The sequence below is a fragment of the Pinus tabuliformis genome, chromosome 2_2 (assembly GCF_031772625.1).
Source record: "Pinus tabuliformis cultivar Carrire ecotype Pingquan chromosome 2_2, CPIR1, whole genome shotgun sequence".
In the NCBI taxonomy this organism is placed as follows: Eukaryota; Viridiplantae; Streptophyta; class Pinopsida; order Pinales; family Pinaceae; genus Pinus; species Pinus tabuliformis.
Genome location: NC_142300.1, coordinates 326,552,378 through 326,696,556, shown reverse-complemented (window position 1 = coordinate 326,696,556; position 144,179 = coordinate 326,552,378). Strand labels below are relative to the sequence as shown.

Below are 144,179 nucleotides of genomic sequence, written 5' to 3'. Positions count from 1 at the left end.
TCCTTGTGCACATTGATCATGATCACTTGTTCTTCAACTTGCTCAGGGGATGTTTGGTCCTCCGGAGTTGGTACTTTATCAAGGTGCACAACTTTATGTTGAGATTCATCAAAGGATTTGTCGCGCATCTATGCTTCCAGCTGACCACCAAGGATCTCAGTGCATCCTTGGTCATTCGAGACTTGCTCATCATCTGGATGCATTGCAGTGGGCAAGTCGACCTATTTGTGGTGAGGCATGAGGTCAGTGTCTTGTTCCAATTTTAGCTGCTCCATGTTTGCATCCAACTGTTCGAAAGCCTGTTCTATCTCATGAGAAAAATCTTGCCCCTGCGAGGGCCCACCTTTTTTAACTGATGCCAAATGTTCAGAAGAATCAACTACTTGTATGCTTCATCTATCTGCACGTGATGCGCCCCTGCTGAATCTGTTGCTGCTGCACTTCCTTCTTCTATTAGCGCAGCTCTTGTTCTTTCCAGAGTTGCTACCTCAACTCATGCAACTCCTTCTCTATTTCTTCCATTCTCTTCTTATCTCTCTGCCTTCACGCGATTCACTTTTCGCTATGTTGCCTCTTATTTTGAATAGCCATAGTTGCTTGTTCTACAAGTGGATCTTTCTCTTCCCTTTGTCGCACACAGGTATGCTGGGCTTTGTTGCCTCTGTTGTTGCTGCTACTGCTAGTGTTTCCTACGATACTGCTTCATGTTGTTGTGCCAACCACTCTACAGCAAAACCAACCTATTCATTGGGTGTAGAGTAATTGTAGAAGTACCTCCACAAGTCCTCCTCAGCCTAATAACATACCCCATGGATCCAACTAAACTGAACTCTCATGCAGTGATCTCTCACAATTCAATGTGGGTCATATTGGTTGAAGCTCGGAGGTCGAATGGGTACTTCTTCATTTGTTCTTCTTTGACATCCACTTGTTTGATGCTATTGATCTCATATAACCCAATTCACAACGGAAGAGTGGGACAAGGTGCCTTCTTCTTCCATTGCAATCTTGTTGTCAACCCTACTGAGATATGATACACAACTTCCCGCATGATAAGCATGTCCAAAGAAAACTTTGGCAGAACATGCAGAGGCTTCTTCGCGTTAAACACTCAGATGAACGTGTCGTCCGGTGAGGCATACCAATCTGCAGTGCCTAACAATGCCTTCATTGCTTCTTCTGACATGCAGGGTGGATCCTGTTCAAATATCAACCTGTACATCGGGGTAACAAAGTGGTTGGACAACTATATGATCACTCCTCTGAAGCTGCACTCAGACCATAACTTGAAGTACATGTTCACAACAATCTTTGTCGGTGACCATGCCCACTCCATGCCCGAGAACTCATGTCGGGCATATACTGCATCTAGAATGTAGGTAGACATATAAATCTCTGCATGCATGCCTTTGGGTGACTGTCGAGCCTTCGTGACTTTCTCCTTCAGCTGATGAGCCAATATGCTGGACCAATTGCATGGTCTTCCTTCTCTAGCCAGTTGGTCTAGCGCGACCACCCAAGTATGAGGGAAGGTCTTAGTGCTTGCTTGGCCACTAATTCGACATGCGAATATGACCAAGTATTGGTATGCCTTCCTCAATATCTTCGTCTTATAGATCTGGTTAGGGGTCATCTTGAAATGAGCTACCTCCTTTACCCAATCCTTCAAAATATCTCTAGAGTGGCATCTGTCATTGGACAAGCTGAACGGAGGGGTCATGATAGTCATGGGCTCATCCATCTTATACATCTCATCATAGTCTCGTGCCTAGAAGGTTGCAAGCTTCTTCCCACTGACACTGCTTAAGGTCATTGTTTCGGGGTCAGTGTGGGAGACGATCCAGCGAATCATATCCGCACATGGGAACACAAGGTATCTGCATGCAATCTGGTACAGGCCGGACTTACGAATGTTCACGTACATGTGATGGTCTTGAAGGTCTCCCCAAAAAGTACCTGCGAAAGTTTCATTCACCTCTTGTCACTTTAGTTTGATGTCCTTGTCTAGGTATAACTTCGTATCTTCGTAGATTGGCATGCTAGAGGACACTTGTTCAACTGTTGTTTTGGCTGCAACACCATTAGTGTCCTGGGATCCTGTTCATTTGGAAGCCATTGAGATAGATGAAAACTTGAAAGATCTGGAAACAAGAAGTATGCATGGCAAGAAATATATCAGTGAAAACAAAGAAAATCTGGGGAAGGACACAACACATACATGGGGAAATGATGAGCAAGATTGCACAAATTTCACTGGGAGGTTGAGTCATTGGCTACCATAACTGCACTAAAGGTAGTCTAGACTGACTGGGGGACTGAATTGGCTATTGGATCTAAAAACTGTGCAATTTAGTTGGGCAATTTGCGATTGGGGTTGTACAATGCATAATCCAAACTGGGGGGTTACTGCTGGCCCAGGGAATATTTGTGAAAATTTTCTCGCCAAGCAATCACTGACATCTAGAAATACACAATTCAATCCAAGAGGTTAGTGCTGGGCCAGATTGCACAAATCTGGAGAGGAAGGTGAGTCTTCCTTCTCCATATTGCTCAATGCAACCTTGGTGAAGGCCAAGACCGGGCTAAGGTTTGCCCGACTCGCTGATGGGCAATTGAAAGCAAGTAAGTCGATGAAATGCATGGCGACACTAAGTGATAGCAGAAGTGATAAATAGTGCATGAAAAACATGAATGGAACATTAAGCAAACATATGAACATGCATGTGGGTGAGGTCGTTCGTCGGTTGGGCGAACATTCGTGCACAACAGTTTCATGCATGCGACAACAATGAGATAGAAACCAAAACTGAAACAAATCTAGGACAAGCTAGAATACATGTAAACAACAACAGATGTTCAAATAAAACAAGCAAACAGCACTCACACAAGCAAATACACAAAAAGCAATAGAAATGCTGAAAAAGACAAGTTGAGGCCACTTACCCGTGAAAAGTTCAGCCGGATGTGTCAGAGAGTCTTGGATGTGTTGTGGGATGTTAGAGCTCCAAGATCAATGTGAATGAATGAGCTCTGATGTGTCGAATAAATAAGTTTGGCCTTATGATGCATATGCCATAAATCTAGGAAAAAATGACACTTGGAGGGAAATTCTAAGACAACTTTGCATGTAACCCTCGACTACTAAAAATAGCTCCTTGAATCATGGGATGCCTTTTGCATGTTGTCTCTTGTTATTCCAAGAAGATCAAGTCATTCATGCATGCAAGTCAAGTTGCCTTGGTCCCGGGTGGAACTGGTCAACCAGACTGTCTAGGCATGCCAATGCTCAACTGCTTCTTGAAAAATGTGTATTCTTGATTGTAAGCTGGGCTGAGTGCCCAAAGGGGATTGCACAATTTATGGGCCCAACAGTTGACTGCTAGCCAGATTTGTGCAAATATTGGGCTGAAGTTCCTGTTGGTGGGAAACATTGCGCAATGCCTGCTGGGAGGGAAGACAAGATTGTGCAATCCTAGAGCCCAGCAACAAAATATCAGACGGAATTGCACAATTCCTAGAGGGAAGGGCTGGTTTCCCTCCAGGAATGCACAAATTTCACTAAGAAGCTGCTCAGCCTACAGCTGGACCAAGTCCGGTTGAGCAGCTTGTGAAGGAAATGGATTACTTGATAAGTGTTGTGTAACGTTGGTAGGGAGGCTCCAAAACAGGCTAAGGCAAAATTTTGGAGGGTGGTTGTAGCCGCTAAAACAGAAGTATATATCTCTTGAGCATGGGATGGAAATAAAAATAGATTAGGAATACTGGAAAGCAAATTTCCGAGCAAAAAGGGCCCATGGATGTTGATCTGATTCATTATGAATGATGTCATAGTGTTTCGGGTTTTCCATTTACAGGTATAATGTTTGGATCTAGTTCAACCCACAATACAGGTTTATAGAATTTATAAGGCAAAAACTCTCTCAACAATACAATGATCTCAATAGTTCATGTTGAGAATCATTCATCATATTTTGTGAACTAACTTTTCTAAAATGTCTTGTTGCATAAGAAGAAACGTGATAGATATAAAGAAAATATTCACAGTATCAAAAGCTTAAGTAAAACCAGATATTATCTTCTCTTCGCAGAGGTAGCTTCTGCAAGATCTTTCAGTTAGAATCTTAGCTATTTGAGCAGAGCTTGGGACAAAGAACTCACCTATTGTGGCTAGACTTTGATCAACTCTGATTGAAGCATTCAACAGATTCATTTATCGAAAGGTATGTTCCCAATTTTTGTATATCATGAACATTTGTTATTTTTTTTAATATTGAGAGAGATTGCCTAAAGTTTCAGTATTATAGTGCTAGATATACAATATTAAGAGTTTCTGATATTATTAGGTTTCAAGCCATAATCATACATTTATGAATATCATATCATAGGTTAAAATAGGAGAAATGGGGGCTTCTTCCATCCTTTTCTGCTGCTGCTTTGTGTTGATATTATTTGGCTCAATAGTTCATGGTGCAAATAGTTTGACATCCACTTACGACTGGAAAGCAATCCAAAGTAGTATGGATGATTTTAAGTTCAAATGTATCAGGAGCTACTATACTACAGATTCCATTATTCTTTTGTCAAACTTCAAACCTCTATAAATGATATAACCAGTGAAAATACTGACTAGCTAAAAACATAAAATCGAAAATTAGCACATACATGATGCAGAATACCGGCTCCTATGTAGAATTAATTTAGGTAAATTTTCACCAAGAAATTGTGCCACAAAATTAATTTTTGTGGAGAATTCAATGAGGATCAAAGAATTAAAGGGAGTTTTGGCTCTGTTTCATTTCCCAGGTCCTAACGCAACTTCATAACTAAATTGGAAAATGAGAGTAAAAATAGCTTTAGATGCAAAACATGGTAGTTTTTTCATGTCCTCTTTTATGTGATGTACTTTATAAAAAATTAAACATTGGTAGATGTCTACTGTATGCTTCAAAAGGAAAAAGACATATTTTTCATGCAATTTCTTATGTAGATTTCTACTTTTATCTCTTAAAGGGAATTAATGCATAACAATATCTCCATTTTTATTCAAATGATTGGAATACATGCACGTATATTGTACCCCAAAGATTATTCACGGGGATGTGAAAACAACGAACATTCTTCTAGACAACAATTTAAAAGGAAACCTTGGTGACTTTAGTCTTTCAACATGGATTGATGAGGAGGATGGGGAGCCTTCTCATGTTACCACTATAGCAAAAGGAACTGCACGAGACCTTGATCCAGAGTATATCACATAGATAAATTGTGAATAAAAATATGGCTTTAATAGTGATTTGGAAAGCGTTTCATATTAAACGCCATTATAATCCATAAGCAAAATTGTGAATGGAAATATAGCTTTACTGTGACAAATCCAAATCTAACAAGAAAGGATGTGAAGCAACAAGCCCTTGTTGAAGCTAATACATTTCCAAAATAAATATGTCTATAGATATGCTTATAAATGCGATATTCACGATATGGAAACCTTATAAATGCAATATTCACAGTATGGAAACTTCAAGAAGATTGGTGACCCAAACATTACTTTGTTTGGTCCTACATGTCGAAGCATCCATCTTGACCATAAATTCAGCACAAAAAGGTTGGTTACAACAATGGAATCTAGAGAAATGCAAGAGTGAGGTGTACTAGTGCAAAGGAGGTTACTTGCAGAGGATAGAACTAAGGATTAAAGTCTATCGTTACAAAAAGCAGAAGCAAAGAAGGATGAAGATACAGAACATGGAAAGAAATTACAAATCCAAGTCTCTTCATCAAAAGGAACTAAAAAATTTGTCTGAAATTATACAAAGTCAGAGGATGGAAGTGAAAAACAAAATCCAGACAAGGAGATTATCCATCCTGATTTATCATAGGCTACAGAGGTTCCGTTCTTTTCAAAGATTTTGCTGCCTCAGATAGCCAGAAAACTCGGTGCTCCTACAGAGAAAAATCATTCCCAAAAAGAGTTGTCTACCTCAAAGGCATCCTATCATCTCTAGCATCTAAATTCTTGAGCTCTGGGCCTGGATCATATTTTTACATATCCCAAGCTCTTTCACTTTCCTTCTTGGTAGAGACAGATGGTTGTATTAATTGACATAAGACTCTCATGTGGGGGTCAAGAGAAAAAAGATTCCCAAAAGTTGGTACCTATCACACAACATTTCACTCCTCTCAAGCATCTGCCTCCATAAGCTCTGGGCAGAATTCAAATCAAAGTTAGGGCTTACATTCAAATCCAAGATTGTTCTAGCCCAGACCCCATTACTGCTTACTGGTGCACCAATTTCAGTAAATCCTGTGAAATAAGGAGGTCGGGGATGAGAAGGAAGCATTGCGCCAGAGGTCAGTAACTGAGTAGCCAATGGGGAATATGAGGCCTAAAGAATCTAAGAAACTAAACAAGTACCTTCCAAAGCTTCAAAACAATTATTCCATTCTTTACCTTGAAACATAAAGCAACAAAAATTTATCTATCCTTATTTACCCAACTATGGGTGTTTATTCTTGCAGTACCAGAAGAGACAACTTTAGGATAGGTAAGATAGTGGGATGAAGGTTGTCCATCTACACAGTGAAATCAGAGTCAAAGCCATCAAATCCTACCATGCACACTCGAATCGCCCCATGCTATTCGCACTAGAACATGAGAGGCAAAATGAAGCCTCTCCTGCAACCTGTCCTCCCTACATGGTCTGTCCCACGCTGCACTATTATGAGATTCGTCTCACCAGATTTTGATTTAAGCTAACAGGGGCATAAAAGAATGGAACAATTGTGGAATAGGGATACCTCCCATAACGAACCTTTGTTGATAGAGGGTTGTTGGATCCATGCCTTACTAACCAAGTTCAGATCTGTTGCCACATTGCCAAAATGGTTTGTAATTGAAATCAAAGACCGAGGAGAATCTAATCGTCTAACAAAAGATCGAATGGTGCAACTGAGGAGAATCTAATCGTCTAACAAAAGATCGAATGGTGGAGACATAGGACACGAGTGCAACAAGGGAGTTGTTTTCATAGAGAAACAAATTAAGGTGTAAATATAGCTTGAGTGGGCCTAATGGTCAAGAGCATGTGTTTCCTCCTAAGAGGTCACAGGTTCAAAACCAGAGGGGGGTAGAGTATGTATGCCTTTGTAGATTTAGTAGTCAAATCGCTGCATGGAGGTGGGTCCCTTTTCCCACAAACAAGGGGTTCTCATACACCAATTTGGTGTCTGGCTTCGCTGCGCGGAGGTGGGTCCCTTGTCCCACAAACAAGGGGGTCTCATACACCAATTTGGTGTCTGGCTTGGCTGTGACCTTAAAAATGGATATTATTATTATTATTATAATAAAGTGAATTATGGAGTAAATATAAAAAATGTTTTATTAATTTACCATACCTCTTTTATAAATATGGTATTTGACCCATGGTATTTAGCCCATGGTATTAAAATGGTATTTGGCCCATAGGCTTCACTAAAATAAAACCTTTTTTTTTAGTCTTCTTTAAATATAAAGAGGTTTATGGACTAAATATAAAAAGAGGTTTTATTTATTTACCATACCTCTAGTTTATTTATATTTTTATTTATTCACCACACCTTTGGAGTAAGTATAAAAAGAGGCTTTATTTATTTACCACACCTCTAGTTTATTTATATTTTTATTTATTTACCATACCTATTTTTTTAGTGTTCATAAACCTCCTTATATTTTAAATTTACATTGTGTTTATACATAATAATAATTAGATTGATTTCTTTTTTTTTATAAGTAAGAGACGAACCTTCTATTAATCTGATCAAATTACATAATATATAGAGTGCCCCAGACAACAGGGGTGGAAAAAAACCAAGGACCGAAGCTCAAAGAGGTTCCTACAAACAGCTCAAAGTGGTTCCTACTGCATCCACTAGATGGACCCGGAGGCAACAATAAAAGGTCCATGAAACCGAAACCTCACTGTTGAAGACATAACCCCGATCCAATGGCCCACAATCAAAGGGACCCACAATCGTGTAACAAGCATAACCAATCCTAGCTGTTGAAAGCAAAGTCCCAAACCAATGGCCAGTGGGGATATCGCACAGACGAGAAGCACAGAGGTTAACCGCGCAATGAGAGCGGTTTTCTCTCACCTCTTGTTGCCACGTGTTACCCTGTGAGTGGAATTGCATGCATCTTCCACAATACCAGATACCATCCATGTCCAGCGCGATATACCACATAAGGTTTTGGGGTTTTGTGTTCATGGTTTCACTGTAAGCCCGGGGCCCATATAGGGACCCATAGTGGACCCCACTGCGCCTTGCACACGGACCCGACCGCAACTCTAAACTGGTTCCAATAATTAGCAATAAATCCGGAACTCTAAGGCTATAAGCACGACCCATCTCAGCTATTGAATACATAATCCCAATTCAACGGTCATCGAGGATATTGCATGGACGAGAAGCGCGGAGGTTAACCGCGCGATGAAAGCGGTTTTCTCTCACCTCTCGATGCCACGTGTTACCCACTGAGTGGAATCGCATGCACCTACCAAAATACCAGATACCATCTGAGTCCCACGCGAAATACCACTTATGGTATTGAGATTGTGGTTTCACGAAAGAGCCAGAACATTCCCATAGACCTTGTTGAGCCTTCCGCCTGGAGTCACCAACAGAAACCCGCTGAGCCAAATACACCCAGGCAGTCTGTTCTATGTCATTGCCCGACTTGAAACCTTCATCATTCATCCAAAAGTTAACAAAATTGTGGAGAGCAACCATATCCCAAACTCGTAGACAAATTAGGTGATATCATCCTCACTCCTGTCTCCCGAATCCCTTCGATCAGCATTGTTCATCCATAAATCCCAATCTTTGGTTGCTAGGATGAAACAGTCCTCTCGCAGTTTCCCTTCAGGTAACAACTCCCATGCATGCCGAGAATCCTTGTCCTTATTGGCCACACCTTCGTTGGCCAACCGATCTGCAAGCATATTTTCCTTCCTTCTAACATGAACAAATCTAATTGTTTTAAGGGTCTGCAAGTGAGAGTGGATACGGTGAAAAATCTGCAGTAGCTTCCAGTGCTTCGACACTTTATCTGGTGAAGTTCCATTGTGAATCTTCTTGGCTGCTCTGATGATTAAATCCGAATCTGCTTCAATGATAACATTCTGTAAATTTGCCTCCACCAGGATTTCCAAGCATTGATCTAAAGCCAGAAGTTCAGCCATGTTATTGGTACCCTTTTCCAAGTGGCCATGGAAGATGTATTTTGTGTGCCCCTGAGCATCTCTTATAGCACCCCCAAAGCCAGCTTCCCCCAGATTTCCCTTAGAAGCTCCATCAATGTTTACTTTGAAGAAGCCCTGAGGAGGGGGCTGCCATCTACTGGCCCCTGTGCTAATTGTTCTCACGTCCTTCCTTATTCCTTGAGTAATGATGGATTGAAGACCCAAATTAAGAATAATAATCTCCTTGTGAGGTAGAGGAGGATTCGTGGGAATTGACCTAAAAAGGCTCTTAATTGTTTCTTTCAGCTACATTAGAATTTGATTGATTATATGCTGGGGTTCGCTAGCTTTATTTGTGAAGATCTACCTGTTGCGTTCTTTCCAAACATTCCAGATAACAAAGCCTAATACTATCATCCAAGCTTTGTTGATGATCTCATTCTCTGAGAAGTTCTTCCTCCAGTTTCTCAGAGTGTTGGATATGCTAAGATTGTCCCTATCGATTTGTCAGAAGCTTGAAGCCACCCAGTCCCATACCTTAGCAGAGAAAGAGGAGAGGTTGAGTAGGTGTTCAATCGTTTCCTCATGTGAGCCACATAGGTGACATTTGGAAGGGCCAATGAAACATTTCTGTAGGAGGCTTTCCCAAGTTAGGATCTTCCTTTGATGCACAAGCCATATAAATAGCTTTATTTTCATCCAATGAGGAGTTTGCCAAAGTTCCTTCCAGACTTTATCAGCATTTACAAAGTTGAATCTTGTGATTGCTTGTTTTGCCTGTTTGAGGTTAAAGTTACTTTCATTATTCGTCCCCCATCTTAATTGGTCATGTGAGGAGGAAACTAGAATCCGCCTGTGCTTTAAGTCCATGGTGAGAGCTTCTACCATGGCCTTCAAAGGATTCTCATCACTGTAACTTAGTTCCTTCCACTTCCTCCATTTTTCATTGTTTCTTCCCTGTTCCCAGAAATATTTTACTATTAATAGGCCTTTGCTATCCGTGTCTCTCTTGAGGGTTGCTAGGTAAATCCTATTGAGGATGGGTTCCTATTGCCAACTGTCCTCCCAGAATCGAGCTTGGTCCCCTGCTCGGATTTCCCAAAAACAATGCTGCTGAACAATGCTTTTTTTCTCCCAAGCAAGGTTCCATATGTGTGATCCTCTGATTTGTCCTGTCATTCTAATAAGATCCTTTTCCTGCCAGTGCTTGGTGTACTTTTGTTTCCAAAGCTTGGCCTAGGGGGCATTCGACTCCTTGATCCATAATTAGATTGATTTCTAAATAGGGCACATTAGATTAAAAATGTTAAATGTTAAATGTTAAATGTTAAATGTTAAATATTACATGTTAAATGTTTACATTTACACTTACATTTATGTGAGATCTACCCCCATACTGGGGTGTAGAGCGCCTCTCAGCGCAAAAACAATTTTAAAAAATACCAAATAATATGTTTTTTTTAATAAATAATATATATTTTTAAAATTAATAAATATATTTTTCAATAAATTAATCATTTTTTTATTATATATTTTTAAATTAATAATTTTTGTTTCATATTTTTTACTAATTATATGTTGATGTTTTTTCAAAATTTTGAATTGAGTCTCAGACCTTTTCATATTTTTCACTCATTATGAATTTGATCTTTTATTTTTAAAGTAGTCTTAAACTTTTCAAGTGTGATTTTCATATTATCAATACAAAATTTAATATTAATATAAAGTAACAATTTTGAAATTTAAACTTTTTAACTTAGATTTGTATTTAACATGTCTTAATTGGGCTTAGAGTATGCTCTAAAAGTGCTTTTCTTTGGCTAAGGGCACGTCTTCCTTGAAATTAAGGAAATAGGTTAACGACCCAAGACCCAGAGGCATCTCGTAGGAGTGAGGCATCTCGCAAGAGTGAAATATTTCCTTCAATAAGCCTACATTTGCGGATAGCAGCCAAAGATGGTTGTTCTCGCTGCTGGTTTGACAACTCAGGAGTGAAAGCTTTCCTTCATGGATTTCCTTCAATAAGCCTACATTTGCCGATAGCAGCCAAAGATGGTTGTTCTCACTATTGGTTTGACAATTGAGGAGTGAAATATTTCCTTCATGGATTTCCTTCAATTAGCCTACATTTGTTGATAGTAGCCAGAGATGATTGTTCTCACTGTTGGTTTGACAACTGAGTTATGATAGGGTTTCCCACCCAACAAAAAAACATGTCCTTACTCTTTGTCCAATTTTAATGTTATATTCAATGTGTTATTGTAATTTATGATATTGATATTCCCCAACACATATAAAATAGAAATTAACACACACAAATTAGAAATTGTTTCATTTTTTCATTATGGTAGGATATTATACTCTAAACTCTTATTAATATGTGTAGTTGTTAGATGTAAAAAAGTTTAGCTTTGAGTTTTTGAGTCTAGAGGCTATTTAGAGAGGGTTTCCCACCCAAGAAAAAAACATGTCCTTACTCTTTTTCCAATTTTAATGTTATATTCAATGTGTAATTGTAATTCATGATATTGATATTCCCCAACACATATAAAATAGAAATTAACACACATAAATTAGAAATTGTTTAATTTTTTCAGCATGGTAGGATATTATACTCTAAACTCTTCTTACTATGTGTAGTTGTTAGATGTAAAAAAGTTTAGCTTTGAGTTTTTGAGTCTAGAGGCTCTTTAGAGATGATGTCATGTAACGTTACATTTAAAAATAATAAAATAATACTTATATAAACAAACTAAAAAAATTAAAACAAAATAAATTAATATATGTTACCACCTTAATTTTACATCAACTTTATATAGAGATAAAGTAATTGAAAATTAGAAAACAAAAAAATTTATTTACATTTTAATATGAGGGAGAGATGACATTATTAATATTACATGATGTGAGAGAGAGAGGTTATATGGATATATGTTTTATATATTAGAAACATGTTAAGATTTTTTTGTGGAGAATGTGAATCATAAATAAATTATTTCAATGTAAACCAGTATATATAGTTAAAATATTTTATTACAGTGTTGCTCAAAACCAACATAGATCCATATTAATTCCAAATCTACCAAGATATGATAGGAATCAAATCTCTCAATGTGCAAACATTTCCTCAAGTTTTACACTAAAAGAGATGTTTGCATCATGAGAGATTTAATCCTCTCAGCCCTTAGTAGATACAAAGTTAAAATAGATCTATATTGATCCTAGTAAATGTGATTAAATCCAAATTCTTCCCACAAGTATGGATGGTATACCCCACTTGAATGGTATCTAGTGCAAGTGAAAACTATTGACAAATCTATAGGGCCACAATTAGGATGATTTCTCTTAAAATTGATAACTGCTTGTGATGTCTTTTTACTTGTTCTTAATTATTAGCTTTTTATCTTATTATTATGTTGTTCTTATCATCAAACAAATAACATAACAATAATATCAACGATACATAATAACACAGGATGTAGGATTCAAGCTAAGGCCAAAACCTCTCCACTTGAGAGGAAAACCCACAAATCTCCTCTTCTTATAGATTCTTCAAATGATGAATTCCAAGACATCAATACCAAGATCAATACCCTTCCAAGACCAAGTCAGACCTTCTTGATGATGTGCTCCTTCTATCCAAGTCAAACCTAGTCAAATTTCTTCTAGTTGCACAACTTCTACCCCCTACTACAAAATTTATGCCTTCACTGTAGGTTAGAAATTTTCGAACCCTGCAAAAACTACTACTTCCACACGTGTGAGAAATTCTAGGGCTTCCAATGCTTCCTTTGACCTTCGCTTGGGTTACTTCTTCTTCTAGGACTTGTAGGTGACCTAATAGTCCTTTCTTTGATCTTATTTCTACAATTTCCTTAAATTCAACCTTGCAACATCAAAACCATAACCTTCCTTCTTCAAATGTGTGAGATAGATGGAGAGAGAAATAACCCAAACCTTCGTCCTTCATCCTTCGTCCTTCTTCCTTCTTCACTAGCCTTCTTCTACTTCTCCTTCACTTAGATTATGAGAATTGAGTGAGTGTCCATAGGAGGTCTAGTTCCCTCCTATATATAGGCTTCCAAGGAGGACGACATGCCCTAATGAAGTCGACTTCTTAGCTGCCAGGTCGACTTTGTCTTGGAGGGTATTTTGAAACTTTTAAATACACAAATAATTATTTTCACATGTTACAATGTTCCCAATGGAGTCTTCTTCATATGACAATTACTCTATTGACTTCTTGACACTAAGACAAAACCTGGAAGCACTCAATGGGTGCTTGACCTAAATAAAGTGACCTTGAGCATGAAACCCATGATATAAAAATAATCAATAATACATTTTTTTATTATTTCATTTTAAAACATACAAGAATCAAGAGTACATTTCATATTTGTGAAGACAGAACTTAGTTACACATTTCAACACTCCCTCTTAAATAGGAAAATGTTCATAAATCATACTTAGATATTGTCATACTGAAGATATATCATAAGAAGAGTCGGATTGGTAAGTGATCTCATAAGATATCATTTCAGCTTATCTTTGCATTAACCAACTAGCATTGTCACATAGCAAGGCCTTGTCTAACCGCTTTATCTCTCTACAAGATCATAACACAATCCTGGAGAGGCCAATGATTGATAAACACCATCATCATTGCCTCTCAAGGCACATACCCCACCTAGGTGTTCACAGGGCATGTCCTTTTAGGAAAATTCCTATCTTGGAATAACACATCCTCAAGGAATTGCATCTTTGACTACTCTTATCTCTTAGATGCCCTACCTCATCCTCAAAGAATATCATAAACCAAATGCTTACCCAATCCTCCATCATTTATTCACAAAGTGAAGATAAGAATGATGTGCCTATCTATCCCTTTCAACTAGGGAGGATATATCAACCAATCCAAGCTTGTCTCTCAAATACACAAACTTCTTATTAGGAAGATATTTTGTCAAAATGTCGGCTACCTGCTCATCGGTGGAGATATACTGTAATTGAAACACTTCATCTTGCACCAACTTCCGTATGTAGTGATACTTTTTATTTATGTGTTTTGTATTTCCATGGAACACTAGGCCTTCAGATAACCTTATACATTTGGTGCTTCCACAATGTATCACCGTAGGGTCCATTGACCCTTCCAACAAGTCAGAGAATAGGTTCCTCAACCAGAAAAATTCTCTTCTTTCGTCACAGGCTGCAATGTATTCAACCTTAGCATTACTCAAAGAAATCGATTCTTGGTTTCTACTCATCCAGGATATCATGGAGGATCCCAAACTAAAAAATCCTCTAGTAGTTCTTCTCCCATCCATCTCATTGCCTCCCCAATCAGAATTTGTATATCCAATAAAGTGGACATCAATATTTCTATCATACTTTAGGTAGTAGTGGATTGTTCCTCGTAGATATCTTAGTATATGTTTGGTTGCTATCCAATGGTCATGCTTTGGATATACTTGGAACTGATTAAGAATATTCATTGCAAAACAAATGTCTAGTCAAGTATTAACCAAATGCATTAGAGAGCAAAATAATTTTCTATATCTTGTCATATCTACATGGCTAGAATTAGAACTTCTTATCCTCTTCAAATTTGTGACTATAGGGGTTGTCATAGGTTTGAAATTCATCATGTCAAACCTTTTCAACATCTCAATCACATATTTTCCTTGACCTAGATATATCTCATTAGGTCCTTGCCACACTTCCAACCCCAAATAATAATGCATCAGCCCTAGATCCTTCATATCAAATTCTGCTGCTAATTGTTTCTTGCATTCTTGAATACAACCTTCCACACCTATCATGATAATATCATCCACATATAGAAGAATTATTATGGGCTCATCCTTCACACTCTTGATATAGAGATTCAAATCAACAGAACTCTTTGAGAAGCCCAATCTTTGTAGATATGTGTCTATTATAGCATACCATGCTACCATTGGTGCTTGCTTAAGGCCATAAAGTGCCTTCTTCGGCCTACAGAAATGAGTCTCTCTATCATTCACTTCAAATCCCAAGGGCTGTTCTATATAGACTTATTCATTGATAGTACCACTTAGGAATGTTGCCTTGACATCCATTTGATGGATGTTCCGTCCCAATGATGCTACCAAAGAGATCAATGATCATGTCATTGTATATCTAGTTGTAGGTGAAAATGTCTCTTCATAATCGATTCCTTCTTGTTGGGAAAACCCCTAGCCAAAAATATTGCCTTGTATTTATCAATACTTCCATCTGTTGCATGTTTAATCTTGTAGAGCCACTTGGAAGTTACCACAAATTTGTCTTCAAGTATAGGAACGATTCCCCAAACTCAATTATTCATTATCGATTGATATTCGTCATTCATAACATCTTTCCATTCTTGATATTTGACAACATATCCAAAGGAGGATGGTTCTACTTCAACTAAATTGGTCATATAGATTGCATGCCTTGAATATCTTTTGGGCTTCTTACTTTCCCTAAACATACTCTTGGCTGATCCATTTCCCTCTACATCTAGAAGAGTATACTTTAACCAAGTAGGTCACTTTATACTCTCGGGGATGATGACTTGTTGCACATGTTCATTGGGACCTTCTTCTTCATGATTTGAATCGTGTTCCTCCCTAGTCATTCCTTTTTGAATATTGGAAATTCTTCATCATCATAGTTAATTAGGAGGTCCTTTTATTTCTTGAATGCAATACTTTCATCAAATATCACATCTCGACTTACCTCTATCTGGTGCCCTTCCTTTATATAGATAATATATGCCTTAAAAGTCTTACTATAGCCAACAAATATTCCCTTCATGCTTGCAAGATCCAACTTATTTCCCTTATCTTTCAGAATGTGAATATAGACAAGATAACCAAATATTCAGAGATGGTCTACACTTGGTTTCTTCCCAGTGAATGCTTCCTCAAGAGTCATTTTATCTAGTGTTCTGTGAGGACTTCGATTTTGAATATACACAACATTTTTTTTCTTCACCCCACATAAATTTAGGCAAGTCTTGATCATGTAACATGCATCTTACACTTTCATCAATCGAGTGATTCTTTCGTTCAACAACTCCATTTTTCTCTAGATTATATGGGACTTTCAACTCCCCCTTAATTCTAGCCTCCTTACAAAAATCTATGAGTTCCTTTGATGTGTATTCTCTTCCATTTTTAGATCTTAGTACCATTATCCTCCTTTATGTAATATTCTCTACTTCAGCGCTGAATTCTTGAAATTTATTGAACACTTCATCCTTGGATTTTAGAAAAGAGATCCAAGTATTCCTTTAGTGGTCATCAATGAACGTTACATAATATATATAACCTTTAAGATACTTTGTAGACATAGGACCACAAACATCAGAGTGAATGAGATCCAATATTTCTTTTGATCTTGAAGCACTACTTCTAACCCTGGCATACTCCTCCATGATCCTCCTCAAGTTAAGGGATTCCATTCAACATTTAATTTAGAGTTGGTAAGATTTTGTAGTGAAGGTGTCCAAACCTTCTATGCCAAGCTTCACATGGACATACTTCAATGTAAACCAAAGCTTGAGAGAGAGGTGTCAGCAACCTATACAGTCTTCCTTCACGAATCCCAATGACTTTTGCATCATCGATGTTAGATATTTTATCCCATACCGCAACCTTTCCATCTATAAAAGTGAGTCTACCCCCTTATCTTCTGGACATGAAATAGAAAGTAAGTTCCTTTACAATCCTGGTACGAATAAAATGTTATTGAGATGAATTTTTCCTGCATTCTCCAGCACCATTGAAGTTGATCCAATTCCTCTTACATGATAGATCTTCTTGTAACCAAGTTCAACAAAGTAGGAATATTTTCCTCCTGATAAGGTCTTTAGTTGTTTTTTCTCACCTGTCATATGTCTGATGCTCCATTTTCGATTACCTAAATATTTTAATCTTCAAAAATACCTATAAGCCTTGAGAATAACCCTTTGTCCTTTGTAGAAGTCTCGGTCATACTATTTTTTATGGATAATAGGAGATTCCACAATGGCTTGATACCTTGCTTGAGATGAATTGCCACCATATAATACAAATTCAATGATTTCTTCAAGTATGTAGTGATCTTCATCATCCCCTTAGCCAACCTTAACTCTGATACCATATTGAGAAATCTATAGGGTTGCAATTAGGATGATTTCTCTTAAACTTGATAACTGTTTGTGATGTCTTTTTTACTTTTTCTTAATTATTAGCTTGTTCTCTTATTATCATGTTTTTCTGATCATGAAACAATTATACAAACAAGAAGGTCAACAATACACAAGAACACATGATCTAGGCTACAAGCTAGGGCCAAAACCTCTCCACTTGAGATGAAAACCCATAAATCTCTTCTCTTCTTATAGATTCTTCAAATGAAAATTTCCAAGACCTCAATACCAAGACCAATACCCTTCCAAGTCCAAGTCAACCCTTCTTCATGACGTGCCCCTTCTATCCAAGTCAAACCCAGTCAAATCTCTTCTAGTTGCACAACTTCAACCCCCAACTATATAATTTCAGCCTCCAATGTAGGTCTGAAATTTTTAGCCCTTGCAATAGCTCCTACTTCTACATGTGTGAGAAATTCTAGGGATTTGAATGCTTCCTTTGACCTTCACTTGGGTTGCTTCTCCTTCTAAGGATTCTAGGTGACCTAATAATCATTTCTTCAACCTTCTTTCTACATTTTTCTTAACTTCAACCTTACAACATCAAAACCCTAGCCTTCCTTCTTTGCACGTGGGAGATAGAGAGAGATAAATAACCCAAACCATCGTCCTTCTTCCTTCTTCGCTAGCCTTCTTCTACTTCTCCTTCTCTTAGATTAGGAGAAGTGAGTGAGTGTACATCGGAGGTCAAGTTCCCTCATATGTATAGGCTTCCAAGGAAGACGCCATGCCCTAATGAGTCCGACTTCTTAGTTGTGAGGTTGAATTGGTCTTGGAGGGCATTTTGACACTTTTAAATACACAAATAATTATTTTTACATGTTACAATGTGCACAATTGGGTCTTCTTCATATGAAAAGGAATTTATTGACTTCTTGACACTAGGACAAACCCTAGAAGCACTCAGTGTGTTCTTGACCTAAATAAAATTACCTTGAGCATGAAAACCATGCTACACAGATAATCAATATTATCTATATATATATATATATATATATATATATATATATATATATATATATATATATATATAGATATATATATATAGATAGATACATTTTTTTTCCTTTCATTTTACAACATACAAGAATCAAGAGTATATTTCATATTTATGAATACTGAACCTAGTTACACATTTCAACACAAACCACATGAAATTTGGAACAATAGTTCTCTATAGTTAATATAGGGTAGTTGTTCATGATCTAACCTTCTTTAAAACTACGTGTGCATTTTTAACCAAAATTATCATAACTTTTAACATAGTTCTTGTGGTACTTCATGACACAAGAAACCATAATACTCGTTTTGAATTACATCCCCAATTTGTTCACTGAAAGGGAGGTAGTTTGTTAACTGCCTTGCCTCCACCTAGAGAAAAATTCAATTTTGGTATGGCGTGCCTTTTCTCATTTATATCTCACCTCTTATTACACTCACATTCTTACCATACCTTGCGAGGTCAATGTCAACTGCTTACTTCAAAAGCCATTGAACCTGCATTGCAACCCACCAATCATTCTTATGATACTGAAGCAAAAAGGTAATGCACCAAATAAAAGTAATCAAAAGCATACTTGGCTTATAGCATGTAAGGGTGTTAATTGAGGAAAATTCATTGATTGTAGAAAATTTTATTTTCATATTTATATCCCATATGGTCATCATATTTCCATGGGGGATACAAGAAGAAAAAGGAGGATCTTCTCTAACTTCATGGAGTTGTGCATGAGTTATGATTTTGTAGGAACCCAAATAACACCAAAACCTTTTTAAGTCCATTAGAAGAATGGAATTCTTTCGAGCTACCAAAGATCAAATCTGAACTATTGCTCCACACTTATTAGGCACACATGGTCTCAATGTGTTTGGAAGCTTTTCATTGGGCCACTAGTTGTTGGAAACACAATTTGGAAACCAATTCAACTGTATATTATTAAGAATAATATAAACAATGACGTACATGGCACATATAAATACAATAGGTAAACCATTGATTCAGTTTCCTAATTTTCTTGAACTCCAATAACTAATCACCATAAAACACACTAACCAAAACTTATATCCCAAGAATTAGGTGTTTAACGTTCCCCCCTTAATCCGAAGGGATGTTTCAAATTCCAAAAATGAGATCTAAAAATGAAAAAATGCATCTCAGCCAAGAGTTAAATGTCTCCCAAAAATGGTTTTCAAGGATGACCACAAACCAAGGATGGGAGAACTTGAGGTCTCAACCAATGATGGTTCAAAGATTACCACCAACTATGGAACTATCATAACAATTCCTAATACAAACCAACTCTGGAAAAATTCATAATCTAACATGTTCTGTTAGTGTAAGTGCTCCTCACCATAAATCAATGTAGCAGACACCAAAGTAACTCTGCAGTTGGTGTTTTAAGGATAAAACACACCAACCAAAACTAGGCATTCCAAAAACATGCAATCATGTCCATAGAGTATAAAATATCATAGAACACAATTCATCTATGATATGAATACAACTTGAATTTGACTACAAACTCCGACTCTAAGTTACAGCAGTAAACTCTGATTATCTTTGACTCAGGCTCACTTGATAAATCTTCCAACCTGTAGCATACCATCAATTCCTTCAATTCCCCCTTTTCATATACAAGGTGTGAAGATGTACTCTTCATTGCAAAACTAGTTAATAATCGAGAATAAACTTTGTGGTATGACCTACAAACAATGTAAACTTTGAAACGGGAACTATAAACTTAAAACAGGAACTCTGGCCAAAAAACGCCAAAAAAACATCAAAAACAGTACTAAAAATGAAAAGTGTGTATACTGGAACGATGGTTTTTTTTTTAGGGACAATTTTGAACATGTTTTAAAAATGGCAGTGAAAACAAAATTTTCATGCAAAATACAGCTCGAAAACAAAAAAGTGATTATACTGTAACGATGGTTTTTTTTAGGGTCAATCTTCAAAATTTTAAAAAAATGCTAGTAAAATGATCCAACGACATAAAAATGACTCATAAATTCTCATTTAACACCATATGTAAATCAAAAAATTTATTTCAAGATACGATGCATACATCAGTTAGATAAACTGTCTTAAACAATTATTCAAAATCACTCATATTTTCTTGCACACCATCAGAATTCACATCTTCAGATGAGTGACTGGATGCTGACGAAGATGTTCCATATTCTTCTCTTTCATCAACTAGTGCCCCATCTGAGTCCACATGCATGCCCATCATTTCAGGTTTCAAAATTCTTCTATATCTACGACTGGTTTCAGCAGACTCCCATCTCAACACTGTTCCTTCTGGTAACAACCTTTTCAGAATCTCTATCGCCTTGAAGTGAAGATTTCCTCTCTTTTTTAAATTGGAGTCATAAACAAATATGTCAACATCCTCCAATTTCAATATGTTTTTGCGGCGATGATTTATATTCGTACCCTTTCTTTTTCTCTTTCCACCATTTTTTTTGTCAGCTACCATCTCTGGCTTATACACACCATTGAATGGGTGTGTATTTGTGGCATACCAATGTAATTCAACACTTGTAACATCCTCATTTTCTGTAAAGACCTCTATAACTTTAGCAACCCAGAATGGATAGTCATTGGGATCTCCATCTACTAGCACTACGATCATGCAACCCTCCTTAATATCCTTTACTAAACCCCTGTAAAGGTCTTCCATGGCTTCACGTTGTGCACGAGATCTTTTGGGACCAATATACATCTCTCTTTCCCCTGCCTGTGAAGAATTAATAATACCTTGAGATTGTTGTTGTTCAACAATGTTTATTTCCTCATGTGCATTCGACACATTTTGTGGCCAAATAAATGGATTTTTCAAAGGTATATCTTCATTTGTTGTTGTTGAAATGATATCACTTTGATTATTGAAAAATGACTCCCACCAAACTGAATCAGCAACATCAAAGTACTCATATTTATATCTAATACATTTTTTAATTTCTTCTAGGAAATCAGAATAATTTATATCTCTATTTTGTTTGCGTGCATTATGAACTTCACCAACTAATTGTAATAACAATATTTTTGATGCAAATATGGATGATTTGGAATGAACTTCAAAAATTGTAAACCTGATGACGGTGCCCATTCTGTAGTAGTTGAATGCTTCTTGCCCCATATTAGTGTTTTCCCATCAATTTTTTTGATACGAAATTGATGTTGGAAGCTAATGTCATTAAGTTTTTCAATGCATTTCCCCTCACCATATGATCCCATAATAAACCTTCGCATGTCAACAGTTTCTTCCAACACATCAAAAGTAGGCTCTAACATGTATAATTTCTTAATACATTCAATTAATGATGGCAAGCTCCCCACTTCCTTCCTCCTCAATGTGACCGAAAAACGACTAAACATCTGATCAATATGGTCATGAGTGTGCCCAACAAGAAGGAAACCAACCTTTACCTTCTGAAAAATTCTCAATTCAACAAGCATGTTTAAATATCCAAAAACAACCCGATTTTTGTTTTCACAACAAGTGTTGTCCAATTGTAGATACAAAAATTCAGGAAGATTACCAAACCAATGAGAAATCACATCATGAATTATGGTTATGGTCAGATTTGCATCATTATGAATATTTGGAGCTGTGAAGTACACCTTTGGCACCATTTTCCCATTGAAGACCATACAACCGACCAAGTGATACTGAATAAAATTTTCCTCCTATAAATTTTTGGGTGTACGAACAAAATGTGGTAAAAGTGTTTTCTTTTGGTCCATACCATCAATTATCAAACCCAAATATTTATTCAGATTATCATAAAACTTCTTTTGATGCTTGTACAATTTTTTCCTTTCATTTGTTTGTTTTTTGCGATGCTTCTGAAGTTCTTTGACAATTGAATCTACACAACATAAAAGAAAGCCATTAAGAAATATGTTTTCATACTTGACGAATATACAATTTTAAAAGTTAAAGTTGTGAATGCCTACCTCTTTCTGACCCTTCACATTTGTCCCTTTTTTATTTAAGAGAAGCACATGTACTGCAAATCCCCATCCTTGTCTTCTTAGGAATACAGACATTGTTGAATTCTTTCTTCCATACCTTCACAAAATATTGATATGTAATAAACCGGCCATGTCCCTCAGCACCTTCTGCATATTCTTTGTATAAGTTGTAGATTTCTCGTCTTGAAAAATTATTTGGAATATGTATTATCTCTCTATTTGGCATACACTTTCCATGCTTTGAAAAGAAATCTTCCATCCATGACATTGTAGTATTTGATAATGGCCCAAACTGTCTTTTATGACGTACTTCAGAATAAAATGTGGGATCCTTTACCAAATTTTCTTGAATTATCGAGAAACGAAAATTCCCAATAAAATGAAACATTTTGAAAGCTTTTCTATAGATAAATAAAGTCCTAATATGATAATCATAACCTGACAATGTAGATTGCATGCACCCAACTAAATATGAATTTCACATGCTTTTATTCATAAACAAATATCTCTTCCTGCTCTCTAATGCAAATTTGAAATCCATATGTTTCAAGAAATCTTTTTGGCAACATTCACTTGAAATGAGTGCATTGATAGAACTTTTTCTCGTCAGATATTCTGCTCTACCCCTTGTATAACTAGAACATCTTGCAATGATACGAAAAATTTTGCTCCTACTCCTCGATACAATATTGCTTGGCAACATCTCCATCATTGGATCATCATTTGTATAAGGATTTTCATCATCATTAAGAGGAATGTTATCCACACTATGATCAACTGTGCTTTTCAAATACTGACTTGGAGGATATTCTTCATCTTCCCCTTCTTCAGTGCTACTGTCATAGTCCTTAGAATTCGGACTCAATGGAAAATTTGACTCGATGTTTATTGGATATTCTTCCTCATGTGCATTTTCAGTGTTGCTCTCAGAATCCATAGAATTAGGACTAAGTGCATCATCCTATCCTTCATCACTGCTACCTTTATACTCGTTAGAATTAGGACTAAGTGTAGCATCCTGTCCTTCATCACTGTTGCTCTCATAGTCCTTAGAATTAGGACTAGGAGGACATTGTGACACTCCATTCTTTTGAAATTCATCATCAGGCTCTTCATCACTGTTGCTCTCATAGTCCTTAGAATTAGAACTAAGTGGACACTGTGACACTCCATTCTTTTGAAATTCATCATCCCGCTCTTCATCACTGCTGCTGTCATAGTCCTTAGAATTAGGACTAACTGGACACCGTGGCACTCCATACTTTTGAAATTCATCATCCCGCTCTTCATCAAAGCTACTCTCATAGTCCTTAGAATTAGGACTAACTAGACACCGTGGCACTCCATACTTTTGAAATTCATAATCTCGCTCTTCATCAAAGATGCTCTCATAGTCCTTGGAATTAGGACTAACTGGACACCGTGACACTCCATACTTTTGAAATTCATCATCATGCACTTCATCACTGCTGCTCTCATAGTCCTTAGAATTAGGACTAAGTGGACACTTTGACACTCCATTCTTTTCAAATTCGTTATCACGCTCTTCATCATTGCTACTCTCATAGTCCTTAGAATTAGGACTAAGTGGACACCGTGACAATCCATTCTTTTGAAATTCGTCATCATGCTCTTCAACACTATTGCTCTCATAGTCCTTAGAATTAGGACTAAGTGGAAACCATGACACTCCATTCTTTTGAACTTCACCATCATGCTCTTCATCACTGCTGCTTTCATAGTCCTTAGAATTAGGACTAAGTGGACACCGTGAGACTCCATTCTTTTGAAATTTGTCATCAAGCTCATCATCACTACTGCTTTCATAGTCCTTCGAATTCAAAATAAGTGGAATCTGTGACTCTTTATTTATTTTAAATTCTCCATCCCCTCTTTCATCAGTGCTACTCTCATAGTCCTTAGGATCAGGACTAAGTGGAAGAATTGACTTTCTATTCATAGTGGAAGAATTCCTGCTATATTCATCCATATGAATAGAGTTGTTACACGATGAAGATGTTGATGTTGTATAAATCGAAACTTCACTATCAAGACAATCCATCCCTTTCAAATAGAAGATGTTGAATGATACAAATGGAGAGTCTCCTAAAGATATTATATAGCTTAGAGAATGAAATTTTCCCTCCAAAAATTCCCCCCCACAAAAAATTTCGTGAAAATATTTCTCTCCAAAAATTTTCCTCCCAAAAAAATTCGCGAAAATATTTCCCTCCTAAAAGTTTGTGAGATTTATTTCTCTTCATTATTTTATTCTACAATTTAATGAAAAATGTAAACTAATTTTTTTTATGAAATAAATCATTAAAGTTAAAATTGTAAACTACAACTTCTACCTAAATTATTTTAATAGTAAAAGTATATAATATTTACTAAACAATTGAATGTTTTTTTTTAATTTTTTAATACATTGTGAAACAAATTAATCCCACATTCACCCCGCTGTAAAACAATTCCATAATATTCACTTTATCATATTTTCCTTCATCGCCATAAAAAATTAACATGTTAAAATTTATTAAAACTGATTAATCCCGCATTCACCGTACGGTAAAACATCTTCGTAATTTCACCTATATACTCCATTATCACTATTACTCACATTACATCAAGGTTTCCCAAGGTTCGTTGAAATACTTGGAGTGAATTTGTGGAGCAGATACATTGGTATCAACAACATATTCAACGAAGAATTCTCGCAATTGAAAGGTCAGTTAAATTTTTTTCATTGAAAATTATCATATTAAATTAGTTTAACGAAGTAGATTTTTTTTTTTAAACTTAAGATTTTTTGTCAACCAAATTAACCAATATTTCCGTCGTGAGCATGGTGGGCCCGAGTCACCCCCATCCTGCAATCGGCTGGCCACCCACTCCCTCCGCACACCCTACCGGCCCCCTACCCAAACTCACCCACCCTGTCCCCTCGACCACCCCACCCTCACCTTGCCGCCTTACCCCCCATCCCACTCCACCTGCCTAACCCCACACCCCCTTAGCTCCCGCCCCTCAACCCCTATCCCAACCCACCCCCTTCTCCCTCGACTCTCCCACCTCACCCCCCCTATCCAGCCCCCTCCCCCCTCGGCCCTCCTACCCAGCCCCCACTCACCCCCGCTACCCCACCCGATCCCCATACGCCCCCCTACCTGCACCCCCTTCCCCACTCGACCCTCATAGCCCCCTCGACCCACCCCCCTACCCCCATCCCACCATGCGCCCCCTCTCCCTTCCCCCTCCTCCCTCAACCCCACTACCCCCTTCCGCACCCGAACCCCCCCCTCCCCCCTATGCGCCCCCTCTCCCTTCCCCCTCTTCCCTTGGTCCCCCTACCCCCTTCCGCACCTAAACCCCCCCGCCCCTATCACCCAACCCCCCTACCTCCCCCACCCAGCCCTCTCCCCCCTCCCCCCTCGGCCCTCCCCCATCCACCCCTCCCCCACCTGCCTCTCGCCCTCTGCCCCATCGGACGGCCACCCCGGGCAGGCTGGGGGGAAGGGGGGTAAGGGTTGTATGGGGCGGCTGTCCGATTGCAAGGAGGGGTGGCTTGGTTGGGGGGGGCGAGGAGGGTAGGGGGAATGGGTGGAAGGGGGTAAGGGTGGGCTGGGGTGGCCGTCTGATTGCGGGGTGGGGTGGCTTGGTTGGGGGAAGTGGAGGTAGGTTGTAGGGGGTTGCAGGGTGGAGTGGCGTAGGGGTTGGGGGTGTTGGGTAGGGGGGAAGGGGGGTTGGGGGGGGCGTGGGGGTTGGGGGACAGTGGTTAGGGGGGAAGGGGGTGGTGGGGGCGTGGGGGGCTAGGCTGTACGGGGTTGGGGCGTGGGGGGGAAGTTGTTTGGGGGTGGGGTGGCGTGGGGGTAGGGGGGAGGGGTGAAAGGGGGGTAAGGGTGGGGTTGGATGGCCGTCCGATTTCGGGATGGGGTGGTGTGGCATGGCATGGGTCGGTTGGGGGGGAAGATTGGTAAGGGGGGACATGGAGTAGGGGGTGAGGAAATCGCCCACCACTCTGCGGATGGACGGGGTGGTGTCTATGGGCTTCTGCCATTTCTTATTGTTAATATTTTTTTAATTTCAATTATCTGTTTATACAAATTAAGAATTTATGATATATTTTCGTTGTGGATTTAAGTTAATATGTTTTCGTTATTTACTGATTTATGTGTTTCTATTTTTCAGGAAAATTGCATCAAAGAAGATTTCTATGAATATGTCTAGACCAAAGACTCTTAAAGGTGCATCTTCAAAAAACATTGGTGAATGAACTCCACCTGAGCTCATGGCTACAAATCTTTCAAGTGCCTCAAATGAGAAGAAGATGATTTCAGACTGGAAGAATTCAAAAGAGGTGAAATTACCATCAAGAATTTGGTATGTGAAAGAAAGAAAAAGCCAAAATGTGAATATATATCTATATATTGATATACCGAATGAAAATGGAACTTTTTGCGCTGATGGGAAGAGTCATAGATATGTGTTCGGTACCAGACACTGAAGTTGTTTACATACTTACAAAAGCTCCCCAGTCACATGAAAGGATTAAATATCGACTAACATATTCATTGTATGACACGAGAGAGGTATTTACAAAGTTGTGTAAACAAATCGTAAATGAGATGAAACAAAACATCGTAAGTATGCTTTCTTGAAAGTGTCTCGCTATATTTTTTTAATTTTGTTTCTATTGACATATGATATTTTGTCTGACATAATTTTGTTGAAAGTTCTTCAATTAGGTTGGGAGGCATTCATTTCATAGAGCATGATATCATGAAAGTTGTCAGCAGTTTTTACTTAGTGTCAGAAGAAGATATGGAAAACAAGCAAAATGTAGTAATTGATGATGCTACAAAGATACATGCAAAGGATCAGAAAAAAAGACCTCTAGTGGATAAATCTAGCAAGGGTAGACAAGTTACTTTTGAGAGCGATGAAGTTGAAACTGACAGTGAAGTATATGTTTCCATTACTGAAGATGACATTGGAACTGAGAAGAGCCGTAAAAGACCAAAAGTAACAATGCCCAAGAATAAATCTGTTGAGAATGTTATGACGAAGAAAAGTAAAGTTGAGGATTTTTAAGTAGTCATTACCAGCAGTCAAGAACCTAGTGAAACTTCAAAAGAAAACAGAGAAATCGTTACACCATGAGATGATTTAGAGGATGGCATTATCAAAACAAAACAAAATGCCATTCGACAGAATTTGACAAAGAAAAACTTAATTGATGGTGGTCGTACATTTCATCTTAATGTCAGACAAACCTATAAGGCAAGTGAAGGACAATGTCAATATCAAGTCAGAAAGCCACACCACACCATCTACATGTTCACAACTTGAAGACATTGCTGAGGTACAATCCATATGCTCATGTGGTTAATTATGTGCTTCTTGTTGATCGAGTTCAAGTTCCCAACAAAGAAGAATTTGATAAGTCAAAATGTTTTGAATACAATTATTATGTGCTTGGGGGGAACCATTCTGTAAAAGCTCAAAGACAATTATGGAGGAATATCCCAATAACCCACATTTTCAAACAATGAAATGTATCATTTATGTTGGTTTATCGGATACAAAAGCAAAGTTATTGGTATGGGATCATAATTCAGATAATGAATATAGGATGTCTATGAATTTCATCCAAAGGGTTAGATTTATTCATAGTGAATTTCAAGAAAAATGTGGTGGGGATAGGATAAATGTTATTTCAGATTTTCGAAGGGAGTGTTGTACGGAAATAGGCTATCAAATTGAAGAGAAACCCAATTCAAAAGGTGGAAAACACAACCTTCCTAGTGATATATTCAGAGGTGTTGATAACATTTTCCAATTAGCATTTAGAACTGGAGATGTTTGGAAGTTGATTGATGACATTTTTAGCATGTGGGAAAACATTGGCATTAAAAACCAGAAGGTCAAAAAATCTAAGCCATTGATATGTGGCGGTAGTAAATCAGGTCCTGAATTGAAGCAGCTTCCAAAAGATACGATTATCACACCTTGGAGAGCAATGCAAGGAGTGAAAGATGAAAAAATTATCAAAACAATATTATCTCGTGTGAAGTCAGGGAAATTATCATTGGAGGAAATGTCTGAGGAATTTCAGAAGTAAGTTTGTTGAATTATTTTTATTTATTTCTAGATTATAATTTTATTTTAAATAAAACATGTTGTTCTTGGTAGTATTTGTTATACATATCATTATATTGACTTTTTGTTACTTTATCTATGCAGTCACAAAGTTTACATGAAAATTCAAGAACAAATGGTTAGATTGTTGAATGAAGATAGTTGGGATGATGTTGTACGCAACTATCCAGATTCAACTTCTACATCAACATTCAAAGCTTTTTATCTTGCATTTAAAAAGGTATCTTGATTTACACATTCATTTTTATTCATCTGTGTACTATTTTTAACTTATAACTTACACATATATTTGTTTATTTTATAAAAGATGAAGAAGGATGATAATGGAGTGCCAACTAGCTTCAGAACCTTTATTGAAAAAATAAATATCGAAAGACTGAGGAAACTACGTGTTAAGAATGTTGAACTTGATCCAACTCTTACTCATTTCATTTGGAATGGGATAGACACTGTTCAATATCAAGTAATATAAGGCGATTGTGAAGACATTGCTAAACTCATACCTAAAAGGGAGTATGCCCTAGTTATTGCAGATATTCCCCATGGTTTCAATATTCCAAACATTGACTATGATAGTGACCCTTATACTTATCAAGCTCTTAGTAAAGTGGTTGTGGGATTTGTAAAAGTCACGTCATCACCATTATGGATATTTATGACATTTCATTCAGACACACAATTGGCAATGATATTGTCAAGCTTCAATGAGGAAACAAATTCGTAGATGCAGCTTACATGGTAAGACGTTTAAAATGTATATTTGATTAATGTTGAAAAATTCATTTATGTACAAGTTGATTGAACTTTTACTATTTCATGTAATAGGAAAAAGTCAAATCTTCTTAACCATAACGATCAATTATTTATAAATGATTGTGAGTTCATTCATATTGATAGTTGGGAAAAAGATGATAGCTATATGTCTATGATTTTTAATCGGGTAGACGGAAAGAGTCATATCCAAATATTGACTTATGATTGTTCTTGTGAGAAAACTAACATATGAAGACAAAGAAACAAAAGGAGAGATAGTTAACATTTATCCAAAACCACAATTATTGATTAACTATCTTATAGACATATGTTCAAATGAAGGAGATTGGGTTCTGGATTTATTTTCTGGCTCAGGTAAGTTTTATTATATAGAATTTAATTTCAATATGTTATTCTTTTAATTAATACGTCATTGTACTAATTTACTTCATTATTTCTTTTGTGCTTGATAATTAGGTACAACACTAGCATGCTGCCTTCAAAAAGGAATACATTGCATTGAAATTGAAAGAGATCCATTCCAGTGCAATTTCATTCAGCAAAGAATTAATACACTTCAATTTCTTCCAGATGCAATGCAAGAAATTGGGTTGAAGAAATGGGACTTTAGTGAATCACGTGTGGCAAAAAAGGCAAAGGAACCTCAACCACCATTACATGGGATGTTTGGAAAGACATACATTGGGAGATTCGCAGACATCAAAGATCCATTAGAGGATGAAAATGAGCAAAAGGAAGCAGAAAATATTGCGGAAAAAGACAATGATGAAACTCTAGAGGACGAAGAGTTTGGATTACGTGACATTGTTGATTAAATTTAAGTTATGTTTGGAAATCAAGCTTATTTTTTGTAACTATTAAGTAGTTATACTTGCAATATTTTGACTTTGACATTTTATGAAAAGAGTATACACTCAATTAAGGTTGTTATGCATTCAATATTTGTAATATGTGATTTTCGCATTAATTTTTAAGTTAATCATTATTTTTTGAAAAAAAATATGATTATTATTATTTTTTTGACATGAAATTCATAAAAAAAAACTATTATTTTACTATTTTTAGTTAAAATTTTAGTATAAAAATTGTGATTTTCGCATGTCAATTATAGCAAAAAATTATCAAAACATGTGGTTTTTTAATTATGTTTAGGTTAAAAATGGCTATTTTTATGTCCATTGTTAAAAAATATTGTTTTTTAGAAACTCTTGTGGATTGAAAAATTAATTAACGATATATAAATATGTAGAATATAGAAAATTCAAAATATCGACCTTCTTCTTTAAATATGCAAAACAATAAAAACCTCACTACAAAAAAAATAAAATTAAAATAAAAACAAGAAAATATGAAGAAAAAGACCACTTCAAAAATTATTAAATTTACAAAATAATTATTTACATTTCATACATTAGAAAATAAAAATAAAAAATAAAAGCCTTTTAAAAAAACGGCCTGGTGTAGAATTACCACGTTTTTAAATCAGCATAAAAAACACTACCATTATAAAATGCAATGTACATAAAAAAATTTATAGTGCCAAAAACTAAGCTCTAAAAAACACGTGTGTTCTACATCACCCATTTTCAAAATCTGGTCACTTTTTTGCTATATCTACAAAATGGGTAATAGTATGGGTTCCCATTTCAAAGTTTATATTGTTTACAACTCTTCTTAGCAATTTTAGACCAATCCCAAGAAGCAATCCATCCAAAATGAATTTTCTCTCTTGTAGAAATTTTATTTCTAAAACATCTATCTAAATGATGATTCTTCTTTTCACAATGTTCACAAGGATGAAGATCATAACAATGATCTTTCTCATGTCCAACTCTATCACAATATTGGCATCTAACAATTTGTTGTGGGACAACATCATCCAAAAATCCAACACTACAAAACTGTATAAGTTTTGAAAAATTAGGAACATGAAAAGAAACATCCTTATTATATCCCACACCAATTCTATTTTTGTTGTGCACAATTTCTTCCCAAGGTTTAATGAATGTCCTGGGAACTATAGGTTTCATATATGTATGGAAATCTACTCCTGAAGTGTCTTTACAAATCTAATTAAAATTTGACTGTTGATGGGCATCAGAATAAAAAAGATATTTTTGAACAAAAACCAATTCAGAATCACAACGCTTTTGTTGAAGTTCATCTCATTATAATTGGGATTCGAGTTGCAGAAACTCGATCTTCTCTTGTGCATTTTGCAAACAATTTCTAATTTCAGACAGGGTATTCGTGTTAATTTGGATCGCGTTATGAACATTAGAGATCATTAGAGTATTTAATAACTCTATCAAATCATTAATTCTCACCATTTTCTCCAACTCACTATCACAAAATAATCAATTTTGAAAAAGGTGTCAACCCCCACTTACAATACAATATAAAAGAGAAATTTCAATCAAAAATATGTAGTCAAATTTGACAAATAAAATGACCAGCCTTCAAAATAAAGCACCTTTCATATACTTCAATGAATATTTAAGTGAATAATCTTCACAAAGAAGAAAAAAACTTTACGCTTCAATAGCTCGGGTGCAACTCCTTGATGGTTTAGTGCTTTGACCTCTCTGCAATGTTTATTTCTTTCTTCAACAATTTTCACGCTGAACAAACATTGCAGTCAATGACTGATTGGAGTCGTCTGCAAAGGCGGAGGAATTTCATGAATGGCCAAAAGTGGCTGGAATCCGGGCAAAAAAATTCAAAAAATCTTGTAGATGCAGTGTTTGAACCATTTTTTTGATGGTGGAAATGGATTCAGCACCATCAAACACGTCTAGGGCACCTAAAATTATGAATTTTGAGAGCTTTTACTTGGATTTACGAAAATCCCTGCCAGATTTTTTCAAAATATGGCCAGAATTTCCATACTTTTAGGGAAAAAAGACATAATTTTTAGACTATGACTAATGGATTTATCGAATCCATGGTGATTTTGGCTGATAATTTTGCATTCACTTCCTCATCAATTTTTGACAGAAACTTGCTTGCGACCTAGTGGTTCAAATATGTGGATTGTGTAACCTCTTTGGGTTACCCATGCATACAACAAATCATGACATGTATAAACAACAAACAATGATTGAGGGATGATGCATTAGGGGCACTTTAGTCATCAATAAAGGTCAATGGAAGTAGAGGACCAATGGATTTCTCAACTACAATTCGGCAATCGTTTGACTCTCAAATTTGTCCAAGGTCAAAATACACAAAATGTCATGTTTTCCAAGATTTGATAAACAAAATCAATGATTGAAGGATATCTCTGCATGTCAAATGGAAACAAAAAAAAATCAAGCTCATTATTTTTTGTGCCAAAACTACCATATAATCATTCGCATCATAAGAATATTCACCACATTCCTTTCAAAAATATTGGTCCATAAGATAATACCTTTGATAATGAAAATGAGACAAGTGAAACAAACAACCATTGTTCGCTTCTGTGCTGCACACTTTGGAATGGAGAGCCAAATTGAGAGTATGGACTATGAAGGGTGTGAGCATAAGCCACCAGTTTGGACTTTCTCTCTTCTATGCCAGGAGTTCAAACAATGGATATAAACAGAAATATGCAAGGAAATAACGGTCACAAGATATGTGGAGCCGAATTAGGTGCTTATGTTTTTGAGTTCAAATTCTTCAACTTTTCTTTCACCGAATTGGGTGCTTTCCCAACCATTCTTTTATCTTCAATCTCTATATCATTCACTAGCATATTTGAAAAATCTTGAACGTACAAATACAACAAGCGCAGGTCCAACAATTCTTCAAGATCTTTAGATTCAACAATGCGTGCAATTTACATACCTTTTGTAGATTTACTCATGCCTTGACCTCCAAGGGCAGTTGGTTTGTGGTATGGTCCTATTGTTCTGGTGCAGGGAGAGTCGTGGTCTCATCCCGTGAGGTCTCAATGGATTACATGCAGTAACATATAACAACTCATTGTATACAATTCTTCGTTGCACGCTCCACGCTCACAACTCCAAGATTCACTCAAAACCTTATTATTTTCCCGAAAAGAGTCACGTGAATGCAATGTGTTTTCAGACCAAAGTCTGAGAAAGGAGCACCCACAAAGGCCACAAAACTAGTGTCTTAATTTACAGAGGCCACAAATTGGTGACTCATTCTATTCGCCAGAGAAGATTAACTCTCGTTATGATATTCCTCGAATTAATGCTCTAATACCACCATTGGAAACCAATTCAACTGCATATTATCAAAAATGGTATAAAAAATTATGTATTTAGTACATATAAATATAATAGGTAAATCTTTGATTCAATTTTCTAAATTTCTTAAACTCCAATAAATAATCACCATAATACATATTAACCCAAACTATAATCACCATAACACATATTAACTGAAACTATAATCCCGAAAATTAGGTGTCTAACACTGACTACTTTTTATTATTATACTATATTTTATGTTAATAAGCATCTCCCTTACAAATTTCAAGTGAAGATATCCATCCATGTGGATCATGCAATGTTCTACTTTTAAAGAAGACAACCACCTTTTTATCACTCAGTAGTAAAAGAGCATACTATGGACTAATTTCAACCTTTCTAGTTCTTTCACCATAAGCTACCCCGTGATCAACATAACAAATTTCAAAGAAAACAACAAACCAATATTAGCTGCGGAGAAGAGGTATTTGGTTAAATGTTTCAGCTAAGAAATCCTTGCCAATTATCACAGATACAGTGCAAACTTATTCTCAAACGACAAAGATAGGCATATAATCCTCAAAATTTTGCGTCTTAGACACTACTACCTTTAAAAGGATGAAGCCAAATTCTCTTCGGGGTTATAGTTCAAATTCTTTCGCCCAACTTACCTAATATTCCAATTTATTTAGAGTATGGATGTCATGCTTCACATATTTTTTCTAGTTTATCCATTCTCTTAGGGAATGTGCAAGCTCCCTTGTTTTCCAAATGACAAGATGAATTTCAAGGTGATTAAAAGGAAACTGGGACATCCAAAGTACATTGGATTTGAATATAACTTCAAGAGAAAAATAAAAAAGAATTTTCAAACATCGCCTGAAAATGAAATCAACTAGTCCTTAAGTAGTTCTATGGGAAGAAAAGTCCCACAAGGAACAACTCCTCCATTAGCAGTGAACAAAAATTTGGAAGATAGCTACTCCTTTATAAACCAGATTAAATTTACTTGATACTATGTTCATAAATTTACTTTTGGCAGAACATAAAATTGATAATTTTATGCATCACAAGTTCCTTTTAGGATTTTTCTTTTTTGACCAAGATTATATTTATTTATTGCTTTGCACCACTAAGTGTGAGTAACGCTAAAATTCATATAGTTGGACATCCAAGCAGTTTGCAGTTTTATTTTGCTATATCTTTAAATAAGTTTGTGTTTCAAATTCAGTGGGATGTTGAATGTTTCTGATATTCGTATTTGTATTTGCATTTTTCATATTTTTTACATGGTATTAGAGCATAAACAACTTTCAACTCATGAGATGGGGTGTTGTTGATCATGGTAATTCTTGGAAGCATAATACTATGCTTTGGGATTTTGGCTATTTTGTATTTGCTTGTTTAACAACAAAATTGTTTTGGACAAAGTGTTATTGTTGGAATATGGAAGGGAAACAAAACAAAAGGAAGCATTAGGTTGCAGAGTACAAGCTGCAAACACCCTTAAGAAGAATGAATATCAAGATGAAAAAGCACATTTTGTGACTAGTGGAAATGACATTTTGTTTAGGTGTGAGAAATCAACAATGCATTTTTGGAAAGGTGGCTACAGTGTCCCTCTGTGTGCAACAACATTTGGAGTGCCTGAAGTCTTTGCTTAGGTGAGTTTTTTAGTTCTGGCCAAATGTAAATCATTGCTTCCACTACTTGAGAGATGGTAAGCCTATTGTGAATCGCATGCATGTGTTGTAACTTTTGATTGGAAGTGCATGCAGTTCAATGTTGTTGGTCATCTTGTGTTTAGTGTCTCCATTGTAGATGTAATGATAGTTTAATACTTAACTACATAGTGTTTGTTTTGAGGGAGTCCTTATTGGATGTTTGTTAACAACAGAGGGAGTGTCAAAAATTATATGGTTGGACATCCAACCAACTAGCAGTTTTATTTGTAAATAAGGTTGCATTTCATATTAACAGGGAAGTTTTATGTTTCCGCTAGCCCATATTGAATAATATTTTTTATCATGTGAAATGAAAAGTAATGCTTCCAAGCTTGATGGGCATATCTATTCTATATCTCTGTGGACCATGGCCACATTTTCCCTCAAATGCAATAGTACCCATCTAATAATAGGCACCCAACCATAAGAACCCAACAATATCTAGCCTAGATAATCTCCATTGTCATCTGAAAACTATGTCTAAACAATAGTCGTGCTAGAAATTAGATACAATAACAATGTTGCTATAGCTAGTTCGGATGGAACTTTAGACCTATGTCTAGCACATTCAATGACAAGTTCATGCCCATGTTTAAGAAAATTTTCACCCCACATTTGAGTGCCCAAAGTCCCCCTTCCACCTAGACTTGGAGACTAAAAGAGATGACTATCATAGGTTTGACAATCTAAAATTGAAATAAGATTTATCTGTTTGAAAATGCATCTAAGCAAATTGCAATATTTTGAGTAGGAAAGGGTCTAAAATGAAATCTTGAAGGCGGACTTACTTAAGAGAATATAACTTTAGACTAGGAGCAGTTACCTTGTAGTTTGACAAAATGTAATTTCAGCCACTAGACTTCTTGAGAGTATATGGCGATATCATCCTATTGCCAAGTATCAATGTCTTTTCATACCTTCGATGGATCCAAAACAAGATGAAAACACTCTATTTGACTGCACTTTGGAGTCTGGATATCGACATTGTTGTATTCCTACTATAGTACAACTTGAAGGATATGGCAAGTGACAGATATCACCTACCCCAAAAGGCATGGAGGTAAAAGGGTAATGGGGTCTTATGCATATTACATAGTCATGGAATGCATTGATGTGAAATATGCATGTGCATATTCTCAGTAGTCACACAAATCCTTTTTAGTCCCTATGAATATAAGAAGAGCACACAAATATCTTATTTGGACTGTGTAATCGCTCAGACACTTTCTAAAGGAAAAGTCCAACTTTACTGAAAGGGAAACCTAAGAATACTATTGAGTGAATCTCTACTTGTCATCTATGTGATTTACTCCACTATTTAGGCTAGGAAAACAAAACCAAAAGGAGAATCCCTAAACTAATCATAGGTTTATTGGTGGTATAGGGGATGAAATTAGCCTAGGATGGTGAACTTTTGCTAACTCACCTGGAAGTGCTAATACCAGCGTGGATCTATCTTAACCTTGTATCTACCAAGCGTCAAAAGGGATCAAATATCTCAAGGTGCTAACCTTTTTTTAAAGTGCAAAAATTGAGGAAAGGTTTGCACCTCACGATATTTCATCCGTCTCAACACTTGATAGATCTAAAGTTAAGATGTATCTAGGTTGGTTTCAGTTGTGCGCGATCACACAAAATTTGTTGAACACTAATTGTTCTAATCATTTTAAATATGCTAAATATGTCTAAGATTAATCTAGTTATATTAATTTTAAATTTACTTAGTTATTCAAGTTTTTTGAGATTATAGAGACTATTAATAACTTGAATGATAAAAAATGATGAAATAAAACTTTTGAATGCAAAGTGACAATGTAACAATGTTAAATGATAGAAAATGTGAATAATAAGAATGTACTCAATTAAAAGTAGTCTTCATTCTGATTAGTTTCAAACTATTTTATTCTATTGTTCTTATTGTCACACCTATTAGTTTTGCTCTCTATTCATATCAATCATATGAAAAGGATAGTTGAAATCATAGACCATTCAAACATTTAACTCGAGCTATTGTAGTAAATACCATACCTTGTATCTCTTACTCTCCAATATTAATAATAGCTTTCTCCAATGTCAATCATTGTGACTTATGGAGTATAAACCCCAAGTAAGTATCAATGGTTGTTTTCTATTACCTCATTTGAATACAAAGTGACTAACAATGTTGAATGATTGAGAATAGGAATAATAAGAATGTATTCAATTACAAATAGTTTATATTTTAAAGAAGCAAACATTTCAGGTAAGTGAACATTTTATTTAAGACGAAAATTCAAGTATTTTCTTTATGGTTGAATTATTGTAACACAAAAATCAACACACATCGTCAACAATTTTTTGTGCTTACTTTGAAATCATTACACACTATTAATCTAATTACTTTCAAATTAATGTACATCATACATCTGGTTACATCAAATCAGAAATCAGCCTATAGATTAAAATCAATGCATTTAGTGCAAGTAATCAAATAGGATTAAAAATCAACATATATATTGAAATCAATGCATCTAGTGCAAGCAATCAAATAGGATTAGAAATCAACAGCTACATTTAAATCAATGCATCTATTGCAAACAACCAAATAAAATTAGAAATCATACACTGAAATCAATCAATCTAGTGCAATCAATCAAATAGGATCAAGAATCAACATCTACATTAAAATCAATGCATCTATTTCAATGAAAACCCAAAATATTTATGTCTCTCTAAATTTAACTTCTTTTAACTTTTGTAAAAGCCTTACTCCCTCTTTCTCTATGGTTAATAATGTTCAATATTATATAGTACTATATAATATTTTTATTTTTCTATGTGTGTTTCTTTATTCTTCTCTCTTTCTCTCCCTTCCATCTTTGTGTATATCTGCCTCCCTCTCTCCTTCTCTTTCTCCCCCTCCCTCCCTCTCTCCATCTCTCTTCTTCTTTCTCTCCCTCCTCCATATATATCTCTATCTCCCTTCGTCTCTCATGTTTTGTCTATCTATCTCACCCACCAAACACACACACACTCTCTCTCCCTGTGTATATATCTCAAGCTCTCTCTCCATATATATATATATATATATATTTCTAGTGTGGATGGAATTTCAGGTCTACGCCCAACACATTCAATCACAAGTTCATGTCTATGTTTCAAAAAATTTGCACCCCATAGTTGAGTGGCCAAAATTCCCCTTCCACACAGACTTGGAGATTAAAATAGATGGCCATCATAGGCTCGACATTCTAAAATTGAAGGAAGATTCATCCATTTGAAAATGCATTTAAGCCAATTGCAATATTTCTTAGTAGGAAAGGGTCCAAAATGAAATCTTGAAGGTGAGCTTACTTAATAGGATATATATTTAAACAATGAAAGCTAGTAATAAACAAATTTAGACTAGGAGCAGTTACCATGTAATTTGACAAAATGTAATTTCAGCCATTGGATTTCTTTAGAGTATATGACGATATCATCATATTGCCAAATATCAATGGATTTTCATACCCATGATGAATCCAAAACAAGATGAAAACACTTTATTTCAGTGCACTCTAGAGTCTGGACATTGACATTGTTGTATTCCTACCATAGTACAACTTGAAGGAGATGCCATGTGACAGATACCAATTACTCCAACAACCATGGAGGTAAAGGGTAATGGGGGTCTTATGCAGATTACATAGTCATTGAATGCATTGATATGAAATATCGATGTGCATATCCTCAGTAATCACACAAATCCTTTTTAGCCCCTATGAATATAAGAAGAACATAGAAATATCTTAATTGGACTGTGTAATCGCTCAGACACTTTCTAAAGGAAAATTCCAACCTTAAAGGGAAGCCTAAGAATACTATCGAGTGAATCTCTACTTGTCATCTATGTGATTCACTCCACTATTTAGGCCAGGAAAACGAAGCCAAAGGGAGAATCCCTAAAGTAATGATAGGTTTATTGGCAGTATAGGGGATGAATGTAGCATGGGATTGGTGAACTTTCACTAACTCACCTAGAAGTGATAATACCAATCTAGATCCATCTTAACCCCAGATCTATTAAGCGCCAAGAGGGATTAAATCTCTCAAGGTACTAAACTCTTTTTTGAGTGCAAAACTTGAGGAAAGGTTTGCACCTCGAGAGATTTGATCCCTCTCAACACTTGATAAATCTAAGGTAAAGATAGATCTAGGTTGGTTTCAGTGATGTACGGTCACACAAAATTTGTTGAACATCTAATTATTCTAATAATTTTAAATATGCTAAATATGTCTAAGATTAATTTTGTTATTTTAATTTTAAATTTACTCAATTACCTCAATTTTTTGAGATGATAGAGTCTGATGATAACTTGAATGATGAAAAATGATGAAATAAAAAATTTCAATGCAAATTGACAATGTAATAATGTTGAATGATAGAAAATGTGAATAATAAGAATGTACTCAATAACAAATAGTCTTCATTGTGATTATTTTCAAACTATTTTATTCTATTGTTCTTATTGTCACGCTTATTAGTTTTTCTACATTTCATATCGATCATATGAAAAGGATGGTTGAAATCATAAACTATTCAAATCTTTAACTCATGCTATTGTAGTAAATGTCATACCTTGTATCACTTACTCTCTAGTATTAATAATATCTTGCTCCAATGTCAATCATTTTGATATAGATTTATGCATGAACGAACTGAAATATAGATTTAAACAAAAGCACAGAGTTACAGTGAAAACTGAAATTCAATTCATTAATAATAAATAGTCAAACTGTTTACATGCAAAATGGAAACAAATTAGCTCGGGCGATGGTAGCTTATCTCTAAGAATAGATGTGACGACTACATGTCTTCTGAATTGTGTTATAATGAGGCTCAAAGACCTTTTTATTATTGATAAACATGGAAAACCCTAAACATCCAAAAACCTAACCCTAGGAGATGAAGCGCCAAAAGTTTGTGAGCCTAGTTGGGATTAGTTGGAACACCAACTTCCCGAGGTCATAATTTGGCCATATGATCTATGTTTGGCATGCATGATACCTCATTAGAAATATCTATCTGAGGACAAAAAATTTTCTTGATAAGCCCTTGCCCATGCCAGGGCCACAAGCTTGGCACGTTAGCAAGAAAAACAAAAAAACAAAAACAAAAAACAAAAAAAAAGTCAGTTAGGGCCTCAAAATGGCTCTAGAAGTTCAGGACCCGAAAATTGTCAAAAATAATAACTTGTGCTAAAATTAAGGAAAATAAAATGAAACAGTGTTAGGGGTCCAAGTGAAATAGGCGGGTGGCCACCAATATCCACCTGGATCACATTGTGACTTATGGAGTGTTAAACCCCAAGTAAATTTCAAGGGTAGTTGTTTCCTATTACCTCATTTGAATGAAAAGTGACTAACAATGTTGAATGATCGAGAATGAGAATAATAAGAATGTATTCAATTACAAATAATTTATAGTTTCAAGATGCAAAAATTTTAGGTAAGCGAACATTTTATTTAAGTTGAAAATTCAAGTATTTTTTATTTATGGTTGAATTATTGTAACACGTAAATCAATGTACATTGTCAACATTTTTTTTTGTGCTGACACTGAAATCAATGTACACTATTAATCTAATTATTTTGAAATTAATGTACATCATACATCTAGTTACAGCAAATCATAAATCAACATCTACACTAAAATCAATGCATTTAGTGAAAGTAATCAAATGGGATTAGAAATCAACATATACATTGAAAATCAATGCATTTATTACAAGAAATAAAATAGGATTAGAAATCAACATCAACATTGAAATCAATGCATCTAGTGCAAGCAACCAAATAGGATTAGAAATAAAAAGCTACACTGAAATCAATGCAACTAGTGCAATAAACAAAAAAGGATCAAGAATCAACATCTACACTAAAATCAATGCATCTATTTAAGTGAAAAACCAAAATATCCATGGCTTTATAAATCCAACTTCTTTTACCTTTTGTAAAAGCCTTACTTCCTCTTTCCCTATGGCTAATAATGTTCAATATTATATATTATATAATATTTGTCTTTGTCTTTGTGTGTTTATTTATTCTTCTCTCTTTCTCTCCCCTCTATCTTTGTGTCTATCTCCCTCCCTTTCTCCTCTCTCTTTGCCTTTCCCTCCCTCTCTTTGTCTCTCTTCATCCCTCTCTCCCTCCTCCATCCATATCTATATCTCCATTCATCACTCTTTTTTTGTCTCTCTATCTTACCCCCCAAACATACACATTCTCTCTCCATATCTATCTATCTCTCACTCTCTCTCTCCATATCTATCTCTCTCTCCCTCCCTCTCAATCTCTTCCCCTTCTCTCTCTCTCTCTTCCCCTTCTCTTTCTCTCTCTCTTGACTTCCTCACTCTCCCTCCATCTCTCTTTCTCTCTCTCCACCTTTCTCTCTTTATGTCTTTCTTCTTCCCTTCCTCTCTCTCTTGTTAGAAATCAAGGGCATTACATAGAATAGATTGCTTAGGTAGAATTCTCTTAGACTTTGAAATTTTCTTCTGACTACTATTTTCTTCTTATTAGTTCGTCTTTTAATTTTTATCATGTTCATTTCATCAAGACAAATTACAAATGAAGAAGATCACAACAAGGGTATGGAAAAACACCTATCTAGGGGAAAACCCAGTCAAACTCTTCCTTTAGTAGAATCAGTTCAAGTTGAGATAGACCAGGACCTATGTTGACCATGACACATATTTCCTCCACCCATCAAATCAGCCTCCCATGAAGACAAATTTTGGTTCCCTCATTTTATTTCAAACTTTGATCTCCTTCCTTAACTTCAACATTGCTTGACTCTCTATGCTTCTGCAACTTTAGGTCTTCCTCATTCCTGCAATTCTCGGCTTTCTTTGCTCCTGGAACTCTTGACCTACTATAATTACCTTTCTGCAATTTCTATCTTTGATATGTGGCTAGCATCCTCGACCCCTACAATCTATCTTTAATATTTTGATTTTGTATCTTCCCTCTTAGATCCTCTCATTACCTTCTTGTCTTGTACAAACTACTGTAGGTTTTAACCCCGTACAGAAATTACCTGCATACAAATTCTAAAACACAGAAAATAAATAATGTGAGAGCAGAACACATAAAACACATATACACAGAGATTTTCCCTTGGATCCCAAAATTGGGACTACCAGCTTGATTTTTCATTATGTTCCTTTCAATGTTATAATACATGCCGAAGCATCCAATACCATGGACTGAAAACCATCACGTCCAAAAAACATTGCAAAAATCATGCACAAAACCATAGGTGGGTCCGCCCAACCTAACATAGGGTCCAAAACCAAAATTTTCCAGGGCGTTGCCCCAGACCCCATAAAGTGGGGTTACGGGTGCCCCTCAAACCCCTATTAACTACGTGGAAAGAATATAACACAACCCAACGTTCTCCCACTTGTTTTTTTCTTTCCATAGGGGGCCACAAGAGAGCTTAGTCATTTTTCTAGCCCTGAAATGCCCATTGTCTCTCTACACCAAGAGAACTTCTGAGAGCTCACAGATGTTGTCAATGCATCTGCAATATTCTTCAAAATGTTCACCTTTACCAGCAACACCTTTTTGTCTTCTATCATATCCCTCACAAAGTGATACTGAACATCAATGTGCTTTGTCTTTGAATGATATGCGGGGTTCTTTGCCAAGAAAATTGCACTTTGGCTGTCACAGTCTATCCTTATAGCTTCTTGTACTAACCCCATACTTGAACACAATCTCTGCAACCAAACTGCTTCCTTGCTTGCATGAGTGGCTGCCATGTATTCTGCCTCTGTAGTTGACAGTGCCACTACAGATTGTTTCTTACTCATCCAACTTACTGCAGCTCCAAATAGGTTAAACACATACCCACTTGTAGATCTTATCTGATCCAGATCTCCAGCCTAGTTTGCATCAACAAAGCCACAAATATCCAACACTCTATCCAATCCTAGTCTTCCTTGGTAGCACAAACCATAATCACTAGTGCCATGCAAATCCTTGAAAACCCGCTTCACTGTTGTCTAATGCTCCTTTCCTGGTTTTGACATAAACCTACTCAGTACTACCACTGCATGTGCAATTTCTAGTCTAGCATAGACCATTGCATACCTGCACTTGCATAATGAACACAGGACATGTTCTCTTCCTCTTCTTGTGTCTTGGGACATTTTTCAGCAGAAAACCTCACACCTACAGGAATAGGAACCTTCACCGGTTTACTATCCTACATATTAAACCTCTGCAGTATTGTCTCGACATACTTCCTCTGGTTTAACCAAAGCTTCCTCTTTGCCCGATATCTTTTAATTTCCATGCCCAAAATATAGTTTGTAGCACCAAGATCTTTCATGTCGAATTTGGAGGACAATTGGGTCTTCAAATCTTGGATAATTTCTTTGTCATTTCCAACCAGCAACATATCATCCACATACAAGACTAGATAAATAACACAGTCACCAATTAATTTAAAATACACACAGTGATCTGCTTTGCTTCTTGTGAAGCCAAGTCCCCGTATAAATGTATCAAATTTCTAATACCACATCCTTGGTTACTGTTTTAACCCATACAGAGACTTCTTTAACTTGCATATCAGTTCTTTCTTACCCTTCGCTACAAAGCCTTCAGGTTGCTTAATGTAGATTTCCTCTTCCAGATCCCTGTGAAGAAATGTTGTCTTCACATCCATCTGTTCTACCTCAAAATCAAAAGCAGCAGCAACAGATAAAAGTAATCTAATAGAAGTTACCTTGGCAACAAGAGAAAAAATATCACCAAAATCAATTCCCGGCACCTAGGAATAACTTTTTGCTACCAACCGAGCTTTGTATTTCTCCACTTTTCCTTCTACATTTTTCTTCTTTTTGAACACCCATTTGCTGCCAATGGGTTTCCTTCTAGTTGGCAACTCCACCAGATCCCAAGCCTCATTTTTGTGCAAAGATGCCATTTCATCAACCATGGCCTCTTTCCATAGTTTTCCATCCTCTGAATCCATTGCTTCCTTCACAGTTCTGGGATCATCATTAGTAGCAGACAAAGCAAAATTTGAACAGAAAGCAGATGGACTATACCTTTTTGGTTGCCTTCTTTCTCAAACTGATCTTCTCAAAGACGGAGTTTGTGGCTCTTCATCTTCTGATTCCTCCTCTGTTGTAGAGTCTGATTCTTCCTCCTTTAGTTCAAACTCTATCTCCTCAGGTTCCTTTGGTTGGACTTCATGTTTAATAACATCTTTCACCTCTCTAAACGCCACATCTCGGTTGTACATAACCTTCCTTGTTACTGGGTTCCAAAGCTTATAACCCTTTAAACCATCCTTATACCCAATAAAGATGCACTTTTCATATTTACTATCCAACTTTTTTCTTTTCTCCTTTGGAACATGTACATATGCATCACATCCAAACACCCTTAGAAGTGAAAGAGAGGGTTTTTTACCAGTCCATACCTCTTGTGGAGTCTTATCCTCCAACGTTGATGAAGGTGACCTATTGAACATGTAACATTCAGTATCCACCGCCTCTGCCCAGAATTCTTGTCCTAACCCGGCACCACTGAGCATGCTTCTTGCCCTTTCCATCAATATTTTGTTCATTCTTTCTGCAACTCCATTTTGTTGAGGTGTATATGGAGTAGTCTTTTGTCGTGCTATACCACACTTCTTGCAGAATTCTTAAAATTCCTTACTACAAAACTCTCCACCATTATCTGTCCTCAGCACCTTTATCTTCTTCTCTGTCTCGTTTTCCACTATAGCCTTAAATTCTTTAAACCTATCAAAAACTTCAGATTTATTCTTAAGGAAATATATCCATGTATTCCTTGAGAAGTCATATATAAATGATACATAGTACACAGACTTACCCAGTGATGGAACCTTCACAAGTCCAACACATCATTGTGCATAAGCTCTAATATATGTTTCGCCCTCTTACTACCAGAGGGGAAACTCACCTGATTCTGCTTCCCGTATACACAATTTTCACATAAATAAAAATCCAGAGAGTTATTACTCATACCTTCTACCATACCTTTACCATGAAGTATTCGAAGGCCCTTCTCTCTAATATGTCCAAGCCTTTGATACCACAACATGGTCTTTTCTCCAGAGACCACTAGATTTTCGGCTCCACTTTCAGGAACCACAGAACGGTTGCACCCATCAACAACAGTGCTACCTTACAGCTTGTATAGAGTTCCAATCCTAACTCCCCGCATCAATACCAGTGCTCCCCGAACCATCTTGCAGGTATCCTTCTCGAACATTGTTTTTACACATGCATCATCTAGCTTACTAACAGAAATCAGATTTCTGGCTAATGTAGGAATATGCAGAACACCTGGAAGTGTTATAACCCTTCCACCTTGCAGCTTCAACTTTACTTTTCCACGACCAATGATTCTAACCTTCCTGTCATCCCCCAAGAAGACATCACCACCATCATATTTCTCATACTCACAGAACCACTCTTTATGGGGAATGAAGTGAAAGGATGCACCTGAGTCAATCAACCATGCCTCATGATCTACATGTGTACTTGAAGAAGCCAAGTACACATCCCCACCTTCATTTGAGGTGGTTTTCGCCTCTGCAAAAGGAGCCTCATCAGATCCCTTTCCTTTGTCAGGAGCTTTAGATTTACAGTCCCTTTTGAATTGGCCTTCCTTTTCGCATTTCCAGCACACCACCTTTACAGGTTTTCCTGAAGATTCAGATCTCCCTCTACATTTAGATCTCCCACTCGATGACTTATTTTTGTTTCTGTTCTGGGACTGTCCTCATACAGACAAGGCATCACCATTTTGGCTCTCCATATTTTTCCATCTCATCTCCTCCGTCAGCAAGGCTGAGACTATTTCATCAAATTGCAATGCAGTTGCATTTCTACCTATTGCAATAACCAGACTATCCCACAAATCCGGTAGAGAACACAACAAACTGATGCACTTATCTTCATCTAAAATTTTAATATCAACAGATGCTAACTGAATTACCACAGTATTAAATGCATTCAGATTCTCTGTCACCGAGTCTCCATCTTTCGTCCTCGGGTTATACAACTTTTTCCGCAGGAACAGTTTATTCACCAAAGACTTAGATTGGTACAAAGTCCCTAACTTGTTCCACAAAGCCTTTGTTGTAGCCTCCCCTGATACATTCAGTAATACTAAATCTGAGACACACAATCGTATTGTGCTCTTTGCCTTCCGATCCAAATTCTTCCATTCTTCATTAGACACTCCCGTTGGTTTAGTACAAGGATCTACCGTGATCCACTGATCTTAATCCACCAAAAGATCCTCCATCTTGAGTTTCCACAACTCAAAACTCTGACCATTAAATTTCTTGATCTCTATCTTTCCACTGCTCACCGTCTTCTTTCGCCGCCAGAATCGATCTCGCAGATCTCCCATTGAATAGGGTCTACCATAGGCCCGAGCGAAACCCCTCAGCAACAAAGGCATCCCCTTGAAGCCAAAACAAATCTGATACCAAATGTAGGTTTTAACCCCGTATAGAAATTACCTACATACAAATTCTAAAACACAGAAAATAAATAATGCGAGAGAAGAACACATAAAACACATATACACAGAGATTTTCCCCTGGATCCCAAAACTGAGACTACCAGCTTGATTTTTCATTATGTTCCTTTCAATGTTATAATACATATTTATACATGCCAAAGCATCTAATACCATGGACCGAAAACCATCGTGTCCAAAAAACATGTGCGAAAATTATGCACAAAACCATAGGTGGGTCTGCCCAACCTAACATAGGGTCCAAAACCAAACTTTTCGGGTTATGGGTGCCCCTCAAACCCCCTGTTAACTACGTGGAAAGAATATAACACAACCCAACAACTGCAAATCAAACCTATCTTGTCCTTAATGATTTGAGTTCATTCCTTTATATAGTTGTTGGAGTGTCCCATAATAAGCTGACTCTTCAGAGGCTGACTAATAGACTATTCAAGAGGCCTACTTGATTGGGGAGGAATAAGACAATAAAATATTTTTATTTCTTGACCACAAGGAGCCCAAGAAGGGTCTCTTACAAGAATGGTTTTTTACTTTGACTCAACAAAAATCCTAGAGCACTCAACGGGTGCTTTTACCTATTCAACATTGAACCAAGCATGAAACCCATGATTTAATAAGTCAATAAAAAATTATTTTATAAATAATTTATCTTTTCTTTCTTTGGATGATACATGACTAGAATTCAATTATGAACACTGACACTAGTTACACTCTTCAACACTCCCTCTTAACTAGGGATGTATTCATAATTACATACATTAAGGTATATGGAAGATATCAAAATGATATGAACTACGAAGAGTTCCAACACACTCAGTGGTATAGACTAGATACAAGACCAGGGTATTCTATCTGAGTTGGACTAAGGGGACTCAAACTTTAGCCAGTCTAGGTACCATAAGGATTTTAAGCTCTACCACCAACTCAGGGTTCTAGGTGTGTATCTAAGGTCGGAGCTCCATGACCAATGCCACCCTCCCTCTTCTGGATCTAAACATCAAAACATAGGCCGGTCAGATGTCCTCTCAAGCGTCTTGCCATAAGATGCTTCATCTCTCCTTATAACCTAAACCAGAAACATCCATTTGTCCAAACATAATTCCAAAGTGTTCAATATTCTAATGGAGGTATTTACCTGTACAAACACGACCCCAATCAGTAATAAACTTTCAAATATATAGACAAGTGAACACAAACCTTCAGGGTCCTCAATCATTCTGATGCAACTTATATCATCATCAAATTATCCATATACAACTTTTCATAAGATTTGTTTTATTTCATTAGCAAAAATGTCCTCAGTACTTATCAAGTCCTTTTCATGGACATCCATTTGTAGTTTCATTATTTCTTCAAGGTATTCGTTATGATTGTCATAATATGCCCTCCCTCCCAACTAGGGAGATATACCTTTTGATCTATCTAAGCACCCTCTCAACTTAGGGAGATCAAAAACTTCCTTCTTTTATAATATCAGAGTAATTTAATCCTTTCAAGGATTCATTTCTTTGCATGGCATCAAGGTTTAGCTTCCTTCATCATGCACATCATTATGACCATATTCAACACCTTGAAAATTATGTACCTGCAAAACTTTAATCACAAGTACAACCATATACAAATATATAGAAGCATGTAGTTAACTATATCATATCATTATAATGGAAGCATCAAAACATTAAAAAATTTAGACATCATATACCTAAACCTAGATAAGTTCATAATTAGCAAGGGTCACATCTTTTTACATACTAGACTTCAACTTCTTGCTAGGGGTTTGTCATAAAACCCTAGACTCCATCTTCAAGACACAAAGCCTTGGATTCAATCAAATAACAATCCAATCATAGTACTATACATCTAAAGTTTCAACAATATTCCTTTAGAATTACACCTTAGACTCTACTAGGGTTTGTTGCAAACTCTAGATCTTTATCGAAAATAATATCATGATGTCCTAGAATATCAATCTCTACTAGGGTTTTTGTTACAGACCCTAGATTTTAAAAACTAAAGCATGAGTATCAAAAATTAAGTTAGCATACTCACATATACATATTTAGGATTTCATAATCATGTATTGGCATTTCACAACAATATTATCTAGGTAAACCCAAGATCAATAAATCAAACAATTCAGGCTAGGGTTTAAATCAAACAAATGAATATATACCTAGGGTTTCATTCCTAGAATCTTACTCTAACTATTAAAAGGGTTTTTCTTATAAACCCTAATTTACCAAACCCTAAAGATCTAGTGTTTCATTTAGACATTAACAAAAAACCATAAGGAACTAGGGTTTCTATCATAACAATACCAAAACCCTAAACATTAAAAAAATAAGATTTCTAGGTTTCATCAACAACCCTAAGTAGACTAGGGTTTCATAATCAATATTTACATACCCTTAGCAACAAAAGGCTATGGTTTTATAGTGAACCCTAAAGGTTAGGGTTTCATAAGAATGATCCAAATGATAGAATGACGAGGGTAGATTTAATGTAATGATTAATCACCCCAGCAACAATCCTTATGATTCAAAAACCTGAATATAAGAAAGTTAGTAATACATTTCAAAATGATCGTGTCCTTTAATGAAGAAGTTCTTATGGTATTATACATACCTGAAGTGTTCTCTTTTACAAACCTTGTATGGTCTATATGAGTCAATTTGTACCAACTTTGCTTTCTTCAATACATCCCCGCATTATTTATCGACAAGCACAAACAAAATATACAAGTACATAATGTCTAACTAGGATTTCTTGAATGGAAGTACAAACTTTAATTATCTCTAGGGACATTGTCCTACTTACAAACCCAAGGTATCATGAGTTAGAAATAAGAGTATATATATGTTTTATTTATGATCCTAAATATTAACAATCTTCAAGCCAATCCTAAGAATATAAACATAACCAAATCCTAAAACATTTTATGCTAAACCCTTTTTAACAAATGATACCTCAATATTACATACCTTATCCTTCTATGCTTGAAGATTTGATGCTCCATTAAACTTATTTCTCTTCTTGCAAATTGTAGTCATAGTGTTAGATGAAAACAAAATAAAAATAATACTTGATTTCTTCAAGTTGGTCCTTCAAATATTGGATGCCTTTTTCTTCAATTTTGTAGGTGATGAGATTTTCAAACATTGAGGAAGCTTCAAAATCAGATTCTAACTCCACTATGTAGACTTCAGATAGAATTTCTTATTTCAATTTGCAAGACGGGACATGCGTGACTTTCAAGGCAGATCTTAGAGAATATCTAGACAATTTAAGATGCACAAGTCTAGATTTCGGTCCGCCTTGAATATCATTGTGCACATACTTATGCCCAGAATCGTGATCCTTTCCTTTTAGATCAATGAGAAAATTTTGTAATTCATTTGGTGCTCAAGGCTAGAAAGCAGTCTTCGTCCTTCTTCCAATATGATTGTAGCTAGTATAAGCTCTTTAACAATGTACTAGTGATTGACTAGAAGTTTCAGCTTCTCTGCTACTAAAAAGGACTGCAAATTTAATCTTACACATGGTGATTGTTCTATGCATAGAATCTTGGTTCACTTGTAGATGCTTATACTCCAAACAATTATGCATAGAATCTATATGTTGGCTATACATTTGATCATCCACAAAATATGACTGTAGTTTGGAGGATTTGGATTACAAAGTTCAGACTTTTTTATTGATGCTTATAGGCCTTGTAAATAATTTCTAGTTCCTCGCTCTTTACATAAGGATTCTCGCCCTTGTGTAGGATACTATATTAGTTTCTCAATCCTTCAGAATAGCTTTTATATGCCTCTTTAACAAAATTTTCTTTTCCTGTCCTAATCACTGTAGCTAGGGCTTGTGATTATGCCCAAAATTTGAAACTTTTATTTTCCATAAGGAATTCAATCCTGGATGATTTATTTCCTTGCTAATTTTGAAGCCCTAAGTGACATTATTTTTGCCCTTAATTGAACCAAGCTCTAATACCATGTTGAGAAATCAAGGGCATTACATAGAATAGATTCCTTTGGTAGATTTCTCTTAGATTTTGGCATTTGTGAGTACTCTTTTCTTCTTATTAGTTCTTCATTTAATTTTTATTGTCTTTCATCAAGACAAATGCCAAACAAAGAAGATCACAACAAGGGACACAAGATGTAGGCAATCAGCCAGGGAAAAACCCCTATCTGTTGGAAAACCCATTCAAACTCTTCCTTCAGTAGAATTAGTTCAAGTTGAGATAGACCATGACCTATTTTGACCATGACACAACTTTCCTCCACCCATCAAATCAGCTTCCCATGAAGACAAATTTTGGTTTCCTTATTTTCTTGCAAACTTCGGTCTCCTTCCTTAACTTCAACATTGCTCATCTCTTTATGATTCTGAAACTTTAGGTCTTCCTTACTCCTGCAATTCTCAGCTTGCTTTGATCCCACAACTCTCAGCCTACTGTAATTAGCTTTTTTCAATTTTTATCCTTGATATGTGGCTAGCATCCTATGCCCCTGCAATGTATCTTTAATATTGTGATTTTGTATCTTCCCTCTTATATCCTCACATTACCTTCTTGTCTTGTATAAACTGCAGATCAAACTTATCTCGTCCTTAATGAGTCTAGTTCATTCTTTTATATAGTTGTTGGAGTGTCCCATAATAGGCCGACTCGTCAATTTGCTGGAGGCCGACTCGGTGGGGGGGGGAATAAGACAATAAAATAATTTTCTTTCTTGACCATAAGGAGCCCAAGAAGGGTATCTTACAAGAATGGCTTTTGAATTTGACTCAACAAAAATCTTAGAGAACTCAATGGGTGTGTTGATGTATTAAACATTGACCTAAACATGAAACCCATGCTTTAATAAGTCAATGAAATTTTCTTTTATAAATAGTTTATATTTTCTTTCTTTGGATAGATACATGACTAGAATTCAATTATGAAGACTGACACTATTTACATTCTTCAACATCTCCCCTCCAACTCCTTCTCTCTCTCCTTCTCTCCCTTATGTTCTCTCTCTTTCCCTTCCTATTTCTCCATTTCTCTCCCACCTCCCTTTGTCTCTTCCCCCCCCCCCTCTTCTCTCTCTCTCTCTCTAGGTTACTATCTCCCTCCCTGTCCCCTTCTCTCTGTGGTGAAGTAAAATTATAAGTACGGACATGAACGAATTCTTCTAGCCCAATAATGGGTCTAGCCACAACAAATACATTCTATGGAAGATTTCCTTAGGCTAGAATCAATCAAGAGGGCCTACCTCTTGGTCCACTTATCGTGTTTGATGATGTCCTCGCTTGCTCACTCCAGCTATCTCTCACTTCCTTCTTCAAGTACCTAAAACAAGTAAACAACAACAAACAACAAACATGATAATAGAAAATTTTCAATTCAACCTACTTAGCGAGTCAAGAAACATTAAGCCATGAATGTATAATATAAAAAACATGTATGAAATCAATCAATAGTTGTATATATTAATATCAAAGAGAGATTACAACCATTTTTCTTGACGTTGTAGTCCTCCTCTGACAAGACCAGGTTCCCACACACTTCTGCTAGCATTCCATGATGGCCTCAAGCAACAATAGTTTTAAGGCTCTTCCCTTTAGGCTTCACTCCAAACCAAATCACACTTCTCCCTCACACAACTAGATAGCTACAACTAGTAATAGCTTGATGTCTACTCCAAACCAAAATAGCATCAACACTCAACCAAAAACTAGCTTGTGCTTGGGAAGAAGGGAGGTTTATATAGGAAAGATGGATGGGAGATGGATCCTCTTCTCATGGGAGAAGGGCTTATCCCTTGAAGTAGTTCCATCATTATAGGGGAAAGGAGCCCAAACTGACATCCTCAACCCCATCTGGCCAAACCATTTACCAAACTTCTGTTACGAAGCTTCTAGAGTTTGAAGCTTCAGCTCCAAATTTTAAAAACTTTCCAAAACAGGACCGGCACGACTGGAACACAGCCTAGTCGCACCAGTCGGTACGAGGGATAGTGCTAATATCTACACATCAGCGCGTGGAAGACAAAGGTCATTAGCACTAGCCTTGTAAACTAGGCAAAACAGAAGTTTCAGGGAAAATGGTGCAAAAGGGAATTGATATGCTCATGAAGAAGGACATAATGGGAATTTCTTCATGAAAGAAAAGCATGTGGGGTTCACTGTAGATGTCCTCCAGGATCAAGGAACGGGGAGTATAGGGACAGTGACAAAATGTTGTGTAACAGATGCCCACTAAAGCGTGAAGGCCGAGCTGGAGTGTGGGATGAAATGATTTATAAATCAGTGTGGGGAACGGATCTACCGTCAGAAGCCCTACAAGAAAGTACATATACATATACATAAACTGAGATCTCCGTCAAATGATACATGAATCATGGAATGAACATAGTCATCCAGAGAATGATCATGTAAATGGATCCAGGTATGGGTGCAACCATCCGTCAAAGAGGATCATAATGAAGCTATGATATGGTTGCAGCCATCCAATAATGAGAAGGATAACTCATGGTGTGGTCGCAGCCAATCATCTGAAAGAGACATGCATATCATCATAATCATGTCACACCATTTCACAACCTCAACTTGTGTGTTCTGAGTCCAGGGTCTTGCGCTCCAACATGACCCGATCAAAGTACAGATTCTAACATGTGAATAGATGTGTTGACGTCAAACATGCTAGAAAGTCGCTTGATTACCAGTCAATGACGTAAACTGTTAACAAGCGCGAGAGAAACCACCAATAATGACAATGGTCCTCAAGGTACTATCAGCACAATCCAGGAAATGTGAATAGAGGAATTGAAGTCAAACACCCGTGAAATCACTCGATTGAAAACCAATGATGTGAACTTGTTGTCGAGTGCAAAGAACTTGCCGTTAAGGCATGCAAGCTCTAAGGTACTGGAAGGGAGTCTCTCGGTTAACTTCCCAGGTAATGAGTTGAAGTCGACGGAAAGTGACCGTGTCGAAGGAGGGCCATAATGAATCCCACATCATTGACACGAGACGAGAGGATGCAAAATGATTTTGGATGATGCAGAGAATCAGAGGTAAGTGTGACTGTAGAAGGACAACTCTTGAACATATCGACGACACAACTGGAAGTTTGGAAGCTTTTGGATCCATAGGATCGATGGTCTTAATGACATGGTAGAGATCAAATGGAAGGAAAAATGAATGACCCAAACCCAAGAAGGTCAACGATACTAATGAGGATGTCCCAACCCGACATGGAGCAAAGAGTGTCATGTTCAAGAGGAAGTTGTTGACACAACTGATAGATTTCCAAATTTTCCCCTACCATTTCTGGCAGGTACCCCAATTATTTTTTAATCGCAAGCTTGAACGGGATAGCATATGCTTGCGTTGTAAGTTCATACTTTGGACGAATTTGACCTAGTAAGTTTAACGAACCCCAGGAAGGAGAAGCTCATGTTTGTCATGGTGACAAATCTGATGTTGTTTAATAGTTTAACGAGTCCGACAAAGGTGTAACTCGGTATCTTTTTCATGTTTAGATAGTTTGAAAAAGACACGTCAAAGAAAACTCCACATGGTCCCTTTTCGTATGTTTGTGTCTCTCGAGCCCAAAAAGGTAGAAAACAATACTCGAAAGGATCACTTAACCATTTCATTCAAGGAATACCTTTTTCATAAATAGTGCCTCCCAGCTCGAAAAATGGGTAAACTAGGCGCACGACATTTCGCATCCATTAACAAGTTCAAAACGACAAGGGCTCGACCATCTTTTCACTTTTAAAGGGTCAGAAAAGAGCTAAAAACAGACCCCCTTGTTTTTATTCTTTTAATGAGCCAAAAAGGCAAAATTACTCAACAATCTTTTCATATGAGTTTAACAAGTCGAGAAAAGAGCTGAAACGTGACTCATCATCATCGTCGAGCATCCATCACCTGTCGCTGCACAAGTAAGGTAAAGTGTATTATCGAGTCCGTGAGGCAAAATAGGTCAAAATATTTACAAAACCTGATATTTTCATGAAAAAAATGAATAAATTGGGGGAAAAGTAAATATATTTTTACCATTTACCATTTTACCTTTGTTGTGAAGACTTTTTCTCACTTTTGCCTTAATTGTTCTGGAGCAGATTGCGGGAGATTCGGGAGGTCAATCGACGAGCCGCCAATTCCAGGTAATAGCCGAAGCCCTGAACTCCATTTTTATGCTCTCTATTTCTGCTTTTAGCCATTTTTTAGATATTTTGAGGAGGTTTTTGAAAATATTTTTTTCCCTCGATCGGTGCAACTGTTTTTAAAACAGGCGTGCCGACGCCGTGGATAGGGCAAAACCCTATTTCTTCAAAAACTAACCATTTAAACTTGAATTTTATGTGCCAAGGATGATTATTGACTCAAATTAATGGCTTTTGCAGGAGAGAATCGTTGAAAATGGTGGACAAGAAAGAACGAGAACATGAAGATGTTGACACCGAGGCAATGAATGACCGAAATTGCTTGGAGGCTTTGAGGGCTTGCAGGCTCCTCAAATTATTTCTTATGCCAGGGATGCGGGCCCAGCCAGAGTTACTTCGGTACCTAACTAGTCTTTGGGACATTAATCGGGAGATCTTTGTCATTGGGGACCAGGAGCTGGAGTTGGAAACTTCAGATATATACTTCATCACTGGACTGTCCCGCAGAGGGGAACCAGTGAACTTGTATGGTTCACGTCCGATTGGGGCAAGCATATCTTCCTTGCTTGCTGAACACTACCCCGAGGCCCTGAAATCCAAGAGTGGAAAGATAGAGATTTCCAGTGTTTGGGATCTGAAACTGAGAGTGCTTTTGTTGACTATCAACAGAGTGGCGGGGTCCCAAGCAGAACATGAGACTAACAAGTCGAATTTCCTTTATGATATTGACCGCACAGCTCCTATGATCTTCAACTGGGAAGAGGCCATGAAGATGAACATCAAGCGCCAACTGTCCAAAGCTAAGGCGGGGAATCTTAAGCAATTTGGCTTCGGATCAGTACTTGTGACTTTCTTCCTAGAACGAGTACCATTGTTCCAGTACCAACTGTCTGAGGTGGATCCTCCTATGCCACACAATCCGCGATGGCCCGCTAGAGCTGTTTGATGCCCAGGGTCATTGGGAGTCAGCACATGTCATACCGACCTGCATTTTTTTCATGGCTACGACAACAGAATATCATCGTGGAGGACTGGCCATACAGCGGCACTGATTTCTGAGGAGATCCAAACATGCCCTTACCAAATGGAGAGGACTTCGATGACGAAGGTAAAAACCAAAATTTTTAATTTTGAGGGTTTTAATTGTTTTTGGTATATATGTGCTTATAACATCTCTCTTATTAATGTAGACGTTAGACTAGAGAAACCTGCTAGGATGTCCCCAGTAATCAGGTGCGTCCCCTACCCTATTGATGAAATCATCCCTTATTAGGAAGGGAGTGACAACGAGGAGGAGATCGTGACGAACCTTGAGGGGTTGACTCGTGGTATCCCAGAGTATGCTCGATTAGGAGACATTCCTCGTCAGTACCAGAGACATACTGTAGGAGTCTCTGAGCGGATCCGTTGATTTTTGACTCGTGTTGCACGAGCCGTATCATGCTACCATGATCACCACACCGACTAGTTCCTAGGTGCAGCACTTACATATTTTTTTAGGCCTGCATGCAACGGATATATGAGGCTTGCAAGCCGTCGATGTTATTTTAGACACACATATTATTTTTTGGGGTTCTGATGTATCAAACATTATCACCATATATATATGTGTGTGTGTGTGTGTGTTTTATTTTACTGTCTACTATGGTACAAATGGTTTGTTTTATCTTTCACATGTTTCGTAAATGTCTGTCCAACATATGATTAGTTAATGCATAAGTTAATGTATTCATGCGTCTAGGAATATGATGATATGTAATATGATCAAAATACCTTTCCAATAGACGAATACGAAGATACATTCTCAATATTTGAGGGTTTCTGACGGAATATTTCCTGTTGAGTTGAAGAATGACAAGCTGTGAATCTAGGTTGACAACCAGTTCTCTGATGTCCAAAGCAATCGCTTCTGACAACGGTTCAATGACCGCATTGTATTCAGCATGTTGTTGGTTGTGTGACCCAGATAGATACCTTGAGGGTCAATCAACTCACCGTTAGGGTCATAGATAGCCCATGTCGTGGATGATAGGTTTCGGGTACTACGATAAGCACCATCAGCGAAACCAACATGGGGAGTCGCAGACATCTGCAAAGCAAGAAAAACATGGTAACAGGAAATCTGTTTGAAAACTATCACACAAAACCACACTATACAAAAATGAATCACACACTAGTGTACACAAGTAACCATGCAAGATGACCTAAGCATAGTACTTTTTGAGGTAAAGCCCATTTCAGGGCTTATCGAGAGGATTTCCTTCATAATCAATAAGCTCTTAGGATCCTTTCTGCAAAACGCATTTCACAATGTAGGGCCCATGCCACATAGGTTCAAACTTGCCTGTCCCCAGCTTATCGTTAGCTTGGTCATATAGGAGGACCAAATCACCCTCAGAGAACACACGAGGGGAGACCAACTAATCGAAATGGGATTTGACCCGTTTCTTCTGTGCTTCGATGACCAAGGCAGCGAGACGACAAGTCTCATCTAGTCACTCTAGATATAAGACGCGTTCCTCTTGAGGTGATGTTTCGGGGAGGATTTCAACAGCTAACTTGAGTGAAGGAATCTCGCATTCGATTGGAAATGTTGCTTCCAGACCATAGACCAGCTGGAATGGTGTGAAACCAGTTGCGTCTTTGGTTGAGATTCTATAGACCCATAGAGCTGAAAAGAGCATGAGATGCTAATTTGACTTGTGCATCCCAATAGTACGCTGAAGAATTATGACCAAGACCTTGTTCATAGCTTCAACTTGTCCGTTTGCCTGAGGGTAATATCGAGGCAAGCCATCGCGGCACAAGCCAATGCAGATGTTAGCTCGGCCATCATGTAATCTATGAAATGGGAGCCATGATCTGTGACAATCGCATGGGTACGTCGAATCTAGAAATAACATGGTTAAAAAGGAATTGAGCCATCATCTTACCATCTGCAGAATATGTAGGCATCGCTTCAGCCCATTTGGTGAAATAATCCATAACGACAATAATATAGTCATGCCCTCTGGCCGAACGAGGGTTACATGCCATATAATCGATGCCCCATTTGGAAAAGGGACCAATGGTAACAACGGGGTGTAGGTGAGCGGATAGGGCGCGCATCTTGCGTTGATAAATTTGGAATTCGTGGCACTTGTGAACAACAAGAATGCGGTCCTTGAAGATAAACGGCTATAAATAACCAACCCGAAGGATTTTTTGAGTTGTAGTGTAACCAGACATATGACCACCACATGCCCCGAAGTGGCAATCATTGAGAACTCTTTCAACTTCCTCGATCATAAGACATCAACGAAGAACTGAATCGACGCCGACACGGTCTAAAGTATCGCCAATAATATGGTAGGGTTGGGAGTGATGTCGGATCCTTCGGAAATCATCTTTAGTCAATGCAGACCGGAACATGGATGTTTGGAGATACACGATGATATCACCGTAACATGGATCAAGGGTGCTAATCAAGAAAAGGGTCTCATCTGGAAGTTGTTCATCTGTACCAGTAGGGAGAGCCTTGGAGGGAAGGGAACAAATCAATTCGGCGAAAACAAGTGACTTCTTAGATTTCGCTGTAGTGAAGACCAAATCAAATTCTTGCAGGGTTACGATCCATTTAGAATAATTTCCCCATAGCAACTGACGAGTCAGGATATAGGTCATAGGGTTGCATTCAGAAATCATTGTAGTTGTGCGTAACAAGATATAGTGCCGAAAGCGTTGAACAGCCTGAACGATAGCCAAAGCCAACTTCTCGACATGTGCATAACGCGTTTCAGTGTCGAGGAGATTCTGACTAAGGTAGTAGATTACATGTTTGTTGCCTTCGTCGTTGTCTTGAACCAAAACCATAGAAATGGTGCTATGGGTCGCGGCTAGGTAAAGGAAGTAATATCGATAATAGTCTGGTAGATGCAACAGAGGAGCATTTATGAGTACGGCCTTGAGATCATGAAAATATTTTTGGGCCACCTCATCCCATACAAAGGGCGTTCCTTTTTTGAGCAACCAGGTAAATCCTGTGGCTAGCCCGGCATAGTTGGGTATAAAACGATGGAGAAAGTTGGCCTTTCCTTGCAGGCTCTAGAGTTGGTGCAGTGAGGATGGAGGGGGTAAATTTACAATGGCCTCGACTTTTAGCAAATCCAGGCGAATACCATCCTTGGAAATGATGAAGTTGAGGAGTCGTCATGATTCTACGCAAAAAACACATTTGTGTGGGTTTAACTGAATGTTACAGTGTCAACAGCGTAGAAAAATATGCCGAAGATGGTCTGGGTGATCTTGGCGCTTATGAGAATGAGCGATAAGGTCATCCAAGTAAGGCTAGACAATGTTGTGAATGTCATGAAACGTATAGGACATTGCCCGTTGAAACGTGGCTCCAGCATTTTTTAGGCCGAAAGGGAGCTTCTTGTATGCGAACGTACCCCATGGACAGATAAAGTGTTGGGTTGTGTTATATTCTTTCCACATAGTTAATAGGGGTTTTGAGGGGCACCCGTAACCCCACTTTATGGGGTCTAGGGCAACGCCCCAAAAATTTTTTGTTTTGGACCCTATGTTACATTGGGCAGACCCACCTATGGTTTTGTGCATGATTTTCACACATGCTTTTGGACGCGATGGTTTTTGGTCCATGGTATTGGACGCGATGGTTTTCGGTCCATGGTATTGGATGCTTCGGCATGTATAAATATGTATTATAACATTGAAAGGAACATAATGAAAAATCAAGCTGGTAGTCCCGGTTTTGGGATCCAGGGGAAAATCTTGTGTATATGTGTTTTATGTGTTCTACTCTCACATTATTTATTTTCCATGTTTTAGAATATGCAGGTAATTTCTGTACGGGGTTAAAACCTACATTTGGTATCAGAGCAGATTTGGCTTAAAGGGGACAACTTTGTTGCTGAGGGGTTTCGCTCGGGCCTGTGGTAGACCCTGTTCAGTGGGAGATCTGCGAGATCGATTCTAGTGGTGAAAGAAAATGGCGAGCAGTGGAAAGATAGAGATCGAGAAATTTAATGGTCAAAGTTTTGAGTTGTGGAAACTCAAGATGGAGGATTTGTTGGTGGATAAAGATCAGTGGATCGTGCTAGAGCCAGGTACTAAACCAACGGGAGTGTCCGATGAAGAATGGAAGAAGTTGGATTGGAAGGCAAAGAGCACAATACGATTGTGTGTCTCAAATTCAATATTGTTGAATGTATCAGGGGAAGCTACAACAAAGGCTTTGTGGGACAAGTTAGGGACTTTGTACCAATCTAAGTCTCTGGTGAATAAATTGTTCCTGCGGAAAAAGTTGTATATCCTGAGGATGAAATATGGAGACTCAGTGACAGAGCATCTGAATGCATTTAATACTGTGGTAAGTCAGTTAGCATCTGTTGATATTAAAATTTTAGATGAAGATAAGTGCATCATTTTGTTGTGTTCTCTACCAGATTCGTGGGATAGTCTGGCCATTGCAATAGGTAGCAATGCAACTACCTTACAATTTGATGAAATAGTCTCAGCCTTGCTAACGGAGGAGATGAGAAGGAAAAATATGGAGAGCCAGAATGGTGATGCCTTGTCTGTACGAGGACGGTCCTAGAACAGAAACAAAAATAAGTCATCGAGTGGGAGATCTAAATCTAGAGAGAGATCTAAATCTCCATGAAAACCTGTAAAGGTGGTGTGCTGGAAATGTGGAAAGGAAGGTCACTTCAAAAGGGATAGTAAATCTAAAGCTCTTGACAAAGGAAAGGAATCTGATGAGGCTCCTTCTGCAGAGGCGAAAACCACCTCAGATGAAGGTGGGGATGTGTACTTCGCTTCTTCAAGTAACATGTAGATCATGAGGCATGGTTGATTGAATCAGGTGCATCCTTTCACTTCACTCCCCATAGAGACTGGTTCTGTGAGTATGAGAAATATGATGGTGGTTATGTCTTCTTGGGGGATGACAGGAAGGCTAGAATCATTTGTTGTGGAAAAGTAAAGTTGAAGCTGCAAGGTGGAAGGGTTAGAACACTTCCGGGTGTTCTACATATTCTTGCATTAGCCAGAAATCTGATTTCTGTTAGTAAGCTGGATGATGCAGGTGTAAAAACAGTGTTTGAGAAGGATACCTGCAAGATGGTTCGGGGAGCACTGGTATTGATGCGGGGAGTTCGGATTGGAACTCTGTACAAGCTACAAGGTAGCACTGTTGTTGATGGGTGCAACAGTTCCGTGGTTCCTAAAAGTGGAGCAGAAAATCTAGTGGTCTCTGGAGAAAAGACCATGTTGTGGCATCAAAGGCTTGGACATATTAGAGAGAAGGGCCTTCGAATACTTCATGGTAAAGGTATGGTAGAAGGTATGAGTAATAGCTCTCTGGATTTTTATTTCTGTGAAAATTGTGTATACGGGAAGCAGAATCAGGTGAGTTTCCCCTCTGGTAGTAAGAGGGTGAAACATATATTAGAGCCTGTGCACAGTGATGTGTTTGGATCTGTGAAGGTTCCATCACTGGGTAATTCTGTGTACTATGTATCATTTATAGATGACTTCTCAAGGAATACATGGATATATTTCCTTAAGAATAAATCTGAATTTTTTTATAGGTTTAAAGAATTTAAGGCTCTAGTGTAAAACCAGACAGAGAATAAGATAAAGGTGCTGAGGACAAATAATGGTGGAGAGTTTTGCAGTAAGAAATTTTAAGAATTCTGCAAGAAGTGTGGTATAGCACGGCAGAAGACTACTCCATATACACCTCAGCAAAATGGAGTTGCAGAAAGAATGAACAAGACGTTGATGGAAAGGGCAAGAAGCATGCTCAGTGGTGTCGGGCTAGGACAGGAATTCTAGGTAGAGGCGGTGGATACTGCATGTTACCAAGTCAATAGGTCACCTTCATCAGCGTTGGAGGATAAGACTCCACAAGAGGTATGGACTGGTAAGAAACCCTCTCTTTCACATCTGAGGGTATTTGGATGTGATGCATATGTAAATGTTCCAAAGGAGAAAAGAATAAAGTTGGATAGTAAATCTGAAAAGTGCATCTTTATTGGGTATAAGGATGGTTTAAAGGGTTATAAGCTTTGGAAACCAGTAACAAGGAAGGTTATGTACAGCCGAGATGTGGTGTTCAGTGAGGTGAAAGATGTTATTAAACATGAAGTCCAACCAAAGGAACCTGCGAAGATAGAGTTTTAGCTAAAGGAGGAAGAATCAAACTCTACAACAGAGGAGGAATTAGAAGATGAAGAGCCACAAACTCCAGCTATGAGAAGATCAGTTCGAGAAAGAAGGCAGCCAGAAAGGTATAGTCCATCTGCTTTCTGTTCAAATTTTGCTTTGTTTATTACTGATGATGATCCCAGAACTGTGAAGGAAGCAGTGGATTCAGAGGATGGAAAACTCTAGAAAGAGGCCATGGTTGATGAAATGGCATCTTTGCACAAAAATGAGGCTTGGGATCTGGTGGAGTTGCCGGCTGGAAGGAAACCCATTGGCAGCAAATGGGTGTTCAAAAAGAAGACAAATGCAGAAGGAAAAGTGGAGAAATACAAAGCTCGGTTGGTAGCAAAAGGTTATTCCCAGGTGCCAGGAATTGATTTTGGTGATATTTTTTCTCCTGTTGCCAAGGTAACTTCTATTAGATTACTTTTATCTGTTGTTGCTGCTTTTGATTTTGAGGTAGAATAGATGGATGTGAAGACAACATTTCTTCATGGGGATCTGGAAGAGGAGATCTACATGAAGCAACCTGAAGGCTTTGTGATGAAGGGTAAGAAAGAATTGGTACGTAAGTTAAATAAGTCTCTATATGGGTTAAAACAATCACCAAGGATGTGGTATCAGAAATTTGATACATTTATACGGGGACTTGGCTTCACCAGAAGCAAAGCAGATCACTGTGTGTATTTTAAATTAATTGGTGACCATGTTATTTATCTGGTCTTGTATGTGGATGATATGCTGTTGGTTGGAAATGACAAAGAAGTTATCCAGGATTTGAAGACCCAATTGTCCTCCAAATTCGACATGAAAGATCTTGGTGCTGCAAACTATATTTTGGGCATGGAAATTAAAAGAGATCGGGCAAAGAAGAAACTCTAGTTAAACCAGAGGAAGTATGTCGAGACAATATTGCAAAGGTTTAATATGTAGGATAGTAAACCGGTGAAGGTTCCTATTCCTGTAGGTGTGAGGTTATCTGTTGAACAATGTCCCAAGACATAAGAAGAGGAAGAGGACATGTCCCGTGTTCCATATGCAAGTGCAGTCGGTAGCTTGATGTATGCAAGGGTCTGTACTAGACCAGACATTGAACATGCAGTGGGAGTATTGAGAAGGTTTATGTCAAAACCATGGAAGGAGCAACGGACAGCAGTGAAGCGGGTTTTCAGGTATTTGCGTGGCACTAGTGATTATGGTTTGTGCTACCAAGGAAGACCAGGATTGGATAGAGTGTTGGATATTCATGGCTTTGTTGATGCAGACTGGGCTGGAGATCTAGATCAGAGAAGATCTAAAAGTGGGTATGTGTTTAACCTATTTGGAGGTGCAGTCAGTTGGATGAGTAAGAAACAATCTGTAGTGGCACTGTCAATTACAGAGGCAGAATACATGGCAGCCACTCATGTAAGCAAGGAAGCAGTTTGGTTGTAGAGATTGTGTTCAAGTATGGGGTTAGTACAAGAAGCTATAAGGATATACTATGACAGCCAAAGTGCAATTTTCTTAGCAAAGAACCCCACATATCATTCAAAGACAAAGCACATTGATGTTAAGTATCACTTTGTGAGGGATATGATAGAAGAAAAAAAGGTGTTGCTGGTAAAGGTGGACACTTTGAAGAATACTGCAGATGCATTGACAAAATCTGTGAGATCTGAGAATTTCTCTTGGTGTAGAGAGACAATGGGCATTTCAGGGCTGGAAAAATGACTAAGCTCTCTTGTGGCCCCCTATGGAAAGAAAACAACAAGTGGGAGAATGTTGGGTTGTGTTATATTCTTTCCACATAGTTAATAGGGGGTTTGAGGGGCACCCATAACCCCACTTTATGGGGTCCGGGGCAAACCCACCTATGGTTTTGTGCATGATTTTCGTACATGTTTTTTGGACGCGATGGTTTTCGGTCCATGGTATTGGACGCGATGGTTTTCGGTCCATGGTATTGGATGCTTCGGCATGTATAAATATGTATTATAACATTGAAAGGAACATAATGAAAAATCAAGTTGGTAGTCCCGGTTTTAGGATCCAGGGGAAAATCTCTATGTATATGTGTTTTATGTGTTCTACCCTCGCATTATTTATTTTCTGTGTTTTAGAATTCGTATGCAGGTAATTTTTGTACGGGGTTAAAACCTACATAAAGGCTATCTTTTCTTGATCTGCCGGTGCGATGTTGATCTGGTTATAACTAGAAAAACCATCCATAAAGTAAAATATCTTGCTCCTGACACATTCATCAATGATCTGATCAATGAAGGGAGTAGGATAGTTGTCTTTAGGACAGGCACAATTGAGATCTCGATAATCCACTCAAACGCAGATCGTGCCCTATTTTTTAGTCACCAGGACAATATTGGACACCCACTCTGTAAGGGGGATGGGATATATGAACGCAACTTTGAGAAGCTTTTCCACTTCACCCTTAATAGCGGTGGCCTTCCTAGGGTACACCGGGCAAAGTCATTGGCGAACAAGCTTTGCGTGCAGATACGTTGGTATTTCGTGCACCACAATGCTAGGATCAATGCTGGGCATTTCTTCATAGGACCACACAAACACATCACGAAATTCCTGAAATAGACGAGTATATGTCTTGATCTCATCTGGAGAACAAGATACCCCAATATGAACATGTTCAATGATACCGGGTTTGATAAAGATGTCAATCGACATCGTTTGGGTAATATTACCTAGATTTCCTTCTGACCAGACTTCATGAGTAACAATCGGTGGCAGAAATGGAGAAGAGGACTTTTCGAAAGCAGTAGACATGACCGTCGGGCGAGGCAGGAACGAGGAGCGATGATGAGTGTCGATCCATGGGGGTTCCTCTAGAGACATGATTTCCATGATACCTTCATCAGCAAGGAAGGTCTCGGCTAAGGGATCAGGTGATTCCAAAGTGTCAAGCCACGGGGATTGAGAGTATGTATCGAAAGAGGTCTTCGACATATGAGAATCAGAGGATGCAGAGTTCGAAGCGAAACAATTTCCTCATAATTGACTTCGGCAGGACTAAGTGGCATAACCTCACCCCAGGTATCAACAAGATCCGGTGCAGGTATGATCCAAGGATCAGATTTGATCGAGATCATGTTGACAGAGGCAACATGAGGATGTGGGAGCGGAAAACTTCCCATTAAGGTAGAATCTTTGAAGATACCTACCCCCACACTCTCATAGGGAGCACAAAAGTGCTTGATGTACGAAACATTGCCATCTGAGGAAGAGGCGAAAAAATACAATTGGTCGATAGTGAAAATCTTCCCTTGATGGGGAAAACGAATCACGCGAAATAAAGAGGAGGCCACGGCATACATGGCATAAGTCCAACTTCAGTCGAGTAGAAGATTATAATTGAGATTGGCGCCAACAATCTCTACTTCGACTTGCACTGTCTTTCCTTCTAGGGTGATGGCAAGGTTAGGTAAGACACCAAAGGGTCACAAATTGCGCCCATCGAAAGCTTCCAAAGTGTTCAGATATTGGTTCAGTGCAGGATAACCAATAGCCTTCCAACATGTGATCGACATGATGTAGGTGGAAGCACCTTCATCGATGATATTTCGGCAGATGGTCTTCTCATTGATGATTACCTGAATAAGAAAGGAAATATGATGAAGGAGCCACGAAACATGGTTCTCTAGATCGAAACATATCAAATTAGAATCGGTGGGATCAATGCCCCCGATAGCCGACAACAAAGATTTTCACTGCAATGGGCAGCTTTGGAGTACCTCGAGAGCCAACATGGCTGATAGCGCCTGAGCCAAATCCTCAACAATATTGTAATGCTGAGCAGCTCGGGCGTTGGGATTATATGAGGATTTCACAATACACCTCGAGAGGGTGGCCGCATAGTGGAATTAGGGTTAGGGCGCTCAATATGCAGAGGGCCAGAACTTGAGGTAGAAGAAGAAGGTGCAGTTTCTCTATCTTTCCTAGCTGTCATAGCAGGAGTTTGATAGTCTTTCAACCTAGTAGCCACATTAATAGGCTTACTCATCATGAACACTTGAGATACAGAGGAAGCAGATTGGGGTTGGTCTACCATTTGGGTCTACTGAGATGGAAATGGCTCTTTGAGGACAACAAGGGTCCCTTTGAGCAGGTGACTAACTTCAGATTGTCAGGGACAATCCTTAGTGTAGTGATCTTCCTCGAAAATGAGGTAGGGATACTTAGGTTTCTGTTGCGAAGATTCACCAGCAAACAATTTGGGAGGACCCTGTTTTGGGGCATCGACTTTAGCTTTGCCTTTGCCTTTCTTTTTCCCTTTCGAGGATTTGTCTGCTGCGATAGACTGGACAATGTGGACCTCTGAGGTTTTACCAGGGCCAAGTGGATTTTGAGATGAACTATTAGGGACAGTAGTTGAGACTAACTTCTATTTGGAAGAAGTTTTAGCAATGGTCTGGGATACTGAACCAATAACTCCATCGACTGGAGGAACAATTGGTGACTTTGATGTTGCGAGATCGGATGATGGTCGCGGAGCATTGTGTAATAACTCGTACAAAGTGACAGACTGAGAGTAAACGAGATCCAAGTACTGGGGATGAGCAATGGCCTGCTCTTCAGTGATGCACCCACCCATAGCTATATCACAAGCAATTGGGGCTAGGAATGATTTGGTAAACCATTCAGTAAGTAACTGATCAATAATCTGGAATTTGATTAGGCAATGCCTACATCTCCATTCATGGATGTGATCAGGGATGTGTGTCATTGTGTCTTGCTTAAGCGATGTAAGCAAATAGGTGCCAGTTTCATAGTGAAACGGCAGCTGAAAATGCATGAGGAAAGCCATGGATAAAGAGTTAAAGTCATGGTAAGTACTTCGGGGTAGCTCGATGTACCACTTCGCTGCAGCACCCATGATGGTTCGTTGGAAAAGACGGAGACAAATGGAATCGTCTACATATGAGTTTGATGAGCGCCAGAGGTGATATGTCATCACATGGGCCTGAGGATCTTCTTTAGCTTTCCCATCGAACTTTGGGCAATCACTTGGTATCTTGGATGGCACCAGAGGCCAGTACGACGAATGAAGGATCGGATCATTCATAAGGCGAGATACATCTGGAAACTCAAGTGTAGCCAAGAAAGGCAATTGGGTGTTAAGAGGCATGGGAGGTCGATAAGCGGGCCCATAAGAAGGAGCCCATCCTTGCTAGTAAGGATTTTGGCCCCACATTGCGGGATTCTGGCCATATGGCATCTGAGGTTGCCCCCATTATGGATTACCTTGACCATAAGGAGGATTTTGACCTTGAATACCTTGGAACTGTCCAGCCATAGGTTGCTAATAAGCAACGTATGGGTTAAAAGGCTGTTGAGCCTGTTGACCCTGGACATATGGATATGGTACCTTTTGTCCTTGAACATATGGTTGATGAACCTGTTGTCCTTGAACAAAAGGGTTTTGGACCTGTAGTCCTTGGGCATAAGGTTGATACACTTGTTGCCCTTGGACATAGGGATTTTGTACCTAATGCCCTTGGCCAACAGGATTCTGAACCTATTGACCTAGGACATGAGGATTTTGAGCCTGTTGCTACAGGACTTGACCTTGACCCTGCCCCTACAAGGGTTGACCTTGTTGATATGTATACAAGGGTTGTTGCTGCCCTGGTTGGTTTTTCTGTTGCAAGGGTTGACCTTGCGGTTGCAAGATTTTTCCTTGGGGTTGCATAGGTTGGCCCTGCGAGGACATGGGTTGAGAGGTGTGCGACGCATATTGCATCTGTTGCAAGTGTTGCAAGGGTTGACCTTGCGGTTGTTGCAGTTGACCTTGTTGGGGATCATTTGCCCTTGCTGTTGCGCGGAGAGCCCTTGCTGCAACAAAGGTTTCCCTTGCGGTAACAAAGGTTGCCCTTGTTGTTGCAGAGGTTGTCCTTATTGTTGCAAGGGTACTTGAATAGTGCCCAGGAAATTACCGAACTGAATCTGCCCATAGCTAGGTTGGATGTACTGCCGCGATTGGAGGATGTAAGGTTGATTAACCATTCCTTCATAACCATATGGAACGTAAGGATTTTGGTATTGGACCTGAGACCCATAGGGCTGTTAATACTGAACATTTCTCAATCCAGATGGACCAACATGATTCTGAACTTGTTGGTACTGGACATTGCTTGACCCAGTAGGATCAGCAGGGTTATAAATAATACCAGAAGAAGGCTGGTTTATACCAAGCATGTGAGCTTGTGATCCGCTGACATTAGCGACACCTGACACCATAAAAACATTCAGGCTTCTCCCCCCAGATGGTGGCACGACTTGGCCACTGACTAGCGAGACGGGGGAACTGATAGAGACAATCTTTGAAACTGTCGGTTGTGCCTGACGGGTAACTCGGATTGATGATACAAGTGTATTTAGAATGGTGGGTTGCATTGGGACTGAAGTAACAGCTTGTTGGGAAGTCATGTTCATAACGAACGGACCTGACGTAGGCTTGGCGCCTGACGCCCATACAGGATTATGGTAAAGTGATGAGGCACTAGGTGTACCTGAAACCAAATGTGCCAAAGACACATAGTTGGGTGGCAAACTGGCGGGAATACCTTCTGAAAAAGGGAAACCCTCGGGAGGAAACTGCAATTGCAATTCTTCCCCCTCAACAATGTGTGGAGTAGAAAATTTGGACTCATCCGGAGATGTGACTGGAGCATCGCCTGTTGGGTTGTGTTATATTCTTTCCACGTAGTTAACAGGGGGTTTGAGGGGCGCCTGTAACCCCACTTTATGGGGTCCGAGGTAGCGCCCCAGAAAATTTTGGTTTTGGACCCTATGTTAGGTTGGGCGGACCCACCTATGGTTTTGTGCATGATTTTCGCACATGTTTTTTGGACGCGATGGTTTTCGGTCCATGGTATTGGGCGCGATGGTTTTTCAGTCCATGGTACTCGATGCTTCGGCATGTATAAATATGTATTACAACATTGAAAGGAACATAATGAAAAATCAAGCTGGTAGTCCCGGTTTTAGGATCCAGGGGAAAATCTCTGTGTATATATGTGTTTTATGTGTTCTGCTCTCACATTATTTATTTTCTGTGTTTTAGAATTTGTATGCACGTAATTTTTGTATGGGGTTAAAACCTACATTTGGTATGAGAGCATATTTGTCTTCAAGGGGATGCCTTTGTTGCTGAGGGGTTTCGCTCGGGCCTGTGGTAGACCCTGTTCAGTGGGAGATCTGCGAGATCAATTCTGGTGGTGAAAGAAGATGGAAAGCAGTGGAAAGATAGAGATCGAGAAATTTAATGGTCAGAATTTTGAGTTGTGGAAACTCAAGATGGAGGATCTATTGGTGGATAAAGATTAGTGGATCGCGGTAGATCTAGGTACTAAACCAACAAGAGTGTCCGATGAAGAATGGAAGAAGTTGGGTCGGAAGGCAAAGAGCACAATACAATTGTGTGTCTCAGATTTGGTATTGCTGAATGTATCAAGGGAAGCTACAACAAAGGCTTTGTGGGACAAGTTAGGGACTTTGTACCAATCTAAGTCTCTGGTGAATAAATTTTTCCTGCGGAAAAAGCTGTATAACCTGAGGATGAAAGATGGAGACTCGGTGACAGAGAATCTGAATGCATTTAACACTGTGATAAGTCGGTTAGCATCTGTTGATATTAAAATTTCAGATGAAGATAAGTGCATGAGTTTGTTGTGTTCTCTACCAGATTCGTGGGATAGTCTGGTTATTGCAATAGGTAGCAATGCAACTGCCTTGCAGTTTGATGAAATAGTCTCAGCCTTGCTGACGAAGGAGATGAGATGGAAAAATATGGAGAGCCAAAATGGTGATGCCTTGTCTGTACAAGGACAGTCCCAGAACAGAAACAAAAATAAGTCATCAAGTGGGAGATCTAAATCTAAAGGGAGATCTAAATCTCCAGGAAAACCTGTAAAGGTGGTATGCTAGAAATGTGGAAAGGGAGGCCACTTCAAAAGGGACTGTAAATCTAAAGCTTCTGACAAAGGAAAGGGATCTGATGATGCTCCTTATGCAGAGGCGAAAACCACCTCAGATGAAGGTGGGGATGTGTACTTGGCTTCTTCAAGTACACATGTAGATCATGAGGCATGGTTAATTGACTTAGGTGCATCCTTTCACTTCACTCCCTATAGAGAGTGGTTCTGCGAGTATGAGAAATACGATAGTGGTGATGTCTTCTTGGTGGATGATAGGAAGGCTAGAATCATTGGTCGCAGAAAAGTAAAGTTAAAATTGCAAGGTGGAATGGTTAGAACACTTCCGGGTGTTCTACATATTCCTACATTGGATAGAAATCTTATTTCTATAAGCAAGCTGGATGATGCAGGTGTAAAGACAGTGTTCGAGAAAGATACCTGCAAGATGGTTCGGGGAGCACTGGTATTGATGCGGGGAATTCAGATTGGAACTCTGTACAAGTTGCAAGGTAACACTATTGTTGATGGGTGCAATAGTTCTGTGATTCCTGGAAGTGGAGCTTAAAATCTAGTGGTCTCTGGAGAGAAGACCATGTTGTGGCATCAAAGGCTTGGAAATATTGGAGAGAAGGGCCTTCGAATACTTCATGGTAAAGGTATGGTAGAAGGTATGACTAATAGCTCTCAGGATTTTGATTTCCGTGAAAATTGTGTATATGGAAAGCAGAATCGGGTGAGTTTCCCCTCTGGTGGTAAGCGGGGCAAAACAGATATTAGAGCTTGTGCACAGTGATGTGTTTGGACCTGTGAAGGTTCCATCACTGGGTAAGTCTGTGTACTATGTATCATTTATAGATGACTTCTCAAGGAATACATGGATATATTTCCTTAAGAAGAAATTTAAAGTCTTTGACAGGTTTAAAGAATTTAAGGCTCTCGTGGAAAATCAGACAGAGAAGAAGATAAAGGTGCTGAGGACAGATAATGGTGGAGAGTTTTGCAGCAAGGAATTTGAAGAATTCTGTAAGAAGTGTGGTATATCATGGCAGAGGACTACTCCATATACAGCTCAACAAAATGGAGTTGCAGAAAGAATGAACAAGACGTTGATGGAAAGGGCAAGAAGCATGCTCAGTGGTGCCGGGTTAGGACAGGAATTCTGGGTAGAGGCAGTGGATACTGCATGTTACCTGGTCAATAGGTCACCTTCATCAGCGTTAGAGGATAAGACTCCGCAAGAGGTATGGACTAGTAAGAAACCCTCTCTTTCACATCTAAGGGTATTTGGATGTGATGCATATGTACATGTTCCAAAGGAGAAATGAACCAAGTTGGATAGTAAATCTGAAAAGTGCATCTTTATTGGGTATAAGGATGGTTTAAAGGGTTATAAGCTTTGGAACCCAGTAACAAGGAAGGTTGTGTACAGCCGAGATGTGGTGTTCAGAGAGGTGAAAGATGTTATTAAACATGAAGTCCAACCAAAGGAACCTGAGAAGATAGAGTTTGAGCTAAAGAAGGAATAATCAGACTCTACAACAGAGGAGGAATTAGAAGATGAAGAGCCACAAACTCCAGCTGTGAGAAGATCAGTTCGAGAAAGAAGGCATCCAGAAAGGTATAGTCCATCTTCTTTCTGTTCAAATTTTGCTTTGTCTAATACTGATGATGATCCTAGAACTGTGAAGGAAGCAGTGGATTCAGAGGATGGAAAACTCTAGAAAAAGGCCATGGTTGACGAAATGGCATCTTTGCACAAAAATGAGTCTTGGGATCTGGTGGAGTTGCCGGCTGGAAGGAAACCCATTGGCAGCAAATGGGTGTTCAAAAAGAAGACAAATGCAGAAGGAAAAGTGGAGAAATACAAAGCTCGGTTGGTAGCAAAAGGTTATTCCCAGGTGCCAGGAATTGATTTTGGTGATATTTTTTCTCCTGTTGCCAAGGTAACTTCTATTAGATTACTTTTATTTGTTGTTGCTGCTTTTGATTTTGAGGTAGAATAGATGGATGTGAAGACAACATTTCTTCACGGGGATCTAGAAGAGGAGATCTACATGAAGCAACCTGAAGGCTTTGCAGTGAAGGGTAAGAAAGAACTGGTATGTAAGTTAAAGAAGTCTCTATATGGGTTAAAACAGTCACCAAGGATGTGGTATCAGAAATTTGATACATTTATACGAGGACTTGGCTTCACCAGAAGCAAAGCAGATCACTGTGTGTATTTTAAATTAATTGGTGACCGTTTTATTTATCTAGTCTTGTATGTGGATGATATGTTGTTGGTTGGAAATGACAAAGAAGTTATCCAGGATTTGAAGACCCAATTGTCCTCCAAATTCGACATGAAAGACCTTGGTGCTGCAAACTATATTTTGGGCATGGAAATTAAAAGAGATCGAGCAAAGAGGAAGCTCTGGTTAAACCAGAGGAAGTATGTCGAGACAATATTGCAGAGGCTTAATATGCAGGATAGTAAACCAGTGAAGGTTCCTATTCCTGTAGGTGTGAGGTTATCTGCTGAACGGTGTCCTAAGACACAAGAAGCGGAAGAGGACATGTCCTGTGTTCCATATGCAAGGTGCAGTTGGTAGCCTGATGTATGCAATGGTCTGTACTAGACCAGACATTGCACATGCACTGGGAGTATTGAGCAAGTTTATGTCAAAACCAGGGGAGGAGCACTAGACAACAATGAAGCGGTTTTCAGGTATTTGTGTGGCACTAGTGATTATGGTTTGTGCTACCAAGGAAGACCAGGATTGGACAGAGTGTTGGATATTCATGGCTTTGTTGATGCAAACTGGGCTAGAGATCTGGATCAGAGAAGATCTACAAGTGTGTATGTGTTTAACCTATTTGGAGGTGCAGTTAGTTGGATGAGTAAGAAACAATTTGTAGTGGCATTGTCAACTACAGAGGCAGAATACATGACAGCCACTCATGCAAGCAAGGAAGCAGTTTGGTTGCAAAGATTGTGTTCAAGTATGGGGTTAGTACAAGAAGCTATAAGGATAGACTGTGATAGACAAAGTGCAATTTTCTTGGCAAAGAACCCTACATATCATTCAAAGACAAAGCACATTGATGTTCAGTATCACTTTGTGAGGGATATGATAGAAGACAAAAAGGTGTTGTTGGTAAAGGTGGACACTTTGAAGAATATTGGAGATGCATTGACAAAATCTGTGAGCTCTGAGAAGTTCTCTTGGTGTAGAAAGACAATGGGCATTTTAGGGCTGGAAAAATGACTAAGCTCTCTTGTGGACCCCTGTGGAAAGAAAACAACAAGTGGGAGAATGTTGGGTTGTGTTATATTCTTTCCACGTAGTTAACAGGGGGTTTGAGGGGCACCGGTATCCCCACTTTATGGGGTCCGAGGCAGCGCCCTAGAAAAAATTGGTTTTGGACCCTATGTTAGGTTGGGCGGACCCACCTATGATTTTGTGCATGATTTTCGCACATGTTTTTTGGAAGCGATGGTTTTCGGTCCATGGTATTGGATGCTTCGGCATGTATAAATATGTATTATAACATTGAAAGGAACATAATGAAAAATCAAGCTAGTAGTCCCAGTTTTGGGATCTAGTGGAAAATCTCTGTGTATATATGTGTTTTATGTGTTCTTCTCTCACATTCTTTATTTTCTGTGTTTCAGAATTTGTATGCAGGTAATTTATGTATGGGGTTAAAACCTACATCGCCTTCAGGTTCCATGTCTAAGAACAAACAATGACGAATGGCCGAACAAGTACAAGGGGATAGTTCCAAAGGAACACCCGGCTGGTCGTACAGACTATAAGGATGCTGCGGTGATATCACAATAGGGTCAAACAGAGAGTTCGAAGGGTAAATAACTAGTCCAAGCTGTTTGTCAGTGGTTGGCGAATTCTTTGGAGTTTGAACGGGATTGTCCGGAGATTCCAGGCCAAGATCAGTAGATGATCCAGTATCGAAAGTAGGCGGAGGACAAGATGACAAGGGTTGAATGCTCAGAACAATTGCGAGTTCAACATCCTGGTCCTCAAGTGACTCTGGTAACTCAGGAAACAGCTCCTTAGACAATCTTTCAGACGGAGGAGAGGAATAGGAATTGGGTGAACCAAATGGTTCAGCCACAATGACCTTGTCTTAGTTGACAAAACAATTAACTTCAAGGTTTCAAAATGTTCTTTTAAGGGAAATTCACGATTTGGTCTCAGAAAAGACTAACAGGGTGTTTTGGATCATGGGAAAATCAATTATTAAGACGCATAAAAGACTGGTGCTCTTTCATTTTTTATGAGTCGAGAAACAAACAAAAATGACTCTATTGCTTTCGATTGAAAACGAGCTCAAAAGGACAAGTGCTCGAATGATCGTTTAAGTTTAATGAGTCAAAAAGATCAAATCACTGCTCTGGATGATCTAGGTAAACAGGATTACCAGGCAACCGTGAACTGCAGAATACCTCCCAGCGAACCAAGAAGTATGAGCAGGCAATCTCCCCGAATGCTGTGTTCGGTGTATCATGTTTGCAAGGCGGCCGACTCGGCTTCCTAAGGATAAAAGGAATGCAGCCTAGTGGGGTCTCCCGATATATACTCGACAGTACGGGGAGCACAAATTGGTACTAACATTGTCTAATGCCGAAGCTAACGACAGCGGCTAGGTTTAAAGAAGCCGGAACACGTCTCTAGCCTAGACCTTCTAGATGTGATTTTTAATGTCAAATGCGCCTTAGGTTAATTAAATTCATTTTAAAGTTGATCTTGAGTTATGTTTCAGTTTTCAGGTCTTAGCGATGTGACTCGAAAAACTTTAAATGCAACTAAATGAGACAAGAACCTTGCAATTCGATGAAATGCCTACACCAGATAGGGTAGAAACTACTCAATCAAATGCAAACTATCAAGCAATTGAAAACGAAATGATCTTTCACTACCTTACTTTTTCAAAAAATAAACTAATGAAAAATGCATTCAAATTCCTAATTTCCTGATAAGCACTTATCTATTAGTCCTTTCAAAAGCAAACAAGTTCTCTTCCTTTTTCAAATGCCGATGCAATTCTAGTCTTTCAATGATGCAAGTTATCGTAACATAATAATGCAACAAACTAGAATTTCATACTTTTTCATGAAACAATGAAACAAACTTTTTGCATATAATCTTTCAATGAAAAAGTTTTCGAGACAACAAGCTCTTCAAGCAAATGAACACGTGAAAAGAGAAGCTCATTCAGACTAATGAAACACCGACTCTACCAATCACAAGACCAACAACATAATCTATGCCGGAAAAGAAACATTTAGGCTAGCAAACCAAAACTTTTCAAATCGGTGTAAAGGAGATCAAAGTCGTAAAAGGACCAAAAAAAATGCAAAGAGTAAGTACACCTACAACCCGACTTATTGAGTTCAAAAAAAGCTGAATGGAAGACCGACTAGATGCCCTAGTGTCACTGGCCACTCAACAACTCAATTAATCAAGCAAAAAGATGATAAGCCAACAAGAAAACAAAACCAAATGAAAAGTAGCTTTCTAATCAGGGAGAAAGTGGTCCAAAAGGCTTACGAGGTCAAAATTACAAGAGCAGATTACACTGGCCAAGAGTGGGGTCAAGCCCTAATCTTCACTTATAGGCATTAGCGCGATTGCCTAACTGACAACAAGTGCCAGAGGCTGGTCGGCGCGACTGTTTCTCAGCAACTCGCACTGGTCAGCGCGATTGTCAGCGAATTAAGCAAGCTGATCGAGGGAGCTAAGGAAAAATAAAAATAAAAAATTGAAACAGGGACCAGATCTACTACTATGAATTTCAAACTCAGACCAGTAAGCAGGAGAAAAGAAACATAACCAAAGGGAAAAAGTGGAACTAGAAAAGTTCTCACAAAATCATGAAATCCAAGGCAAACAAAAGAATTGGGTTCCCGGTATGGTCGCCAATTTGTAGTGAAGTAAAATTATAAGTGCAGACACGAACGAATTCTTCTAGCCTGATAATGGGTCTGGCCACAACAAATATATTCTATGGAAGGTTTCCTTACGTTAGAATCAATCAAGAGGGCCTACCTCTTGGTCCGCTTATCATGTTTGATGATGTCCTTGCTTGCACGCTCCAACTATCTCTCACTTCCTTCTTCAAGCACCTGAAACAAGTAAACAACAACAGACAACAAACATGATAATAGAAAAATTGCAATTCAACCTACTTAACAAGTCAAGAAACATTAAGCCATGAATGTATAATATAACAAAACATGTAGGAAATCAATCGATAGTTGCATATATTAATATCAAAGAGAGATTACAACCATTTGTCTTGACGTTGCAGTCCTCCTCTGACAAAACCAAGTTCCCACACACTTCTTCTAGCATTCCATGATGGCCTCAAGCAACAATAGTTTTAAGGCTCTTCCCTTTAGGCTTCACTCCAAACCAAATCACACTTCTCCCTCACACAACTAGATAGCTACAACTAGTAATAGCTTGATTTCTACTCCAAACCAAAATAGCATCAACACTTAACCAAAAACTAGCTTGTGCTTGAGAAGAAGGGAGGTTTATATAGGAAAAATGGATGAGAGATGGATCCTCTTCTCATGGGAGAAGGGCTATCCCTTGAAGTAGTTCCATCATTATAGGGGAAAGGAGCCCAAACTGTCATCCTTGACCCATCCAGCCAAACCATTTACCAAACTTTCGTTACGAAGCTTCTAGAACTGGAAGCTTCTGCTCCAAATATAAAAAAAACTTTCCAAAACAGGACCGTCGTGACTAGAACACAGCTCAGTCACACCAGTCAGCGCGAGGGATAGTGTTAATCTCTGCACATTAGCGTGGGGAAGACAAAGGTCATTAGTGTCAGTATTGTAAACTGGGCAAAACAGAAGTTTCAGGGAAAATGGTGCAAAAGGGAATTGATCAGCTCATGAAGAGGGACACAATGGGAGTTTCTTCATGAAAGCAAAGCATGCGGGGTTCAGTGTAAAGGTCCTCCAGGATCAAGGAACGGGGAGTACAAGGATAGTGACAAAATGTTGCATAACACTCTCCCACCTCCATCTCTATGTCTTCCTCTCTCTCTTTCCTTGCTCTCCCTACCTCTCTCCTCTCCTCTCTGACACTCTCTCTCTTCATCTCTCCCTTGTCACTCCCTTTCTCTCTCCACCTCAATCTCTCTATGTCTTTGTTCTTCCCCCTCTCTCTCTCCCTCTCTCCCTCTCCTTCTCTCTCTCAAGTCCTCTCTCTTTTCCCCCACCACCTATATTTATATTTCCTTCCATCTCTCCTTTGTCTCTCTATCTCACCCTGCCAAACATACACACTCTCTCTCCATATTTATCTATCTCTCCCTTCCTCTCTCTCCCTCTCTCTCCCTTCCATCTATATCTCCATCTCCCTATTTCTCTCTTTTTTTGTTTCTCTATCTCACCCCAAACACACACTCTCTATCCATATCTATCTATCTCTCACTCTCTCTCCCTCCCTCTCCCTTCCTCTCTTCCCTCCTACTTTCCTCTCTCCCTCACTCTCTCTCCATCTCTCCCTGGTCACCCTCTCCCTCTCCACCTTTCTCTCTTTATGTCTTTCTTCTTCCCGCCCTTTTTCTATCTCCCTCCCTCTCTTCTCTCTCTCAAGTCCTCTCTCTCTTTCCTTCCCACCTCCCTTTGTCTCCCCCCCATCACTCTCTCTCTCTCTCTCCATCTTTTGTCTCCCTCTCCTTCCCTTATCTCCTTCTCTCCTCCCTCGCTTACTCTCTCTCCATCTCTTGCTTTTCACTTGCTTTCTCTCCACCTCTATCTCTTTGTATTTGTTCTTCCCTCTCTCCCTTTCTTTCCCACCTCCCTTTGTCTCTCCCCCCATCATTCTTTCTCTCTCTACCCTCCAACTCTGTCACCATCTCCCTCCATCTCTCTCTCCCCCCTATCCCTATGTCTCCCTCTCTCTTCCCCTTCTTCTCTCTCTCTCTCTCTCTCTCTCTCTCTCTATCTTCCCTCCTCTCCTCTCTCCCTCACTCTCTCTCCATCTCTCCCTTATCACTTCTTCTATTTCTACCTCTACCTCTCTATGTTGTTGTTCCTCTCGCCCTCTCTCTCCCTCCCTCTCTCCTCTCTTTTCCCTCCAACTCTGTCACTATCTCCCTCCCTCTCTCTTTTTTCCCTCTCCCCTTCCCCTTCCTCTCTCTCTATCTCCATCCATATGATTGAAAATTGTCATTGTGTAATCAATGATATGTTTAAAGTTTAATATATTTTACATTTTAATTTTTTATTGTGAAATGAATTATGGTTTTTGGGCAATGGTATTGATAAACCATGATATTGGCCCATGGTATTGTAACAAAACTTATTTACAAGTTAATAATATCCATGGTAAAATAGAGGAAAATATTCATGGTTAAGAATCTTGTTATATTGTAAGTTTATTGTAAGTATTAAGCTTTTATGTGCTTATTAATTAAATTTAAATATAGTTATGGAATCATTATCAGTCCCTGACAAGGTGGACTCTAACAATCAATTTGTCCGTTGATCACTATTAGTTCAGCATTGACCAATGCAAATTATAATGTTTAACTTTAAAAAAAAATATCTATATATATATATATATATATATATATATATTTCAATATTATTTAAAAAACTAATTTTCAAACATTTGATTGGACCATAATTTGAAGGTCTCTTGCAACCTTTGCATAATATAATGCCATGTGGATAATTGTCTTACATATGTTATGCCATAATTTATGGATATGGTTACAATATTCATGCATAATTTTTAAATATTTGTGTAGTGATTTTTTATTCATATGCATTGTAGGAAAACCATCCAAAAATAAAATCCCTAAAAATAACTTATATTCTAGTAAATAATATATTTACTATCAATTACTTCCCACCATAATTTAAGCAAGTTTTTGCATACTAATAGATAGGAATAAAATGTAAATAAATATACTTACCAAGAGTTATTTCCCACCATTAATTGTGTTTTCCTTAACACATTATGTAGGAGTAAAACTATAAATGTGTAGTGGTTACTACCCGCTAAAATTTATGCACATTCTTTTCCTTGAGCAAACAATTTACTAATCCCTTCACATCTCAATTTATTAGTTCCTGCCAAAGCAAAACTACAGGAGGATTAAATTTATGGAAGTTCTTCTCCCCAAGCAAGCAATTTACTTATCACTTCATATCTCAATTTATTAGTTCCCGCCAAAGCAAAACTATAGGATGATTTGTGAATTGTAACAAATTGATTTTTATTACTTTTAACTTTTTATTAATTGAGGCAATATTTAAATATTTACACTTATATTTTCTGACACTACATCTCCCACATACTAGACTCTATATTACTTTTAACCTTTTTATTATTTTTTAATTAAAACACCATATAAATATTAAATTGGGAGAACAATACATTTTTTTTAAAGAGTTGATGATTAAAACAAATTAATCCCAAGTTCCAATAAACATGTGAAATGCTTATATATTAATCAACTAGATACTCCCATGACAACAAATCCAAAAAATTGAATGGAGTCAAGATGGCAGCAAATTGAAAATCCTCATGACAACAAGGAATCCATATGTCATGAAATTAATCATGAGAATGCCGTTAATAAGTTCATGAATTTGTTATTGCAGCAAGAATATAAATTTTCCTATATGTGCGTTAAGTGATCAACCATCCATCTTCCTTAACCACGAAAACCTCATGAAATCATGAAACATTATGTTGGAACATGTGAGATCACAGTTTTGAACCTGGTGTGACAATTTGTTCGCTTATGAACAGACTAGTGAAGCATTAAGATAGTGAACCATTCCTCAAAAAAATGTTTAACCAATCCTAGAAATTTAGTAGAAACACTGCAGAATAGAGAAAACAGAGTGCTGCGTTGAGTGTTCAGATTTATTTCATAGGTTTCATCACACGATAATTATGCTAGATATTGTGGAATAACAACCCAAATTGCTCTTTATAAGGCGGTACCCATCAAAATAACCAAATGATCAATCTCTGAAAGACAAGATACATCATTGCTGTACATAAGATCGAGCTCTAAATGTTAAGTTACAGCAATTGCAATGGTGCTGAAATATCACATATTCACATTCTTCCATCATTCATTATTAAGACCATTCATTCATATGACATGTGAAAACTTGAAATTCAGTGTATGGAATGTGATCAAGTCCAGATTCTTCCAACAAGTATAAATGGTTTACCCCGCTTAAATGGCATCTCGGAAAAAAAAAGGATGAGGTCAAGTGCAAGTGCAAACTGAACGAAATCTGGAACAAGAGTTGTCTATATTAATGATTAATATAGGGTAGTTGTTCATGAGCTGGCCTTCTTAATTATGCATTAATTACAATTTGTAATAGGTTAACCACAATGCTCATAACTTTTAGCATTGTTTTGGCGGTACTCCATGACACAAGAAATAATATTAAATACTCGTTTTGAATTACATCCTCAACTGTTCACTGAAACGGAGGTAGTTCTTTAGCTGCCTTGCCCTGCCTTCACCAGCCCAAATTCAATTTTGGGCTGGCATAGCTTAAGGCTCAATTATAGCACCCCGCTTATAACACCCACATTCTTCCTAGGCCTTGGGAGGTCAATGCCAATTTCTTTGTTCGAAAACCATTGAACCTGCATTGCAACCCACCAATCATTCTTATCATACTGAAGCAACAAGGTAATGCATCAAATAAAAGTAATCAGAAGCACACTGACCTGGCTTATAGCTCGTAAAGACGTTAGTTGAGGCAAATGCCTTGACTGTAGCCAATTTTCTGTTCATATTTATAGCCCATATGATCATTATATTTCCAAGGTGCTTCTCTAACCTCTTGGAGCTGTGCATCAGCTATGATTCTGCAAGAACACAAACAGCACCGGAATCTTTTTAAGTCCATTAGAAAAATGGAATTCTTTTGAGCTGCCAAAGATCAGAGCTGAACTGTTGCTCCACACTTATTAGGCACACACGGTCTCTCTATGTTTGGAAGGTCTTCACTGGGCCACTGGGTATTTTTTTTATTATACTATATATTTTAATTGTTAACAGGCATCTCTCTCTTAGAAATTTCAAGTGAAGATATCTATCAATGTGGATCACGCAGTGTTCTGCTTTTAATGAAGACAGCCACCTGGATCCTTTTTTTCACTCAGTAGAAAAAGAGCATACTACGGAGTAATTTTAGCCTTTCTAGTTCTTCACCATAAGCTACCCCGGGATCAACATAACAAAGCTGGAAGCAAACAACAGAACATTATTAGCTACAGAGAAGAGGTATTTGGTTAAATGTTTCAGCCAAGCAATCCTTGCCAATTATTACAGATACAGTGCAAAAAGCTTCTCAAACTGCGGAGACAGGCATAGTGTCCCCAAAAGTTTGTGTCTTAGATACTGCTACCTTTAAAAGAATTACACCAGATTCTCTTCGGGATTATAGTTCATATTCTTGTGTTCAGATTTACCTGATATTCCAACTTATTTAGAGTATGGACATCACGCTTCACATATTTTTGCCAGCCTATCCCGTCTCTTAGGGAACGTGAAATATCCTCTGTTTTCTGCAAAATTCAAATGACAGGATGAATTTCAAGGTGATTGAAAGGAAGTTGAGGCATCCAAAGTACATTGGCTTTGACAGTGACTTAAAGAAAAAAATCAAAAAGCATGTACAAACATCGACTCAAAAATAGTCCCTAGGAGGAAAAATCCCACAAGGAACAGCTCCTCCGATAGGAATGCACAACAATTTGGAAGATAGCCACTCCTTTATAAACCAGATTAGATTCACCTGATACTATGTTCATAAATTTACTTTTGGCAGAACATAAAATTGATAATTTTATACATCACAAGTTTCTTTTAGGATTTTTTTTATTTTGGCCAAGAGTATATTTATTCATTGCTTCGAATCACTAGGTGTGAGTAGTGATAAAATGTGTACAGCTGGACATCCAACCAGCTTGCAGTTTAATTTTGCTTTCTTTGTAAATAAGTTTGCGCTTCAAATTCTGTGGACGCTGGATGTTTCTGCTATCCCATATTTATATATAAGTGTTTATCGTCTGTAGTGAAGAACAGTGCTTCAACGATTATTGTGTATATCTGCTCTGTCTCTCTAAGAACTATGCATTATTCCTATTATTTAACATGGCATCAGAGCATAGGAAACTCTGAACTCATGAGATGGGGTGCTGTTGATCATGGGAATTCCTGGAAGCATAATCCTATGCTTTGGGATTTTGGCTATTTCATATTTGCTTGTTTGACAGAAAAATTGTTTTGGACAAAGTGTTGTTGTTGGAATATGGAAGGGAAACAAAACAAAACAAAGCATCAGACTGCAGAGTACAAGCTGCAGACTTGCTTAAGAAGAATGAATCTCAAGATGACAAAGCACTTTTTGTGACTAGTGGAAAAGACGTTTTTTTTAGGTGTGAGAAATCAGTGATGCGGTTGCACACATGAAAAAGTAACTGCACTCTCCCTACATATATAGGAACATTCGGGGTGCTGAAGGTTTTGCTTAGGTGAGTTTTTCACTTCTGACCAAACTGTAAATCATGGCTTCTACCACTGGAGAGATGGCAAGCCTATTGTAAAGCACATGCATGTGTTCTAACTTCTGGTTGGAGGAGGTGCATGCAGTTCAATGTTGTTAGTCCCGTTGTGATAGAGTCTCCATTGTAGATTTATTGATGGTTTAATACTTAATTACATAGTGTTTTGTTGTGAGGGAGTCCTCACTGGATGGATGTTAACAGCAGGAGTGTTAAAAATTGTACAGTTGGATATCCAACCAACTGGCAATTTAATTCTGTTTTTTTTGTAAATAAGGTTGCATTTCATATTACATAGGAAATTTAACATTTCTGCTATCCCATATTGAATATAGATGTTTATCACGTGTAATGAAGATCAATGCTTCAAAGATTGACGGGTGTATCTGTTTTATCCCTCTGTGGACCGTGGCCACATCTTCCCTCAAATATAACAGTATCCAGCTAATAATAGGCACCCAGCCATAAGAATCCAACAGCATCCAGCCTGGATAATCGCCACTGCCCTCCGAATACCAGATCCAAACAATATCCGGGCCAGTAATTGGCTACTATAACAATTTTTCTATTGCTAGTGTGGATGGAACTTCAGACCTACGTCCAGCACACACAACCACAAGTTCATGTCCGTGTTTCAGAAAATTTGTACCCCATAGTTGAGTGACTAAATCCCCCTTTCACATAGACTTGAAGACTAGAAGATACGACTGTCATAGGTTTGACGTTCTAAAATAGAAAGAAGATTAATCCATTTAAAAATGCATCTAAGCCAATTGCAATATTTTTTAGTACGAAGGTGTCTAAAATGAAACCTTGAAGGCCGGCTTACTTAAGAGAGTATACATTTAATTAAAAGCTAGCAAAAGTATAACATGACACTCGGAGCAGTTACCATGTAATTTGACAAAATGGAATTTCAGCCACTAGACTTCTTTAGAGTATATTACGACATCATCCTATTGAGGAATATCAATGGATTTGCATACCTGAGATGGATCCAAAACAAGAAGAAAACGTTCTATTTGTGTGCACTCTGGGTATCGACACTGTTGTATTCCTACTATAATGCAGGAGTGTCCTCGATGTTGGAAGTACAATGGCCTGTTACATTGAACCGTCATCTTAAAACCTTAACCAATACAATTTTGAAACAACTATATTATATACTTAAAGCTGTAAGGTCTGCAAGAAAAAGTACATCAATAAATCCTAACAGAAACTACCTGTGGACAACAGTAATCTGCTAAGTGCAACAATCATAGCCATAAACCTAAACTGAGTACTCCACTTACTACAGTTTGTACTCTGCTATATATATATATATACACACACACACAGTGAGTGTTTTAAAATAATTGCAAATCTTTGGAGACTCCAATTTAATGGTGTATTGGCAAACAATCAGTGCAAATTAGAAAATTTGATACTAGAACCATTTATGAACCAAATTTTGGAGGTAAAAGGGAGTTTTAAAGATCTTTCCTTCGTTCATATCTGTAGAGAGTTCAATGCTGCTGTTGATCAGTTAACAAAAGAATCTCTTAGAATCCAGAAGGGACAGCTTTCTGAGTTTTAGTTCAGATAAGGGGATCATGCATCAGTTTCTGAAAAATCTATGTTCTAATTCAGGGGTTTATTATACTTTTTGGCTGTTATGAATATAGTTTCCAGTATAGACCCTTTGGGTTGAGAATCAGATGAAAATGTCCTTTTGTTAAGGCTACCATTAAAGAGCCTTGGAATACTGTAATAAGTACAAATAGGATAGATACACTTTCTGAAGTATGATCATCTCTGGACTGATATTTTTTGACCCGGAAAGAGCAGACATGATGTATATTACTATATTATGATTTAAAACTTGAAATATTACTCTCCCACACACACATATTGTACAACGTATGTACATCATAGCAGAGATTTATCCGTTTGCACTTTGTTTCTTGTGTGCGTATTTTCATTGTTGTCTCACTTGTGCACATATAAATTGATAGCAAAGTATTTTATCAGGTCTCTTCAAATCTTGATGTTTGTTTTTCTTCTAACTCCATAACCCGCTCAAGTTCAAGTTTCATCCACTCTCTGGTTCATTTCAAGGTTTTTATTCTCCCCAAAATTCCCATTTTCCACACATCGAGATTTTTGAAATGTCTTAGGTATCTCTTGCCACCATCACGACATACTCTCACCAACAACCTGTCTCAAAATAGCCTAATGTGGGTTGTAATAATAATGTTCGAATTGCCTCTAGGGGTCCTCAAGACCCATGCAGGGGCACCACCTCATTTTGTCCTTTCTAGAACCCCTCTTTTGTCATTATTTGACCCAATAGAACTTGTCATTTTCATGTCCTATGTTAACCCTTCTGTGGCGTACTCTGCCAATATGTGGGCCCTTCCATCTTTATTGAAGCTTTGATTTATAATCCCAAAAGCATGTCATATCAAATGAATACACCTTGAACTTACTATAGTTTGTTGCTAAGCATTGGGGTTGTAGAATATCATAGCTTGGATTGCAATCCTTCAACTTATGTTATTTGTTAAGTAATATACTTGCATTTGTGATCACATTTGAGTACTTAAGAGTCAAGACCTTCAATTCAGAGCGCGCCTTAAGGATGCAGCAACCACACACATCTCACAGGAGTGATAAAAGCTCATCTCATTCTTTGATCCACTGCAACTGAGCTCAAACCTGTGCGCCCCTGCAACTGAGCACAGGAGTGCTAAAAGCTCATCTCATTCTTTGATCCACTGCAACTAAGCTCAAGCCTGTGCGCCCCTCATTTGCACCTCTCCCTTGTACTTCATTCTTTCTTAATATAAGTAGCAACTTTCCAAAAAGGAAAGTTGTGTTTAGGACATTTATTCACTATAGACTTGAAAATGTTGCAAAGTTTGATTGCAATCAATGCGTTTACATTGGGTTAGTACATGGACTAGAATAAATTTGGCGAGTATACCTCATAATTTGGTCGTTTATCTCCCAACTATAGGTCTGGTATGAATTTCTTTTCCTAATGACCTATTATGCAACCTTTTATGTACACTATCCATTTCCTTATTGATATGATGGCTAATTAAAGTGGATTTTATTGTTGAACTTGACACCATGTTTATTTTGTTAGAGCTTACCTGTTGCTAAGAAGTTGATCTCCTTCAAGAAAAAGCACACCCAGTAAATCCATTCAACCTCTATTTTTTTTTTGTTGGCTTGACCCATGGGGGATTTGAACTTTGAATATCATGGTTTACATAATACTTCATAACACGAAGATTGCCAATTGAACTGCCCCGCATGGGCAAACCTCTATTACTGTGTAGACGGCAGTAATGGCAATGGACTTAGGTGTGGCAGTGATGGGCAGATCCATTTCCACCAGTAGTTTTCTGTGCAGCAGTGGTTGTGGTGTGGAAGGTGTACTAGTAATTTTGTGTCATATTCCTCGTAGAGTGAAGGTGCAACACTAGCCATCTTGACAGGCACATAGGAATTACATAGACAGCAATGAACATGCATTTTGTAGGCATGGGTGTGGCAGCTTAGAGTCTTTCTAATTTTTACCTTTGCTAATGTTCAAGAATTCCAGATTTGTATTTGTTTTAAAATTAGCATGCGCGATGTTCTGTATTTAGTATTTTCCAGTTTGAGTAGCACCACTCCTGGGGAGTTTTTCTAATTTTAGAAAAGGTGCAAAAATTAGGCATTGTTTTAGCTATTTATATGCCATATATGCTTCCCTAGTAAACTCTCTCCTAAGACGCTCTTTCCTAGGCAGGTTACTCATGGATCTCATATGTATGCCTTACATTAGATTATTAAGCCTAAATTCTCTCTCTTACTCTATAAGGAGGGATACAGGCAGATTAGTTTTTTCATGTCTTATAGTTTTGGCCAGAAAGTTGCTATCTGAGTTTACGTTGTCTGCACTGATAAATAATTATTTGATGGAAGGTCTAGAAATTCTCCTTACTGTCATAACTTCCAAAATTTTATTTATGCTGGAGTAGTTAGTTTACTGTAGAATTTTAATAGAGTTTTTGAGAATGTGGTGTCTGTACTTCTGAATTTTCAGTTCAGAGTTTAGTATATACAAAGAGAAGGGTTTTTGATAAGTGTATACAGTGTTTTAGATAAGGAGCTGTAGGGTTTTATTGTTGAAGTGCATATCTGCTGGTCCATAAACTAAATTTCAACATGGTATCAGAGTTGTGCTTCTGAGATCTTCCAAGAATCCATGTTGGATAGATCAACAGTCAATAAGAGGGAGCTGATGGAGGGTTCCAGTGAATGTGATGACCAAAGTTCTTAAGTGCTTGAAGAGATTTGGACATGTGAGAGGTTGTAGGATTGGATGCCCTAAGCTGCTCTAGTGATTGGAGTCTTGTATATTATTTATTTTCTGACTGATTAGTTTGGTTTTAGTGTGTTCGAGGAGCAGCAAGTATGACCAGTCTTAGAGCATGTGACAGACTCAAGGTGATCTAGATTGGATCATCATTCCATTTTTTATCTATCTTGATACTTTCTGGGTGGAAAAATTAACTTGTAGGGCCCATTTTAGTGGCAGGTCCCAGTTTTGAAAAATGGGGTCTGAAACCTTCTGGAGCCATTTTGAGGTATCAAATGACATTTTTTGGGGGTCGCAAGGTCCAAAACTTGTGCACACACCCTCAACATTGATCTACACTCCAAGACCTTTCCAACAGTACAAAGATCACCTCAATCAGAGCTTGTATGTGGATTTTATGCCTCAGGCAAGCTGACCTACATAGTTAACCAATGGTACGAGTGGATCCCACATCAGCCCCTGTTACTCACACATGTGGGGCTAGCCACATGAGAACTTTTAAGAAGATTCTAGAAGGTCCAAAATATTCTCACATTGAGGGTTGAGAAAGTCAAAGAGGTAGGTTAACTTCAAAAAATGCTTTTAATGTTTGTTGCATTAGCAACCTAAGAATTTTGGCCTTCTCTTGCAGGGTTGTATTTTTGACATTCTTTAAACCCATGGCTAATGATGCCCAAAATATGTTTCTTCAGACTACTACAAATCCCAATAATATCATCATTCATTAGAGAATTTTCAAGTTTAAAATGGCTCTCCCAAGGAAAATAACAAAATAATAGTTATGAATTTTGAAAGGGAAAAAAAGAAAAACTTTTCTTTAACAAAATTATATTCTTAGATTATTCCTTGTAGGTTTACTCAAATTTCTAGTGTAGGCCTTTGTTGGATGTGGAATTATATTTTGCATCCAATGAGTACCCACTTTGCATACTTCTGATCGACCCCAGTGAGAACTAGGAATACATGAAAAAATGTGTTTCTTTTATGAATATCCCTGGGGCTTGTGTTGTTGGTCATTTTTTATATATGTAAATATGCTTTATTGTATACTTAATTGCTCCCTTGAAAATTTGAGAAAAAAATCTCTCGAATTGACTAGATTTCTTTAATAAAGATACATGGAAAGCATTATGAGTCTTTATGATAGTAGAAAATGCAAACTTATATGCAACGAATCCTCAATTCTTCGACAACATAGTTACATATATAATAAAGTATAATAAGATATATAAAGAACGAGTCAAAGGACAATAGCTCGAGTGGAAGCTAGTGGGTTTAATTCCCCCTCCACCCAGGTTCTATTCTCTAGAGACATGTTAGCCAATGTTCCACGGGGACGCGTCCCCTAGGGTTGGGTGCACGCACCCCATGCACTTGGGATGGGGGGGCATCTGGGGAAACATTTTCCCACGTCCCCCTTTTGTGGAGACGTGGGGAGACACAGGGGGGGACATTTCCTTAGTGTGGGGGACACAACTCCCCAAAAAGGGTGCTTCTAGGAGTCCCCACTCAGAAAGGGCTAGGTATCCCCAATGTTATTAGGACCGGACCGAACCGGTTTGGACTAGCTAGTCCAACCGTTTTCAGACCTAAACCGGTTTGAACCGGTGCAATGGACCCGAAATGGCTGGCTCGATATCGAACCGGCCGGTTTTGTTACTAACCAGCTGATTCGGACCAAACCGACCGGTTTTGTTACTGAACCAACCGATTCGGTACCGGACCGACCATTTTTGTTGAACCGGTTGGTTCAATGCAACTTCCTAACAACTCATACGCAGGGCCCATTCAAGAGATTTTTTTAATTATTTTTTTGGTTTTTTAATATTTTTCTTAGTTGGGGCTTTGGGGCGTGAACATAATTGGAGTGTTTTTGAGCGAATACACACCAAGAAGAGGAATCGTTTGGAGCAAAAACGGTTGAATGACATGGCTTATGTTTAGTACAACCTTAGGTTGAGGTGAATCCAGTTAATGAATAAGACACCTGAATCAAGCAATATAACTTTGAATGATTTTGATGCATCATCAGAGTGGGTTGTGGAGACCCACGAACCAACATTTAACAATGAAGATCTTTCTTGGATGGACTTGGACCCACTTTCAGCTCCACCTCCAAGGCCAAGGGAATCAAGTCAAAATCCCACTATAGATCCTTAGTTCGTTACTGCTAATTCTTAACATGAAGATGAGGGGGAGGCTAAGGATGTTGATTCCAATTAGTAATTTAGTACTAAATAGTATTGTAGTTTGATGTATCAAAGGGAATTTAGAGTCTATATCTTGATATATTTTGTTTGAGACATGTATTGCACTAAGTGTTATTTTGGTATTATCATATTATGCACTCTTGCTATATAAATGAGAACTTTTTCATATTTGTGTATAAATTGTTTGAATTTATATGGATGCACATGAATATATATGTTTTTCTTTAAAATTTGAATATTTTATGTATTTTTGCTCAATCGGTTTTTTGGTCCGGTTTTTTTACTAGTTTTCGTCCAGTTCTGACTGGTTCCCAATCCGAAGGGTCTACCGGTTCGACAATTGGTCCGGTTCTGATAACTATGGGTATCCCCCTTTCATATCCCATTCAAAATTCATATGGAGAAAATAGAATTTCATATCCCATTCAAAATTCAGCAAACTTAACAATTTTCAAGATTTCAAGATTGGGGGGATTGCAATGTTTCCATTGGATTCTATCAAGTATGAGGGTCTGGAACTAACATTTAATCAAGAGCACCAAGCCCATAATCACCCCTTTTGAGGGGGGGCATGTCCCCCTCAATTTTGTTTAATAGCCCTTGAAATTAAAAAAATAAAAATAAAAACTAAAAACTAAAAAGAAAAATACATAACAAATATCAAAACCTAAACTAATTTGCAATCCCTAACTCACTCATTCGACTTACCAAGCTTACCTCTACTTGGCTTACCATGCAATACTATCTGACTTACCAATTAACTATTGCCTCTCCTTCCCCGCAATGCTCCTTCAATGTTCATTGTCCATTTTTAATTTTCAGTTTTAACTTTCAAGTCTTGACTCTAGATATTGATGACCTTAGACTAATTTTTTGACTCGTCACTCTTTACATTTTTGAGTTTTAGTTATATCAATTTACCATTTTATTCTTCAGATTTTAGTATCTACTATAGTCTATTTTGCTTAGTACTAATTAGATTCTAGAATGATGAATATGGATCAATGTATTCCATTATTGAATCTCATGGTGTATGGATGAATGATATATGCATATGCACCAGTGGAATGATGAGTATGGATCAATGTATTTCATTATTTAATTCAATTGTGTATGGATCAATGTATTTATACTTTCATTATTGAATATGAATTTGTATATATGTGTGTGTGTGTGTGTGTGTGTGTGAGGAACCTAACTTTATGCAAATTTATCTAAAGAACATTTTACGATAAGATCGGGAGGCACGATGACGGAGCTCCCGAATATTTTGCCTAGCAAGGGTTTAGGGTAATTTTTCTCGGTTTACTGCAGGCTCGCTGTTTACCCCGCAGACCTCCGGTTGGCTCTCCGACTGCGTCCGTTCCCTTTGCTGCTGCCTTCTGTCGCCGGCGGTCACGGTGTCGTTTCCCTGCTGAATATGGAAGAAGACATGGACTTCGAGGAGGTGGATTACTCACCGGACCCGTTTCCCGACCAACCTATTTTTGGAAGCCCTAACCCTAACTCGATGTTTTTTGTTTCCCCTCTGCCTTCCGTATCTGCTCCGCCCTAGTGGTCACCCTCCCTGGTCTCACAGCATCCTCCCTTCATTTTGGCACCCTCTCTATAGACTCACCTGCTTTGGATTGTCCGCCGCTCTCCCCTGGTACTCTTCACCTGCTCGCCGCGGTCTCACCGCCCTCGCCCTCATTTGAGCCAAACCCTCCGGAAGACATTCTTCATCTGTCTAGCTCTCCACCGCCTCAGGATCAAGCGAGGACTGAAGCTGCAGATCACACAGCTGGGGGTCCTTCAAATCTCGGCTCCATCCCGTCAATTTCTACTGCAAATTCCCCGTCTGGATGCTTCGAAACACCTGTGATTAGGGTTAAATCGGCATCTCAATTTCAACAGGACGGGCACACTCCTTCCGACCCACTTCAGGATCATCCTACTGCACCCCGGACTGGTAAGCGGAAAGTTAAGTGTGTAAAGGCTTCGTCAAAGGATTTCACCATCCGATTCGATGAGGGTTTGTCAATGGGTGAAGTCGCGGATAAGGCTAGCTCTGTTTTGGTTGGGCATGTCTATGGTAGGGCTTATTCGATGGAGAGATTGACCCTCTAGGTACAAGAAATCTGGGGCAATACCCTCAAGGAACTGTCGGAGGTTCAGATCCTCCCTCGTGGGTGGTTTGCTCTGCATTTTTCAAAGGAGGAATATACAGATCTGGTACTTGCTCGATACTGGCATATAGAGATGGCTCCGGTCCTCCTTAAGCATTGGAGTCCATTGTTCGATCTGGATAGGGAACAGATTGGGGTTGGACCACTCTGGGTTTGTTTACCAGGACTCCCACTACAGTATTGGTCGGAGGATGTTTTCGTTAGGATTGGGAATATGCTCGGCACCTACCTTGACTATGATAAATCCTACATTCAGTCCAAGAATCGAACCCTAGCCTGCATTCTGGTTCATTTGGATACCCGCGAGGGTTTGGAGGAGAAAATCACATTACAGTGGAGGAATTTCACTCGGGTTCAGATTCTAGACTATGAAGGAGTCTCGTTTCGATGCAAAAGATGTCATAAGGTGGGGCATATATTCAAGGAATGCCCTCTAGTCAAAAAATCACCTAATCCTCCGATTGCACCAGAAGCCACAAAGGGTCAAGCAGTTTCTCTTCCGGACCGTACTCCTGTTTCGGTCCCCCAGGCCACCATTCGGGTCGCTTCTCCCCCGACTGCAAAATGTTCGCACAAGACACCATCTCCTCCTATGACGTGCTCCCTGGCTGTTGCTGAGGCTGCGAGAAAAGCGGGTACTCCTCTTTCCTCTCACCCTAACTCCTCTGTATCTAATTCTAGCATTGCATTTCAAGATTCATCATCTTTTAAGCACTTTACTCCCTCCAGACCCTGCACTTTCACCATTCCCCCTCCCATCATTTCTACCACCGCTCCATCATTCCCACCATCACCCTCTAGTCCTCTCTCATCCTCCAAGAACTGGTCTGAACCGCCTCATTCATACAATTTGCGCTCTCGCTCTCACTCAGAAGGTCAAACACCCTCCTATTCAGGGCTGGGACTTGCCCTCCCTAGATCTTTCACCAAATCGTCTCGTGGCCGAAAATCTTATCTCTCTAAAGCCATTCAAAAGGCTGGGGCAAAAGTTGTTTCGGGAAAACAATCCTCCTTGGACAGGGTTCTTAGAGCATTGAATACCCAGGGGTGGTTTCCCCCATGAAGTGGCTTTCCTTCAATTGCAGAGGTATGGCTAGTGCCTCCAAAAAACTAGCCTTGCGTAGATTATTTGATACTGAGTCTGTGGATATCATTATGTTGCAAGAAACCCTTGGTGATGCTGATCTCATCACCAGATCTTTGGAATCCTTAAAACCTGGTTGGCACTTTTATTCTCTTGATGCTATGGGGCGTTCTGGGGGGTTAGCCATTGGATACAATCCTCGCACCATTAAGGTCATATCATCGTGGGGTGGATTAGGGTTTATTGGTATGGATATTTTCTCAGCCGAACTTGGTATGGATCTCTGGATCATTAACATATATGGACCCTGTCATAGGCGAGAGGATTTCTGGAACAGATTCCTCAATCTATCTATAACTTCATCTGATCACCTTGTCCTTGGGGGTGATCTCAATTTCTCCCTGGGATTTGGGGAATCATGGGGTTCACAGGCCCAAGTGGATCCTCTATCAGGGTATATGATGAATTTATTGGAGCAACATAACCTCTCTGATGTCCCCATGAATAAGCCCCTTCCTACTTGGAGGAACAGAAGGATTGGGGATGCAGCTCTAGCTAGAAGGCTTGATTGATTCCTGATTAAGGTGCCTCTGTTACAATATCTGAATAGATATAGACAATGGGTGGGTTCTGGGGGCATATCTGATCACTCTCCCATATATTTGGAGATCCTTGGTCCCCATTCAAAGCCTAAATCCCCCTTTAAATTCAACCATGTGTGGCTACAAGATCCGGGATACATCAAGCTGGTCACTGACTACTGGAAAGAAAATCCCATATCGGGACATAGATCTCTAGCTGAGGGTTTCTGCCACAATATTTCTCATCTCAAGCAACTATCTATCACCTGGGCTAAAGAGAAAGTACAGAGGGATGATCATATCCTATCTCAGATTGAATCAGAACTGAGTGATTTAATGGATGATCGTAACAAGGGGTTTACAATTGTTAATGAAAAATCCCATCTTATTGAGCTTGAGAAACAAAAGGATAAGATATTGAAGGAGAGAGAGGAAACTTGGAGACTCAAGAGCAGGGCCATTTGGCTTCTTGCAGGAGATGATAACACAAAATTCTTTCAGAACTATGCCAAGGGAAGAAAGGTGTCTAACACTATTTGGAATCTGCCCTTACCTGATGGAGGTGTGGCAGACACTTTCAATAAACTTTCTCTTCTGGGCACCTCTCATTTTCAGAATCTCTACAAAACCCCTCTTGGGTCCAATCTAGCAAACATTATTCAAGTAGCTAGCCATTTTCATCAATTTGTGGATGAAGATATGGCGGATGATCTCACCTCACCAGTGACGACTGCTGAACTTGAGGGGACCCTGAAATGGTTTTAAAAAGATAAAAGTCTAGGGCCGAATGGATGGACTATTGAATTTTATCTAGCCTTTTATGAACTCTTGGGACAAGACCTGCTCAAAGTAGTGGAGGAATGCAAGACCACTAGAAAATTATATGATGCCATTAACTCCACCTTCATTGCTCTTATACCCAACTCTGATTCTCCATCATCTTTCAATGACTTTCACCCCATCTCTCTCTGCAATTGTCTCTACAAAATCATTGCAAAGATTATTGCCAACAGGATCAGGCCCATCCTCTCTCTCCATATATCACCCGAGCAATTTGCTTTTCTTGAGAATCGACAGATTCACGAAGCCATTGGCACTGCTCAAGAGGCCATACACTCGATCAAGACCAAAAAGCTAAAGGGCATCATCTTAAAGATTGACCTGGCAAAAGCTTTTGACCGTGTTAGTTGGCTTTACATCAAAATGCTTCTCATTCATCTGGGCTTCCCCCATGATTTCATCACCTGGATCATGTCTTGCATCACCTCAACCTCCTTCAGTGTACTCATCAATGGATTTTCTTCACATTTCTTTCATGCCGAGAGAGGATTCAAACAAGGATGCCCCCTAACTCCCCTTCTTTTCCTTATTGTCATGGAAGGACTCAGTCGGCTCCTTGCACAGGCAAAGAGAAATGGTTGACTGTTTGGACTAAAAGTGAATGACCTATGTTACCTCACTCATCTACTTTTTGTCGATGACGTTCTCATTTTTCTTGATGGTAGCATACGAAACTCTGCCTCCTTTGCTAATGTACTCTCCCTTTTCTCTCGGGCTACGAGCATGATGGCTAACCATGGGAAATCCACTATAACCTTAGCCCACACTTCCATCCAGGAGTCTCGATATGCTCAACAACACTTCCCATATAGCATCCTCCCACTTGATCAGGGTTTTAAATACCTGGGGTTCTGGATCAAACCCTTGTGTCAAAAAATTGTTGATTGGATATGGTTAGTCATTAAGTTGGAGAAAAGGCTATCAAATTGGAGTCATCGATTCTTATCTAGAGCAGGAAGATTAGTGCTCATTAAATCTGTACTGGAGGCCACACCTTTTTTCTAGATGGCTTTGGCATGGATTCCCAGAAGCATCCTTGCTCACCTTCAACAGATATGCAATAGATATCTATGGAACGGTCATAAAGATAAGAAGATTTTTCCTGGGTTAGCTAGAATAAGATTGCTCTGCCTAAAGAATGGGGAGGTTGGGGATTAAAAGATTTCAATCTCTTTGCTCAGGCTCTTGCTGCAAAAATGGGATGGACACTACTCACTAGGCAAAACCTCTGGACCACTGTCACTTATCACAAATACATTTGGCCTCTACAGCTCATGGACTGGGTGTGTTTGCCAAGATGGTCTAGGATTGGCATATCTTCCGTTTGGAAAGCTCTACTTCACTCCTTACCTATCATCCACAATAATTTGGCCTGGAGGATAAATGATGGTTCAAAAGCTCGCATTGGTCTGGATCCATGGACTAGGGGAGGTGATCGACACCATCTTCCGAGAGAGCTTATCCACCTTCTAAATCAGAGAGACATCAAAGTTATCGCTCACATTGTAGATCAGGATAATACCTCCATCTTTGCACAGGGATGGAATTCTGCTCACTTACTTGATATCCCACCCCAATGGCACCAAACGTGGCAAAATTATACTTCTGCACTGACTGAATCTCACATCAGAATTAAGGAGGGACTTGATGAACTTATTTGGTGCTTAGCTGATAATGGAGTATATACTCCAAAAGTTGGTTATCTCGGGCTGATTAATAGCAGACAGCCGGAGGTTACTCAAGATTGGTGGCAGACTATCTAGAAGCTTAAAACTCCACCGAGAACCAGGCTCTTTTTCTGGTGTGTGCTTAGTAAAAAGTTCCCACTGGGGAATATTTAACCCATCGTGCCATATATGGACCACACTGGTGTGTCCTCTATAAGCAGGCCTCAGAAACGATTGAACACCTTTTTCTAAAATGTGGTTCTACTGTAAGCCTTTGGCAGTCCATCTCTACATTGATCCAATTTGCTGGCAGATGGGATGGGGAAAACTTAAATCATGCCTGGAGAAACTGGTATACCGTGCATCACGGATCAAAACTGCTTTGCCTCCCTTTGCTTATATGTTGGTCTATCTGGCTGACTCGGAACAGAATTATCTTTGAGGATGGTGTTGCTAGATGGCAGATTATTTCTGCTAAGATCATCTCCGCCTACCATGAACTGCCTGATTTCACAGTGCCTCTTCCTCGACGACCACTTGCACCTGATCCCATTGATAAATCTATCCCCTGGGCATACTTTGATGGTGTTGCACAGGAACATGGGTGTGGGGGAGGTTTCCTATTGTATCTATCTGATCATCATCATTTCAAGGTCAAGCTGGGACTTGGAGGAGGGACAAACAATTATGTTGAATTAATCACCCTCCGACATTTACTGCATTTCTCACTAGGCCATGACTACATCAATCTACAGATTTATGGAGACTCAAAAATCATTATAAATTGGTTCAATAACATCACTTCCTATCGTGCACACACTCTTAGAAATATTTTGAATGAAGTGCTCACATTCAAATCTCAGTTTAACTCCATCTCATGTCATCACATTTAAAAGGAACATAACAAAAGCGTTGATAGGCTTTCCAAGGAGGCCACGCTACTACCCAGAGGCCAATGGATGATTCAGGAGTAGAGGGGTAAAGCCCAGTACCAATACTACCACAGGCCTTATATTGATCAGGCATATCATAGGGCAGATAGGCCCTAAATATTTTTGGGACATATCCAGATATAATATTATTCATTGTATATATCATAGTATGTTTTTATTATCAGACTATCTATTATGCAATCACCCTGCGTGGTGAATCTATATTGTAGATATCTCAGTTATGGTTTTCTATTTCAGACACTATCATGTTGTCGCCCTGCGTGGTGAATATGTTCATTACTCAGCACCATTTTTGAAATGGACATGGTTGTATATATTTTTGACTTGTATACACTGATATGGCTAAGGGCCAAATGCTGCATATGCTACCAAGCATCTACTATATGTAATTTTTCAAAAATAATGAAAGATTATGATTTTTCCTTTGGAAAAAAATGTGTGTGTGTGTGTTGCAGGAAACGACCCCTAATGTGGTGTCCCCGTACCCGAAACTCCCTAAAATGCTAAAACGCGGCTAAAACCTCTGGGTGGTGTTTCTTGATTTGGAAACGCCGCTAAAGCATTTCTATGGCAATTCAACCCAAGTTTTCCCCGTTTCCGGACAATTTTGTCCCATTTCCATGACTTTATAGCTTCTGCGAGTTCACTTAATCACCCAAGAATGTTGTGGAGCCCTTCTAAGGCCAAAATAGATTTAATATAACACTAAATTTTATGTCTAATCACTCCATAGACTAATTTATCTCTAATCAATCCATGCTCTAGTTCTGCTAAGAAAGCAATTTGTTCTATTTTTGTTAATGAAGATGAGGATTAGGATTAGGATATGTAATTGTACTTGTCATTAGCATATGTTATGTTTAATTTTCCGCACATATAGCCATGTATAAAGACTGATTTTGGATGTAAAGGATCATCTATAAACACTGATTTTCGAATCTTGGATGTAAAACCTCATTTATAAATGATAATTTTGGATTTTTAATCATTTAATAATCTATGAGAGTTAACGTAGACTAGGTTTTCCTTCTAAAATGTCATTTATGTGTCTCATTCTTTTTTTTCTTGCAACATGCATTATTAACTTATTTATAAAAGAAATTGTGTGTGTGTGTATATATATATATACGACGTTTTGCATGACGTTTCCATTTTTAGGGGGTCACTTTTCCAGCCATACACGTTTCGGAAACTTCCAGATGTTTCAACGTTTTGTGCAACTTATATATATTATATATATTAAAAAAAAATTATATAACCCAATGTCTTGTTGAATAATGTAACTAGGTTCGGTCTTCATAATTGCATTTGAGTCACAATGAAAATTATTTATCAAAAGAATGAAAAAGATATTATTATTATTATTATTATGACTTATTAAAGCATGGGTTTCATGCTTGGGTCATCATGTTTTAGGTCAAAGTCCCCATTGAGGACTTCTAGGATTTATTTTGAGTCATTAGAGTCATTGTCCATTTAAAAAGACCCTTCTTGGGCTTTTGAATCATGTAAAAAGAATTAATATTGAGTCAAATATGCTATTTGTCCCCTCCACACCAAGTCGGCCTCAAGAAGATCAAGTCGGCCTCAAACTGGGTAATTCGACCTCACCAGAAGCCTATATATTGGAGCAGTTCGATTTCATTTGGAGCATTCTCTTTCTCACACACAAGTTCGATATCCAGAAGAAAGAGTTGGAAAAGTGTGAAGTAAGAAAGGAAGGCTAAAAGAGTGCGAAGTTGAAGAAAGAAGAAATAGGAAATTGAAAATTTGGGCTATCTATCTCTCTCTCAGGTGGATTCCTCTAGGAGATTGAAGTCTCTCTTTTCAGGTCGAAGTTGTTGCTGCTGCTGCCAGGTGCTGGGTCGAAGTTGTTGCTACTAGGTCGAAGTTGCTATTGAAAGGTTATCATTTGCAAGAAGAAAGGGTTGACTTGGTGTGGACGAAGTTTGGGTCTAGGTCAAGAGTCTTGGATTATCTCAATAAGTTATTAAGGAAGAGTTGTTGATTGGGTTTTCCCCTAGATAAGGGTTTTGCCCTCGCTGCCTACCTATATCTGGTGTCTGTGATCTTTGTGCTATTGTTTTGGTAATTGCTTGATGAACTAAAAAATAAAAGAACATAAAGATAAAGTTTAAACATAGTCACAAGTAATTATCTATATAGAGAAAATATTTCTGCCTTTTTTATTTTTTAACATGGTATCAGAGCTAAGATGAAGAAGGAAAAAGACAGTTTAAGGACCTACTGAAAGGAGTCTAAGAAACCTCAAAAGAATAAAAAAGTGATCATATAAGGAAAGAAGCTTACTAACTTCAAGGACAATGTCTAACACAATAAACGGAGTGAACAAATTAGAAGGAGCATCAAATTATATGTCATGGAAGAAGAGAATTGATCTCATTCTTGAAAAGAACAAAGTCTTGGATTTGGTCAGAGGAAAAGTGAAGAAACCTACCGAAAGATCTAGTGATGCAGATAAAGTGAAGTATAGTGAGTCAGAAATATTGGCTGACATTGATGGTAGAAGGTATAAAGGACAATCTTGTCCCATACATTTCCAACATAGACCATGCTCAAGAAATGTATGAAGCCTTATCAAAATTGTTCACTATCAAGAACATTGGTCAAATAGCAAGTCTTAAGAATGAACTAAGGACCACAAAAATGACAAAAGATGACACTAACTTCCTTCTTTGTAAGGATATCTAGAATTAGAGATGACCTTCTAACCATAGATGAGATCGTACCGGAAAAGGAGTTGGTGATTACTGCATTATTGGGATTGCCACCTATGAAATGTCTATAGCCAAGAAGAGAGGAGAATCTCATTAGTAACCAACAATGAAGAAGAGAGTTTCAAATGCCTACTCCGCTCATCAGAAGAAAGGAAACTTCAAGAATGGGCAAGAAGGAAGGTAGATATGTCTAAAATAGAATGCTACCAATGTCATAAAATGGGTCACTAAAAAATTGTTTTTCTTGAAAATATGAAGAATAAGAAAAGGAACAAGGACCAAGCTAATGTTGTTGAAGAAGGATCTCCAAAAAAGAATAAAGCCAAAGAACTAGATACAAGGGACTTACACTACTAAATCCTTTGCTCTAAGCTTTAGTTGTTTCAATTTTTATGTCTAGTATTTGTAGGTTTAACATATTTTGGAAAAACATTTTTGAATTGTTTTTGTAAGGTTATAGGTATCCCTCAAGCTTGGAGGGAGCTTCCAAAGATAAGTATCTTACTATCTTTTCATTTTTGATTTCCCTTACTTATCTAAGTTTGTTTGCATTAAATACTAATCACATTTATATTCATATTTTCCTTGTTTAGGAAAGATTTGTTGAATGCTTGGATTATGGAAGAAGGCCTCACAAGACAAAGCACTGGAATTACAAGGTTTGTTAAACAAAAGGTATGCCTTAAACTTTAAGTTTTGCTCTCTTCATGATAAAGGTATGTTCATTCTTGATAAACTATTCTTCACTACTAACACTATTGTGTCTAGCTCTCTTGAAACATAAAGATTCTTGATTAGGTGATTCATCATTAGATAAATCTAACCTTCTCATATCTTTGATTATTCTTGTGGAACCCTAAAAAGGTTCTCTGTAACAACCTTAACTTAAGGGTATGTCAATGATGTTATGTGAAACCCTAGCCTACTTAGGGTTATTGATGAAGTCTAAAGAAAATGTTTGATGCTTTGATGATGTCATGTTTGGGGTTTTGGTATGGTTATGAAAACCCTAACTTGTTAGGGTTGAATGGTGATGTCTAAAATCCCAAACCTTTGAAGTATTGATAAATTAGGGTTTCATGTTGAAACCCTAGATCGTTAAGGTTTGGTAGGGTGTATAAGCAAAACCCTTATTTTAGATAATGTCCTAGGAATGAAATCCTAGGTATATGTGTGTTTGTCCGATTGAAACCCTAGTCTGATCAAGTTTGTTATATGTCTAACTTTAATATATTGATATTTGTGTCATTAGGTTTGACTAACACATGTTATGATATGCTTGTGCATGATTATGGAATCCTAGATATATGTGTTGACCTAATTGTTGATGGTCATAAGTCCTAAGGTTTGGAACTAAGACCTAGTCAAAGGTTGATTCTCTAGGATGATAATGTTTGTGAATTCTAAGGTTTTATAACTGAACCTTAGTAGAAGTTCAAATCTCTAATATATGATGACAATGTGATAATTTGAGAATTATGAAAGATTGTTGAAATCTGAAATTGAGCTGTGATTGGTTTTTGATTGTTGAAGCTTAATGGCTCGTGTATGAAATCTAGGATCTTGCACTAAATCCTAGTGAAAGTCTAATATATGAGTGCTAAAGTTGTTAAATGCATTTGTTTGAAATGCTTCTATGGTTTGCAATATATTGTAGTAGGGTATGTCATGCATCTGGAAGAAATATTGAAGCCCTAGATATAATGAAGGTTGTTATCTTGATTGAGGTATTCAAAGTCTTGATGATGAAATCTAGGGTTTATGACAAAACCCTGGCATATAGTTGAAGTATAAATGTATGTGTTTCTTGTTGTTTGTAAACCTAACTAAGTTTAGGTATTTGATGTCTAATGCTTCCATTATTGTATGATTTTGATATAGTTAACTTCATGCTTCTATATAGATTTGGTTATACCTAAGCTGTACAAGTACATAATCTTCAAGATAGTGAAGATGTCCGTAAGTAAGGTTGATATGATAAGCATGATGAAGAAAGTTATATGAATGATGATGGTCATGATAACTCTGATAAGAAAGATGGAAGCCATGAAAGATTCTCCAATGTCATAAGAAGAAGTTGATCTCCCTAAGTTAAGAGGGAGCCTGGATAAAAGAAATCTCCCTAGTTAAGAGGGAGGGCATATAATAGTCATGATGGACACCTTGAAAGAAGAAAATTGGATAATGCATTTTGAGGGGTCGCTGAGATAAGGAAAAGCAGGATCTGATTGTTGAATATGTTGCTACATGTGAAGTAGGAATGGAAGATGTATAATTGAGGAATCTTCCATCAAGATTTGTTTGAAATTCCTACTATGATAAATTGAGAAGCAACATCAAGTTGTCTAAAAAACCTCAGAGGTTTGTGTCTACTTATGTACATTTGAAAGTTTGTTACTGATTGGGGTTGTGTTTGTACAGGTAAATCTCTCAAGAAATTTGATAGCATATTGGTTACACGAGAGAGATTTGTTACCGATTTGTTTGATCGAGGAGAATTTGCTACCAATTGGAATAATCAGAAGTCTTGAGGTTTTGTGTGTAAGACACATTGCCTGGGAGGACATCTGGCCGACACTTTGTGTTGATGTCTGGATCCCGAAGTAGGGAGGGTGGCATTGGTCATAGAACTCTGACCTCGGATATGCACCTAGATCCCTGGGTTGATGGTTAGCAAATAAGCCTGATGATACCTAGAGAGGCTGAAAGCTTTAGTCCATCTTAGTCCCACCCGGATAGATTTCCCTGGTCAGGAATCTAGTCCATGGCATTGTAGTGCCTAAATTCTTCATAATTCATATGTTTTGAGATCTTCCTTGTACTTGTTATTATGAATACCTCCCTAGTTAAGAGGGAGCATTGAAGAATATAACTAGGTTCGGTCTTCATAATTGTATTTGAGTCACAATGAAAAGTATTTATCAAAAGAATGAAAAATATATTATTATTATTATTATTATTATGTCTTACTAAAGAATGGGCTTTATGCTTGGGTCATCATGTTTTAGGTCAAAGTCCCCATTGAGGACTTCTAGGATTTATTCCGAGTCATTAGAGTCATTTAACATTTAGAGAGACCCTTCTTAGGCTTTGAATCATGTAAAAAAATTAATATTGAGTCAAATATGCTATGTGTCCCCTCCACACCAAGTCGTCCTCAAACTGGGTAATTCGACCTCAGCAGAAGCTTATATATTGGAGTAGTTCGATTTCATTTGGAGTATTCTCTCTATCACACACAAGTTCGATATCTAGAAGAAAGAGCTGGAAAAATGTGAAGTAAGAAAGGAAGGCTAGAAGAGTGTGAAGTTGTAGAAAGAAGAAGAAAAAGAGAAAATCGAAATTTTGGGCCATCTATATTTCTATCAGGTGGATTCCTCTAGGAGATCGAAGTCTCTCTTGTTAGGTAGAAGTTGTTGTTGCTGCCAGTTGTTGGGTTGAAGTTGTTACTGCTAGGTCGAAGTTGCTATTGAAGGGTTATCATTTGCAAGGAGGAAGAAAACGCTGACTTGGTGTGGAGGAATTTTGGGTCTAGGTTAAGAGTCTTGGATTATCTCAAGAAGTTATTAAGGAAGAGATGTTGACTAGGTTTTCCCCTAGATAGGGGATTTTCCCTAGTTGTCTGCCTATATCTAGTGTCTGTGATCTTTGTGCTATTGTTTTGGTAATTGCTTGATGAACTAAAAAATAGAAGAAGAACATAAAGATAAACAAAATCATAAGTAATTATCTATATAAAGAAAATATTTCTGCCTTTCTGATTTTCTAACATGTGTTGAGATATCAATGGTGTCATTGATGGCCATAAGGATTGAATACAACATATGAATTGAATATATATGCAGACCAATGTTGCACAAAGCGCACCCCCCCCGGTTCCAAGCCCGGAAGCGCGCTTCCGCCTGATTTTGCCACTTCCTGGAATTTTCTGAAGCATGGCTCGGAAGCGCGCTTCGTACGGTGCTTCGGCAGTACGAAGCGTGGCGCTTTGGAGGGCGAAGCGTACGCTTCCGTACGATTCCAGAAAAGCGTTTAGAAAATCGGTTTTTTTTTCAATTTTTTTTTTTATTTTAGGTGAGTTTGCTTGTGGGGGTGAGTCCACCTTGGGTTAGGGTGAGGAATGAAGGCAAAAAATATATATATATAGCAGATGCTCCCTCATGGTAATGTTAAATTCTTAAAGTAAAAGTGACATTGTCCTTTATTTTTCATTTTCATCCTTTTACTTAAATTTTTAACATTACCATGAAATGGCTCGGGATGTTTGAGAGTGGTTCCAGCCTCATTGGACTTCATATGGAGAAAATAGAATTTCATATCCTATTCAAAATTCAGCAAACTTAACAGTTTTCAGGAATTCAGGATCAACAGGATTGTGGCATTTCATTAGATTATATCAAGTATGAAGGTATGCGATTAGCATTTAATCAAGAGCACCAAGCCCTATATGTACCCTAGTGTTGGTGCTATTAATTGTTGAACTCCTTTGTCATGCGGCACGCCCTTAGCAAAAAATTACCTTTCAATCAAGTCAAAATCATCAATCAAGCATGTTAAGCTTTTTCCACCATATTTTAAGTCTTGAATTAGGTAGTTTGATCAAAACTGGGCAATGTTGACTAATATCCCTAGACAATCGAGGTAGAGGCAAAGGCTAGACAAGAGGAGAAGAATCTAGATTCTAGATGGTTGATGCATCTAAATGGTTGATGCTCGAATAATTAATCATTAATGTACAATGGATGTTATATCTATCTTGATTTATGCAAAAATATGCATGTTTTCATGTCTTCTACAACTAATTTGGTATTTGGGATGTTTGTTTTGAGTATAAATGCAAAAAAATATAAATATATATATATAGCAGACACTTCGCTTCCTATATTTTTGGAAAATGACGCTTCGACGTCCCTGCTTCCAAAAAACGTCCCCGCTTCATGCAACATTGATACAGACATAATAGAAGAAGTGGACCCAAGGAGGAAAGATATCGGAAGCCATCAGAAGAGAAAGAGAAAGAGTAAAGAGAAGAAGCCATCGGAAAGCTAAATCACAAGAACGAGAACCCACAGGAAAGCCAAGCCAAGAAGCGATACAAGGAAGAAAACAACGATAACGGAGGAACATCAGAGAAATCATATCGGCGCTTTATTATGTGTTACCACTCAGAAACCCCAATCTCCGATCTTTGATTTGAATGGGACCTCCGGGATGCAAACCCGACTACTCCATTATAACATGACTTAATATAATATCGCATTCGCCATATCGCAAGTTTCAAAGGAATGGCATCATAAAACCTCCAATTGTCATTTGATTGTGGGCCCAACATTTTATCAAAATAGGTTTAATATAATGTTGCATTCGTCAATGGTCAGGGCTTGATGTGGACCCGACTGGAAGTATCAAAAAGAGCTAATGGGAATATCGCACCCGTCGGAAGTAGGGGTATTGGCGATGTTGAATTGGAAGAAAGTACATGTGCACAACTTGAAAAAAACTCTGATATTCATGAGGTTGCGATTGCGGGATTAAGGTGATGATGTAGCAGGTGGGACCACCTGTCATCCAATGTAATGTGGCTTTAGCCATGTGGCTTTTGTAAATAACAAATCTACAGTTGAATATCATCAAAACACCCCTTCGATATATTTTTAATGTAAAACCTCATGCACAAGTCGGCCTCTCCTCCAATGAACGTGTCTTTTTGTTTATTGGCGAAACTCATATATATATACAAGTTAAACGCTTCATTTTCAAGTGTGAGTCTTGGGGATTATTAACAAAAAAGAAGAGACAGTTCACAACTTGTGAACTTAAAAAGAAAGGAGGACAGAAGACGGAGAGGCCGATCACTAGATATCTAAAACAAATGAAATCGTAAAAGCTCGGACTTGTGAGACATTTGTCCAGTTTGGGTAAAGTCCTGTTCTGTGGACAAGCACGTTCGAAAGGATCGGACCAGGTGAAGCGGGCATCAATGAGTAACTCAGAGTTACAATGAATGTGCGAAGGAGCAGATCTTTTGTAGCTCGGCAGAAGTGCAGACCATAAGAGCAGTTCTGTGAAGGAGCTCGGTGGAAGAATGTTATGCTCTTAACCTGCAAGACGATACCAGAATACCAAATATGCGAAGAAATATACCCAGCGCAGAGAACAATGAGAAATAACAGCAAGTATTTTATTATTCATAAAGCAATGTTCACTTGCCTCTTCGAGGGGGCAACCTCCAATAGAGCTGAGCTCAATTACAAAATAAGACATGATGCTCCTCGAGGGGAGTCTTTATCCTTTATATAGGATTCATACATGCAATACCATGGTTCTTATTAATACCATCTATCTAATACTATGGCCCATTTGCAACTAACTGTGGTCCCTTCATTAAATGCGGGTCAACCACTTACAATTATTAATATGGGCTTTATTGACTCTTTACTTAACTACTCTATCCAAATAAGGGGGTTAGGGTTGGACCCTAACAAAGAACTAGCGCATTAAGGTGTGAAGGAAGCCTCAAATCGTCAGTAAGGGAAGGTACTGCAACATCAGGAGATGGATCTGGTTGTACTCTGTTGAAGCAAACAGACATGTGAAGAGCAGAACAAAGTTGTGAATAATCTATTTTGAGAAATCTGAGGGGTTGGAGCCTCTAAAACAAAAAAAGATAGGGTTGGAACCCTAGAGGTTGGAGCCTCACGAAAGTCCAAGTTGGTGCTTGGTAATAGGTTGGAGCCTGAAAGATAAAAGGGTTGATGCCTGCAATTATCATTGTACACAATTTTTTGTAAAAGAGGATTGGTGTCCTCAATTATTTATAATAAAATCCTTATTATTTACTTCTCTGTGTGTAATTGTGAAGAATCTTAACTGGTAAATTTAACAATTGAAAAGAAATATTGATTCACCCCCCTCTCAGTATTTCCAACAATTGGTATCAGAGCCAGCTTCTTCATAATCAGCCTAACAGCTGGAAGAAGGATTCTTGAGTCACAATGAAGAATCAGGATGCAGGAAAAATACCTCAGTTTGATGGAACAAACTTTGGTTTTTGGAAGCGTAGGATGACATTCTATTTAATGTCTCTTGGACCTGAAGTATGGCAATCAGTTACCGATGGGTATATTGTTCCAACCATTCTACTAACAGATCAGGACAGACGGAAAGCCTATATAGCAAATGCCAAAGCACTAAATTCCATAACAAGTGGAATTACTGATTCAGAATTTACAAAAGTTATGAACTGTAATTCTGCCAAGGAAGTATGGGACAAACTTATTGGTATCTATGATGGAGACTCCAAGGTCAAAAAGGCGAAACTCCAAACACATAGAAGACATTTTGAGAGCCTTAAGATGGATGACGAAGAGGATATTGCAACCTATTTCCTCCGGGTAGCTGAAGTTGTCAACTCACTCAAAGGCCTAGGTGAAACTGTTGAAGAAAGAACGGTTGTCCAAAAGGTTTTGAGATCGCTTCTAGAACGTTTTGATTCCAAAGTCAGTGCCATAGAGGAATTGAAGGATTTGGATAATCTAAAAATGGATGAACTTCATGGGATCCTCACTGCATATGAAATGAGAAAAGGAATCCCCAGCTCCAAGGAAGCTGCATTCAAAGCTTCAAGGTTATCAAAGAAAGGAAGAAAAGATAATAATAATAGTGATGATTCCGACACTGAAACTGAGCTAGCCCAATTCGTAAAGAAGCTAAGGAAAGGGTCCAAGCTCAAAGGTAAGTATCCTCTCATTTGTTTTAAATGTGGAAGAATAGGACATTATGCTGTGAAATTCCCTCATAAGCATGATAGTGATGATGAAGACGAGTATAAAAAGAAGATATTCAAAAAGAAAGGGCTTAACAAGAAGAACTTCTTCTCCAAACAAGATGACTCTGATGAAGAAGAATTCGTGATTATCAAGAAGAAATCAACTAAAGATATCTCTCTACTCAGAGGAGATGATAATGATGAGTTCGATAAGCAATGAAGTATTATTTATGGCATTCACAAACAAAGATGATTTTGATCAAGAAGAAGAAGGAAATATGGATGAGCTACTAATAAGTGCCATTGAAGAAAATGAGAAATTCCGAAAGAAGGTCATTTCTCTCAAAATCGAAAACGAGGAAGCAAAAAGGAAGGAGGAGTTCTTGAACAATAAACTAAAAGAAAAAGAAGAAATTTGCGGAAAACGAGAAGTTGAAGTTGTTTCCCTAAGAAAGGAATTGGATCAAGTTAAAAGGAGTTGGGAAAGCTCTAAAACTCTTGATAACATTCTTAATACACAAAGACCTCAACATGACAAGTCTGGAATTGGCTTCAAAGGGGAATCATCTAGTACAAAGGAAAGTGGAAAAACTCGAGAAAGTTATGCTGACATCCTAAACAGTCATCCAAAAGAAGAGAAGCCATCCCACCAAGAGCAAAGGTCCACCTTTAACCATCCAAGAAATGAAGGAAGGCTACCTCCAAGGAAGAATACGACATCAAGTCAAGGCTATCTTAACAAGTATCAAACAATCTTTCTTGGTCATTGCTTTCATTGTAAAAACTTTGGTCATCAAGCTAGGCATTGCAAAGCTAATAAGGACAATGATTCAAGATATAAGATTGATTATCAAAGCAAGCCACGTAGCCTAAAAACACAGGGACAAATCAAGACTTACAATTCATTTGATCCTTTGGTTAAGTATGATCCTGTTTGCTCAAAATGCAATGACTATGGCCATGATACACAAAATTGTCCATCCAAAAGCGAAGGAACTACTTCTAAATGTGGTCTAGCTTTATGTGCACATAGTGATGAAAACCAATGGTTTGTGGACAGTGGGTGCTCAAGACACATGACAGGTGACCAAAAGAAGTTTATCACATTAAATAAAAAGGATGGAAATGTATCCTTTGGAAGTGGATCTGCTAAAATTGCGGGAAAAGGGATTGTTGCACTTGTTAATGGAAAAGGAAAATCTCAAAATGCATTACTGGTGGATGGAATCAAACACAATCTTTTAAGTGTCAGCCAGATTTGTGACCAAGGACATAATGTTGTCTTCAGTTCTAAAAATTGTGAGATAAGGAATTCCTCCTCTGGAAAACTTGTGGCAAAAGGAGTTAGAACACCTAACAACGTATATATCTTGAGTAAAATTCAAGATAAATGCTATATAAGTCGAGCAGATGAAAATTGGTTGTGGCACAAATGATTGGGGCATCTAAGCTTTGATAACCTGGTCAATATCAGCAAAACAAATGCAATAAGAGACATTCCAAAAATTGTTAAGCCAGATCAAGTCGTGTGTGGTCCATGCCAACATGGAAAGCAAACTAGAACCTGCTTCAAGACTAAGGAGATCTCAACATCAAAACCTCTCAAGATCATACATGTTGACTTATGTGGACCAACTAGAACTCCAGCTCTACAAGGCGAAAGGTACTTTGCTCTATTTGTTGATGACTATACTAGAATGATGTGGGTATATTGTATAAAGTTTAAATCTGAAGCATTTGAGTGTTTTAAGAATTTCAAAGCCCTTGTGGAAAATGAAAAAGAATAAAAAATCAAGTGTCTTAGAATAGATAGAGGAGGAGAATTTACTTCCAAGGAATTCAATGATTTCTGTAATCTACATGGAATCAAAAGAGAACTTTCCGTAGCTAGAACTCCTAAACAAAATGGAGTAGTGGAAAGAAGAAACAAAACTGTGCAAGAAATGGCAAGAACAATGTTACTAGCAGCTGATTTACAAGCTAAATTTTGGAGAGAAGTAGTTTGTGCAACAGTGTATACTTTGAATAGAGTCCAATTAAGACCAAATAATGACAAAACTCCATATGAATTATGGAAAGGAAGACCTGCTTCAGTAAAATATTTCAGGATTTTTGGAAGTAAGTGTTTTATGAAGATCAATGATGACTCACCAGGCAAGTTTGATTCTCGGGTTGATGAAGGAATATTTCTTGGATATTCTACAAGGAGCAAGGCATACAAATGCTACAATAATCGACTATGAAAGATAGTTGAAAGCATTGATGTAAAGATTGATGAGGGACACCCAGAAAAATAAATTGAAATATATGAAGAAGATTCTTTCCCTGAAGATTTCGAAGAAGATACAACAAAAGAAGAAAAAGATCAAGAAAATCAAAAGGAACCATCTCAGACTCCAACAAAAGTAAAGTTTGTTCAAAAGCACCATCTGGAAGAACAGATTATCGGGAATACAGATGATGGAGTACAAACTCGAAGAAGGATGACTAATACACCAAGGAAAGAAGATGTCGCCTTACTATCTATGATAGAACCAAAAAACTTTCCTCGAGCAAGGATCCTCATTGGGTAAAATCAATGGAAGAAGAAATGTCTCAAATTGAAAAGAATGAAACATGGGAACTTGTACCTCATCCAAAAGATAAAAATATAATTGGAACCAAGTGGGTGTTCAAAAACAAAATGAATGAAGATGGACAAATCATCAGAAATAAGGCAAGGCTTGTTTGTAAAGGTTATTCACAAATAGAAGGAATCGACTTTGAAGAAACCTTTGCACATGTAGCTCGTATGGAGGCTATAAGAATGTTTTTGGCATTTGCTTGTTCAAAAGGATTCAAAGTTTATCAAATGGACGTGAAATCTGCATTCCTAAATGGTGATCTAAAAGAAGAAGTTTACATGGAGCAACCGGAAGGGTTCGACCTGGCAGAAGGAAAAGACTTTGTATGTAAGATGAAAAAGGCACTATATGGATTAAAACAAGCTCCTCAGGCTTGGTATGCAAGACTAGACCATTATCTACAACAACAAGGCTTCAAAAAGGGAGTGGCAGGAAGTAATCTCTACATGAAGATGGACGAAGATAAACTACTAGTCACTCTTGTATATGTTGATGATCTTATTTTTGCCAGCAATGATGATGAGATGAGCCATGAATTTGCTCAAAATATGTCGAAAGAGTTCGAAATGTCAATGATTGGTGAGCTATCTTACTTCCTTGGATTACAAGTAACTCAAACTACAACAGGTATGTTCATATCTCAAGAAAAATACCTTAAAGACCTGCTTAAAAGGTATGGGATGGAAGAATGTGCACCTATGAGCACACTGATGACTACAGATTGTAAATTGAGCAAAGATGATGAATCTCCCTCGATAGATGCAACTCTTTACAGGTCCATAATTGGAGCTCTCTTATACTTAACTGCTACAAGACCCAACATTATGCAAGTAATAGGAATGGTGGGAAGATTTCAATCAGCTCCTAAGCAATCTCATTTGTTGGCGATAAAAAGAATCCTCAGATACTTGAAAGGTACTTCTGATTTTGGTCTATGGTATCCCAGAAGCACTACTCTTACTGTGACAACCTACACCGATGTTGATTGGGCTGGAAGCGTAGATGATCAAAAAAGTACCAACGGAAATGCATTCTTCATGGGAAATTGCCTAATATCTTGGCTTAGCAAAAAACAATCTTCTATATCTCTCTCCACAGCTGAAGCCGAATATATAGCTGCTGCAGATTGTTGTACACAAATATTGTGGATGAAGGAAGCATTGAAAGATGTTAACATAGAGACTAATCAACCAATCACCATTTACTATGACAATACCAGTGCCATCAGTCTTTCAAAGAATCCGATAATGCATTCAAAGACCAAACATATTCCAATCAAATACCACTTTCTTCGTGAGCAAGTTGTTGAACAAAATATTAAGTTGGAATATGTAAATACAAAGGAGCAGATTGCAAATATCTTCACAAAACCCCTACCACGAGAAGCATTTGAACATCTTCGCCAGAAGATGGGGGTCATTGCTCTTGCATCACATTAAGAGAACACATTGACTAGAGTAGAAGCACCATGATAGGGGGAGTAGCTTGATAAGGGGAGTATTTCGGCACCCCATTTTCCATTGATGCCAAAGGGGAGAGATTACAACAAGGAGAGGATCCAGGAAAAGGAGATAACAAGGAAAGGATCCATGAAAAGAAGTATATTGCCATCAATGACAAAGGGGGAGATTGTTGAGATATCAGTGTTGTCATTGATGGCCATAAGGATTGAATACAACATATGAATTGAATATATATACAGATAGAATAGAAGCAGTGGACCCAAGGAGGAAAGATATCAGAAGCCATCGGAACAAGGTTACTTGGGAACGGGAGTGAAAACGGGGAGCGGAAGCGGGAGTGAGAGAGACATTCTCAAAAGCTCCCGTTTGGGAGCAATTCAGGGAGCGTTTTATATATATATATATATATATATATATATATTGATGCATATATGTTAACAAAAGCATGTAAAATGATGAATTACATATTAAAAAACATAGATTGAACCATATAACAACAATCATCTAGAAGTTATAATCTTCATCAACCACGTCTACAAGTTAGTAACATAGTAACATACAACATATTGAGTCTCATGATTCATCAATCTTAAAGTTTCAAGCTTTCAAAATTCAATATATAACATTTATCATCATTGATCACCAAAGTTGTACTTAGTTGTACTTGTAAGCTAAGTGTAACCATTACAAAAAATAATATATAACATGAAATGAAATGCTATAAAATGAAATGAAATGAAACAACTTTCAAATTTCACGAAGCATCATATTCATAAGTCATTACTAATGAGTTATAATTGCCAACTTCAAACTTAAATTGTCATATATTGTTTACAAAAAATATCATAATAAAAACTAAAGAGTTAATAGTTATAAAAAATACTAGAAACTAGAAAAGACAAGTAAATTTATTATCTATTGCTAATGCTTGGGCCTCTTGCCGCCATGAGAAATGTCTAATTTTTTAGTCTTATTGGAAAATCAAGATCTTTGTCATTAATATCACCCTCTAAACATTAATATCCAAAGGTATCTTTGTCATTACCTTTGCATCTGTATAGGGATCTTTGTCATTAATATCACCCTCTAAGCATTAACATAAGATAGAAAAAGCATAGCATGTCAACTCAAGATTTTGTTTGAGTGATGCGTACATTTTTAGGAGGGTCATGATAGAGGAGTTCGACAACCAATGTCACTAACATCAAGGTACATAGAGGGATTGGTGCTCTTGATTAAATACGAGTTTCATACCCTAATACATGACAAAATCCAATGGAAACATTGCAATCCCCCCAATCCTAAAATCCTGAAAAAACTGATAAGTCTGCTGGATTTTGAATGAAATCTAAAATTGTACTTTCTCCATATGAAATCCAATGAGGTCAAAACCACTATCAAACATCCTAAGTCATTTCATGGTAATGTTAAAAATTTATGTAAAAGAGGATGAAAATGAAGATTAAGGAGAATGTCACTTTTACTTAGAGAATTTAACATTACCATGAATCACATATCAATACTATGGCCATAGGCTTGATCATTAGGCTGCCCTACTCAAAACTTAATTGTTTTTTTGAAAAAAAATTGCATTTGGAATATTACTGCAAAAAAAAAATTGCGAAAAAAACTAAACGCTCCCAAAAAAACTAGGGAGAGTTCTTTTTTGCCAAGAGCGAGCTCCTGAAATCGCTCCCTCTTTGGGATGGGAGTGATTTCGGGAGCGTGCTCCAACTAGCTCCCGAGTCGCTCCCGCCCGGAGCGTGAATTGTGAGCGGGGGCGTGGGGGGGGGCACTCCCCCGCAACCCTACATCGAAAGAGAAACAGAAAGAGTAAAGAGAAGAAGCCATCGGAAAGCTAAATCACAGGAACGAGAACCCACAAGAAATCCAATCCAAGAAGTGATACAAGGAAGAAAACAACGATAACGGAGGAACATCAGGGAAATCATATCGGCGCTTTATTACAATGTTCCACCAAGACTCTGGGACGGGGAGACACATAAAGGGGACGTGTGGGAGTACCCTCAAATTTAAGGGAAATTTAGGGGGGACAAGGGACGTCGGGGTATATAATTTTTTTCCTTTTTAATATATATATATATATATATCAAATTCATATTTTATAATGAAAGCATAAATACAATAATACATACAAATTTGAATTAAATAATAAAATACATTGATCCATACTCATTATCCTTACTAATACATACATGATTCATCCACAGACCACAAGATACAATAATGAAATACACTGATCCATATTCATTATTCATTATTCAGCATTCTAGAATCTACATTGATTTAAAATTTAAATTCATCATTCATCATTCTAGAATCTAATTAGTACTAAGAAAAATAGACTATAATAGATACTGAAATCTAAAGTCTGGAATAGTAAATTGATATAGCTAAAACTCAAAAATAGTGGAGTGATGAATCTAAAAGTCACTCTAAAATACATAGAGGGCTTGGTGCTCTTGATTAAATACTAATTCCATACCCTTGTACATGAAAAAATGCAATGGAAACATTGCAATGCATCGAATCCTGAATTCCTGAAAAATTGTTAAGTCTGCTGGATTTTGAGTGAGATCTAAAATTCTACTTTCTCCATATGAAATCCAATGAGGTCGGAACCACTCTTAAACATCCTGAGTCATTTCATGGTAATGTTAAAAATTTAAGTAAAATAATGAAAATGAAAACTAAAAGAGAATGTCACTTTTACTTTAAGAATTTAACATTACCATGAATTTCATAGCATTAGTAGGGAAATATGGTCAAATACTAGGTTTTCCCTGTCATAAATCATTGTTTACAAGCAAATTTAAGGGGGGGCGCATAGCCCATTTTGATGGGGGATGCCTAGACGTCCCCCTTTTGGGGAGTCGCGTCCCCCACACTAGGGAAACATCCCCCCGTGTGTCTCCCTGCGTCTCCCAAAAAGGGGGACGTGGGGAAACTTTACCCAGACATCCCCCCATCCCAGGTGCATGGGGTGTGAGGGGTGTGAGGGGTGCGCGCACCCGACCCTGGGGGATGCGTCCCAATAGAACACTGCTTTATTATGTGTTACCACTCAAAAACCCTGATCTCTGATTTGAATTGGACCTCCGAGATGCGAACCCGACTGCTCCATTATAACATGACTTAATATAATATCACACTTGTTGTATCACAAGTTTCAAAGGAATGACATCATAAAACCTCTAATTGCGATTTGGTTGTGGACCCAATGTTTTATCAAAATAGGTTTAATATAATGTTGCATCCGTCAATGGTCAGGGCTTGATGTGGACCCGATTGGAAGTATCAAAAAGAGCTTATTGGAATATCGCATCCGTCAGAAGTAGGGGCATCAGCGATGTTGAATCAGAAGAAAGTACATGTGCACAACTTGAAAAAACCTCCGATATTCATGAGGTTGCGATTGCGGGATTAAGGTGATGATGTGGCAGGTGGGACCACCCGTCATCCAATGTAATGTGGCTTTAGCTATGTGGCTTCTGTAAATAACAAGTCTATGGTTGAATATCATCAAAACGCCCCTTCGATATATTTTTAATGTGCCACCTCATGCACAAGTCGGCCTCTCCTCCAATGAACGTGTCTTTTTGTTGATTCGCGAAACACACACACACACACACACATATATATACAAGTTAAACGCTTTATTTTCAAGTGTGAGTCTTGGCGATTAATAACAGAAAAGAAGAGATATTTCACAACTCGTGAACTTAAAAAGAAAGGAGGACAGAAGACAGAGAGGTCAATCACTGGATATTTGAAACAAATGAAATCGTAAAAGCTCAAACTTGTGAGACATTTGTCCAGTTTGGGTAAAGTCCTGTTTTGTGGACAAGCACGTTCGAAAGGATCGGACTAGGTGAAGCGAGCATCAGTGAGTAACTCAGAGCAATGTTTTAAGACTCCAACTCCGACTCCAACTCGGCCGAGGATCGACTCCGACTCCGACTCCAAAACGGTAATGACTCGGCCGGCTCGATTTCAGTGACTCGGTCGTTGTAAAAAATACATTAAATATTTATTTTTTTATGAAAAAACATAATTTTAAAGATTTTAAACATAATTTTAAAGATTTTCATTCATGTTTCCAAACACACAGCATTATAATATAGATGGAAGACAACATATGATCAAAGTAGGCTCATGAACCAATCCATTATATCAAAATGGTACCCAATGGCAATACATAGTCAACTGTCATACATGATCGAAGACTCAAAACAAAAAACACATAACCAAGGAGGCTAGAAATGGCCTCTACAACAAAAGTAAACTGTGACGGTGACCAGACTCCAGTACTACTGGGCCACTGGCTAGTAGCTACTGTCAGAGGAGCCAAGATCACGTCGATCAATCTCTGGATCATCATCATCAGAGTCAGACAAGGGGCCCCATGGCTCCTCCTCATCATCATCATCCTCAATTGCAACTGTAGAAGTGGTACCACTAGCAGGTTGTGCAACTGTAGCAGATGCAAGCTGAGATAGAGTAGATATGCGACTGCGCTTCTGTCGTGGCTGAGCAGAGGAAGCACCTACAACTGGAGTCCCTGCTGGCTGTGAGACTAAGGCTGGTGGATTGGGATCTGCATTCAACTGAATAGGCTGAAGTTGAACAACATGTTCAAGTTCAACTGATGTCTCCAGATCTAAATCTAAATCAAGATCCTCATCAGGATCAAACTCTGCTGGACAACTCTCCACTACCCAATCTGATGTTGGATCAATGTCTTCCAACACAATGGGATCTGAATCCGGTCTTTTGTTCAGCAAATGGTTTCGTCTGAGCCGAAGGTTGTATTGGACAAAAACTAGATCATTTAACCGTTTTTGATCCAAACGGTTTCTCTTCTTTGTGTGAATCCTCTCAAAGACAGCCCAATTGCGCTCACACCCAGATGCACTGCAAGTTTGACTCAAAATACGAATTGCAAACCTTTGCAATTCAGGACAATGGCCACCAAAGGCCTCCCACCATTGTGCTGCAAAAAACATAGGAGTGTAATGAGTTAGCTCAACAAAATTACAAATTATATCTAACTTTCAAATTATAAACGATTTAACAAACTTTAAAAAAAAATTAAAACTATTAAGAATTTGAAAATTGAAATTTTTGTTTACCTGGCTCATCTGCTTCTCTTGCAATCTTTGCTAGGTTCTTCCCAAAGGTACCTGCTGCATTGCTGAAGATATTGGCCTGTCGGTGTATCTCCAGCTGATCAGACTCCAATGGGATCATGCGTTCAATGCAATCAACCAGTCCATCTCTGACCTCCCCCCTCAAAGCTCCTGACTCCTTAGCTTTATAATGATACCGTGGGTTCAAAAAATACCCAGCTGCATGTATAGGGCAATGGAGTTGATTGTTCCATCTTTCATCAATGATTGCCCAAACGGGCCCATACTTTGCCACTCTATCCTTGTATACCGTCTTTATTTGCTCCTTTGCTTGATCCATAGCCTCATAAATGAAGCCCATAGCCAACCTTTCCCCATCCACCAACCGCAACACCTTAACTAGTGGCTCAGCAAGCTTCACAATCTCTGCTGCCTTTCTCCAAAAAGTTTCTTCATGGACTTTCCTTTTCAATTCTTTGCCTTCTGGTTTGTTAGACCAATTGCTTTGATTCCATTCATCACTGGAAAACATCTTTTGCAAGTTTCTATGTTGGGAAAGCATAGATTGCAATGTCAAAAAATGTGTAGCAAATCTAGTGATGGCAGGCCTAATAATATCTTTGCCCCCAGTGTGTTTCCTCATGAGGCTCAAAACCAATGTATGACTGTAGATAAATTTTGTTATGCTTTTGGCATGATCTATAGTGTTTTTGACCCAATCTAATTTTCCAATATCCTCAAGCATGAGGTCTATGCAATGTGCAACGCATGGGGTCCAAAATATGGTCTTGTGTTTTTCCTCTAACAGTTTACCAGCAAGAACATAGTTAGAGGCATTATCTGTGATGATTTGAACAACATTAGCCACCCCCACCTCCTCAACAACCTGATCCAATAGCTGAAACAACAAGTGGCCATCTTTTATCTTATTAGATGCATCAACTGATTTTAAAAACATGGTTCCCTGTGGGCAGAAGACAAGAAAGTTTATGATGGTACGGTTTCTTTGATCAGTCCATCCATCTGACATGATGGTACACCCTGTTCTTGCCCATGAGTCCCTGAACTCTTGCAAATACTCATTAATGGATTGAATTTCTTTCTGCAAACGAAACCCCCTTAGCTCATGCATAGTAGGGCCTTTGAAGCCTTTTCCAGCAGCATGTATGGCATCAAACATAGGCTCATAATATGGTGAACGAGTAGCATTAAAGGGGATATCAGCATCATACCACCATCTAGCTATGTAATCACAAGCAGTCTCCCTCAATTCTTTCTTCCAATGGTCATCTAAAGTGGGCTGCATTTGAGTTTTACTAACTTCAGGACCATGTGCATCTGATGGAGAGGAGGGAGTGAAATAACTTTTGATAGTCACATCACCCTTTTTCAAATTCATTCTACCCTTTCCCTTATCTTGAACAGAAGCAAAAGAGGGAGGAACATATCGGAAAGGGTTGGATGCCTCAGTTTGAGGGATAGAGGAAGAACCCTCAAAATCATAGTGGGGGTTGGTAGCCATCATTTTTTGTATCTCCCTCTTCCTCCCAATTTCAGCCTGTATGTCTTTTTTCCTAGCCTTATCTCCTTTAAATTTCTCAAAGCTGGCCAACAAATTCTTTCTAATCTCCCCAATTTCTGGTGAGGTACATGGGGTAATTTGGCCTCTAATCCCTGCCAAGTGTTGTTTCAGCCTATTAATGCCCCCAGGACCTTCCTTAATTTTCCTGTGGCAAAATTTGCATTGCATTTGACTATCAACCATTTCAACATATGCCCAAGCAGGATCTCTTGCTCTAGGTGCCATTTTTTTACTAGGAAATGAAAGCAAACAATCTGAAAATGACAAAAAAAAAAACATTGATTCAATGTTCATTTATTTGACAAAAAACACTCTCTAAACTTTCTAGATATGCACCTAAAATTTACTAAGCAAAAACAGATTTATAGAGGTGGAAAAAAATACCTCCAGGCACAAACTGCCTCCTCAAGCTTGCTCCAAGAATCAGCTCCTCAATGCTGCTCCAAATGGCTGCCCAAGAAGCTCCTCACTCCAACTACAATGCTCCTCCAAGACTCCTCACTGCTGCTCCAAAACAAGCTCAAGAACTGCTCACTAACTCTCAAAGAAGACTCTCACTCAAATGCATAAGACTGTTGAGTGAATGAGAGCACTTGGGTGTGTTAAATAGGGTTTGGGAGGGGGAAATGGACCCCAAAAATCATTTAGCATATTCAAATAGCTGTTTGGGGTCCAAACCAAACATAAAACAGTTAAAAAATACATTAAAAAAGGTTGATTTGTTTGTTGTTTACGCGCCTGGGCCGTTCCTTTGTGACTCGGCCGAGTCATATCGGAAATGGCCGGGTTGGCCGAGTCATGGGTGACTCGGCCAACCGGACCGTTTCCTAGGCCGGGTCACTCTCCAACCTTCTGAAACGGATCAAGCCGGCCGTTTCAGTTTCGAAACGGCCGTTTCTTAAAACAGGGACTCGGAGTTACAACGAATGTGCGAAGGGGCAGGTATTTTGTAGCTCGGAAAAAGTGCAGACCGTAAGAGAAGTTCTGTGAAGGAGCTCAGTGGAAGAACTAGCGCATTAAAGTGTGAAGGAAGCCTCAAATCGTCAATAAGGGAAGGTATTGCAACATCAGGAGATGGATCTGGATGTACTCCGTTGAAGCAAACAGACATGTGAAGAGCAGAACAAAGTTGTGAATAATCTATTTTGAGAAATATGAGGGGTTGGTGCCCCAAGGGTTGGAGCCTCTAAAACAGAAAAAGATAGGGTTGGAGCCCTAGAGGTCGGAGCCTCACGAAAGTCCAAGTGGTGCTTGGCAACAGGTTGGAGCTTGAAAGATAAAAGGGTTGATGCCTGCAATTATCATTGTACACAAATTTTTGTAAAAGAGGATTGGTGTCCTCAATTATTTATAATAAAATCCTTATTATTTACTTCTCTGTGTGTAATTGTGAAGAATCTTAACTGGTAAATTTAACAATTGAAAAGAAATACTGATTCACCCCCCTCTTAGTATTTCCAACACGTCCCCCGTCCCCCTTAAATATCCCTAAAATTTGAGGGTACTCCCACACGTCCTTTGGGAGTCGCCCCGCACCCGCAACCCCTCGTCCCAAAGTCTTGGTGGAACATTGATGTTAGCCCATGTGGCAAAAACACTGTACAAGTTGAACATCAATGTTGAGAAAAAAATTCTATAAGCTCGAAAGGGCAGTAATATTTGAATATCTTGAAACTGAGGTGAATATTGGCAGCCAGTGTGATTTGATCCTGGGTCTTGCCCAAATTAATCCTCCAAAGTTACTGATTCACCATTTACTGTAAAAAAAAGATGTATAAAAAATAACTAGAAGACATGTAAAAGCAATCACATTAATTCAAGAATTTATTTTCTCTATTCTTCAAGAGTGTAGTTATGTATATAATAAAATGTAATTACATATATAAAGAATGACCAAAAGCACATTCCCTGGTGATGTTTGAAAAATAAACACTTTTGTTCCATATATTTCCAGTTTATCTCACCATGCGTCAATGAAAAATATGTAGAGTGGGTGTCTATGGATGTAAAATTTAATTCCACATCCAACAAGTACCTACAGTAGAAATTTGAGAAAACCTATAAGGAGATAAGTTGAAAACAAGATTTAAAAAAGTTATTTTTTTTCTTTCCCTCCAAAACCATTACGCTTATGGTTGACATCATGATCTTGAATCGTATTAGATTTTTTAAAGTTGATGTTGATAACACATTTTTTTGTTTTGATATCTATTTTTTACCTCATAATTTCTCTAATGGCCTAACCATTTGAGTGACATGCCACTATTTTAATGTATGTTTTGTATTATTTTGGTTATATATTGAAAGGCGATTTAGATGGGTTCAAATCAGTTTGTCATTGATGATAGGGTTTAGGATGTGCAAAGTGTCAACCAATTAAATTGGTTTGTCATTGATGATAAGGTTTATGATGTGGATAAGTGTCAACTTGTAATGGCATTCCCACCTTTTCTTTCTCTAATATGGTTTTCCCTCTTTTATTGTTAAGAAAAGATTAACTCATTTAAAGGAGGTTTTTGAAATTTATGGTGTGAATGAAATTTAATTGTAGGGTTTTTCATTTTTAGAAGAGTGGAAAATTTAAATGGCAAACTTTTAAATCATAACTCTAAAAATATAAAAGGAAAAACCTCAAAGTACAAAGGGAAATCTAAAATGCAAACCTATACTCACTTCCTTTTCGGCCCATCCATTGTTCCAAGTTTAAAGACCATAGCTCCAAAGCATAGTAGCGAGGAGACACATCTCTTGAGAAAGGAGACATCTTAGATACTTGGAGACGTCTCAGGAGATGCAAGAAAATTCTACTCAAAGACTCTTGATTCCTCCTATGAGCACTTCAACTTCTCCCACAATTTCTTCATTAAAAGCCATAAAAAGGGAAAAAATCTCAATAAGAAAATGAAAAAATACTACCTAAACCTAGGGTGGACCCCACAACAAAAATTGACTTTGAGACAGAGAGCATAACACTTAATAACAAAGAACATTTATGTAGAAATGAGATGACCTCATTGATCTGCTAGCCATTGGAAATGAGACTCAACAAAACTGTAGAGAGATGATTTCTTGGAGAGTACATTTACTGAGGACTTACAAAATGCAAAGAGTGAACCTAAACAGAATGACATAGTGATTGAGCAGGAGCCTTGATTTTCATTATAAAGTTGAAATGTTTAAACTTTAAAGTTTTGTCACTCATTTATTATATTTGTAATAGAATATAGTCTAGACTCTTATTGGACATACCAATCTTTGACTAATGCAATATATTATTATAGAGACAATTGTTCAACATTCATTATTCATCATTAGTGTTCCACAAGGACGTGCCCCCAGGGTGGGGGACACGCTTCTTCACTCCCTCACGCTCCCGAGATGGGGAAACTCCTAGGGAAACGTTTCCCCACGTCCCCTTTTTTGGGGAAACTCGGGGAAGTTTTGAGGCAACATTTTTCTGGTGACAAAAAGCCTCCCCCCAAATTGTTTTGCTAATAACAATTAAAAACAAAAAAAAATAAAACATCCCCCCAAATTTTTTTGCTAGTAACAATTAAAAACATAAAAAATAAAAAAATAAAAATTACAAATTTTGATATAATTAAAAAAAATGAAAATTAAAACTAAAGGATAAATTAAAACTTTAAAGCATAATCATTCACATTTCTCATTCATTTCTCGTTAACCCTACTATTTTACTTTGTTGCCCGACATTTTCCTTCTACTGCCACCTGACATTTTCCATCTGCGATTTGCTGTGATTCAGAATTACCATCGACTAGGGGACTAATACATTTGGAGCTGCAATTTTCATTTTGTGACTTGGAGCTACGATTTTCATTTTGTGACTTGGAGCCACCGGATTGGAGCTACGATTTATTATTTAGTACTTTTTTAGAAATTTACTAGTATTTCATTGCTTTCTATGTTTACTTTTAGCTTAGTATTCTATGGCTATTTTAGACTTCAACATAATGTCATTGTCATATGATGAATTTACTTTTGATGTGCATTGTGTAATTTTAATTGTCAAATGATAAATTTAATTTAGATGTGCCTTCCATAATATTAATGCTCATTGCCAAATGACGAATTTAGATGGAACCAGTGTTACTTGGGACCGGGAGCGAAAGCGGGGAGCAGGAGCGAAAACGGGAACGGGAGCGGGAGCGACATTTTCAAAAGCTCCCAGTTTGGGAGCGAATCCCAAAGCATTTTATATATAATATATATATTTTTTATATTTTGATACATATATGTCAACAAAAACATGTAGAATAATGAATTAGATTAAAAAAAACAACAACAACAACAACAACAACATAGATTGAACCATATAACTACAACAACAATCATCTAGAAGTTATAATCTTCATCAACCACGTCCACAAGTTAGTAACATAGTAACATACAACATATTGAGTCTCATGATTCATCAATCTTAAATTTTCAAGCTTTCAAAATTCAATATATAACATTTATCATCATTGATCACCAAACTTGTACTTGTAAGCTAAGTGTAACCATTACAACAAATAATATCTAACATGAAATGAAATGTCATAAAATGAAATGAAATGAAACAACTTTCAACTTTCATGAAGCATCATATTCATAATTCATTACTAATGAGTTATAATTGCCACCTTCAAACTTAAATTGTCATATATTGTTTAAAAAAATATCATAATAAATATGAAAGAGTCAATAGTTATAAAAGCTACTAGAAAATAGAAAAGAGAAGTAAATCTATTATCTATTTCTTATGCTTGGGCCTCTTGCCACCATGAGAAATGTCTAATTTTTTAGTCTTGTTGGAAAATCAAGATCTTTGTCATTAATATCACCCTCTAAGCATTAATATCTAGAGGTATCTTTGTCATTACCTATGTATCTGTATAGGGATCTTTGTCATTAATATCACCCTCTAAGCATTAACATAAGATAGAAAAAGCATAGCATGTCAACTCAAGTTTTTGTTTGAGTGATGCATACATTTTTAGGAGGGTCATGATAGAGGAGTTCGACAACCAATGTCACTAACATCAAGGTACATAGAGGGATTGGTGCTCTTGATTAAATACGAGTTCCATACCCTAATACATGACAAAATTCAATGGAAACATTGCAATCCCCCAATCCTGAAATCTTGAAAAACTGATAAGTCTGCTGGATTTTGAATGAAATCTAAAATTCTACTTTCTCCATATGAAAACCAATGAGGCCGGAACCACTCTCAAACATCCTGAGTCATTTCATGGTAATGTTAAAAATTTAAGTAAAAGGATGAAAATGAAGATTAAGGAGAATGTCACTTTTACTTTAAGAATTTAACATTACCATCAATAGCATATCAATACTAGGGCCTAGACTTGATCATTAAGCTATGCCCCACTCAAAAATTATTTGTTTCCTCCAAAAAAAATTGCAAAAAAGGCAAAACGCTCCCGAAAACACAGGGAACGAAAAAAAATTAGGGAGCGCGCTCCCGAAATAGCTCCCGATCCGCTCCCGAGTCGCTTCCGCCTAGAGCGCGGATTAGGAGCGGGATCGAGGGGGGGGGGGGGGGGGAGCGCTCCCCCGCAACACTGGATGGAACATTGCATAGTGTCAAATGATAGATTCAATTTAGTAATTTACTTTTAGATTTACAATTTTACATTGATGATTGCAGAAATGTCAAATGATAATTCTGATTCATAATAGTCTAATATGAAATGATGATCATATTTAGATGTGCATTTCATAATTATTAAGATTTACTATTTACTAACTTAATTATTCACATATTGTTGGGATTTTATTTTTTATTTGTATATATTAAATTTTTAATAATTTTATAATTTTTATGACTCCGATGTCCCCCCGTTTCCCCGAAATTTCCCTAACTTTTGGGGTTTCTTATATGTGCTCCCCTTGTGCGTATTCCCACTCGCGTGTTCATCGTCCCGGAAACTCAGTGGAACATTGTCATTAAAAACTAAATTTTGAAATTTCAATTTGTATTTTTTTATTTTTGCAATTCTTATCTTATTCGATGTACTTGTATGGTTGTACCCCCACATCTCCCCATACTTATGTTTCAAAATTGGCGTATTGATAGATGTACCCATGTCTCTGGTAACTATGCTCCAAAGTGTTGTTGCCATTGAAAGTGCTGATTCTATACTCTCAGGTTTCACTTACAAACTAATGGAATAATGTTTTAAGGCTTTAATGAGGGTTTGGTTACATTAATATACTAAGGTGGGGCCTATGAACATTTCCATATAAAAATAGGGGGGTTTAGTTCTTTTAAGGCACCACAAGGAACTTCCATCCATCCCCTGTAGGATTAGATGACATCTCTAGGACATCCTCGGGATAACCTATTTTGAATCTTCACATAGGACACCCCAAGGATTTTCCTGAATCCTTGCAAATTGGGATGTTGAGGGGCATCCCCAACTTGTCCCGGAGGATGCCCCCTATGAAATATTTGTGAATGTATGGCACTAAACTTTGGAATAAGGTCTCCTCTAGGTGGTTTGAAAGTTGGCAACATAAATATGAATTTCTCCAAAGTCGTTACATTAACAACCATAAATATCCATAATTCTGTATGCCTGTGTTTCAAGTATGACAGGTCTAACTTCAACAAGAAAAAATGGATTCAATGTTTGTGCAGGGATGATCAATGGTTTTGGGACAAAAAGGTGCAAGCATTTTAATTTTTCGGTGAAAAGTGGTGAGACAGAACAGAAAGGTTGCAATACATGTATAGGTGCATGTGTTGAGCTATTTCTCGAGTGACTGTTTTTGAATCTTTATATAAATTAGAGAAGACAAATTTTATGAAAGAAACCTAAGGTACCCTATAGGCTATAAATTTGCCAAAAGAATAGACCAGGGGCAACTAAAAACATAATGAAGAATAAACAATGCAATGTATCTACTACACAAAATGTGAATTAGAGAGCCACTAGATTAGAGACAAGTCCATGACTCTTTTGAAAAAAGAAGAATTATGAATAATAGTGGGTAAATAACATGCTAAATTAGGAACACTACCAGAATTCGCAGTGGAAATTTCAATCAAAACTTGGAATATCGAAGAAAGGCCCATGGATAAACTGAGTGAAGTTTGAAATCATACAAAACAAGAAGATAGTGTTTGAAATCATCAAACGAGAGAAGGGGGATAGCATTTCCACATCAGAGCAATTAATAAGGCTTGGCAATAAGGTGGACTCTCTGAGACTGAAACACAAGATATAATCATAGAGAAAAATACCCACTTATAGGTAGAGAGAGAAAAGGTAGAGCTATATTTTCTAGGCACCTTTTGAAAGAAAAAGTGAGGACAAACGATAAAGGATTCAGTAATTTTATGAATGACAAAGTCAGGGAACATGGGAGGAACATCTGACAATGAATGCAGATGAAGTAATCGTTAACGTAAGTTGAAAGGATGCTCTGGCCCAACACAAATGGAATGGTATTAATAGAAACCAGAATATCCTAACAAGAGATATTTTTGCAAAAGGAGTGAAACTTTTGAAACTGTGATTCTTGGAGATTTTATATGCAAAGAACGAATAATATTACTGAATAGTGGAGTCAGAAAAAATATGCAAATGTTTGCACATGAAATTGTCATTGTAGGGTAATACAAATTTTTAGGAGAAAAAGTGATAGGTTAAAGTTTAGCTCTCATAGCTTTCTAGAGAAGAATCCCAACAAGAAATTGATTTCCAATGTGTAAGTAAATTGATATCCAATGTGCAAGTATTAAATACCTTTTAATATAGAAAAAATCTTCATCTTAAGAAAGAAAAAGATCATCAAAATACCTCATTAGCTAACCAGTTTCTGTAATTCGAATTCATATCAAACAGTTCAATTTGAGTAAGAGATTGATCATTTCCGTATAGGTTTAGCAGATGATCCAAATGTAACAGCCAGCAGAATAGACAAAGTTCTTTCTAGTTTCGATACTCTCTTAACAACGGTGGAAACCAGGGACTCCAATAATTGAAAAGTATTCAAGTAAAAATGAAGATAGATGACTTGGGAAGTGCCAACGTGGATATGAATCCCACTCTTCCTTTAATGCTACAGTGCTTGGATGGCTGGTCCTCAATAATAGTTGAAGAGGTCCCTTCCCAGAAAAAAATGTACGGGCTGACAGGCAGGAACAAGCATTTGGGACATCATTAGATTGTCAAGCATTTCCTTTTTCATGGAGAAGACAATGATGTGCAATCTTTATTGGGGACACTAATCAATTTCGTTTGGGAGAAGTCATAAACTTTTTTATCAGAGTTTGCTGTTCAGATTTCAGCAACAATTGACATATTCACGAAAGATACAGATTTTCCTGAAAACATTGCCAAAGTTGCCATTCTAGCTCTCCTTGTCTATGTAGCAAAGGGTAGCCTATATGCTCTCACTTTTGCTGCCTGGTGTATAATTCTTGATGTATTATTCATCGTTCGTATAATTATCTATCTATTCTTTCTTGTTCAGTGATAAAAAACTTAAAAGAAATGATGAACTTTAACGCTGCTTCCAAAGGAAAGGCTAACCTAGAAGAATCAGATAGGGTGTTTGAGATCACCGTGAATAGATCCTTAGAATATATTATCAGTTTTGGGGTAAGAGGACAAATAACAAGCCCAAATTAGAAGCTCTCATCCTCGGCATTATGGAAGCCCTCGATATAGGATATTTGACAATTATGATTGGCATTGCTAACGAGAAATCCAAGAGCTCATCATGAAAAGTGGCTTGCCACACGGGAAAAAGCGATCCAGTGCATTGAGGATTGTACACTTGTACAGGTTGAAAGAGCAGCCAATCAAGAGGCGGACTGGCTGACTAACCGAACCATATCTACAATAAGGAGTCGAGTCTTGGCATGGATGAACCAGCACCCTTGGTTGAAAGTGTTGGATCGAAAGAAGCATTACCTGGGTGCCTAGGTGACCCCCTCCCCATGCTCCATCTTCCCTCCACCATCCTCCTATTGCAGATGTAACAGGTCAATCCTAGCATTTATGAAGCACAGAATTCTAAAATTATTCTTCACGTGCAGCGTTCCCTGGAATACAGTATCCTTCTATGCATGAACGCGGTTTATTCCACCATCCTTCATTTGACATTATTCGGCATTTATGACGGTTCGGTTTCTTAAGCTATTGAACAAGGGTAATTTCAGTATCAGATTTGTTTTTTTCTCCTCATCTTTGTTCCTCTGAAGGCAGTGTGTCTACAGCACACTCAGGCAGAAGAGTTCGCTCCAGAACCAGGGGCAACGTTGGCGGCAGAGGCCCAGCAGAAGGATCCTTTCAAATCTAGAGTATTTTAGGGGTTTCATAGCACAACAGGGCCATCCTGCAAGCTCGTCTGAACAGAACTCGCAGACCCCAAAGAATTCCTGTGTGACAATTGAGCAGTTGTATCTGGTGCTCTGAACTTGGGCAGAGAGCCAGAAACAGAGACGAGTGCAACCCTATCAGACACAAGATTTGAAGAAAAAACGGTGGCTCTAATGGAAAAATTGGTCGCTCTCCACAACATATCTGATGAGAAGAAACAGGAAGAAGAAGCATTTAAGCGCACAATTCACTACAGTTTGGGATATTTAGCCAACTTTGAGGCCAATAGGCAGCCCTATGCGTTCATGGAGGAAGAGCCAGGTCAAGCAAGCGCAAAAAGGCCCCACCCGGGTGTATGAACTCCTTACAGGTTCTCCCTGCAGAAAAGTTGAATTCATGGTCCTTCTGGTTTATGCTGTTAATTCCTACCTAGTCGTTACTTAAATGCAGTTTTAATTTGTAAATTCAGGTCTTCTGGTTTAAAAGAGTCTGTTTTGGCAAAATGACATGCTGATAAGACATTCTGTGATGTACCTGAGAGTGGCAGTTTATATATATGTATTTCCTATTATAAAAAAAAAGGCAATGAAATAAGAAATGCATTTCAGAAATAAAATCGTATTCTTGGTGCTGTTTATATGTATTATTTCTCCAACTTTGATCAGGAATGTGAAAAAAAATGACGATGAAATAACAAGAGAAATTGAAAGCAAGATACTTACGATTGGTTACTGATGACCACACGATTAATGGGCTGATTTACTGCAGAACTCAGGCATGCCCTGTGTTCACGAGTGAAATATTCCCAAATCCAATCAACCAGAAGCTTATGCTTTACTTGCTCTTTTCTTCTGTAATTGCCTTCATGAGAATGATAAACACCTCGGTACATGTCCTGACCAGAAGTCTGAGTGGGTTCTTGAGAGCTCCCAGAGGTTTGATTTGAATTTCGTTTTTGAATTGGGTGAGCAAGATTTTGGGTACCTTTGTGTTGTGTATACTTAAACTCCATGATTTGTGCTCGAAGGCCAAAGGACCTGAACAGGGCAGCACACTCTGTTGCGCCAATCCACTTGGGTGTCCCAGCGATTTTCCAGTTAAACCATTCGCCTCCCGCTACATCAAATCCCCTTGCCCAGGCTAGCTCTAGCCATCTCTGCAATGGAAATATCTCTGGAACGAATGTTGATCCTCCAAACAAAACTTCCTTTGCATCTGCTCTTTGAACGAGCAAGAAAGAGCTGAGAATCTGTATATTCCTCCACCCACAGCCCCAAGAGAAATCATAGGATTCCATCTGCTGGAAATGGTTGGCATAGCCACAGATGGCTGCAAAGGACCCCGCAGTGCCCTCCGACAGTAAGCGTTGCTCCAAAAGCGCCATAAAACCTTCGCGCACTTGCACATAGGGTGCCTTTATTTGAAGCATTATCAGATCTCTTCTTTCTCGTTCAATGTCTCCTTCATCCAAACTCGAAGCACCACTGTCTCCCTGGTGCACACAACATGAATATAAAAGTTCAAAGCATGAAAATGCAAAATGAAAACAAGGCAAATAACAATTTCATTAGGAGTCTTCGTTCTCATACATTGAGATCAGGTGCAGGAATTCCAAAGGTTGTAAACATGGCTGTGCTCTTCATCTCCTGGACTCCGTAGGCATGACCTGACCATCAATTTGTATCTATTCTTCGCCATTGGATGCAGCTCATGCAGCTCCATTTGTAACACTTGTCTTCGCAGTATTGGCTACCTCCTATCAACTGCAAACACTGTTTATTAATTATCTGAGCGTATTAGTTAGACTGCGCCATCTGTGCTGTGTTGTGATATATCTGTATCTGCGCCAGAGGCAACCCTTATACCAATTGCAGGTTTTTCCAAACCGCTTACGTGGCCTGCTCGAGCCCACCTCTCCGTCTCTGTTTACATAGACGGACGTTGGCGAGTATTACTGAACCGTTTGTGGTCAGAAAATTTCACGCCGGCAAACCCAGCCGGAAACTTTCGCAACAGTAGGAGAGCGAGGAGAAGGTACCAGCGCTATACACCCGGCTGCGGAGTCATTAACACTCTGTCAGCCGGATGGCTGATGTAAATCATGGATATCCATAAGACATGGTCATCCATAGGCGTAAACTAATTGGTGACGATTTTGCATCCTCTCTCGTCAGGTCCTTCAACCGGATGTTCTACTCAATGTCGTTTCTGTTATCTGTTTGTTGCCTCCGTAGTTTGCATAATTTTGAGGAATGATGAGTTGGAAGTTCATCATTATATATGCATGTCACTGTCACTCCCCCTATGTTTCATTTTCAAATTCAAAAGCTCTATGTGAACCACGACGTAGTTGCCGCCTACCTCTTTTCAAAAAGAATTGAAATGCTCTGCGTATGGTGCTGGCATTACTGAAAGCATGAGCCAAGCTCTGTACCTCAACGAATCTGCGTGTAGTGCTGGCATTAGGGAATGCATGAGCCATGCTCTGCACATCGACGAATCTGCTAGAGTCACATTTAAACCCTTGGATGTGGAGTTAATGGAATGGTTGAGTTCTCTTTTCATCGTCACTCTGCATTTTGGAAGCTTCAATATTTTTAAATTTAACTATTACTTACTGATTTATTTTGATTTCGAAATGTCTTTTAATATTATATATTGGAAGGACTTGAAATATGTCTTAAAATTATTTTAGATCAGTTAAGAGTTTGTCTTCTTTGGAGGTAAGGAAGTAGTTAACGGCCCAGGATTCAGAGGAATTTGGTCGGAGTGAAACCTTGTCATTTATGAAACCACCAGTAAATTATTCTACGTGGCATGGTTTTCTTGAACAACAGTGCAGCTTACAGACCACGACCACGAACAGATTATTCCAAGTAACCCGGTTTTCTTAGTTTTCTTGAACAACAATGATGAAAGCTTGCATTGCAAATAGCAGCTAGAGATTATTATACTCATTATTGATTTGACAAATAAATTATGATAAATTTTTTCACTTATTAATTATATATATAACTTATTAAAATAAATAATTGATATATTTAAACCCCTCGTTGCAAAATACCATCTTCTTAAAATTAATTACTGTACTTCCCAAAAAAAACTTGAGTTTTTGCAATTTATCTCAAATATTTATGTTTTTCGGGGCAAAAACCTGCGAACTCCATACTATCAATTTCACAGAGCTGGCGATTATCCTAGCATAAAATTGAGCTTTCTTCTTGCAGAGGTTTTACATTTCTCTAGAGCATAGAAGCTAAGCTACTTCAAGGGTTTTCTAGCCAAGAACTCGTTGAGAAAGCTTAATGTTCACTAAGATAATTCAAGGGTTTTGTAATAGGAACTAGTTGAGAAAGCTTATTGTTCCGTTCAGATGGTTCTTTCCTTTTTCCTTTTCTCACAGTACTCCGCCATTATTGTTCCGTTCAGATGGTTCTTTCCTTTTTCCTTTTCTCACAGTACTCCGCCATTTTTCTAATTTGGATGAAGTATTCTTATAAAATAAGAGGTTTAAAGTTAGTGATGGTTTGGATTTACTTTTTACAATGAATTTTTAAACATCTTGATTTTGTATGTATAGGGTCCACAGAAATGGCCCACAAATGTGGGTATATCAATAAATTTTTTTTATTATTTAATTAAATTTGAAGATGAAGTATTTAAATGTCTCATGATAAGGTAGGTGTTGTTATGTTTTGTTTTCTTAAAGTTTGATAAGTAGTTGTGGTTAAGCTGAGTTATCTCAGGTAGTTTCGCCATAGTTAGAGTTGGTTGACTATTATTTTATTGTTTATCATTAGTTTATGGCTATTTAAGTTTCTGTAAGTGCATTTTTTTTCCAAATATATTTATTTTGTTTTTTTTACTAATTTTTTTGTTGAAATGATAATGCTAAAAAAATAAGTATTTTTATCTTATTTTTATTATTTTCTTTATAGAAAATTGTTAATTGTACTATACCATGTTATATGGTATATATCACTAAAAATCTATATTAGAATATTTCATAAACTAATGAAATATGTTTTATCTAATGGATAATTATTTAATTATTTCACATGTTTTATATATTTATTTTAGTACTAAATATTTTATTTTTTTAATGTATTTATTTTTTTTTGTTAATTTCAAAATTATTGAAATGTTGAAGTTAAATGAAACAATGTTTGAAATATTGTTTAAATTTTAAAAATTTATATAAATTTTAATATATTTACAATAAATTTATAATTTACATTTTTGTTAAGAATTTTGTTTTACTTATTTGTTAAATAATTTGATATTCTTGTTTATTTTTCGAAAAAGATTAAAAATTATACAAATTGAAAGTTTAAAATACATAATTATATTAATAATTTTGAAATAATTTAAATTGGTTTATTGTTTCTAATAAGTTGAAAGAGAGTTTATAATTTTGAAATGTTTTTGGTTTATAAAATTAGAATTTTAATGTTTATTCAACTTAAATAAATATTAACGATTCAAAAATTTAAGATAAACATTCAATCTCAAGAATTTGAGGAGGTGACAGGAGTTGGATCTCTCACACTAGAACCTGGAGGGACATGTGGAGTAGGTTCACACTGAAAATGAAGCTCAATGTTTTCCAACCTCGCATCAATCCTCTCTAGAAACACCTGATAGTTATGATGGACTATTTTAACATCTACCAAGCTAGCAAAGACATTAAAATTTTATGCTTGCTTGTCCTTCAACACCCTCCCCAACAAGGTCTTTGTCTGCCAATACAAGGGTTAGGCTAAGAAATAATGTTTCCTTCTTCTCCTAGTGGTCCCCAAGTCAGGAATCCATGGTGACACATCCTCCATGATTTCAGGATCTAATAGGGTATGTCTATCAAGAAACACAAGAGTCTCCAGCTGGTGAATTTCACTCTGCGTTTCAGGAGGAACAATAACATTATAAGTATTAGCAACAACCTAAGCCTATCGTTGGATTTGATTTTATCCCTAGGGGTTGCACCCTCCCCCCACACTGTTGTTACGTGTGCACTATCGTTGCATGCATGGATAGTAAAAATAACACCTGGAGTTTTGACTCAAAGAATTCAATCTTGAACCAAAGAAACCATGAACCCCACCCCTATTGAAGCACAAAATCCAAAGGACTAGAGAGCTAGTGGATGAAAAAGTCACAACACGTTATTGAGACCACAAAATTCCAGTAAAGCAACAAAAGGGTTCAACCAAGCAAAGTGGGTTGATAACAACCACCCAAGCATGTTTCTAAAAATATACCCTTGTCAACTCAACACCCAAACTACCAACAAACCCAAGGGTGGCAAAATAAGGTGACCAAAATAATAGCCTCAAGCCTATACATACCACCATAAACAACAATTGCCTCCAAAAAGGAAGGACAATGACAATCAAACCAAGGTCATCTCCCAGATTACCACTGTCAAAGCATTGTGAGCATAAATGAGTTTGCAGAGACAAATCCCAACCCTTACTGTTACATGTCATTTTGTTGCATTAGGAAAATGACCATTGGTTTGGATCTTTCTCTATCCATCAATGTGTTCCAAAGCATTCCCTGCAAGGCTAGAATCCAAACCATACCAAAGAGAATGAAATTCCTGGATCCCATGGCTCAAAATCCTATTTTTGGCTTCCTGCATTTTTCCCTAGTCAATTTTTGTGCATACAAAAAAAAGTCCATTAGAAATTGTGCATAAGTTTGCTCTATCTTACATTGTGGCGTGCACACATGACTTAACGCATGTAAGTCTAGATGTGTTGTTAGTCGAATCTTTCCCAACTAATAAGCTTCAAATGGATGCCTATTCAGCCTTGATCCCTCCCATCATGGAGTTGCCTCCATCTCTTTGTGGAACCCCTATCCCACCATTAGTGGATCTAATCCCTTGGGAAATGGATCCCAAACTCCCCGCTCTTGGCCTATAAAGCTAACACAAGAACGCGGATTGAGGGGGACTATTGGAAGTAGGCTTATGTTGCATAAATAAGGCTAGGAGGCTATTCATTCAAGGAGAGGGTTGGAGATTGTGAGAAGAAACTTGTAAAATCAAGGCTTTGAGGTTGTAAGTTTGTTCTCCATTTTATTAATATTAAAGCAATTGTTCTTTCCCAATTTTGTCTTCTTTGATATCACTTGTGGGATTCCTTTATCAGCCACATAGGTTATGATTGCATATTGATCAATTTATGATATATGCTTGAGTTAATTAGTTCATTTATCTTTGATGCTATATACTGGATGCTTTGATCTTGTGTATGTTTTTGTCTATGCATATCTCCTTCAGGACATCATGGGGAAGTTGTGGGAAGTGCTGGAACGATGTCTAAAGCATCAAGGAGAAGCGAATGGTCAAAGGCTCTGAAAGGAACTTCATCAGACATTTTGATGAAACGGTACGTGACATATCTCATATTGTTTGTTTCAATCAATCATAAGCTAGAGAAAGGTGGCAGTTCTTTGTTGTTTGTTACTATATTTCTTTGAGGTCTAGGGTGATCGCTCTTGTCCACAAGAGGGATTAGTCCACCTAACAAATTGGCGACTCCGCTAGGGAATATCTCACTCTCCATTATTCTCTTTGTTTGACCTTTTGATCCTTCTGCTGAAGCCCTCTCTGAGTGTTTGGAAATGTTGAAAATCTGGATTTTGTGATTTATTTGACTTGTTTTTTATTTTTTTCTAAAATTTCCCATTGTGCGCACTTTAGCTTTAGGCATAGAGCGCACTTCTGCTCACTTTTTTTCGAAAATAGTGTGTATGTGTTAGGTCTCTATAATACTAGTGATCCCCCCATTACTATTGTCATTGTATCTCTTATTGTTATTATTGTGTCCCACAGAATCCCACTATTGTTATTTTTGTGCCTTTATATTATTATTGTTAGGTCGGCTTGGTTATATTGTGACCCCTTAGACTCCTATATATAGAATGATGTTTTGTCATTTTAATCATCCAAGAATTGTTCATTTGTGTAATGTAAAGGAGGTTTCCCCCTCGAAGAGGTTGAATTCTAAGTCGTTGATCTATCTTTTTTATCTTTTTGTGAGCTGGTTTCATAACATTTGGTATCAGAGCTTTGGATTCTAGGGTTTCGCTGCGTTAAACAGGTCATCGTGGAATTTTCGCTATAACGTTTTTTCTGTGACGTTTCATAAGCGAAAAAAAAAACCCATTTGAGAAGAAATCTTGTTGAACCTTGGGTCTGAATTTCATATCTTTTCTCGCTATATTTTAGGATGTATGATATGAGGAAGTTAAGGTTTTTGCAAGCTCCAGAATTTCACTAAAACAGATCATCATGGAATGTTCACTATAACCCTTTCTCTACGAAGTTTTAGAAGCTAAAATAAAACCCATTTGGGAAGAAATCGATCTGAACCTCGGCTCTGAATTTCAGATCCTGTCTTGCTATATTTGCGGATATATAATATGAGGAAGTTAGGGTTTTTGTAGACCCTCGAATTCCATTCCAAAAAGGTCAGCTTGGGAAAATCGTCATAACTTTCTCTCTGAGAATCAGATTGAATTTTCGTAAGAAGTTGCAGAAAGAGGACGGACTGTAGTTTTCTAGGTACCATTTTCAGAACCTAAGGTTGAAACAGTGACCTGTGGCACATCGTACAAGTTCTCTCTATTGAATAAGTCTATACTCAGGTCATTGTGGGAGATTTGGCATAACTCTTCATTGGAGAATCCAATCTTGATCAGACTTGTAGAGTTAGAAATATTACTCAGAGGGTTACCACAGGAAGAAATTTCAGACCTTTGAGATCCAAAATTACAGAAATACATTAGATTCAATGTCAAGCTCCTACAAAGTGAAAAAAAAGATGTGTAGTTTTTTTAAAATTTTTGCATAAGCTTGGTTTGAAAAATTAGTTTGAAGGAATTCAAAGGGCATAGTGAAACATTATTATTGGTAATTAATGCCCCGAAGAAAGAGAATGGAAACTCCAAGTAAGCAACTTGAAAGCTCTAGCATGACTCATGAAGAAGAGGAAGAAATGCAACATGATATATCAAAATTACGAGACCAAGTGCAACAAATGTCACTCGCACAAAAAGTAACAAAATCTAGGATGGATGGTTTAAAGAAAGACATAGAAGCTAAGATGCATGGCGTGGAAGCTAAGATGGATGGTTTAAAGAAAGGCGTAGAAGCTAAGATGAATGACATGGAAGCTAAGATGGATGGCGTGGAAGCTAAGATAGATGATATGAAGACAAGCATGGAAGATTTGAAGACAGATTTGACAAAGTTTATACAATAAATGCTTACTGATGGCGAAAGGGTAGTAAAGGAAACTCATGATGAGAACAAAATAAATGTTAATCATGATTTCATAGACTCTAACGTTGGATCGAAGAACCACCATGTTCCAAATATCGATATGAGGAAGTTTGGTCGCAAGGATCCATGAACATGGATACTACAGATGGAGCAATTTTTCGATCTCCATAATGTGCAAAACACACAAAAGGTACGCATTGCAACTTTATATTTGGAACCAAATTAGTTTGTATGGTATCAATGGCTATGCTCTCATAAACAAATTGTCACTTGGGCTATTTTTACGGATGAAATGACAGCACATTATGAGGATTCAAAAAGCAACACTTTTTTTAGCCAATTGATAAATCTCAAACAAAAGGGTTCAATGATGGAGCACATTGAGGACTTCCAAAAATTGAATATAAGGGTAAAAGATATTCCAAAGGAGCTTAGGATTGATGTGTTCATAGGTACTTTAAAAGATAACATCCAACATGAGGTTCGCCTTTGGGAACCAGAGTCATTGGAGAAAGCATTCAGGTTGGCAAGAAAAATGGAAAGCAGAATTATGGAAACAAGGAAGCCTACCACTCACAATCATAAATATGGAAGTGTTGCTGCCCCTAGCCATCCACAACCTACAAGGTTGACACCACAATAATTGTAAGAAAAAAGAGCAAAAGGGATTTGTTACAGTTGTGATAACAAATACACTAAAGATCATAAGTGTGCCGAGAAGAAATTATTTTACATGGATTGTGAAGAGGAGGAAGAAAATGAACAAGAAACGTCAAAAGAAGAGGATATACACCAGGAATGAACCCTAGAAAAAGAAGAAATGAATCTGACCATATCTTGTAATGCATTGGCTAGAATTACCACTCCTCAAACTATCAAGATATAAGGGCATATCAAGAAGAAAAAGGTAATAGTGTTGATTGATTCAGGAAGTACCCATAATTTTATTCATTGTAAGATAGCTAAGGAATTGAATTTCTACCTATATCTACCACCAAAGTGTCAAGTGATGGTTGCAAGAGGAGGAACGATAAATTGCTCAGGAAAGTGCCATAATATCAAGCTATCCATGGGAGAATATGTATTGAATAGCCCAATGCTTTCCATTCCTATGGGTGGTGCTGATGTTGTACTAGGAGTCCAATGGCTACAATCCTTGGGTATAATAGCTTTTAATTTTCAAGAAATTTTCATGAAATTCTCTACAGAAGGAAAGGAAGTTGAATTAAGGGGTATCGCAGGGAAACTGGGAAAGATAATCAGCTCTAACGGAATGAAAAAGCTTCTAAAGAAAGAACAACGAGGCATAATTGCACAATTATGTTCACTAAAGGTTCCCACATCGAAATCATCCATTTCTCCAGATCTCCAAAAAGTCTTGGACAATCATTCCAAGGTATTTGAGACTCCCAAAGGCCTCCCACCTATTCGTGATCATGATCATGATATCAATTTGATTCCAGGAAGTGTTCCTCCAAACATCAGGCCTTACAGATATCCCTATGTCCAAAAGAGTGAAATTGAACGTATGGTTGCAGAAATGCTAGAGGTTGGTATAATTCAACCTAGTCAAAGTTGTTTCTCTACTCCATTAGTATTGGTTCACAAGAAGGATGGATCATGGCGCATGTGTCCAGATTATAGGGAGCTCAACTAGCTCACTATTAAAGATAAATTTATCATTCCTGTCACTGATTAATTATTGGATGAATTGCATGGATTAATTTACTTCACCAAGTTGGATCTTCGTTTAGGATATCATTAAACCAAAATGAAGATTGGAGACATTCCAAAAACAACATTTAGAACTCATGAGGTCATTATGAATTTTTGGTCATGCCTTTTGGCCTTACTAATGCACCTTCTACATTTCAAGGTTTGATTAATTCCATTTTCAAACCCTTCCTTAGAAAATTTGTGTTAGTATTTTTTGATGATATATTGATCGACAACAAGTCTTGGAAGGATCATGTCCAACATGTTGACATGGTGCTCAAACTATTGTAGGAGAAACAATTATATGCAAAAATCTCCAAATGTTTCTTTGGAGTATAAGAGGTGGAATATCTGGGTCATATTGTATCTCATGAAGGTGTTAAGGTAGACCCTAGCAAATTAAAACCATTAAGGAATGGAAAATCCCCACATCCATAAAGCATTTACGAGGATTTCTCAGGTTGACAGGGTATTATCGCAAGTTTGTTAAGAATTATGGGAGAATAACAGCACCTCTAACAACATTATTGAAGAAAAATGCATTCTCATGGACTACAGAAGCAACAAAGGCCTTTGAACATCTTAAAAAGGAAATGTGCCAAGCACCAGTCTTAGCTACACTGGACTTCACAAAAACCTTTATTGTGGAATGTGATGCCTCAGGAAATGGAATTGGTGCTGTTTTAATGCAAGAAGAAAGACCCATTGCTTTCAAAAGTCATCCAATCAAAGGAAAGTATTTACACAAAGCTATTTATGAGAAGGAAATGTTGGAAATACTACACGCACTTAAGAAATGGTGACCCTACCTAATGGGAAGACACATCAAGGTAAAAACAGATCATGATAGTCTTAAATACTTTTTAGAACAAAGATTATCTTCAGAAGAGCAGCAAAAATGGGTCACAAAGATGTTGGGCTATGACTTTGAAATCATTTACAAAAAAGGGAAGCAAAATGTTGTGGCAGATGCACTCTCAAGAAAGGATGAGGATGTGGAAGCATTTCTTTGTGCCATTTCCATTATCCAACTAGATTGGATAAACGAAGCAAAGGATGAATGGAAGAATTACGGGGAAGTGTGGGCACTCATTCAAAAGATACAACAAGATCCTAGTACATCTGATACATTTAGTTGGGAAAATGATTCAATATGGTACAAGGATCAGTTATACCTATGTAAGAATTCCAAACTCAAACAAAAGATTCTTAGGGAATTTCACACCTCTCCCTTAGGAGGGTACTCAGGATTTCTAAAAACCTACCACGGGGTTAAGAAGGATTTTTTTTGGGATGGCCTTAAATTGGTATTCAAAAGTTTGTGGTGAAATGTTTGGTTTGCCAACAAAATAAAGTTGAAACAATTAAGACCCCAAGACTATTACAACCTTTATCGATTCCAAACCAACGTTGGGAGGAGGTTTCAATGGATTTTATCACACGTTTACCCAAGTCCGAAGGAAAGAGTGTTATCATGGTGGTAGTTGACAGACTTACCAAGTATGCACACTTTTGTACATTATCTCATCCATTTAAAGCGAGTACAGTTTCTACTGCATTTATGGAAACAATTCAAAAGCTACATGGAAACCCAAATATTATTGTAAGCAACAGAGATCCCATTTTCACTGGAAATTTTTGGACTGAATATTTTCTTGTCTTGGTACTCAGTTAGCTCATAGCTCATCTTATCATCCTCAATCTGATGGGAAAACTGAGATATTAAACAAATGTTTGGAAGGATATCTTCATTGCTTTGTATCTGATAAACAGGCACAATGGGTCAAATGGTTTCCTCTGGCTGAATGGTGGTATAACACTTCCTTCCATACTGCAACAAAAATGACCCCATTTATGGCACTTTATGGATATCATCCACCATCCATCACATCATATTTAAGAGAAAATTCTAAGGTTCAAGCAGTGGAAGATCACATCGAACATCAACAACAAGTTCTCCAACTCTTAAAGGATAACCTCACCTTGGCGCAGAATAGAATGAAACAGCGGGCATATCAACATCGCAGCGAAAGAAGTTTTGATGTAGGTGATTGGGTATTCCTATGAATACAACCGTATAAACAAATGTCCCTCAAGCAAGCTAAGAAGGATAATAATTATCAGCAAAGTATTATGGTCCGTACAAGGTGTTGCAAAAGATAGGTACTATGGCATACAAATTGGAGCTTCCTGCAGCTTCCCAAGTGCACCTAGTTTTCCATGTTTCATGCTTAAAGAAGGTTATAGTTGACAAGATTCTAGTTCAAACAATATTGCCAGAACTTGATGAGGAAGGAAAAATCATATTGGAACCTGAAGCAGTCAAAGAAACAAGAACTCGACAGCTACGAAATCGATCAATTTCAGAGTATCTCATCAAGTGGAAGAACTTACCCGTTGAAGATTCCACATGGGAGGATGAGAATTCTATGCAGAACTACTCAAGCATTGAGGACAACACTTTTTTGAAGGGGAGGGGCATGTTAGGTCCCTATAATACTAGTGATTCCCCCATTACTATTGTCATTGTATCCCTTATTGTCATTATTGTGCCCCATAGAATCCCACTATTGTTATTTTTGTGCCTTTATATTATTATTGTTAGGTCGGCTTGGTTATATTGTGACCTCTTAGACTTCTATATATAGAAAGGAGGTTTTCTCATTTGAATCATCCAAGAATTGTTCATTTGTGTAATGTAAAGGAGGTTGCCCCCTCGAAGAGGCTGAATTATAAGGCGTTGATCTATCTTTTCTATCTTTTTGTGAGTTGGTTTCATAATAGTATGCGCACTGGTTTGTTGTATGACCTCCGCACATACCTAGAATTTTTTAAAATTTCAGTTTAATCCTCATCAAGTCCAGATTTTTTTTTTATTTTTCCTGTTTAGTTACACTTGTTTGTACCTTCTTTGAATCTTTGTCAATCTGTTTGAGTGTTGTGAAAGGATTTGCTTATAGTTTTCTGTTTTCTCAAATTAGGGTAAAGTCTTATCTGGTGAGTGGTTGATCTATCAAAAGAGAGATTAGGTGGTCTTGATTTGTTGTCTTATTGTCTTTCTTCTTTTGATCAGATCAAGTTTTGTGTTTATCTTTCTCTTTTGTGAAAGATTGTTTTACGAGTGAAAATCGATAATTTACAAGAATGAGTATTGATTGTGAAAAGTACTTCTTGTGCTATTTATGAAACGAAAAGTCGTTTTTCTTCCATTTCTCAAGTGTTTATGAATTGTACTCTTCATTGCAAGTGAATTCATAGCATTCAATAGGGAAATTCATTTTAGTGTTCATTGGTTTCTTCTTGCATTTTGCAAATTTTCAAGTGATTGTGTGTCAAAGAGAAGTTTCTTGATTTTTGTGTTGTTGGGCAAAGTGAAATTTTGAAGTTAATTTTAGTATTTGGGTAATTCGAATTGGACATTTGCATTTAGGAAAAGGGATATAGTGGGATTTAATAATTTTTTACATTTTCATTGAAAAATTGAAAGACACTTTCCGTACTTCAGCTAGAAATTCATTGAAATGAAAAGATTACAATTTCATTTTCAATTACATTAGGATTTACATCAAGTCATAATTCCACCAGTTTCACGTCCATTACCTTTGAGTAAATAACAACTCTTAAAATCAACACTAATAAAATCAATCTAGAATTTTTTTACTTTATGGCTCTTTTCCACCTACATTATATCAGGTTGTAGGGCTTTGGAATAGGGAAGTGAGTTATCTTTCCAAAGCTGCAAACAAACCAGTATCTTGCGATAGGGAGAAAAATCCATTTACTGCAATTTTTCTCTAGGAAGATCCCCTTACAAAGTATTCAAGCACTTGATCATATCGGACCCAGTGGAGTGGTCTACCCCACTTCATTGGTTATGATGGAGTGATTTACACATATTAAAAATGGTTTCGAAGGGTACTTCAAAGTCACTTGGAAGTAAACCTCAGATTAACCATGTTGAGGAACTTTGAAGGGGATTGAGCTTTGTTACTCTACCCTTGTGTGTGCGTTCGATCTGTGACTGTCCCCCTAAGTTAAATTGTTTTCGTGGTAACCTTAGAGACCATAATCTTAGGGCTTTTACCCGAGGTGACAGCGGAGGGGAAGTCTCTGGTATATGTGGAACAAATGTTGGCTAGAATCACTTGGACCTTTTTGGAGGGTATTCTTCATTTGAGATGGCATAAATGAAGTTTACTTGCACCATATCATGTACATTAAGAAGGTTGTCAATGCAACTGATTCCACCAACTCTATCTATAGCCACTTTTCACTTTGGTCTCTATGACGTTGGGTTTCATCACCAACTAGTCATTTCGTTGTGAAAAGCTTGTTTGCATGGTTTGAATCCTTGTATTTTTACTGTATATTAATTGTTTTCTTTTACTTTTTAGATACCTTAGGATTTGATTGTGAATATTGTTTGGTTTATTGATAAAAATTCATCTTGGATGATTCACCAAAGAAGTTGTGTAGAATGCAGGGTAAACCCCCTGAATTTACACCTTGTCAATTGGAAAAGATAAAACCTAAAAGGTCAAAATCAACAGGATCTGGAACCTTAGAACAACTTGAAACATCTATAGTTTTACAATCTGAGATAGTATAAACTAAAGTGAATCCAATGCAAGAAGTAAAATCAGGCTTAGTTCATTATGGCCTAGAAATCACTGAAGTAGTTTAAACTGAATCTGATACTGGTGAAGTTTCAGACACTAAACTAACCAAACCAAAAGTAGAAGAACTTGAGTCTGATATTTCTCAACCTGAATCACCTCCAAATTTTATAGCTCCCACTCTCGCTCCACCTTCACCTCAAAGGAAGCTGATAACTACGACTGGATTACCTCCTAGTTTAATTAGCATTGAGGGAACGAGGAGGAAGAATCACATTGTACTCCAGTTACCACTGGTGAACCTTTTCATCCAAGAATTCCTTTTGATCCTTTCTGACTTGATCCTTGGTATTCTACTCCTTTGAAATTTTTAGGTCCTAGTTTTCCACCTCACTGCATTCCTTTTTATTCACCGAGAAGAACCATGTCATAAATTCCTCTTGGGAGCCAACCTACTGATTCATCTATGTTTACTAGCTCCCCTAAATCACTATCGTATGGTGGTCCATCAGTTCCTTCTAGATACCAGTCACTTACTGGGACTTTTTTAGGAGCTTCTTCTTCTCCTCAACCTTCTACTTGGTCATTTGGTTTATCTACATCTACTATTCAGAGCATGACATCCATGCCTGAAGCACCTACGACATCATGCCAATATGTTCACATGGTATTCAGCAACTTAGGTAACCCTCAAGTAGCCCCAACTGATGTTTATTACCTACCTGGGGGGCAACCACCTTATCCTCCAGCTGGAGGACAGTCCGTTGTTGAATTTTATCCTATGGTTGGAGGTCAACCTTTTACTGGAACTTATGGTCAGATACCTCAACCTGATCTGAGTCAACCTGTCGTCGCTCAACCTTCGATTGGTACTCCTTATCCTAGGATGAATGCTATTTGGAACCCTACTTTTGCTCAACAATTTTCTCCAGTTGCTCCACAAGTGCCAGTTTATCAACCTGTTCAGCCTACTGGACAATCTATTCCTCAAATACCTATTCCAAGTATTGTTGTACTTATCTAGCAGCCTGTTTAGGGAATTTCACAAACACTTGTCCAAAGAATTCCTCAGACACTTGTTCAAAAACTAACTCAACAACCTCTTCAACAACCAATTCAACAACTTGTTCAGGGTGCACCTCAAACACCTATTCAGACACTTATTTCACAGCCAGTTTTAAGCTCACCCTAGACACCTATCCCGGGAGTATACTGGTCCTACCATTCAGTCTACACCATAGATTCCTATCAAACAAGCTGGTACATGAACAATGCAAAAACCTTTTCAAGGTCAAGTTTTCCAAAGTCCACCTTTCCAAGGTCAAGCTTTCCAAAACCAATGTTTTCCAGCTCAATTTATCCAAAGTCAGCCTATTCAAAGTCAATTTTTTCAAGATCAACCTTTACAAGCTCAACCTGTATAGGGGCAATATTACTTGGGTCAAATGGGTCAAATTCAACCTTTCTAGAGTCAACCATACCCTGGTCATACTTATCAAGTCCCTGTTCAACCTCAACCTAGTATGGTTCACCCTGGTTACCCTAGTGGAATTCACATTCCAATTACATAGGATATTCCAGGATATCCTGGGTATGCTCCTCCAGGCGTTGAACTTAACACCAAAGGTTATCAAATTTTATAGCAAGACCCTAACCAACAATTATTGTTCATTGTAACCCTAGATTTACCTGATTTATCCTAGCTAATGAATGATCCTATTTATTATTATCCCTTTTGGCCAGCGATTCCACCAAGTTACCGAGTGACATACCCAAATTTGAAGGCAAATCAAGAGAATACCCATCCAATCACGTGATGACATATCATCTTTGGTGTGCATTGAATTCCTTAATTGTTAATTCTATCCAACTTCGCCTTTTCCAATGAACTTAAATCGGTTCGACAACTAACTGGTACATTGAGCTACCTCGCACTTCTTTCCATAACTTTAGCTCTCTAGCAACAACATTTTTAACCCATTTCCAGCTACCGATTCGATATGATACTGGTACCAAACTATTGACTTCCTTAAAATAATCTAAATCAACCCACATTTTTTATCATATACATGAATGCAAATGTAGGCTTTGATTAGTCAAAGTTTTTATTCTAGATCAGATTTTAGATGAATGGTTTATGAAGTCATTACTTCATGTTATTACGGAGGATGTTGCTAAGGGAGGTGTCATGTTGGAAGAGAAGGTAATTGCTCGTGCCTAGTACTTAGACTTAATCTATACCCAATCTGACATCTTGTACGATAAAATCTTGAATTTACCCACCCAAAAATTTTGAATGGTCAAACAGTTTCA

The 144,179-nt window shown here is 37.9% G+C and overlaps 1 protein-coding gene across 2 annotated transcripts; it reads right to left on the bottom strand.

Annotated features, from left to right (window-relative positions):
* Positions 1-80,330: 80,330 nt before the first annotated feature.
* LOC149192607 (ubiquitin carboxyl-terminal hydrolase mug105-like) lies at positions 80,331-129,492 on the bottom strand. 2 transcript variants are annotated; one of them, XM_089404648.1, is made up of 6 exons: positions 128,831-129,492; positions 127,964-128,733; positions 83,687-83,801; positions 81,606-81,701; positions 80,859-81,376; positions 80,331-80,774 (listed from the first exon to the last, which is right to left on the bottom strand). In XM_089404648.1, exons 1-5 carry the CDS (start codon positions 128,882-128,884, stop codon positions 81,293-81,295), a joined length of 1,119 nt encoding a protein of 372 aa, XP_089260774.1. In that variant the 5' UTR covers positions 128,885-129,492; the 3' UTR covers positions 80,331-80,774; positions 80,859-81,292. The 2 variants fall into 2 exon arrangements, with proteins under 2 accessions (XP_089260774.1, XP_089260775.1); XM_089404649.1 differs by having other exon boundaries at positions 80,859-80,999; positions 128,831-129,491.
* Positions 129,493-144,179: the final 14,687 nt, after the last annotated feature.

Excerpts from the sequence above, each read along its gene's own strand:
- LOC149192607 (XM_089404648.1), bottom strand. The coding sequence starts at position 128,884 with ATGAAGAGCACAGCCATGTTTACAACCTTTGGAATTCCTGCACCTGAT. Across the intron at positions 83,802-127,963 it reads GTGGTCATCAGTAACCAATC|GCCATTGTACTTCCAACATC; the intron begins GTAAGTATCTTG and ends TCAATGTAACAG. Across the intron at positions 81,377-81,605 it reads TAAATAAGTTGGAATATCAG|CTTTGTTATGTTGATCCCGG; the intron begins GTAAATCTGAAC and ends GTTTGCTTCCAG.